At 42.2% G+C, this 141,287-nt stretch overlaps 5 protein-coding genes across 8 annotated transcripts; 3 read left to right on the top strand and 2 right to left on the bottom strand.

Annotated features, from left to right (window-relative positions):
- Nucleotides 1–60,900: 60,900 nt before the first annotated feature.
- LOC139383534 (uncharacterized) lies at nt 60,901–62,926 on the bottom strand. Its single transcript, XM_071128104.1, has 3 exons — nt 62,869–62,926; nt 62,115–62,597; nt 60,901–61,917 (listed from the first exon to the last, which is right to left on the bottom strand). Exons 2-3 carry the CDS (start codon nt 62,590–62,592, stop codon nt 61,397–61,399), a joined length of 999 nt encoding a protein of 332 aa, XP_070984205.1. The 5' UTR covers nt 62,593–62,597; nt 62,869–62,926; the 3' UTR covers nt 60,901–61,396.
- A 7,671-nt stretch (nt 62,927–70,597) lies between these two features.
- LOC139383920 (uncharacterized) lies at nt 70,598–77,342 on the top strand. The gene is made up of 2 exons (XM_071128532.1): nt 70,598–70,694; nt 74,534–77,342. The coding sequence occupies exon 2, from the start codon at nt 74,539–74,541 to the stop codon at nt 76,585–76,587; it is 2,049 nt and encodes a 682-aa protein (XP_070984633.1). The 5' UTR covers nt 70,598–70,694; nt 74,534–74,538; the 3' UTR covers nt 76,588–77,342.
- Nucleotides 77,343–78,935: 1,593 nt separating this feature from the next.
- Nucleotides 78,936–83,536, top strand: LOC139384122 (retinal pigment epithelium-derived rhodopsin homolog). Its single transcript, XM_071128790.1, has 7 exons — nt 78,936–79,129; nt 81,207–81,397; nt 82,088–82,187; nt 82,364–82,517; nt 82,625–82,793; nt 83,003–83,181; nt 83,332–83,536. Exons 1-7 carry the CDS (start codon nt 79,024–79,026, stop codon nt 83,435–83,437), a joined length of 1,005 nt encoding a protein of 334 aa, XP_070984891.1. The 5' UTR covers nt 78,936–79,023; the 3' UTR covers nt 83,438–83,536.
- Nucleotides 83,537–84,211: 675 nt separating this feature from the next.
- Nucleotides 84,212–134,238, bottom strand: LOC139384121 (glutamyl aminopeptidase-like). Of its 3 annotated transcripts, XM_071128786.1 has the most exons (21): nt 134,177–134,238; nt 112,603–113,296; nt 106,500–106,641; nt 105,777–105,911; nt 103,593–103,713; nt 103,328–103,482; nt 98,604–98,717; nt 98,361–98,495; nt 98,195–98,260; nt 97,904–97,969; nt 97,610–97,770; nt 97,406–97,488; nt 97,154–97,290; nt 96,988–97,043; nt 96,732–96,882; nt 86,059–86,132; nt 85,856–85,960; nt 85,499–85,672; nt 85,148–85,288; nt 84,877–84,958; nt 84,212–84,695 (listed from the first exon to the last, which is right to left on the bottom strand). In XM_071128786.1, the coding sequence occupies exons 2-21, from the start codon at nt 113,235–113,237 to the stop codon at nt 84,546–84,548; spliced, it is 2,883 nt and encodes a 960-aa protein (XP_070984887.1). In that variant the 5' UTR covers nt 113,238–113,296; nt 134,177–134,238; the 3' UTR covers nt 84,212–84,545. The 3 variants fall into 3 exon arrangements, with proteins under 3 accessions (XP_070984887.1, XP_070984888.1, XP_070984889.1); XM_071128787.1 differs by lacking the exon at nt 134,177–134,238 and having other exon boundaries at nt 112,603–113,632; XM_071128788.1 differs by lacking the exon at nt 134,177–134,238 and having other exon boundaries at nt 85,499–85,669; nt 112,603–113,597.
- Nucleotides 133,567–140,061, top strand: LOC139384123 (uncharacterized protein FAM241A-like). Of its 2 annotated transcripts, none has more exons than XM_071128792.1 (2): nt 133,567–135,707; nt 136,219–137,558. In XM_071128792.1, exons 1-2 carry the CDS (start codon nt 135,630–135,632, stop codon nt 136,648–136,650), a joined length of 510 nt encoding a protein of 169 aa, XP_070984893.1. In that variant the 5' UTR covers nt 133,567–135,629; the 3' UTR covers nt 136,651–137,558. The 2 variants fall into 2 exon arrangements, with proteins under 2 accessions (XP_070984893.1, XP_070984892.1); XM_071128791.1 differs by having other exon boundaries at nt 133,571–133,775; nt 136,219–140,061.
- Nucleotides 140,062–141,287: the final 1,226 nt, after the last annotated feature.

Here is a 141,287-nt window from a genome sequence, read left to right as displayed (position 1 = left end):
TTATCTCGTCAGGAGTGGGAGACAGACAGACAGTCATTACTGCAGGTGTGAAGTGTAAACCTTCTCAGGCAGCCGCCATCGCACGGTCACAATGGGGGCTACATGTCTTAGTGTCAATCATGTCTAACGTTGTGAAGGTGGCATGGTGAAGTGTTTTTACTGTCTTGTAATGTGGGTGGCAGAGTGTGGGTTTTTCATTTGAACTCAGCCGATTCAGGACATTAATTATTCCATTCAGAGGAGAGCCTAGACTACTACATGTACACTGAGTATACCAGCCTCAATTTGTCTGGTCATGGACTCTACAAAGTGTTGAAAGCCGGTGGTGTTTAATTTCTATATTATCAAATGAGGAGAGACAAACTTATCACAAAAGTTAGAGTTACACTTAAACTGAATCTTTATTAGTGAGAGCTTTGCAATAGTGATGGCTGGTCAACGATTCACGGTCAAATGGTTCATTGAGAGCCCCGAGACAAATGTACGAAGGTATTTTATAGCCAAGATACACCCCTTTCAACCTACATGACGAACAACAGATACAGTATATAGAATGGGTCACAAGGTTAAGATTTGTATGAAAGATGCCGACAGTATAATACATAGCAGACAGTATCTGCTGTGTCAACAGTTTTCATTGTATCAAGACCAGTGTCTGTCCTTCCGGCTCCAAACTGGAACCATCTCTCCCTGGTACGGTATGGAACAGAAACATTGACTCATGCTCTGGAATGCTCTTTAGGTTTTATTACCCAAAAGACATTGTAAATCTCCTGTCAGTGTTATCTCCCAGAGGCTCGTCCTCAGTAGAACACACACACAATAGTTAAGAATATTCTATTCTGTTGAATAAAACAACAATTTGATGCAATAAAAGGATTATAACATAATCTTACAATTTTGCAACCATAAGCGTTCACAGGATTCTGGCCCATGTTCACAGGATTCTGGCCCATGTTCACAGGATTCTGGCCCATGTTCACAGGATTCTGGCCCATGTTCACAGGATTCTGGCCCATGTTCACAGGATTCTGGCCCATGTTCACAGGATTCTGGCCCAAGTTGGCTGGATGTCCTTTGGGTGGTGGACAATTCTTTATACACAACTGAAACTGTTGAGCCTGAAATACCCGTCAGCGTTGCAGTTCGTGACACAAACCGGTGTGCCTGGTACCAATACCACGTTCAAAGGCACTTCAATCATTTGTCTTGCCCATTCACCATCTGAATGGCACAAATCCCAAATCCATGTCTCAATTGTCTCAAGGCTTAAAAATCCTTCTTTAACCTGTCTCCTTCCTTTCAACTACACTATTGCAGTGGATTTAACTAGTGACATCAATAAAGTACCATAGCTTTCACCTGGATTCAACTGGTCAGTCTATGTCATGGAAAGAGCAGGTGTTTTAAATGTTTTGTATAATCAGTGTACGTCTGTTGTGCACCACTTTGCAATCTTTTAGCCCACATTTAAAATCAGTTGTGTCTGCATCCTCTAACAAAGGCTGTGCACTCCTTGCCAGGGAATAAATGCATGTTGTGACATTGTTAACAGACTAACGTTGGTAGTGTGTGTGGGGGGGGGAAAGGCTTCAAAATTATGTTGCCATGGTGATGTTGTTTCTGTGCAGCTCCGACTTGGCAGCGAGTTGAAAGAATCATGGAGATGCAGAAGGTTGTTGACTTGAATAAAATTACATGAGATACAACAAAGCCACCAAGTCACAGCAGCCAGCAGGACATCCCAAACAAGGCCATGTAAACCAGAATGGCATCACATTCCAAGTCATGTTTACAGCGTTCTCATTATTAAAGCCATCATCGTATCACAAACTGATCAACTGGATCATTTTTTAATTGCCATGCAATAACTGAAGTACTGTGTAACAACATGTTACTATAATGTTAGTGTAAAACGTGTATGTCACTGTAAATGCTTTCACCCATTCAAAGGCTTATTCAATGCTGTGCACTTCTTCTAATCAGGTACCATTCCATTTCCATCCATGCCGAGGCTTCATAACACTGCACATTCAGGCACTTTTCCCAGGGTGTTCCCAATGCAGGGGTACAGGCAGATTGAATTTGTAGATAAATGGCCCTCTTTCTGGGACTCACTCACAAATGGGTGCAGCAGGGTAGCCTAGTGGTTAGAACGTTGGACTAGTAACCGGAAGGTTGCAAGTTCTGCCCCTGAACAGGCAGTTAACCCACTGTTCCTAGGCCGTCATTGAAAATAAGAATTTGTTCTTAACTGACTTGCCTAGTTAAATAAAGGTAAAATAAATTTAAAAAACAGGACCAAGCCTGACCTGCTGAGGAGTGATGAACTCCATCCTAGCTGGACGGGTGCTCTCATCTTTTCCATCAACATAGCTCCTCTAGCTCCACAATGAGATAGGATGCAGGTCAGGCAGAAAGATGTTAGTCTGCCTGCCAGCTTAGTGGAGTCTGCCCCTAGCACAGTCAGTGTAGACAGCTCAGTTTTCCCAATTGAGACTGTGTCTGTGTCTCGATCTAGGTCAGGCAAAACAAAAATGGCGCTGTTCAGTTTAGCAATCTCACTGGAATAAAGACCTCCTCCACTCCTGTTGTCGGGGAAAAACCACTGAAAAGAAGGCAGTCCGATCTCAATATAGAAAAGCTTTATTTAGACATGCATGGGAAAAACCAATTAGACTCTGTCTTTGTTCTCACATACATTTAAAACCGAGGATGAGTGGGGTGTTTCACATGTCCATCGAATAAGTCTGGTACTTCTGCTTCTCACCACAGATAGTAGGCCCATAGAAAGACAAATCATACCAGGGACATGTCCACTCTCCCACACATCCTGGGATTACAGAAACCATGAAAGATTGTTTCAAAGAACATTAGAACAGGGTAGTTTAGAAACAGTTATAAAACAGACTGGTTACATCAGGGAACAGAGCAACCTTACAGACAAGACGAGGAACAGGATGACCTGTGTCTTCTTTGTTATAACATAACAAATACAATTTACTCTTCCACACTTTCATTATTAAAAGAGATCGTGACAATACCTCACATCTCAAAACAGGACTACTTAATGTTAGATCACTCACTTCCAAGGCAGTCATCGTTAATGAATTAATCACTGATCATGAACTTGATGTGATTGGTCTGACTGAAACATGGATTAAGCCTGATGAATTCACTGCATTAAATGAGGCCTCTCCTCCTGGTTACACTAGTGACCATATCCCCACAAATCGCGCAAAGGTGGAGTTGTTGCTAATATTTACGAAATTAAATGACTGCGTTTCCGTCTTTTGAAGTTCTAGTCATGAAATCTATGCAGCCTACTTAATCACTTTTTATAGATGCTGTTTCAGGCCTCCTGGGCCTTAAACAGCGTTCCTCACTGAGTTCCCTGAATTCCTATCAGACCTCATCATCATGGCAGATAATATAAACTGTCACAGATTTTGTTGTGGAAATGACCGGACCAAGGTGCAGCGTGGTAAGCGTACATTTTCCTTTATTTATGTAAATGTCGCCAACAAAACAAGAAACAAAGAAATGACCGTGAAGCTTACTAGGGCTATAGTGCCACTAACAAAGATAACTACCCACAAAATACAAAGGAAAAAAGGCTGCGTAAGTAGACAACAATAGACAGCTGTCCCTGATTGAGAACCATACCCGGCCAAAACATAGAAACAGAAAGCATAGAAATAAAGAAACTAGAATGTCCACCCTAGTCACACCTTGGCCTACCCAAAATAGAGAATAAAAGCCTCTCTATGGCCAGGGCGTGACTGTACCGCCCCCCAAAGGTGCAGACTCCGGCCGCAAAACCTGACTTTAAAGGAGAGGGTCCAGGTGGGCATCCCTTACGGCGGCGGCTCTGGTGTGGGACGTAGACCCCCCTCCGCCTCTGGCTCCCCCCACTTTCGTGGCGCCTCTGGTGCGGGGACCCTCGTTGCGGGCCCCGGACTGGGGACCCTCGCTGCCGGCCCCGGACTGGGGACCCTCATTGCCGGCCCCGAACTGGGGACCCTCGCTGGAGGCCCCGGACTGGGGACCCTCGCTGCCGGCCCCGGACTGGGGACCCTCGCTGCTGCCCCCGGACTCGGGACCATCGCTGCAGGCCCCGGACTGGCCCGTGGAGCAGGCACAGGACTCACCAGGCTGGGAAGACCTACTAGAGGCCTGGTCCTTGGAGGAGGCACAGGATGAACCGGGCTGTGGGGGAGCACTGGAGATCTGGTGCGTATCCTTGGCACCAATCTTCCAGGCTGAATGCCCACTTCAGCCCGGCACCTTCAGAGCACAGGCACAGAACTCACCAGGCTGGGGAGACCTACTGGAGGCCTGGTCCTTGGAGGAGGCACAGGATGAACCGGGCTGTGGGGGAGCACTGGAGATCTGGTGCGTATTCTTGGCACCAATCTTCCAGGCTGAATGTCCACTTTAGCCCGGCACCTCCAGAGCGCAGGCACAGGAAGAACCGGGCTGTGGGGGAGCACTGGAGATCTGGTACTTAGACCTTGCACCGCTCCTCTTGGCTGAATGCCCACTTTAGCCCGGCACGTGCAGAGCGCAGGCATAGGACAAACCAGGCTGTCACAGCGCACCGGAGACACAGTGCGCAGAGCCGGAGCAGAACTCACCGGGCTGTGGAGACGCACTGGAGGTCTGGAGTGTAGAGCTGGCACAAGACGTGCATTGTGCGTGGGGCTGGCACAGTCTTCACCAGACGGCTAGCACGCACTTCAGGACGAGTATGGAGAGCTGACACAGGTGACATTAAACTGAGAACACGCTCCGTAGGGTGAATGTCGTGCCTCATGCACCAACACAACAACTCTCTCCTAAATCTCTCCTTCAATCTCCCCATCAACTCCTTAACTGTCTCTGCTTCACTCCCTTCACTCCCCTCCAAGTTCACCTTCTTCTCCCCGACTGGCTCTGGTTCCAACCTCGGCTCAAATTGGTGCTGCCTCTCCTGGCCACGCTGCTTGGTCCTTTGGTGGTGGGTAGTTCTGTCACGGACGTTGTCGTGGAAATGACCGGACCAAGGTGCAGCGTGGTGAGCGTACATTTTCCTATATTTATGTAAATGTCGCAAACAAAACAAGAAACAAAGAAACGACCGTGAAGCTTACTAGGGCTATAGTGCCACTAATAAAGATAACTACCCACAAAACACAAAGGAAAAAAGGCTGCCTAAGTATGATTCCCAATCAGAGACAAAAATAGACAGCTGTCTCTGAGAACCATACCCGTCCAAAACATAGAAACAGAAAACATAAAAATAAAGAAACTAGAATGCCCACCCTAGTCACACCCTGACCTACCCAAAATAGAGAATAAAAGCCTCTCTATGGCCAGGGCGTGACATAAACATTTTTGGGTGACTTCAATATTCAGAAGAAGTCCACAGACCCATCATCGACTCAGCCATCATCGACTCAGTGGGTTTTGTTCAACATGTCTCGGGACCTACGCATTGCCACAATCATACCCTGGATCTAGTTTTGTCCTGTGGAATAGATATTGTGGATCTAAATGTTTTTCCTCATAATCCCAGACTATCTGACCACCATTTTATTATTAGTTTGCAATCGCAACAAATAATTTGCTTAGACCCCAACCAAGGATTATCAAAAGCCGGCCTTAAATTCTTGGACAAACCAAAGATTCCTAGATGCCCTTCATTGGAGGACAAAAATCAGTTACCCACCTAACCAAGGATCTAAAAGTAACCTTGCGTAATACCCTAGATGCAGTCGCACCACTGAAAAAATAACAATTGTCACAGGAAGCAAGCTCTTTGGTATACAGTAAAGCTTCAAGAAAATTGGAAGTCTTCCGACTACTTTGGAAAGACAGTAGAGGGCAATATCGAAAAGCCCTCACTGCTGCTCGATCAGCCTACTTTTCCAGCCTGATTGAGGAGAATAAAACAATTCCTTAATGGCCTTCACTTCAGCAGTGATGAATTTATGAACTTTTCCTACAAAAAGATCTTGATCATTTGAAAACGAATTACGGACTCCTTTTTGACTATGCGTATTTCTCCAAAACTCAGTTGTCGTGAGTCTGCACAGAACTTCCAGGAACTCGGATAATTGGAGACTTTTAAGCTATTACTCGTATATCTAGCTACAAATTCATAAAAAAGTAATGGCCTCTAAACCTTCCAGCTGTCTACTGGACACTATTCCAACTAAACTACTGAAAGTGCTACTTTGTGTGCTTGGCCTTCCTATATTGAACATAATACATTTCTTAACCTTATTCTTTTACTTGTAGATGTGTTTCCAGACCTGAAGTTAGGTTCAATTTAGTTTCTGAATGAAAGGTCAAAATAAGTATTTTACAGATGTTTAATTTTATTAATTGTTCAGCAGTCTTATGGCTTGGGGATAGAAGCTGTTGAGGAGCCTTTTGGTCCTAGACTTGGCGCTCCGGTACCGCTTGCCGAGCGGTAGTAAAGAAAACAGTCTATAACTTGGGTGACTGGAGTCTCTGACAATTTTATGGGCTTTCTTCTGACATCGCCTATTGTATAGGTCCTGGTTGGCAGGAAGCTTGGCCCCAGTGATGTACTGGGCCGTTCGCACTACCCTCTGTAGCGCCGTAGGGTCAGATGCAGAGCAGTTGCAATACCAGGCGGTGATGCAACCGGTCAGGATGCTCTCGATAGTGCAGCTGTAGAACCTTTTGAGGATCTGGGGACCCATGCCAATTCTTTTCAGTCTCCTGAGGGGGAAAAGGTTTTGTCTTTACATTAAGGGAGAGGTTGTTGTCCTGGCACCACACTGTCAGTTCTCTGACCTCCTCCATATAGGCCGTCTCATCATTGTCGGTGATCAGGACTACCACTGTTGTGTGGTCAGCAAACTTAATGATGGTGTTGGAGTCGTGTTTGGCCATGCAGTCGTGGGTGAACAGGGAATACAGGAGGGGACTAAGTACACATCCCTGAGGGGCCCCAGTATTAAGGATAAGCGTGGCAAACGTGTTGTTGCCTACTCTTACCACCTGGGGGCAGCCCGTCAGGAAGTCCAGGATCCAGTTGCAGAGGGAGGTGTTTAGTCTCAGAGTCCTTAGCTTGGTGATGAGCTTCGTGGGCACTATGGTGTTGAACGCTAAGCTGTAGTCAATGAACAGCATTCCCACATAGGTGTTCCTTTTGTCCAGGTGAGAAAAGGCATTGTGGAGTGCGATTGAGATAGCGTCATCTGTGGATCTGTTTTGGCGGTACGCAAATTGGAGTGGGTCTAGGGTGTCCGGGAGGATGCTGTTGATGTGAGCCATGACCAGCCTTTCAAAGAACTTCATGGCTACCGACGTGAGTGCTACGAGGCGGTAATCATTTAGGCAGGTTAGCTTCACTTCCTTGGGCACAGGGACTATGGTGGTCTGCTTGAAACATGTAGGTATTACAGACTCGGTCAGGGAGAGGTTGAAAATGTCAGTGAAGACACTTGACAGTTGGTCCGTGCATACTTCGAGTACAAGTCCTGGTAATCCGTCTGGCCCAGCGGCTTTGTGAATGTTGACCTGTTTAAAACGTTTTGTTCACATCGCTACCGAGACCGTTATCACAGAGTCATCCAGAACAGCTGGTGCTCTCGTGCATGCTTCAGTGTTGCTTCCTTGAAGTGAGCATAAAAGGCATTTAGCTCGTCTGGTAGGCTCGCGTGACTGGGCAGCTCACATCTGGGTTTCCCTTTGTAGTCCGTAATAGTTTTTAAGCCCTGCCACATCCGACGAGCGTCAGAGCCGGTAAAGTAGGATTCAATTTTAATCCTGTATTGACGCTTTGCTTGTTTGATGGTTCGTCTGAGGGCATAGTGGGATTTCTTATTAGCGTCCGGATTAGTGTCCTGCTCCTTGAAAGCGGCAGCTCTAGCCTTTAGCTCGATGTGGATGTTGCCTGTAATCCATGGCTTCTGGTTGGGATATGTATGTACGGTCATTGTGGGGACGACGTCGTCGATGCACTTATTTATGAAGCTGATGACTGAGGTGGTGTTCTCCTCAATGCCATTGGATGAATCCCGGAACATATTCCAGTCTGTGCTAGCAAAACAGTCCTATAGTGCATCATCCGTGTCATCTGACCACTTCCGTATCGAGCGAGTCGTTGGTACTTCCTGCTTTAGTTTTAGCTTGTATGTGGGAATCAGGAGGCTAGAACCATGGTCAGATTTGCCAAATGGAGGGTGAGAGCATTGTATGCATCTCTGTGTGTGAAGTAAAGGTGGTCTAGGATTTTCTTTTCTCTGGTTGCACGTGACATGCTGGTAAAAATGTGGTAAAACTGATTTAAGTTTGCCTGCATTAAAGTTCCCTACCACTAGGAGTGCCACTTCTTGGTGAGCATTTTCTTCTTTTCTTATGGCCTTATAGAGTTGGTTGACAGCGGTCTTAGTGCCAGCTTTGTTCTGTGGTGGTAAATAGATGGCTACGAATAATATAGATGAGAACTCTCTTAGTAGAAAGTGTGGTCTACAGCTTATCATAAGGTAATTAACCTCAGGTGAGCAAAACCTAGAGACTTCTTTAATATTAGACATCGCACACCAGCTGTTATTGACAAATAGACACACAACCCTACCCCTCATCTTACCTTGAGATAGCGTGCATGGAAAATTCATCTAGCTTTATATTGTCCGTACCGTCGTTCAGCCACGTCTCGGTGAAGCATAAGATGTTACAGTTTTTGATGTCCCGTTGGTATGATAATCTTAATCGTAGGTCATAAATTTTATTTTCCAATAATTGCACGTTAGCAAGAAGAATGGATGGCAGTGGGAGTTTACCTGCTCGCCTACGGATTCTCAGAAGGCTGCCCAATCTGCGGCCCCCTTTCCTGCGTCTTTTCTTCATGCAAAAGGCGTGGATCTGGGCCTGTTCCAGTGAAAGCAGGATTTCCTTCTCTTCAAACTCGTTAAAGGAAAAAGTTTATTCCAGTCCGCGGTGAGTAATCAGTGTTCTGATGTCCATAAGTTATTTCTACAATTTATTTTCTTAAAATCTTATTTTAACCTAAGCACACTGGCTGCTAACCGTTTGCCTAACACTAACCTTACAATTTAGACTTTGTGGCTGTGGTAACTAGTGACAACCGAGCAGTATCGGGGCCTCGGCCCTATAGCTGCCGTTAGCCCTGCCTGCTCTGCTTGGCTCGCCCTTTACTTTCATGACAATTTGTTTGTTCTCTACATAGATTTGAGTCTAACGCTCGAGTGTTCTCCCAGGTTTTGAGAGGGGATTGATTAATCTACAGTTTCACCTTTACTAATGACAGCAATAGACATAAAGAGCTTCGCGTCTAAGCCATCTAGCCAGTCTAGGTTAAAAGGTGGAGACTCGCTCTTTCACCATAATAATGATAATGATGATGAGGGTGATTATCATTGTCTTGAGTGGCATTGGACATTTGATTTTTGACTGCAATTACAACCACTTATAATCCCTCATCTCAAAGGGTTTTAGCATGGCTTGACTGTCTTCTTTTAGCATGTTGTAAAGCTAGACGCAATACCCAACAAGTTGCTGATGGTGTGTTTTTCCACACAAACCAAGTTGTTGTGGAAATGGGGCACACTAATTCATGGTCTGTTGGGCAGTTTTTTTACTCCAACAAATGCCTATTGAGCATATTGAATTCGACAAAATGTTTGCCTACAAAAGCCAACTAACACAGAGAAGTATAGCACAACAATCAGACATTGATGTTGTTTGGCATTTGTTGGCATTTGTTGGCCGGGAGTTCTTGAATAAACTTCTGTTTAAATTTATAAAAGGGAAATCTGTTTGTTTTTCCCCTAAATCTAACTGAAAGGGGCTTATTTGTACCCATATATAATAACTGAGTGGAAATGTATTATCATGCTACAGTGTGGTTGTGTATCCTGTTCCAAATTATGTAAATACAGTCTCAGGAGAAAGTATGAAGCCGTTTCATTATGCTGTCAGAGAGACGCTTCAGGATGACACTGTCATTGAAATTGACTAGCGTTGCTTAGCAACTATCTTACGGTACCATTCACTCAGCCAGGCAGATTTTTAAATGTAAATGATTGACCATCCCTCAGACAGTTCAGAAACAGATAAACGGGTTCATTGATCAATGTATTCTGATCCGTCAAGTATTATAATTTAGTTCTGTCTCCATAGGTGCTAACAAAGGCATCTATACTTAGACAGGTTAGACCTAACAAAGTTGAAATGCAAAATGTCCAGGTTGTGAAAGGCTTTGAAGAGGCCAACGTGCCGAGGCTCCTGTTTGTCATTGAGATGAGTTGCCATGTGCTGGTTCTCCAGGCCTTCACGGCAGGAAGTCTGGGCTGCAGGGGGAGACAACTGCCATCCACCCTGCGGTTACTGGCTCTAAACTCACACAGAGAATGAGGCGAGGCTAGCACTGGAGATTAAAATGCTGCTTTCACATCATCAAAACAAGGATTTCTTTAGAGGGGAAAGCCTGTCAACATTATCCTTGTTTACTGACATAGTTTTGAGGCTTGTATGCTGTGTTAACCATGTATGTAACTGTGAAACAATAGAACAGTGTGATGATTCCTCTTTCAATGACAGACTGACTAATTATAAGAGCTGATTCCTCATCTGGAAATGTATGTGGTATGTCTTTAATCTTTAAAAAATGATTTCTATATTCCAGTTTTTGTGATAGCACCACGATATATAGAATTTTTCAAAACCACAGAGACATAACAGAAGTGAATCCGTTTATTTTTGCAGAACAAAGAGTATCTGCCCTAAAAAGCATTCAACAAACATTGGGTGTCTGATTCAAACAAATGTTTACATTCTTGTTTACTTTTGTCTGTGCTGTCCTTTCAATGTCCCTGAGTGTTCCAGGCCAAACAGCCCAGAAATTCAAGCACATACCTCTGATAATGAGAAACTCCTGGCCTGTATGCCCTGAACTGCTGGCCCTCATGTGATGTCAAGTCTGGCAGAACAACCTCCCCCAGTTTCCTTGGCAACAGAGAAGAAAAAAAAAGTCCCCACTGTTGGAAATGTGAAGGAACATGCAGGACAACAACCCCATGTTTCTCTTCACGCTGACTGTTTTCCAGTTACTAATCCTGCACATTACTCAATTCTTTCTTGAATCATCACAGAACATACTGGCATCTTTTCTAGCTGAGGTACTGTACATAACATGATCCTTTAGGCCCCAGGGATGTTTGTCCTCCAGTTACAATCTCAGTGTTGCTGCGACTAAATTGATATCACTGCCTGTCTGTCAAGGTGCCTAATCAGTCTCAGCATCATGTGTTCTGGACTGGCCCATCCAGGCGGAAACTATAACTGGATGATTTAACTCAGGAATGAAGCCATCTGCTCGCCTAAAGACTGTGAAACATTTTTTTTTAAACAGCAACTCGTGTTGCAAAGTTTGTTCATTCAGATGATTACATTTGGACATCCATGCTCTAACGCTGTCATATGATAGCCCCACTGGTAAACAACGGAGTCTGACACTGTTTGTTGTTGTTTTTCTCCCAGGAGAAATCAGTCAGTGGTCTCTTAATGTGACAGATGTGAAAAGAGACCCATATGCCGACAGGGTAGCAACAGAACCACAGATAAAAACTCTACACTTTCTCCACAAGAACACTGCAGGGAAACTCCATTGAAGAGTTCTCACCTTCAAGGTTGTGTTTATGTTTAATCCAGTGTTGGATTTGTCATAAAAAAAACTTTAATGACATAAAATCTATTCTCATTTGGGAGCATGTAAGACTGTGTGGCTTTTGAGTGCTTGAATGTTCAATGGTCTGCCATGCTGAAATGCTGAAATAACGTGTTAGATGGGGGAGATCAGGCTGACCTCCACATTATTTCTGCCCAAGGGGGCTGTGGTTGATGGTGTGTCCTCAGCCTTGCACTGTAATTAAAATTGAAACCCAGCTCTAATAAGCTCTGTGTTTATTTTGAATATGTTGCATCATTCCGTAACATTTTCATTATAAAAGTTAACTCCTCTGTATTTGTCTGGCCTACTTAGGCTTTTGGACAGAATTGATCAAATTAGATATTATGAAATTGTCCCGAGCTATAAACAGCTTAACACTTAACAAAATATATTTAAAAAACAATTTGACCCCTTTTTCTCCCCAATTTAGTGGTATCCAATTGTTTTTACTATCTTGTCTCATCGCTACAACTCCCATGCGGGCTTGGGAGAGACGAAGGTTGAAAGTCATGCGTCCCGATACACAACCGATACACAACCCGACCAAGCCGCACTGCTTCTTAACACAGCGCGCATCCAACCCGGAAGCCAGCCGCACCAATGTGTCGGAGGAAACACCGTGCACCTGGCAACCTTGGTTACCTTGGGGTTATATCCTTCCTGTTTGGCCCTGTCCGGTGGTATCATCAGATGGGGCCACAGTGTCTTCTAACCCCTCCTGTCTCAGCCTCCAATATTTATGCTGCAGTAGTTTATGTGTCGGGGGGCTAGGGTCAGTTTGTTATATCTGGAGTACTTCTCCTGTCTTATCCGGTGTCCTGTGTGAATTTAAGTATGCTCTCTCTAATTCTCTCTTTCTCTCTTTCTTTCTCTCTCTCGGAGGACCTGAGCCCTAGGACCATGCCTCAGGTCTACCTGGCATGATGACTCCTTGCTGGCCCCAGTCCACCTGGCCGTGCTGCTGCTCCAGCTTCAACTGTTTTGCCTGCGGCTATGGAATCCTGACCTGTTCACCGGACGTGCTACCTGTCCCAGACCTATTATTTGACCATGCTGGTCATTTATGAACATTTGAACATCTTGGCCATGTTCTGTTATAATCCCCACCCGGCACAGCCAGAAGAGGACTGGCCACCCCTCATAGCCTGGTTCCTCTCTCGGTTTCTTCCTAGTTGTTGGCCTTTCTTGGGAGTTTTTCCTAGCCACCGTGCTTCAACACTTGCATTGCTTGCTGTTTGGGGTTTTAGGCTGGGTTTCTGCACAGCACTTTGAGATATCAGCGGATGTACGAAGGGCTATATAAATACATTTGATTTGATTTGAGTACAACTCATCTGTAATAACAATGATCAATTATTACAATGCCTTACTGTGGCAGGAGTGACAAACCAAATCCCACTCGTACTCCTACCGAAACGGCTGGCGCATGACTTATTGATGTGGCAGGCCATATGCATTCATTATTTAAATAACAATGTGTAGCACTTCCCTTTCAGTCATAACGTAATGGAAGCCGTGACACTTGGGCCTTGGTGTCATGAATAACCTTTTACAATGATCCCTTCCCTCCCAATGAATGTGGGGTGAGAGGCAGATCCTTTGGGAAACTGTTTTTGTCAGGACTACGCAGACCCTGGCCTGTATAGCCTAGGTGACAGATACCATTGAAATAGGGTGGCATACCAGGATGAGTATGGTCTAAAACCAACCCATACAGTTTCATTCCCCTTAGCGGTTGCTGTACTGACAAAAAGGACCTATAGCACGTGTCTTGACATTTAAAAAACAATATATATACACTACGTTTCAAAAGTTTGGGGTCACTTAGAAATGTCCTTGTTTTTGAAAGAAAAGCACATTTTTTGTCCATTAAAATAACATCAAATTGATCAGAAATACAGTGTAGACATTTTAATGTTGTAAATGACTATTGTAGCTGGAAACGGCTGATGTTTTATGGAATATCTATATAAGCGTACAGAGGCCCATTATCAGCAACCATCATGCTCTTGTCTTCCAATTCACTCTATCACAATTCCAGTGGGTCAGAAGTTTACATATTTACGTATCTATAGTTGACTGTGCCTTTAAACAGCTTGGAAAATTCCAGAAAATTATGTCATGGCTTTAGAAGCTTCTGATAGGCTAATTGACATAATTTGAGTCAATTGGAGGTGTACCTGTGGATATATTTCAAGGCCTAACTTCAAACTCAGTGCCTCTTTGCTTGACATCATGGTAAGATCAAAAGAAATCAGCCAAGACCTCAGAAAAAAAAATGTAGACCTCCACAAGTCTGGGTCATCCTTGGGAGAAATTTCTAAACGCCTGAAGGTACCACGTTCAACTGTACAAACAATAATATGCAAGTATAAACACCATGGGACCACTCAGCCGTCATACCGCTCAGGAAGGACTCGCGCGCTGTCTCCTAGAGATGAACATGCGTTGGTGCGAAAAGTGCAAATCAATCCCAGAACAACAGCAAAGGACCTTGTGAAGATGCTGGAAGAAACAGGTACAAAAGTATCTATATCCACAGTAAAACAAGTCCTATATCAACATAACCTGAAAGGCCGCTCAGCAAGGAAGAAGCCACTGCTCCAAAACCAACATAAAAAAACAGACTACGGGTTGCAACTGCACATGGGGACAAAGATTGTACTTTTTGGATTAATGTCCTCTGGTCTGATGAAACAAAAATAGAACTGTTTGGCCATAATGACCATCGTTATGCTTGGAGGAAAAAGGGGGAAGCTTGCAAGCCGAAGAGCACCATCCCAAACGTGAAGCACGGGGGTGGCAGCATCATGTTGTGGGGGTGCTTTGCTGCAGGAGGGACTGGTGTACTTCACAAAATAGATGGCTTCATGAGGAAGGAAAAATATGTGGATATATTGAAGCAACATCTCAAGACATCAGTCAGGAAGTGTCACGCCTTGACCTTAGAGATCCTGTTTATGTCTCTATTTAGGTTTGGTCAGGGTGTGAGTTGGGGTGGGTATTCTATGTTCTATTATTTGTATTTCTATGTTTTGCCAGGTAGGGTTCTCAATCAGGGACAGCTGTCTAGCGTTGTCTCTGATTGAGAACCATACTTAGGTAGCCCTTTTTCCCACCTGTCTTTGTGGGAAGTTGACTTTGTTTATGGCACATAGCCTTTAGCTTCACGGTTTGTTTGGTAGTGTTTATTGTTTTGTTCGGCGTCTTTTCTAATAAAATAATATGTACGCTTACCACGCTGCACCTTGGTTCTTTCAACAGCCGTGACAGGAAGTTAAAGCTTGGTCGCAAATGGGTCTTCCAAATGGACAATGACCCCAACCATACTTCCAATGTTGTGGAAAATGGCTTAAGGACAACAAAGTCAAGATATTGGAGTGGCCATCTCAAAGCCCTGACCTCAATCGCAAAGAACATTTGTGGGCAGAACTAAAAAAGCGTGTGCGAGCAAGGTGGCGTACAAACCTGACTCAGTTACACCAGCTCTGTCAGGAGGAATGGGCCAAAATTCCCCCAACTTGTTGTGGGAAGCTTGTGGAAGACTACCAAAAACTTGTGACCCAAGTGAAACAATTTAAAGGCAATGCTACCAAATACTAATTGAGTGTATGTAAACTTCTGACGCACTGGGAATGTGATGAAAGAAATAAAAGCGGAAATAAATAATTATCTCTAAAATTATTCTGGCAATTCACATTCTTGAAATAAATGGTGATCCAAACTGACCTAAGACAGGAAATTTTTACTAGGATTAAATGTCAGGAATTGTGAAATACTGAGTTTAAATGTACTTTGCTAAGGTGTATGTAAACGTCCGACTTCAGCTGTACAATGTTGATGTGAGACTGTCTTGAGGCTATAGCTGGAATTCAACTCCAGCTTCATTCACAGTGGCCATTTGAAGAGGCAAATTCTTTGTTCAGTTTCTTAGGAAAAAGTTATATTTTGTTCTGAGACCAGAAGTAGTCGGCCTGACAGGATCATAACTCATAAATTACATTTAATTACAGTCACTCGTCTGTCATTGTCCTGGGAAATATGAATTATGCTTGTGATTATGCTCTTGTTTGTTATCAGTACCTGTCATGCCCACTGCTCTATTCATGTTACTAATTTCAAACTACTTCCTTTGTTTCCATGGAAGCAGACAAGAGAGGCTGGCAAGGCCGAACAAGTGCAGCGGGTGTTGAGTCTACGCATACCTGACACAGAAACTATGACGCATATCTTTCGATCATATACAGTCCCTAAAAATATATTTAACAGATTTAAAGCAGTGCAGTAACTTTAACCAAAAAGTTATATTTGTTTAATTTATTTACTTTTACTAACAGTGCCCATATCCCCCCTGTGATTCTTCCCCATCCCAAGCATACGTTTTAATTAGATCAGTTCAGCTAAACCTCCCAGTTCAGCTAAAGCTCATTTACTGCATTTCTACACAATTAAACAATTCTAAAATGATATTTGGATAACAGGAAGACAAAATTGACCCAGCCATGAATTATTACCGCAATATTAAGTTTAAAGGTCTGTGGAATGGCATGTACAATGTCAACCACTATTCATCCTCATCATAAATGGACTAATTTACTTGTGGAAAATATTGATATTGCACATACTGTAGTAGCCAGCTCGCACAAATGATTCCCGGGCCATCTGGATGCTCATTATATTAAGAAACAGCCCTACAGCCACACTATAGCTAAATAACTTAGAAATATTTAATTCTATTTTGCCAGCAAGATGGATCTGTTAGAATATCTCATTTTAATTCAGGAAGATGGACAAGACTATGTGAGAGGTGGAAATGCATTATACCAGAGGCAGGTAGGCTACAGGTAGAGATTAGGGATGCAGACAAAGGATGATGATGAAATAGGCCTCCAACAAGAAGTTTTAAAAAGTTAGCCCAACTAAGTAATCATTAATTATTTGCATTATCTCAATGCTCATTCTGTCACTGCATGACAATGCACACGTGTTACTCTCTTTGAAACCTAAAACAGGAAGGTAAATGTATCTGGGGGAAATGCTCTAAATAGCACGTTGTTCAGTTGTGTTTATTTTCATACCAATACATTCAAGTAAACCAAAATTGCACTAGCCTACTGGGCCAATGAATTATAATATCAATTAGTCCTTTCACAACCTATATTTTAATAGCAACAAAATAGCTTTTGAACTGTCACTAAAAAGGAGGGCTCCCCCACCTCCCAATTCCCAATTGAATTAACCCCTGGCTATCAGATTACAACAAGGCTTACAAGGCTGCGTTCAAATGCCGACATCAAACTCAAAGCAATTGTCACACTGTCTAAACGGCAGACCGGCAAAGCAAACTAGCCCTGTCTCTGCTTTCTAAAAGTGAGAGAAAAGGCTGCAGGCTGGCAGATGCTCTGCGAGCAATGCTCCACATTGTCCTAAAGCAAGCCAGTCAACACGCTAAACAGTGGTTGCATTTGAATCAAGAGTGGAATGATTTTAGTAAAAAAAAATATTTTGCCTACGTTAACTTCTGGAGTTTTGAGCTAGGGTATGGAGACTGCCATACCCTGCCATAGCCAACTGACGCCCCTGATTAAGGTATCTACTGCCATGACGGCTGATGCACATGGCCATGGAGTGTGAGACAACATTGTCTGGGGCTCATCACACTGGCAAGACTGGTAGTTTCCATGACGACAGTGCCCACACTCCGCCAAAGGGTTGTCCGACCTCATTTCCGAAGGGAATTCTAATCATACGCTGAGATGCACCGGTGCTGTGAGTGTTAGGGAAAGGAGCGTCAGGGTCAGACTGGAGTACTTTCAGTCACAACAGCTACAGCATCATATAGCAGCCGAATAAAGACACTCTGCAATCTCTGTCAATTTCTTTGTATATGGGGGGTGGGGGTGGGGGGAGGGTAGCTGCTTCTTTGGTAGCTGCCCCCCAAATTCAGAGGAAGAGGCAGTTTCCATGGATTTCAAATGACTCCGTCAAGCAAGTCTTCATCTCAAATAGGTACATCTTCTATATTTGGTGGATATGAGACGCCACAGAAGTGGTTATGACATTGGTTACATCCTTGAGCCTCTGGCGATTAGAGAAAATGAACCCATAAAATGGTAATAACAATGTTGAATGAAAATGCTAGCTACCTCAGTAGCTACTTAGTGGATTTGTTCAAATTTGAAAATAATACATATCACTAGAGGGCTCGAATTACAGGGCTTCTAGGAACTCCCAAAGTAAATAAGGACACTCTACATCAACATTAAAACATTATTGAGGCTCCCCTGTTAGCATTTCAAATATTCACAGATTTTTTTGAGTACCTCTTAGAATCAGCGTGTCACTTGAATGCTGAATGGGTGCTAGCCTCTTAAAAAGTAAATTCATGTGAGACAGAATATTTTATTCAGCACTTTATTGTGAACAATACTATTCCACCGTGGATAGTTGTCTCTAAACAAATGAATTCCTTGTCCTTATGCAGTTAATCACTTAATTATTAAGCCCTTGATTAACAAAAATGTGCACCCCTTATGGGTCCCCAGGGCCAGGGTTGAGAAATAACATAATAGGTTGTGATGTCAGGTGATGTGATCCGCAACAAAGCTAGCCTACGATGTGACATCATAATGCAATGAGATGCTATACAACGTCTTGCGTTGTTATATGATGCTACACAACATTGAGAACGATAACTAATACCCAATGCACAAAAGGACATCAGTTATTATAGCTACATGTGTATTACTGTGGCACTATCTAAGTTGATAAGGGTAGGTAGTTGAAGTTGATAAGGGTAGGTAGTTGAAGTTGATAAGGGTAGGTAGTTGAAGTTGATAAGGGTAGGTAGCTGAAGTTGATAAGGGTAGGTAGTTGAAGTTGATAAGGGTAGGTGGTTGAAGTTGATAAGGGTAGGTAGTTGAAGTTGATAAGGGTAGGTAGTTGAAGTTGATAAGGGTAGATAGTTGAAGTTGATAAGGGTAGGTATTTGAAGTTGATAAGGGTAGGTAGTTGAAGTTTATAAGGGTAGGTAGTTGAAGTTGATAAGGGTAGGTGGTTGAAGTTGATAAGGGTAGGTGGTTGAAGTTTATAAGGGTAGGTAGTTGAAGTTGATAAGGGTAGGTAGTTGAAGTTGATAAGGGTAGGTAGTTGAAGTTGATAAGGGTAGGTATTTGAAGTTGATACGGGTAGGTGGTTGAAGTTGATAAGGGTAGGTGGTTGAAGTTTATAAGGGTAGGTAGTTGAAGTTGATAAGGGTAGGTGGTTGAAGTTGATAAGGGTAGGTGGTTGAAGTTGATAAGGGTAGGTAGTTGAAGTTGATAAGGGTAGGTAGTTGAAGTTGATAAGGGTAGGTAGTTGAAGTTGATAAGGGTAGGTGGTTGAAGTTGATAAGGGTAAGTAGTTGAAGTTGATAAGGGTAGGTTGTTGAAGTTGATAAGGGTAGGTAGTTGAAGTTGATAAGGGTAGGTAGTTGAAGTTGATAAGGGTAGGTGGTTGAAGTTGATAAGGGTAGGTAGTTGAAGTTGATAAGGGTAGGTGGGTGAAGTTGATAAGGGTAGGTGGTTGAAGTTGATAAGGGTAGGTGGTTGAAGTTGATAAGGGTAGGTGGTTGAAGTTGATAAGGGTAGGTAGTTGAAGTTGATAAGGGTAGGTAGTTGAAGTTGATAAGGGTAGGTATTTGAAGTTGATAAGGGTAGGTGGTTGAAGTTGATAAGGGTAGGTGGTTGAAGTTGATAAGGGTAGGTGGTTGAAGTTGATAAGGGTAGGTAGTTGAAGTTGATAAGGGTAGGTAGTTGAAGTTGATAAGGGTAGGTAGTTGAAGTTGATAAGGGTAGGTATTTGAAGTTGATAAGGGTAGGTGGTTGAAGTTGATAAGGGTAGGTGGTGGAAGTTGATAAGGGTAGGTGGTTGAAGTTGATAAAGGTAGGTAGTTGAAGTTGATAAGGGTAGGTGGGTGAAGTTGATAAGGGTAGGTAGTTGAAGTTGATAAGGGTAGGTATTTGAAGTTGATAAGGGTAGGTGGTTGAAGTTGATAAGGGTAGGTGGTTGAAGTTTATAAGGGTAGGTAGTTGAAGTTGATAAGGGTAGGTAGTTGAAGTTGATAAGGGTAGGTAGTTGAAGTTGATAAGGGTAGGTAGTTGAAGTTGATACGGGTAGGTGGTTGAAGTTGATAAGGGTAGGTGGTTGAAGTTTATAAGGGTAGGTAGTTGAAGTTGATAAGGGTAGGTGGTTGAAGTTGATAAGGGTAGGTGGTTGAAGTTGATAAGGGTAGGTAGTTGAAGTTGATAAGGGTAGGTAGTTGAAGTTGATAAGGGTAGGTAGTTGAAGTTGATAAGGGTAAGTAGTTGAAGTTGATAAGGGTAGGTTGTTGAAGTTGATAAGGGTAGGTAGTTGAAGTTGATAAGGGTAGGTAGTTGAAGTTGATAAGGGTAGGTGGTTGAAGTTGATAAGGGTAGGTAGTTGAAGTTGATAAGGGTAGGTGGGTGAAGTTGATAAGGGTAGGTGGTTGAAGTTGATAAGGGTAGGTGGTTGAAGTTGATAAGGGTAGGTGGTTGAAGTTGATAAGGGTAGGTAGTTGAAGTTGATAAGGGTAGGTAGTTGAAGTTGATAAGGGTAGGTATTTGAAGTTGATAAGGGTAGGTGGTTGAAGTTGATAAGGGTAGGTGGTTGAAGTTGATAAGGGTAGGTGGTTGAAGTTGATAAGGGTAGGTAGTTGAAGTTGATAAGGGTAGGTAGTTGAAGTTGATAAGGGTAGGTAGTTGAAGTTGATAAGGGTAGGTATTTGAAGTTGATAAGGGTAGGTGGTTGAAGTTGATAAGGGTAGGTGGTTGAAGTTGATAAGGGTAGGTGGTTGAAGTTGATAAAGGTAGGTAGTTGAAGTTGATAAGGGTAGGTGGGTGAAGTTGATAAGGGTAGGTAGTTGAAGTTGATAAGGGTAGGTATTTGAAGTTGATAAGGGTAGGTGGTTGAAGTTGATAAGGGTAGGTGGTTGAAGTTGATAAGGGTAGGTGGTTGAAGTTGATAAGGGTAGGTAGTTGAAGTTGATAAGGGTAGGTGGGTGAAGTTGATAAGGGTAGGTGGTTGAAGTTGATAAGGGTAGGTGGTTGAAGTTGATAAGGGTAGGTAGCTGAGGATAATTGGGCCTTTGTTGAACGCAAACAGATGTAAAAAAAAATGTAAATGGCACAGTCCCTTTTCTAAGATGCAACAGAATGAGACTACTTGCTGATGGTACATTATCAAAGGACAAAGGGTGTTCCATCCAAATGACAAAGATAATCAGGAACTAGATTTGATATACTCAGTAAACTAGTTGTTGACTATTCAGTAACATTCAGAAGCTCCCACTTTATTGTGGCAACTTCCATTCCAATGATTTCATCAAAATTCAATTCACATAGAGAGCAAATAAATTTAAAAAAAGCTTACAACCTGTATGAAATTAGAGTTTCAGCAGCTTTATCTCCTGCTTTAATCTCACCCAGATAAATGTATAGGACCTCTCCCATCCCACATATTTCTAAATCTGTCTCCATGGCTGTTGCTTTCTTACCTCTAATACTTCTGACAGTGAGAGATGTTTCTCTCCCACCCACATATGAGCTTTATTGAGCCTGTGTTACCCTGGTAACCAGTTAGATAAAAGGATCTGGAAGCCTAGAAGCACAAAGAATGTGAACTTTTAAGAACAGATACAAGTTTGCTGTCCCTTATTGTCACTATAGTAGCTGGGTGGTTTGAGAGGAAAAAAAGTTGTGAAGATATTTAAAGGCCTCATGTTGCAGTTAGTTCTTAAGAGGGAAATCAAACTGACTGTCGGCTTCCTACTTACTGCAATAACCTTGGTAACCCCCAAATGTTTTTATTTTCTAGTTGCTTTTCTTTTCACACCACCAGTCAGCGTCATACAAATCAATAAACCACCTAGCTCTAATTATTGAAATAGCATTTTGCAGAAATATGTTGCTAAGCACTGATGAAGGTTGAGAGGGGTGAAACGATCTTCTACTAGAGATATATATATATATTTTTATTAAATTTAAAACTTCAAATCATTGAGTGTGGATCTGTCTTTTTATTTGTATTGGGGTCTGGAGCTTCAAAGATCTACCTGGGAGTAGGTATTGATTGTGGTGTTGGGGTAGCAGTGGGGAGAGTGTGGGTCAGAGGACTGTTATTGCAATGCCAGATACGATCAGGGTCGTCCTTCATCATTGGAGCAGTCAGAGCCTTCATTCACCGCAGCCAGACAGGAGGATTGCCCTATTCTTTGTTGTGGTTCTTTTAACCAGTGCACATCCAATACATTTGACTACCCACACACAGGGTAATATAAAACCAATACACATAAACACGCACACACACACACACACACACACACACACACACACACACACACACACACACACACACACACACACACACACACACACACACACACACACACACACACACACACACACACCTCAGGGATTTGCATTTTATTTATGTACAAAGATAATGCAAAAATATTTCTATGGTGGGTGTGAGCTGCGTTGAACCTTAAGAAATGGATAAGGCAGCTCTTCCCACACAGCACTGAAGTTGACTACAGTCTAGACGTGTTGGAAACCTTTCAGATACGGCAGCAGGTAGAATAGTGGTTTGAGTGTTGGGCCAGTAACCAAAGGTTGTTAGGTCGAATCAAGACAAAGTGAATAGTTAGAATCCGACAAGGTGAAAAATCTGTCAATCTGCCCTTGAGCATGGCACTTAACCCTAATTGCTCCAGGGTTGCCATCAATCATGGCTGATCCTTGGCTGTGACCCCACTCTCCGAATGTGTTTCAGGGGGAGGTGATATATGCAAAAAAAACAAAGAGCCACTCCGCACAGCCAAACAGATGAGGGGTAATGAGAAGGTCTGTCAGGTGGGCATTGGTTCAGGTGATCCTCCCTTTGGTCATGGACTTGGTGGAGTCATTTGTAGCCATTCAAAATTGATTTGGGGTTGGTTCTTCAAATTCCCTGTGTTAAAACCCATACCCTCTCCTAAATAAAAAATATCTAACAAGTTGTGAGCTGCACCCCAAAACTGACTCTGGTACAGTTGCTATGGGCATAAGGGGCCTAAATCCATGGGATCAGCAAACTCCTTCATCGTAATCTCAGAATACTCCGCTGGTGTGACTTTTTAAGCAGAGGGATGGCACTGCTTGATGATGGATAAAGTTAAGGCTTATCTGTGATCAATTCCCTGGGGGTTTTGGTTAACAGTGCCTCAATTTTACATGCCGAGGGAAAAGCCATTAACATCAAGCAGAACAAATTGTCAGATAAATCCATTAACAGACGAACAAAGAGCAGAGGAGGTTGACTCCCTCTTGTCATTCTGCGGGCTGAGTAATTAAGTCGCTCTGCATAACAATAAAGCAATTACTTTGTATTTACATACATCAAGTTGTATCAACATCAAGAATTACATAAGTGAAAGTTACCACAGAGCTAGTTTACAACTTTAATGCGGACTATGATTTTGATTTGCATATTTATTTATTTATTTAGACGAGTGTTTTGCGTAGGGCCAGATTCGATCAGATCAGCCATAGCAATGTTACTGATTCTGTCTGAATCAGAAAACTGGAAATATCAACCTGGGCTTGGAATCTGTTTGGTAGCTTTACAGTTCTGAGAATGTTGGCAGAGGGAGAGAATCTGATTAAATTATGCTAGAGGCGGCAGGTTTCTAAGATTCAAACAACACCATGGATGAAGCGTTTTGTTTTGCAAGCAGACACCTTGGAAATAAGAATCACTTGGCTAGAACTGATGCAGACCACTATACAGCTGTGTAGAAAGACAGCATCATCTAAAAATACAGCAATCTGCACACAACCTACTCCACACTTTCAAAGTGAAGAAAAGCTATAGAACATGTCTACCAAACAAAGCCATACGGTTTTTGCCTGATTACATGTCCACTACAGTTTCTGGAACCATGCTGTGAATGACAATGTGAAAATATCTGAGCCAGTACAGTACATACAGTTCAGATGGTGTGGAAAAAAAAGGGTATGCTATTCCTCATCAATTCGTACTGATTTCTCTGATTTTGTATCTCAGCAGAGTGTGACACCTTGTGTACAACAGTGGGACTAGAAAGTATATTTCACTCATAGTGTTGCCTTCATTCCCGTATATCATGGATTGAAGTTAAACTACATTATTTGCCTGAATGTAAAACTCAGTATTTGTACTAGACTATACACTGCCCCTAGACATGGTGGCAGGAATTTACAACTTTGAAAAACAAATTACATTTAACAAGAATCCTCTTTACTGGCACAATAAAACTAAACAATTGATGAGAGTTACAGTAGAGTACGTGTAAAATCTATTTCTAAAATTAACTCAGTAACGTACAATAAATGTACTTACAATAAAATCAAAACATACTGTTCTACCAAACCACAAAAGAGGAAAGAGTCAAAGAAACAACTGAAGATATTTGAAAAGTCATGAGAGAGAATAAAGTAGTGATTTATGACCCTGTTCATGATGACGTGTACATGTCCAAATATGGGCCTCCGGCCAGGCCATCCTTTTCCTGTGGTCAAGTGTTAGAGGGTGTGTTATTTTATATCTAAATTGCTTCCTTTGAAGTTGTCATGCTGATTGATGTCTAGGGACCTGGTTGAACTGGGGGGGTTCTGTGTTTGAACTTTTGAAAGAGTATGGCCCCCCACCCCCAGTTTTATTGTCCTTATGGTTGCTATCTATGAAGCAGGAATGTGTGTGTGTGTGTGTTAGAAACAAGGTCCCTTGGCATTGTGTCCATTTCAAGCTTTAAACAACAATTAAACAGTCATCTAAATAATGTTTCTCAGCCTAGTTTCCTATTTAGTTCTCTTTATATGTACATGCACAGAGCTTCCAGATGGCTCCAGCCTAAGGATTTTCAGTGCATGTACACCTGGGGAGATTAGAACCCCAAAGAAAAGATCCTAAAGGTAATTTCAGATTCAGGTTTATCATGACAGCCTCTTTATGAAAGGCCTTTACTTATGGCTAAACAGCTTCTACACAGCTTATTAATTAATGCTGTGGGATAAAATTAGGTGTTTCTAGGAGGGCTTAAACAAATCTACAGTGAAACAAACATGTACACTTTACACACATATTTATTGACTTTTAAAAAGACCACAGTAACATGAAAGAATTTGTGCAAATGCGACGAAATCTGCTAGTGGATATTAAATGTACAACAGTAGTATTCTGTAACAAGCAATACGTGTTAAATATGTGGCACAGGCAATCATGACAGCCTCTTTATGAAAGGCCTTTACTTATGGCTAAACAGTTTTCTACACATCTTATTAATTAATGATGTCTGCATACCCAGGATTTACATGCAGGACGGTTGATCTACACATGGAGGGAAAACTTACGGAGTTTTGATGGAGCGGGCAAGCGTCTTTGCGATGGTGAATTCAAAACGGATAATGGTCAGGGCTAACCGGACCCTTTATCTGTAAGAAATTTGGAATTATAACATGTGTTAAAATGTATGTACTAAATATTTTGAATTAAATCACTGGTTTTAAAAATGTATCTCACGATTTAACGATAGGGGAAGCGGTAATTTCATATTTCGGTTTAGGGGGTTTTTAACTTTATGGAAAACAATATTCACACTATGTGGATTATAAACATGTACATACATAGAGAGCCAACACATCAAGATCTAACAGGGATGAGTTGGGATTCATAGTACAACAGGAGTCTTCTGTAACCTGCAATACGTGTTAAATATGTTTTACATACATCCACGACTGAATGGTTTCACAAACTCCCTTTAAAGGTTTTGTAAGAAAGTTGTAACAGGCCTCATTCAACAGTCTAGAGATGAACCTAGAGACACCAAAACATCACCGTTTAGAGCAGCTTGGAGATTATTACCCATGTAAGTGGGGAGCAAAGAGCGGATTTATTCAACTCTGTACAAACCCCGACACGGGGTATGATAACTCTGACGCGTACGTCTAATGATTATTGTAGATGTTTACAACTGAGGGAGTTGACATTAGGTCAATGAGATGTATAAAGGCAAATTGACATAACGGGCCTCAAAGACCAACAGCCTACTTTATAATATAGAATGCAGGGGTGTGTACTGAACATGTACCCATTATAAAAAAAAATGGTCTACGGTCACATGCATCTATAGTTTTTAATGAAGTGGTCGCTGCATTCATTTAGATTATTTCAACATAGTCTAGATCAGTCCACAGAATGGAACACCTATCAATTAACCATGATAACGGGAGTTACCCATGATATACACTATTAGTTCAAATATTTATGGACCTTCAATTATTATAGAATACACAATATCTCACCCTTTAACGATAGGGGAAGCTGTCTTTTCTCTCACGCCAGGGTCTGTCGCAGAGAAATGTAATGTCTGAAAAAAACATGTATTATTTTATAGTCTTTCCTACAATGGTATGTTATAAACATTGTAGGCCTCCAACTGCAGGCCTCCAATGTTTTTACATAAAACACTAATGATGCATGTTTAAATATTAGCACAATTTGGTAATTAATTAACATGTCTTTAAAAAGTTTGTACTAAATATTTTGGAATTAAATCAATGGTTTTAAAACAGTATCTCACCCTTTATATTAAATCAATGGTTTTAAAACAGTATCTCACCCTTTAACGATAGGAAAATGTCCTTTCCATCCATAACCCCGGTCTGTCGCGAACAACAACAAAAAAAAGACACGGAAAATCAGGGTGCGTGAGTGAGTGTGCGTGTGACGGAGCAGCAAGAGTGTGTGTGCGTTTCAAAAACAAAAGGGGGTGTGTGTGTTCAACAGGGGCCCAAGCATGTAGCCACATTCTATCTGTAGAGAATCGTTTGAAACCAAGGTGTGCACTATCATGCATACGGCATGTCCAGATATCTGCCGACCGCCTGGGGTGGGTTAAACAATGATATCTCTAATCAGCGCCCGGTGCCCCCCACCTCGGTTGTAGACAGAATGTCTCGACATCCCCTTCCTGTTGTTTGAATTCACTGCCTTTGTTCTCTAAACCAAATATACAGGGTGTTGCATACATGATATCTCCCGAAAAAATGAAGGGGAAAAAATGCCCCGGTAAACTCAGTCCGTACTAACAATAGTTAGGGACACGAACCCGGAGCGAGTCTAGTGGAACATATACTTTAACACTATGTTACCACAGCTTTAGCGCAAACCCACAGGCCCGAATATTTAGCTGCCAGGACAGATTAAAAAAGAGATGTGAATAAGTGAATCCCTCCTAATGGATATTTCTGAAGGCTACTGGACATAAGTGATTGGGAAGCGACTGTTAGACGTGGATTCTCAGAAGCAAACTGCGCCCTGTCCTTTACGTAGCCCTTCACGATCACACGAAAAGTGTGCACTCTGAACGACTTCGTAAGACACCAGGCAGCAGTCCCAGGACAGATAACATAGTCTGTGAAGCCCTCCTAATGGATATTTCTGGAGGTGAGTAAGTGAAAAATATATTTTAAGTTTTCTTTGAATATTATCGTGATATTATTGTAATATTAAACACAAGTTATTTGTGGTATGATGAACAACTGACACAACGGGTGACTTGGATGCATTAGGGACTCTGAAATACATCGTAGGAACCGATGAAACAGAGTATTCTGCCTTTTTGTATTAAAGGTTTTCCAAACACTCCAAGAACAGAGAATTTAAACGTCCCGACAACTCCCCCGGGAACCTCAACCCACTCGCTACACATTCCATGCCCCAACAACCAACGCACAACTGTGGCCCAAGTGCATTGCGCAGAATCACCCCGGCCCAAGAAGGGCTACAGGGCTGAAAATGTACGGATTCAAGAACTGGCGCTCTATGGATACGGTATGAGACCATTATACATTTGTTAATAGTTATACGTCTTTTATTAGTTATACCTCTTTTGATAGAATATGTTAAAACAGTGTCAAATAATGTTTTTTCAGACTCCAAGGAGACGCTTGATGAAAAAAGTCTAGAGCCCTCGGTATCCACGACTCGTCAGAACAGCCAGCGCCAAAAAAGGGGTATTTTAACTATGTATTGTTAATATATAGTATTATACCTGAAATGTGTTTGAAATGTTATGTATCTAACATGTTTTTATAGTTAATAACCTATTTTGTATGTATTATTTTCTTTCAGACTCCTCCCCGGCGAAAAAACGGCACAGAAGGCCACATACATCTAGAGCTGGGGGATTCCGGCTCACCCAACATTCCCAATGAGGGGGGGGGGGGGGGGGGGGGGGGGATATCTGTCACGTTCTGACCATCGTTCTTGTGTGTTTTCCTTGTTTTAGTGTTAGTCAGGACGTGAGCTGGGTGGGCATTCTATGTTGTGTGTCTGGTTTGTCTATGTCTATGTTTGGCCTGATATGGTTCTCAATCAGAGGCAGGTGTTAGTCATTGTCTCTGATTGGGAACCATATTTAGGTAGCCTGTTTTGTGTTGGGTTTTGGTGGGTGATTGTTCCTGTCTTTGTGTTTGTGGCACCAGATAGGACTGTTTCGTTTTTTTCACGGTTCTTGTTTTGTAGATTGTTGTACTTTCATCTTTATTAAAACCTCTTACTTCTACCCCCTCCTTTTTCGAACATTCTGTTAAAAATCGCGCAACTTTTCAGCGTCCTGCTACTCATGCCAGGAATATAGTATATGCATATGATTAGTATGTGTGGATAGAAAACACTCTGAAGTTTCTAAAACTGGTTAAATCACGGCTGTGACTATAACAGATCGTGTGTTTCATTGAAAAACGCAAGAAAAACTGCTCTCTGAAAGCTAAAAATAATTTCCATAAGTCACTTCCATGAGTTGTTAAAAGAGGACAAAATTTAATATCGACCTGCATGCAATTCATACAAATTCCACACGATGTCGCCATTGTCGTCTTCACCCGGATGTTGTTAATGTGGACATTGGCAGCCATTGATTTGCAAACGAGGAGCTATTGAATATACATCGCCCTGTAATCATTTTGATAGATTATAAACGTTTACTAATACCTAAAGTTGGATTACAAAAGGATTTCGAAGTGTTTTGTGAAAGTTTATCGTCGACTTTTTTAATTTTTAAAAATTACGCAGCGTTTAAAAACAATGTTTTTTTCTGAATGACACAGCTTCCATACAAAGCTATTTGGGGTATATATGGACCGATTTAAACGAAAAAAAAGACCCAATAGTGATGTTTATGGGGCATATAGGAGTGCCAAGAAAGAAGCTCGTCAAAGGTAATGAATGTTTTATATTTTATTTCTGCGTTTTGTGCTGCGTCGGATAAGCAGAGTCTTTGTTTACGTCGCATTCAGGCATTTTCAGGTGGTGCATGCTATCAGATAATACCTTCTCATGCTTTCGCCGAAAAGCATTTTAAAAATCTGACTTGCTGGCTAGGTTCACAACGAGTGTAGCTTTAATTCAATACCCTGCTTGTGAATTTTGATCAAGGTTTGAGTTGTAACGAGTACATTTAGCATTTAGCGTAGCGCATTTGCATTTCCAGGTGTCTACTTGAGACATCTGCGTCTCAAGTATAGTCAAGAAGTTAAAGATGTACAAAACTAACCACGCTGAATTTTGGTCCGCCTCTCTTTCACCAGAAGAAAACCGTTACAATATCCCTGTTTTTTTTAATGACATTTCAGAGGTTGACGACCGGTTATTCTGTGACGCGGCCAACCTTCTTGACCCCGACAATTCTATGGCGTCAACATCCGGATCTGAAATAGAACAAGCAAGGTTTTTTCTGTCTTTTAAAAATTCTAGGTATTTACATGTATGTTTTTAAAAATGAAGACTATTTATACAATGAAACAAGGTTTTTTATTCACACTGTTAGTAAACAATAGCTTCTGCCCTCTTAGGGTCAACATGACCCGCTTATTGATTAGAAAGTATGATTAGAAACCTAGGCCATCTATATTCAATCTGTGATTAGAAACAATTAGAAGCTATGACAAAACTATGAAGACAGGGCGGTGTGTGCGTGAATGATGACCTATTATTTAAGTGTGGAATATATTATCTCTCTCTCTCGCTCTCAGGCATATATATTTGATACAATTACCCACTTAAAAAACTGTTGCTGCAATATCATTTCTCAATGTGTGTACATTTCAAGCTTTCAACAACAATAAACGAACCAGCTCAATGTTTCTCAGACTAACACACTTGAGTTTTTTACCTATTTAGTAAAGAAACAACCATTAAGACAAAACACAAAGTTGTAATATAATCTGTATACATGTCATTCTATACGGAAAACAGGTACATTTTGATTGATCAAGAATTCCCAATAGGTATGTGTCATGCCCTGAACATAGTTATGCTTTGTATGTTTATAGGTTTGTTTGGTCAGGGGTGATCTGAGTGGTTATTCTATGCTGTATGTCTAGTTTGTCTGTTTCTGTGTTTGGCCTGATATGGTTCTCAATCAGAGGCCGGTGTTAGTCGTTGTCTCTGATTGGGAACCATATTTAGGTAGCCTGTTTTGTCATTGTTGTGTGATTCTCTATGTTAGTTGCGTGTGTCAGCACATTTGGTATATAGCGTCACGGTCGTTGTTCATTTATTGTCTTGTTCAGTTTACTTCGTGTTTTCGCGCTTTGGTCCGCTTCTTACGACGATCGTGACAGCTTGATCTGAACCTCAACCCTATTACAACAGCATATAATGCACAGTCACATGCAAAACCATAAAACTCTGACAAGAAAACTATAACCATAACACGACTACACGCATTGCCATTATTTTAGTTAACAGCCACCCATGGTTGATTTGGTACTTTTTCTTTGTACATGCACCAAGCCTCCAAGTGGCTGACAACCGTATTCCTAATGAGAAATATAGTCTAATAAAACAAATGTCTGCATAATGTACAACAATGTATTTCGATCTGTTTTAAACGTGGATATTGTCAGTAAGGTCACTGAGACTAACAATAGACAATAGTTATTGTGGGAGGTTTAGGGTTAAAATATATGGGAAGGATCAGGAATGTTAGAGATTTGGTCACTGTGGCGATTTTGAAAGAGTGAGATTAGAACCACAAAGTAATAGGTTGGTAAGAGATCCTAAAGGTAATTTCATATTTCGGTTTAGGGGGTTATTAACTTTATGGAAAACAATATTCACACTATGTGGATTATAAACATGTACATAGAGAGCCAGTTCTTGAATCCGTACATTTTCAGCCCTGTAGCCCTTCTTGGGCCGGGGTGATTCTGCGCAATGCACTTGGGCCACAGTTGTGCGTTGGTTGTTGGGGCATGGAATGTGTAGCAAGTTGGTTGAGGTTCCCGGGGGAGTTGTCTGGACGTTTAAATTCTCTGTTCTTGGAGTGTTTGGAAAACCTTTCATACAAAAAGGCACAATACTGTCTGTTTCATCGGTTCCTCCGATATCGTTCAGAGTCCCTAATGCATCCAAGTCACCCGTTGTGTCAGTTGTCCATCATACCTAAAAAAATACAAATAAAAAATCGTTGTCCCCCCTGTTTAAAACACAAATAACTTGTGTTTAATATTACAATAATATCACGATAATATTCAAAGAAAACTTAAAATATATTTTCACTTACTCACCTCCAGAAATATCCATTAGGAGGGCTTCACAGACTATGTTATCTGTCCTGGGACTGCTGCCTGGTGTCTTACGAAGTCGTTCAGAGTGCACACTTTTCGTTTTTTAATATATAAATATTATTGGGTATGTGATTATTTGGACTTACGCCGAAAATTGTGTGATCGTGAAGGGCTACGTAAAGGACAGGGCGCAGTTTGCTTCTGAGAATCCACGTCTAACAGTCGCTTCCCAATCACTTATGTCCAGTAGCCTTCAGAAATATCCATTAGGAGGGATTCACTTATTCACATCTCTTTTTTAATCTGTCCTGGCAGCTAAATATTCGGGCCTGTGGGTTTGCGCTAAAGCTGTGGTAACATAGTGTTAAAGTATATGTTCCACTAGACTCACTCCGGGTTCGTGTCCCTAACTATTGTTAGTAAGGACTGAGTTTACCGGGGCATTTTTTCCCCTTCATTTTTTCGGGAGATATCATGTATGCAACACCCTGTATATTTGGTTTAGAGAACAAAGGCAGTGAATTCAAACAACAGGAAGGGGATGTCGAGACATTCTGTCTACAACCGAGGTGGGGGGCACCGGGCGCTGATTAGAGATATCATTGTTTAACCCACCCCAGGCGGTCGGCAGATATCTGGACATGCCGTATGCATGATAGTGCACACCTTGGTTTCAAACGATTCTCTACAGATAGAATGGGGCTACATGCTTGGGCCCCTGTTGAACACACACACCCCCTTTTGTTTTTGAAATGCACACACACTCTTGCTGCTCCGTCACACGCACACTCACTCACGCACCCTGATTTTCCATGTCTTTTTTTTGTTGTTGTTCGCGACAGACCGGGGTTATGGATGGAAAGGACATTTTCCTATCGTTAAAGGGTGAGATACTGTTTTAAAACCATTGATTTAATATAAAGGGTGAGATACTATTTTAAAATCATTGATTTAATTCCAAAATATTTAGTACAAACTTTTTAAAGACATGTTAATTAATTACCAAATTGTACTAATATTTAAACATGCATCATTAGTGTTTTATGTAAAAACATTGGAGGCCTGCAGTTGGAAGCCTACAATGTTTATAACATACCATTGTAGGAAAGACTATAAAATAATACATGTTTTTTTCAGACATTACATTTCTCTGCGACAGACCCTGGCGTGAGAGAAAAGACAGCTTCCCCTATCGTTAAAGGGTGAGATATTGTGTATTCTATAATAATTGAAGGTCCATAAATATTTGAACTAATAGTGTATATCATGGGTAACTCCCGTTATCATGGTTAATTGATAGGTGTTCCATTCTGTGGACTGATCTAGACTATGTTGAAATAATCTAAATGAATGCAGCGACCACTCCATTAAAAACTATAGATGGATTTGACCGTAGACCATTTTTTTTTATAATGGGTACATGTTCAGTACACACCCCTGCATTCTATATTATAAAGTAGGCTGTTGGTCTTTGAGGTCCGTTATGTCAATTTGCCTTTATACATCTCATTGACCTACTGTCAACTCCCTCAGTTGTAAACATCTACAATAATCATTAGACGTACGCGTCAGAGTTATCATACCCCGTGTCGGGGTTTGTACAGAGTTGAGTAAATCCGCTCTTTGCTCCCCACTTACATGGGTAATAATCTCCAAGCTGCTCTAAACGGTGATGTTTTGGTGTCTCTAGGTTCATCTCTAGACTGTTGAATGAGGCCTGTTACAACTTTCTTACAAAACCTTTAAAGGGAGTTTGTGAAACCATTCAGTCGTGGATGTATGTAAAACATATTTAACACGTATTGCAGGTTACAGAAGACTCCTGTTGTACTATGAATCCCAACTCATCCCTGTTAGATCTTGATGTGTTGGCTCTCTATGTATGTACATGTTTATAATCCACATAGTGTGAATATTGTTTTCCATAAAGTTAATAACCCCCTAAACCGAAATATGAAATTACCGCTTCCCCTATCGTTAAATCGTGAGATACATTTTTAAAACCAGTGATTTAATTCAAAATATTTAGTACATACATTTTAACACATGTTATAATTCCAAATGTTTACTATTTCTTACAGATAAAGGGTCCGGTTAGCCCTGACCATTATCCGTTTCGAATTCACCATCGCAAAGACGCTTGCCCGCTCCATCAAAACTCTGTAAGTTTTCCCTCCATGTGTAGATCAACCGTCCTGCATGTAAATCCTGGGTATGCCCATGTAACAGGGTTATATTGGTGATTCCCCTTGCCACTTTATTGTTAAGCCAATGGGTTTTTGGTTTGAGTTTGTTTTGCCTTCACCTACTCAACATGGCATCTTATTGGCTGGTTTGCGTAGCTTGCTTACGAGGGGGGATGTTCCAGTTAGAATCGTCCCAGTGAACAAGCACCAAACCAGCGTGCGTGAATGCAGAGTTGGATGGTGAGACGTGCATTGCATGACGTGCAATTTTGTGTCGTTCTTATCAGAATAAAGCTACATGACTGGTGCTACATGTTGGAGTTACGTGTCGATGACTGATTGTACACAACGCAAGACGAGTACTGTTACAGTGGTGCCGTGACCGTTCTTCTGGATCGGATCATCCTTCGCTGGATTTCCATCTCAGAACTTCGCCGTGGTTGCCGTTGAAGAATCAGATAAGACGTTGCTGGTGCAGTTTATGGCGATATCGCATTTCGCCACAAGAGGGCGCCACTATAACGTTTTATTATCGAAATTGATGAACTTTTGTGTTACTTGTTTAAAACCTCTTAAGTCTACCCCTTCCTTTTTCGAACATTCTGTTAAAAATCGCGCAACTTTTCAGCTTCCTGCTACTCATGCCAGGAATTTAGTATATGCATATGATTAGTATGTGTGGATAGAAAACACTCTGAAGTTTCTAAAACTGGTTAAATCACGGCTGTGACTATAACAGATCGTGTGTTTCATTGAAAAACGCAAGAAAAACTGCTCTCTGAAAGCCAAAAATAATTTCCATAAGTCACTTTCATGGGTTGTTAAAAGAGCACAAAATTAATTATGGATCTGCATGCAATTCATACAGATTCCACACGATGTCGCCATTGTCGTCATTTTCAATTGACTTTTTTCTTGGAAAATCCAACTAACTGGATTCCGTTTCTTCCGGTCTCCACCAGGATGGTTTGAATGTGCACATTGGCAGCCATTGATTTGCAGACGAGGAGCTATTGAATATACATCGCCCTGTAATCATTTTGATAGATTATAAACGTTTACTAATACCTAAAGTTGGATTACAAAAGTATTTCGAAGTGTTTTGTGAAAGTTTATCGTCGACTTTTTTAATTTAAAAAAATGACGCAGCGTTTAAAAACGATGTTTTTTTCTGAATGACACAGCTTCCATAGAAAGCTATTTTGGGTATATATGGACCGATTTAAACGAAAAAAAGACCCAATAGTGATGTTTATGGGGCATATAGGAGTGCCAAGAAAGAAGCTTGTCAAAGGTAATGAATGTTTTATATTTTATTTCTGCGTTTTGTGCTGCGTCGGATAAGCAGAGTCTTTGTTTACGTCGCATTCAGGCATTTTGAGGTGTTGCATGCTATCAGATAATAGCTTCTCATGCTTTCGCCGAAAAGCATTTTAAAAATCTGACTTGTTGGCTAGGTTCACAACGAGTGTAGCTTTAATTCAATACCCTGCATGTGAATTTTGATTAAGGTTTGAGTTTTAACGAGTACATTTAGCATTTAGCGTAGCGCATTTGCATTTCCAGGTGTCTACTTGAGACATCTGCGTCTCAAGTAGGAGCAAGAAGTTAATTGCAATTCTAATGTATATCTGATATAAGTAGGGTGAGTTTTACCAGTGTACTAGATATAGGTTAGATTTTGACGTGAGGTTTAAAATATATATATATACATGTTTTGCTATTTACATTTTTATTAGGGTGTTGATTTCCCATTGTTAAAATGGAAGGTGTTGTGAGAGGTAGGGGTTTCCTGTCATTTAATCTGTCACCATCTGTTGGTAGGGGTTCAGCCAAAATTCCAGTTACTTCTACACCTATGCTCAAACTGGAGGGTTTTGATGATAGGTTACCCATGGACACGCCCAAGGATGTGTATGAAAGAGTTTTGACAAATACAGGGAGTGGGGAGGTCTCCATGGATTTGATCGCAGACATAGTACAGCAGATTGGTCATTCCATTGGGGAGAACATTGCCTCCTGTTTGGAGTCAAAGGCAATTGTTGGGCATGTTGGAGACAATGTTATGGGGAGTGTATGCAGCTCGAGGGGTATGGATGTGTCAGGCCTGAACCTGGTATTGAAGTCTGATATCAGGGAACCGGTGTACTTTCGGGGGGATGGCTCTGAAAAGTGCACAGTGCATGAGTGGGAGGATATGGTAATGGTTTACATGCGTAAGAGGGGCGTGTCTGTGATGGACCAAGCAGTTGAGGTTATGGGCAGGCTTATGGGAAGGGCCCGCGATGTTGTTAAAGTTGGCATACGCAGCAATCCCTCCATTGATTTATCTAAAGGCCCGAGTCCCATCTTTGACATACTGGAACAACATTTTAGTGACACTGTTTTTTCAAGCATGCCCCTTGCTGACTTTTATGCCACATTACCTCTGACTGATGAACAACCATTTGAATATTGGCTCAGACTGAACAGGGCTATGGAGGTTGCTGAAGATTGTCTAAAGAGACAAGGAAAAAGTGTTGAAGACCCATCTTGTGAGCTCACAGTCATGTTTATCAGACATTGCCCTAATGCTGAACTGTCGCTTATCTTTAAGTGCAAGCCATTACAGCAGTGGACTGCTGCAGATGTTCATGAGAAGCTGAATGAATACAGGAGGGAGCGGAGGTACTCTCACTTATCTAAGTTGACCCCAGCCATCGCAACAATGAAGCAGGAAGTTGGTGCTGTCATGCCGATCACCATGCCTGCTGTGAGAACCCACATGGAAGTACCCAATACGTTGCCTGACCCAGCCCAGACTATTCAGGGCTCAGCTGAGCCGATGGAACGTATCCTTGCAATGCTGGAGCGTGTGCTGGAGCAGAGGCCACAACAGTCTGACCATAAGTTCCAAAAAGGGAATAGGAGGAAAGTGAAGTCTAATGGGCCAAGTAACGTGTGCGGGGATGCTGGACATGATACTTACTTTCACTGCAGGGCCAATCACCTCTGCTTTCTTTGTCATGTAGCTGGCCACGCACGCTCTCAGTGCCCCAAGGCCGCAGCTCTGAGCACAGCTGGTGGAGTCCCTACAGTAATCACTGCTCAGCTTCCGGAAAACTAGTAGGCCTGCATGTAGAAGGGGAGAGTGTTGGGCCTTTTGTAGAGTCCCCATCAGTGAGAGCTGTTGATTTGGAGTCTGTATATAAAAGTGTTTGTGACGAAATGGAGACTGAGAATAGTATCATAATGCAGAACACACAGAGACTTACCCCGTATGATGATTTATTCTATGCCAAGGTGTTAATAGGAGGAGAAGTAGAAGTGAGAGCTATGCTTGACAGTGGATCCATGGCTTGTACCTTGAGCTCTAGGGTCTTACCTGAACTGTTGCATGCAGGAGTGTTGAAAAGTCCATCATTGAGTCCTACAGAGGTAGTCTTGGTTGGTTGTGTTGGGTTGAAGACGAGGCCTTTGGGAGTATGTGAGCTGGAGATGGAGGTGTACGGATGTAGAGTTGCTGTGCCTACACTGGTGGTGGAAGGCCAGAGTGATGACCTCATCTTGGGCAGCAATCTCCTAAAGCTGATTCGCCACCTGAAGACGGATGGAGATCTCTGAAAGAGGGTTTATACTCCTGTGTGTGATGGGGGTGAGGAGAGCAAGCTAATCGATATGATGGCTAATGTGGAGAGATGGAGAGACAGTGAAGTACCTGACAAAGTTGGAACTGTGAGACTAAAAGGGGCTGTGACTCTAGAGCCTATGCAGGAGCACTTAGTCTGGGGCAGACTACGAAACACTCTGAATCTATCTGCTGGCAGTGCTGTTGTCATTGAGCCCAGCAGTTCAAGGTCAACACCAAGGTCAATACTGGTAGGGAGGACAGTAGCTCTATTGCGGGGGGATGGGTGGCTCCCTGTTAGAGTGATAAACCCTTCTCAGAAGACAGTGACATTGAGACAAAACGCCACTTTAGCCAATGTCTTTCCTTGCATGGCTCTAGAGGACTTCGACTGTTCGTGTGTGAATGATGATTCATCAGCAGCTTTCCAGCAGCAAGTGCAGAGAACGGCTGATATGCTCACTGACTGCCAAGATGACTTGACACTAACTGACGGTTCCAGCCAACTTCACGATACTGATGGACCTGACAGTTCAAGCGATCCTGAGGTCTTACGTGACTTAGGTTTGACTGATATTGATGTCTCCTCCTGTCAAGCGTCTCCTGCTGGTAAGAAGAAACTCATCCAGCTCATAGCTGAGTACCAGTCTATTTTTTCCAGACACAAGTTGGATTGTGGAAAAGCTTCCGGATGTCTTCACCGCATTCAACTGAGTGATGAGAAACCCTTTCGGATGCCCTACCGACGCCTTTCACCAAATAATTATGAGAAGCTCAAACAAGCATTGAATGAGATGGAAGAACGTGATATCATAAGGAAGTCAAGTAGTGAGTTCGCCTCTCCCCTTGTCCTTGTATGGAAGAAGTCTGGAGACCTGAGACTCTGTACTGATTTTCGTTTGCTCAATGCTCGCACCATCAAAGACGCCCACCCACTCCCTCACCAGGCTGACGCGCTGGCTGCGTTAGGTGGACATGCCTTTTTCTCGACAATGGACCTTACCTCTGGCTACTACAATGTGGAAGTGCATGAGGATGACCGGAGATTCACAGCTTTTACGTCGCCATTTGGATTGTACGAATACAATCGAATGCCACAGGGGTTATGTAATAGTCCGGCAACCTTTATGAGGATGATGCTAAACATCTTTGGGGATCAGAACTTTCTTAGCCTGCTGTGTTACCTTGACGATGTCTTGGTCTATGCGCCCACTGAAGATCTGGCTATACAGCGCCTGGAAATGGTTTTTGAGCGTCTCAAGGCTCACAACCTGAAGTTGGCGCCAAAAAAGTGTAACTTTCTGCAGAGGTCTGTGAAGTTTCTGGGGCATATCATTAGTGCGGATGGTGTAGCTACAGACCCTGAGAAGGTGAGGGCCATTACAGGAGTAACAGAAGCTGATCTGATGAAAGATGGCACTGACATTCCATCTCAGAAGAAATTGAGGTCATTCCTTGGGATGGTGGTGTATTATCAACAGTTCATTGAAGGTTGCTCGACCATTGCAAAGCCTCTCTTTGGATTGACTACTGGACACAAGGCTCCACGCTGGAAAAAGAAGCGAAGCTCACCTGTCAGGAAGTTGACGGCTGCCGACTGGACAACAGAATGCAGACAGGCCTTATTCCAGCTAAAGCAAGCCTTACTGGACCAGGTTTTGTTGGCCCACCCCAACTTCGAAAAACCCTTTCTACTCTCGGTGGATGCATCCAGCAATGGCTTAGGTGCTGTGCTATCTCAGGTGCAGGAACCGGGAACTACAGCGAGACCTATAGCCTTCGCGAGCAAGTCCCTCAGTTATGCACAGTCGAGGTATCCTGCGCACAGGCTCGAGTTCTTTGCCATGAAATGGGCTATCTGTGACAAGTTCCACCACTGGCTACGGGGACAGCAGTTTACGGTATGGACGGATAATAATCCCTTGACATACATTCTGACCAAAGCAAAGCTTGATGCTTGTGAACAGAGATGGGTCGCCAAGCTGGCACCGTACGAGTTTGACATCAAGTACGTCCCTGGAAAAATAAATGTTGTTGCAGATGCTTTGAGCAGAGAGCCCTTCGTACGACCCAGTGCACTCCATCGCCTGACAAGGGTTCCGTACGAGACCTTACTAGCTGAAGCCGACGCTGTGCGCACAGACAGAGTGCAAGATGTGTTTCGCTGGTCCAGCCACCCCTTTGACAAAGCCTCTGACTCCAACGAAGTGGTCATTAGCTGTCAGGCTACTGTTGACCCCCCATCTGGTGCTTTATCAAGACATGAAGTTGCAGCTGTTCTTCATTCACACAGGTGCTGGGTGGGGGAAGTGGGCTCACATGCACTGCTGTTGCCACAGCTACCACAGGCTGTTATGCCATCAGAGCAGACCGATGTCGATGTTCTGCCACACGACCTACTGATGAGTAAGCAGCGTGATGACAACGTGATCAGCAAAGTCATCTTCTTTGTGGAGAGGGGGAGAAGACCATCCCGGAGAGAGCGTGCCCATGAGAGTGTTGAGGTTTTGTGTCTTCTCAGAAGTTGGGACAAGTTGAACATGAAGATGGGTGTACTGTATCGTGTTTCGAAGAATGTGGTTACAAAGAGGAAAATGTATCTCTATGTGGTTCCAGCCTCCATGAAAGCAATGGTGTTGAAGGGTGTCCATGATGAAGCTGGCCACCAGGGCCAACAGAGAACAGTCTACCTGACAAGACAGAGGTTCTTCTGGCATGGCCTGGAGAGGGAGGTAAAAGCTTATGTGAAGTGCTGCAGGAGATGCGTGGTGAGCACGACTCCTGATCCGGAAGCAAGAGCTCCTCTTGAGAGCATAATAACAACTGAGCCTCTTGAACTAGTGTGCATAGACTTCTGGTCTGCAGAAGATTCTTCAAACAAATCCTTGGATGTGCTCGTTGTTACTGACCACTTTACCAAATTGGCTCATGCCTTCTTGTGTCCGAACCAGTCTGCTAAGTCAGTAGCTCATCAGATGTGGAACAACCATTTCTGTGTCTACGGGATGCCTCGACGTATACACTCAGACCAGGGAGCTAACTTTGAGAGCGCTTTAATAGCTGAACTGTTGAGTGTTGCAGGCGTTCAGAAGTCTCACACCACGCCGTACCATCCGATGGGGAACGGGTCCTGCGAAAGGATGAATAGGACTTTGGGAAATATGATCCGGGCCCTGCCAACGAGAGCAAAGCACAGATGGCCTCAGGCGCTGAAGTCCCTTACGTTTGCATACAATTGTACAATCCACGAGACCACAGGCTTTGCCCCTTTCCTGCTAATGTTTGGGAGGACGCCAAGACTGCCTGTTGACATAGTCTTTGGCTCTGTCATAGAGAACCCAGAAGTTGTCGACTATGACCAGTTTGTTCAGTCTTTGAGGAGAGATCTGAAAGAAGCCATGAATGCAGCACAGGCATCTGCAGCGAAGCAGTTGAAGAGACATGCTGACCTTTATGACAGAAGAGTCAGAGGAGCACCAGTGGAGATTGGGGATAGAGTATTGCTGGCTAACAAGGGGGAGCGGGGAAAGCGGAAGCTCGCTGACCGTTGGGAGGATACTGTCTACCTTGTCACTGGATTGAATGCTGACAGTCACACTTTTAAGATTCAGAACAGCTCCACTGGACGGGAGAAGACGGTACATCGCAACCTGATGATGCCAGTCAACTTTCTTCCTCTTCCCCATGCTGCTGTTGAGGAGGGAACAGACATGTCTGGATTAACAGAGTCTGAGGACATGAATGACAGCCTTGTGGTCTCAGCTGCCATGGACACTGCAGTGGATGATGGTGCTGAGTACAGAACCAGAGTGTGGGTGTCAGAGTTGTCTTCTGAAGGAACAGGTGACACAAGCCTGGAGGGTGATGTGCGATCCTTGGATGCTCAGGATATTCCACCTTTGGATTCCGTGGATGATATACTGCAGCTGGAAGGTCTGCCTCGATCAGAGAGTCTTCAAGAATCTGAACGAGACTGTAACAGTGTAGTGAGTGAGCTAATTGACCAGTCTGCTTACGATATCAGTACTGACCTACCAAACGCGGACCATTCCTTACCTGATCAGTTACGTACTGACTGTGTTGACGGACACACTATTGCAACAGTACACAACACTGTTACCCCTTATACAGTTGAAGGTAGTCGGGGTCATATTAGGTCAAGGGCAGGAAGGCTATTTAAACAAGTGTCAAGACTGATTGAGATTATGAATCAGCAGAAAGTCAGCTCTTGAAGGTTAAATATGTGAATAGAGGGTCAATGGTATTGACATCTTTTATTTGTTTTGCTTTTACATCATTGTGACCATGATTAGAGGTTGCAGGATGGTAATGTGACGGATATGATAAAGTCTCTTATGGTGGTTTATTTTATTACTTGGATGTTTTAAAGTCACGAGTGTACTTAACATGTGACAGGCATGTTTACCTATGAGGGCTAAGGGGTTTGATCAACTGCTTTTCACTCTAATTCTCAAGGAGAATAGTCTAATGACTGGAATATTTAGTGACTGATTTAAAGCAGGGTCTGCATCCTTGATATACACAGCTTTACCTTTTAGTTTTCTCTATTAGGTAGTATATATATATATTTTTTTTCTCTGGATTATTCTGTACATATGTTGAGTGTCTCTGTATCTGGTATGTTTGCACAGTGCCGTTTTGTATTTTGTTATTTTTCTTGGCAAGTGGAATTCAGTAGGGGGGAGTGTAACAGGGTTATATTGGTGATTCCCCTTGCCACTTTATTGTTAAGCCAATGGGTTTTTGGTTTGAGTTTGTTTTGCCTTCACCTACTCAACATGGCATCTTATTGGCTGGTTTGCGTAGCTTGCTTACGAGGGGGGATGTTCCAGTTAGAATCGTCCCAGTGAACAAGCACCAAACCAGCGTGCGTGAATGCAGAGTTGGATGGTGAGACGTGCATTGCATGACGTGCAATTTTGTGTCGTTCTTATCAGAATAAAGCTACATGACTGGTGCTACATGTTGGAGTTCCGTGTCGATGACTGATTGTACACAACGCAAGACGAGTACTGTTACACCCACATCATGAATTAATAAGATGTGTAGAAAACTGTTTAGCCATAAGTAAAGGCCTTTCATAAAGAGGCTGTCATGATTGCCTGTGCCACATATTTAACACGTATTGCTTGTTACAGAATACTACTGTTGTACATTTAATATCCACTAGCAGATTTCGTCGCATTTGCACAAATTCTTTCATGTTACTGTGGTCTTTTTAAAAGTCAATAAATATGTGTGTAAAGTGTACATGTTTGTTTCACTGTAGATTTGTTTAAGCCCTCCTAGAAACACCTAATTTTATCCCACAGCATTAATTAATAAGCTGTGTAGAAGCTGTTTAGCCATAAGTAAAGGCCTTTCATAAAGAGGCTGTCATGATAAACCTGAATCTGAAATTACCTTTAGGATCTTTTCTTTGGGGTTCTAATCTCCCCAGGTGTACATGCACTGAAAATCCTTAGGCTGGAGCCATCTGGAAGCTCTGTGCATGTACATATAAAGAGAACTAAATAGGAAACTAGGCTGAGAAACATTATTTAGATGGCTGTTTAATTGTTGTTGAAAGCTTGAAATGGACACAATGCCAAGGGACCTTGTTTCTAACACACACACACACACACACATTCCTGCTTCATAGATAGCAACCATAAGGACAATAAAACTGGGGGTGGGGGGCCATACTCTTTCAAAAGTTCAAACACAGAACCCCCCCAGTTCAACCAGGTCCCTAGACATCAATCAGCATGACAACTTCAAAGGATGCAATATAGATATAAAATAACACACCCTCTAACACTTGACCACAGGAACAGGATGGCCTGGCCGGAGGCCCATATTTGGACATGTACACGTCATCATGGACACAGGATCATGAATCAAAATTTTGACCCGTGCCGTCTACTTTATTCTCTCTGTCATGACATTCCGGATAGGAAAACAAAATACAGTATAATGAAATTTACATCAATGTGGTGGCAACTTGGCAAGTATAACTGATTGCTATGTTAACAAATCTATGGAATGTTCAAAGCTACAAGTGACATAGAATGACAGTGAAAAGAGAGTGTTGTATTTCTCCCTGTTAAACTAGATGGCATTAGAAGAGATGCCTCAGACACTTCAGATGTACACCAGGTGGACGAAACAGTAGGAACACCTGCTCTTTCCATTACATAGACTGGCCAGCTAAATTCAGGTGAAAGCTTTGATCCCTTATTGATGTCACTTGTTAAATACACTTGAATCAGTGTAGATGAAGGGTAGGAGACAGGTTAAAGAACACTTTTTAATGTTTGAGACAATTGAGACATGGATTGTGTATTTTTGCCATGAATGGGCAAGACAAAATATTTTAGTGCCTTTGAACGGGGTATGGTAATAGGTGCCAGGCACACCGGTTTGAGGGTGTCAAGAACTGCAACGCTGCTGGATTTTTCACGCTCAACATTTTCCTGTGTGTGTATCAAGAATGATCCACCACCCAAAGGACATCCAGTCAACTTCACACAACTGTGGGAAGCATAGGAGTCAACATGAGCCAGCATCACTATGGAGCGCTTTCGACACCTTGTTGAGTCCATCAAATTGAGGTTGTTCTGACGACAAAGTTGTTCCTAATGTTTTGTACACTCAGTACAGAACTACATAAACATACATCTAAACATAAATATAGAACTTTCCACCTATGCAACAAATTGACAGTAAACCAGAAGATGGCACATACTGAATGTTTAATTTATTTGTGTTGTTTGTGTTGGTGTATTCTGTGGCCAGGCCTTTGCTGAGTTTATTTCCTGTAACTGAAGTAGTTCCCAGTAAGAGCTGCCACAAGGCCGAGACAGTGACATCTTGTTGGACCACTGTTCTTTAACTCAACCTATGGGTGGGTTTAAAGTATTAAAGTGTTTTTGCAGTGTAAGGGGTTTGTGGTGCCAGTGAATGGTGTTCATCTTCTCTTGTGTCACAATCTTCTCTTCAGGGGTGATAGGGAGGGAGGCTATAAAAACATTTGGCACAAATTCTACACTATACTAACCATACAATGTGTCCTGACATGTTGCTGCACGTAGAAGGTCACTATTTTAAAAATATAACTGGTCAATTTGAAACTTAACACTTCTTCTGAGTAAACTTAAAAATGGTGCTTCCAAACCACATTGTGGTCAGAGCAGCACTGAGGTGGGTAACGTTTGAGGTGGGTAACACATTAAATAATATCCCACTAGCCTTAACGCCTCTGACTCAACAACTCAAAGAAGAAACACTTCAACTTGCCTTGACCAGCAAGTCAAATGGTTCATTGCTGTGCTTTTATGAACTTTGTAAGTGTGGAGTAGGTTGTGTCACATTCCTTTTGTGTCATATTCCTTTCTTCAGGGATAATAACATAATATAATAATAATGATAATAATAATTCAATATAATAATACATCATTTGGTGGGTGCTTATATTTGACCCATTTCACACATGTACAAGTACGTTTTATACACATCTGTGAATTGGAAATATGTTTCTTGCGTATCCAAACTCCCCCCCTGCGACACCCTCGGAGAGTGGGGTCACGGCCCTAGGTAGGGAGGCTATAAAAACCTAGGTAGGAAGGCTATACAAACCTGCAAACCTAAGTAAATGTGGTTTCTACTGACACCTGAGATGTACAAACTATGGTGGACGACGAGCGGATAAGAGGAAATCCGTAATTTCAATTAACCCTTGTGTGGTGTTTGGGTCTGTGGGACCCATTTTCAATGTTTACTAAGAAAAATAATATAATTAATAATTTTTTCAACATGAGACTCATTGGCCTTGACCCATTTTCTGTGGAAAAACATTTAATTGAGTGCACGCTGTGCACCCCCCTTCACATTTATATTACATGTGCTGTGTTCGGGTCCACTGGACCCAAGGGTAATAAAAGTGTGGAAAAGTGTGTGTGTGTAAGTGAAAACAAGTCACAATTAAACAAAAAGGTTTGCTGTGTGCCTTCACTCTGTCTTTCTCCTCCCTGGGCCTGCTGTTTCAACATAGCTGAATCTGTCTGTCTCCCTGCCTGTCTGCCTCTCTCCCACTTTTCTCACACTCTTTACCCTTTGTAGAGTGTGAAAGTACACGTCTTACGGGAACCTGCACAATGTTATTACAATACACTATTTTGATACATTATTATACATAGTTTAAAAATCTGTATTTTCCCACACTCTACCCCAGCCAGGTGCAAATTGGGGGAGGGACACAACAAATAAATAGCTTTACATGTGTGGCTCCTCTGCTCAGAGGGCCTTAGAAATCATTTTTGCAGAGAGAAGCTAGTGTGGAAGGAGCGTCTTCCACTTTGGAAGATGAAGAATTTTCAGAATATGAGGATCATGTCTCTGTCAATTCGAAGTCTGACAGTGAGTTGGAAGAAGAGGATGAGATTGACCCTCAGCCAGTCCCAGGACCAGCCCGTCAGCAGCCAGCCCCAGGACCAGCCCATCAGCAACCAGCTCATCAGAAGCCTGCAGGAGGAGAAATATGGATGTCAAAAAATTGTGAAATTGAATGGTCTTCTTGCCCAAGGAATGAGCCACATCGCATAGCTGCCAATGCAACCAGGGCCCGTTACTCATGTGCAGGACATAAAGTATTCTTTTGAACTGTTCATCCCAGACACCATCCAGAAAATCATTCTGAACTGCACTAATTTGGAGGGAAGGCAGGTCTTTGGAGAGAGATGGACCTGTCACGACTTCCTCCAAAGTTGGTGCCTCTCCTTGTTCGGGCTGCGTTCGGCGGTCGACGGCACCGGCTTTCTAGCCTCCACCGATCTACATTTCTTCTTCCATTTGTTTTGTCTGTATTGTACACACCTGGTTCACATTATGTTTTCATTATTTCCCTAATTAACCTTCTGGAGCCATCATGGTTTTGTGCATGTTTATTGTTGTCAGTTGTCTCGTTTATGTGATTCTGTATTTTCGTTCACCTTGTTGGAAGACTATTTTTGAGTAAAGTTACTATTATTACTCATCTTTGTGTCCTGCGCCTGACTCCGCCTTACCCACATCACCTAGACTCTGACAGGACCAAACTCATTTACATGCATACTTTGGGGTTCTTATCCTTCCTGGTGTTTTTAGATCCGATGCGGAATCCACAGAATCCCTGTGGGATTCAGAAACTGGCAGACAACCTTTCTGTGCAACAACGTCTCTGGAAACCTTCCACATTATTTCCATGCTTATATTCTTAAATTCCTCCCCCCAAATATAGTCAACTTATCATTTAATAGTCTTTTCAGTATGAGTCCATGTATCCATATCCTATTCAAAAGTATCAACTTGTTTTTGAAAAAGTTAGAAGCATGCCATGGGAATGAAAGACACATTTGGTCTGAAACTACGACACTGTGAACTTGCAACCATATCACAATGTTATGATCAGGTGGTGGTGAAGTGCATTTAAGGTTATACGTATGCCTGCATTTCTGACACTACAGTAATTCACACATGTAATATTAATGTGTTCAAATGTTAAATTGTTGCAATATTCCACATTTTTCCACAGCGACTGGCTATATAAACAATGAAATGTTAGGACAATAAAATGTGTTAACACAGTTTGCTCTTGAAACTACAACCTCTAGATCTGTGGTTTTCTAATGGTATTTGGCCTATCCACAGGGGCCACTTGGAAAGACTAATGCGATCAAAATCATAAGCAGAGAATGGGTTAGTGGAAACAGGAACTGCTGCCATCTGTAAAATTTAAACAGAAAAGGAAGCACCTTGTTTCCCTGCACAGAGAGATGCTATCTGTACCACTTGTGTGAGCTTGACATTTCACCAGTCAAAGAGGATGTCAGCAATTTTGCAAGAATGCAACGAACAGTATATGAGCAATACGTTTTCCAGAAGAGGTTAGAAACACACAGTTCTTCCACAGTGTCAGTGAAAATGGTTGCTGACTTCCCCTTTGCCAGAACACATGCCTGTGTTCGACCAAAAAGTTCTGCTGCTTGGGCAGACAGGTGTTGATGAAGGCCACACTCTCAATAGTCTCTAAAGCGGTGACAACAGCATAGCCTACTAAAGGATCACCCCTGTCATTTCGCTGTGCAGAGCCATCAACAAAACACTCTACGTCTGGGTTATTGAGGGGTCTTTCAAATCAAGTCTGGTCTGGGACTACAGTCAATCTCTATCATAAACTCACAGTCATGTTCTTCACCAGCATCTGCTGTATGGAGAAAGGTAGTAGGGTTAAGAGTGGTGCATTGTTTTAAAGTGACATGAGACTGTGATGGTTCCACCTGTCACCAGGGGGCGTCAGAGACCGTCCTAGAGACATTAACGACACTCAGGTGTGTCCAATTTAATTATGATGTCTCTTAGTTTACTTTTGATCACTGCTCTGGAAAACACACTTATCCTAGGGTACCCCTGAATAACACTACATAACACACTATTCCCCTGGTCCACAGGAGACCTACTAGACTGGGGTAAGGACTGCCAGACTAAATGTCTTAGACCCCCACCAAGAGTCTCGCCGTGTCCTCCTGCATCCATTGAAGATCAAGACCTCTCCACTCTCCCTCCTGAGTACTTTGACCTCTGGGAGGCCTTCAGTAAGAGGCAAGCCACCACCCTTCCCCCCCATTGTCCATATGACTGTGCCATGGAACTCCTACTTGCAGCCATACCTCCCCGTGGCCATCTGTACTCCCTCTCAACCCCTGAAGCAGCAGTCATGGACAATTACATCCGGGAGTCGTTGGCATCAGGTTTCATTCACCCTTCTACATTCTTCTTTGTGGGTCAGAAGGATGGAGGCCTGCATCCTTGTATCAATTACAGAGGCCTGAACCGGATTATGATCAAGAATGGCTACTTTTTTACCCCTGATGTCCGCTGCCTTGGACTTGGCCCAAGGGGCCCAATTCTTCACCAAACTAGACCTCCGCTACGCTTACAATCGGGTGAGAATCGGGGCGGGAGATGAGTGGAAAACTGCCTTTAACTTCTTGACCATACTTGAGACGCAGACGTCTCAAGTATGCCCCTGGAAATGCAAATGCGCTACGCTAAATGCTAAATGTACTCGTTACAACTCAATCTTTGATCAAAATTCACAAGCAGGGTATTGAATTAAAGCTACACTCGTTGTGAACCTAGCCAGCAAGTCAGATTTTTAAAATGCTTTTCGGCGAAAGCATGAGAAGCTATTATCTGATAGCATGCACCCCCCAAAATGCCAGCACGACACGTAAACAACAGATTTTGCGGTAGCCGGCGCTACCCAAAACGCAGAAATAAAATATAAAACATTCATTACCTTTGACGAGCTTCTTTCTTGGCACTCCTATATGCCCCATAAACATCACTATTGGGTCTTTTTTTCGTTTAAATCGGTCCATATATACCCAAAATAGCTTTGTATGGAAGCTGTGTCATTCAGAAAAAAACATCGTTTTTAAACGCTGCGTAATTTTTTTAAATTAAAAAAGTCGACGATAAACTTTCACAAAACACTTCGAAATCCTTTTGTAATCCAACTTTAGGTATTAGTAAACGTTTATAATCTATCAAAATGATTACAGGGCGATGTATTTTCAATAGGTCTTCACTTGCAAAACAATGGCTGTTAATGTCTTCATCAACTACATCCGGGTCAAGACTGGGAAAATGGATGCCAGATAGATGGATTTTCCAACAATTAATTCAATTGAAAATGAGGACAATGGCGCCATCGTGTGGAATTTGTATGAATTGCAGGCAGGTCGATATTAAATTCTGTTCTCTTTTAACAACTCGTGGAAGTGACTTATGGAAATTATTTTTAGCTTTCAGAGAGCAGTTTTTCTTGCGTTTTTCAATGAAACACACGATCTGTTATAGTCACAGCCGTGATTTAACCAGTTTTATAAACTTCAGAGTGTTTTCTATCCACACATACTAATCATATGCATATACTATATTCCTGGCATGAGTAGCAGGACGCTGAAAAGTTGCGCGATTTTTAACAGAATTTTCGAAAAAGGAGGGGGTAGAAGTAAGAGGTTTTAAAGTATTTAGTCATGCCCTTCGGATTATCGAACTCACCGGCAGTCTTTCATGCATTGGTTAATGACACTCTTAGGGGTATGTTGAATCGGTTCGTCTTTGTTTACCTCGACGACATCCTGATCTTCTCCAAAACCCTTCCAAAACACATACAGCACATCCTCCAAGTTGCCTCCTGCAGAGCCAACTTTAAGTCAAGATGGAGAAGTGTGAGTCCACTTATCCCAACTTTCCTTCCTGGGTCACATTATCTCTATCGCAGGCATCCAAATGGACCCCGTAAAGGTTGAGGCGGTCAGCGTTTTATACGCAACTTTGGTGTGGTGGCAGCTCTCTCACGGTCCTAACCCGCAAGTCCCAGACCCATTTTTGCTGAACTCCCGAGGTTGACAGGGAATTCATGGAGCTCAAGGGACATTTCACCTCTGGACCCATCCCCGTTCATCCTGATCCTCCCTTTGTGGTAGAGGTGGACGCCTCGGACACAAGAGCAGGGGTGGTCCTTTCACAGCGGAACGAAGAGGACAAGAAACTGCACCCATGCGCCTTTCTCTCCAAGCGATTCTCGCTAGTGGAACACAACTACAATGTAGGCAACCGGGAGCTCTTGAGAGTTAAATGGACCCTTGAGGGTTGGAGACATTGGTTGTTGGGGGCATCTCATCCTTTTGTGACCTTTCACAAGGGCTATTAGCAGGACAATAGGCACGATTTGTTCCCAAAAACACCTCTCTAACATAGGGTCCAGCATATCTTGAATGTCATAGAATATCTTGCCAGCTTTAATCCATGCCTGGGCCTGAAGAACGCGAAGTTCAAATTGAATAATAAGATACGTGTTGCAAGATTTATTTTTCCTTATTTTTCATTTTACTCATTTGTTTTATGGCTGACAAATTTTGCCATTCCGATGAATAAGGGCTCTATGACATCATCCTCTCTATTGTTCTCACTATGTGTGTAACAACGTGATCTGAATGGTTACCATGACCTAAATATTGGAATAAAGTATGCTAATGAAGGCAACTAATTGTTTCTTACTGAATCTTCCAAAGTCATACAATTGTTATAATAGGATTTGAAGCATTAGCCTACGTGTGGTAGCCTATGTGGTCAACTACTTCGGCACCGTTTCGCGCTGCTCTGAGACAAGCATGGGGACTGGTCTTGATAAATCAATGCGATTTTATTTTCACTGAATCTCCGTTTGGGTATTGGTTAGACTAAAATTAGTGTGTGCAAATGTTAGGATTATTTTGCTCTTAGTACTGTAGCCTACTCCCGACCGGTCACGTTGTACAGCGCCATATTTTCCTAACGGAAAGCCTGAGGGTTTCTTTTTTTCTTCTTCTTGGAATAGAAGCACCATAATATTAATCAAATTAATTAAGGTACATTTCTTAAAATCAATCACATATATTATGTTCTTACTTAACTTCTTGGCGCTACCCATCCCGTTAGCGGGGTCATTTTCATCAGCAATCGCTGAATAGCATAGCGCCACAGTCAAATAATATTACTAAAAAATATTCATATTCATGAAATCACAAGTGCAATATTGCAAAGCACAGCTTAGCCTTTTGTTAATCCACCCGTTGTCTCATTTTGAAATTATGCTTTACAGCGAAAGCAATCCAAGCGTTTGTGTAAGTTTATCGATAGCATAACATAACATTATGTACACTTAGCATCAGGAAGCTTGGTCACGAAAATCAGAAAAGCAATCAAATTAACAGTTTACGTTTGATGATCTTCGAATGTTTTCACTCACGAGACTCCCAGTTACACAACAAATGTTCCTTTTGTTCCATAAAGATTATTTTTATACCCAAAATACCTCCGTTTGTTTGTCGCGTTATGTTCAGAAATCCACAGGAAAGAGCGGTCACGACAACGCAGACGAAAATTCCAAATAATATCCATAAATCCTGTTGGGGCAAGGCGTTCCCCTCAGGGAACTCCTCCCCCCGTTCAGCTGAAAAGGTGGAGCAGGGAATTCAAAAATATTCTTTAGAAATATTTAACTTTCACACATTAACAAGTCCAATACCTCAAATGAAAGATAAACACCTTGTTCATCTACCCATCATGTCAGATTTTTAAAATGTTTTACATCGAAAACACAACATATATTTATGTTAGACCACCACCAAACCAAAGAAAAAACGCAGCCATTTTTTTCCAGCTAAAGATAAAATCACAAAAGCAGGATTAGAAATAAAATGAATCACTAACCTCTTGAAAATCTTCATCAGATGACAGTCATATGACATGTTACACAGTACATTTATGTTTTGTTCGATAATATGCATTTTTATATCCACAAATCTCGGTTTACATTGACACCATGTTCAGAAATTCCTCCAAAATATCCGGAGGAATTATAGAAAGGTACGCCAGATAACAGAAATACTCATCATAAACTTTGACTAAAGATACATGTTCTACATATAATTAAAGATACACTGGTTCTTAATGCAACCGCTGTGTCAGATTTGTTTTAAACATTACGGAAAAAGCCTAACATTGCAATAATCTGAGACGGCGCTCAGACGTAACAATATTTCTCCGCCATGTTGGAGTCAACAGAAATACGAAATTACAACATAAATATTCCCTTACCTTTGATGATCTTTCATCAGAATGTAGTGCAAGGAGTCCTAGTTCCACAATAAATCATTGTTTTGTTCCATAATGTCCAATACTAGTATCCAAGTAGCTGCATTTGCTATCACTTTCAGCTCACGTGCCCAAAAACTGACTGCTTGTCCAAGATAACTTGCACGAAAACTTCCAAAATATATATTCCAGGTCGAATAAACTGGTCAAAGTAAGTACAGAATCAATCTTCAGGATGTTATTATCATATATATCCAATAACGTTCCAACCGGATCATTCGTTTTCATCTGGGGCCGATTGGAACAGCCATAGCACCCACAGATGAAATGCGCCTCTGCAAAATTTGATTCTGTTGCGACACTGACTATTTTCCCTCCCATTAGGTCAAAGTTCACAGCAAATGCTCCATTACACTTTCTACTGAATGAGGACATCTAGTGGAAGGCGTAGGAAGTGCTTCCAGATCCATATCTTGTTGGGAAAGGAGGGGGGGATGACGTCAAAGTTGCCCCAACTTTCAGAATTTCAAAACTTGTTTGGAAGATTGCCTGCCCTATGAGTTCTGTTATACTCACAGACATAATTCAAAGTGTTTTCTATCCAATAGTAATAATAATATGCATATATTAGCAATCTAGGACAGAGTTTGATGCAGTTCACTATGGGCACGCAATTCATCCAAAGTGAAAATACTGCCCCCTATCCTCATAATGTCCACAGAAACATGTCAAACGTTTTATATGATCAATACTCAGGTTGTTTTTAAAACATATATTCGATAATATATCAACCGGGTGTGTAGGTTTTTCAATAACACCGGGAGAAACAATGGCCACTTTACTCTGTAGTGCAAAACTCACTCTGAGAGCCCCCACCTATCCACTTACGCAATGTGATCTTTCACTCTAATTTTTCAAAATAAAATCCTGAAACTATGTCTAAAGACTGTTGACACCTTAGGGAAGCCATAGAAAAAGGAATCTGGTTGATATCCCTTTAAATGGAGGATAGGCATGCATAGGAACAGAGAGGTTTCAAAATAAGAGGAACTTCCTGATTGGATTTTCCTCAGGTTTTCGCCTGCAATATCAGTTCTGTTATACTCACAGACAATATTTTTACAGTTTTGGAGACTTTAGAGTGTTTCCTATCCTAATCAAATGGGTATGTTTTTTAGCCAAAAAACGCAAATACTGCCCCCTAAAAGGTTAAATTCTCTAGTACAGACAATATTATAAAAAGTCAAATGCTTCTCAAAGATGCCCTCTGGTGGTCAAACTATCACTAACTAGCATTAATGGCAACAATGGCTGACACTTAAATAACGTGCCATAGAGTTCTGCGGCAAACCGCAAGGTGTGCTGCAGTACGAAGCAACTGTAAGAGACATCCCTCAGAATTTGTATTCCACGCCTGCATCTTCCAAATGCCAGGCATAGGGACTGTGCCATACATTGGACATTCCATTTGTTGGTGACTTATTGGAGCCATCTGCGTCACAGGAGAGATTAATATTAATTTTGCACAGGGTGCTCCTCCCTGTGGGTTGGGGAATTGTATGAGATGCCTATTGAAAACAAATTATTGTGTGGCTAGTGAAAGGGGTGGCATAGGGGTCAGTGGTCATCCATCATAGTCTAAATAATCTTCAAAGCATACTGGTGGATTTCTGTGTCGCTGCGGCTTTGCAAGATCCAGTCCAGTCAACAAGTAATTATGCTCACCTGGAGTTCCCAAAATGTGTCTTTGTGGAGTTGGTTGAGGTGACTGGTAGGGTGGTGGCGGATCTTGTCCCACTATGGCTTGGTCTTGGAGAAAGCTCAGGGACTGCATTGGTTGAGGCTGCAGTAAGGACTGTGCCCCCGGTGGGGCTGTTGAAAGTGGTGGATACAGGCTGTTCTCATTTCTTTGCTTGTGCCCATCCTCTCTCTTAGTTCCCTATCCTGAAACAGGCACACTTTAACACTTTAACAATAATCGGCAATACTGTAGTTATTGTAAAATGCAGTCATATCTCCCTAAAAACAACATCTGCATTATTGGTCCAATCTTGTATTTTGTGTATGTTTTATTGTTTGTGTTTTCTTCTCATCAATATACACAAATGAAATGAAATTTAGCAAATGTATTTAAAACAAAAATGAGAATATCACATTTACATAAGTATTCAGACCCTTTACTCAGTACTTTGTTGAAGCACCTTTGGCAGCGATTACAGCCTAGCGTGTTCTTGGGTATAATGCTACAAGCTTGGCACACCTGTATTTGGGGAGTTTCTAACATTCTTCTCAGCAGACCCTCTCAAGCTCTTTCAGGTTGGATGGGGAGCGTTGCTGTACAGCTATTTTCAGGTCTCTCCAGAGATGTTAGATCGGGTTCAAGTCTGGGCTCTGGCTGGGCCACTCAAGGACATTCAGAGACTCAAAGCCACTCCTGCGTTGTCTTGGCTGTGTGCTTAGGGTCATTATACTGTTGGAACGGGGAACCATCGCCTCAGTCTGAGGTCCAGAGTGCTCTGGAGCAGGTTTTCATCAAGGATCTCTCTGTACTTTGCTCCGTTCATCTTTCCCTCAATCCTGACTAGTCTCCCAGTCCCTGCCGCTGAAAAACATTCCCACAGCATGAAGCTGCCACCACCGTGCTTCTCCGTAGGGATGACTGCCAGGTTTCCTCTAGACGTGACGCTTGGCATTCAGGCCAAAGAGTTCAATCTTGGTTTCATCAGACCAGAGAATCTTGTTTCTCATGGACTGAGAGTCTTTTAGGTGCTTTTTGGCAAACTCTAAGCGGGCTGTCATGTGCCTTTTACTGAAGAGTGGCTTCCTTCGACCTCGTGGCTTGGTTTTTGCTATGACATGAACTGTCAATTGTGGGACCTTATATAGACAGGTGTGTGCCTTTCCAAATCATGTCTAATCAATTGAATTTACCACAGGTTGACTCCAATCAAGTTGTAGAAACATCTACAGGATGATCAATGGAGACAGGATGCAACTGAGCTCAATTTAGCAAAGGGTCTGAATATGTATGTAAATAAGGTATTTTTGTTTTTTATTTTAAATAAATTTGCAAACATTTCTACAAGCCCGTTTTCTTTTTGAAATTATGGGGTATTGTGTGTAGACTGAGGACTTAAAAAAAAAAAAAAAAATTAAAATGAGGATGTAACGTAACAGAATGTGGAAAAAGTCAAGGGGTCTGAATACTTTCCGATTGCACTGTAGGAATTGGTTCCTGCATGTGACTGATAGATACCTCACGGGGCTTCTTCTCTCGAAACTCGAAACTGACTTCTCAAGTTCTCAGAACAAAGTACTGGGCATGCTGCCAAATTGTTTGTGGATGAGGCTGTAGTTTCCTCCCCCCGTTCAGCCAACCAGCCAGCAGGTCAAGTTGCAACCTCTGACCTCACCAGGCTAATAAACAACCTTTTAACTAGACTGCATCAGAAAGGCCTCGCAAACACTTCTGAACGGAAATACATTAACAGCCTCTGCCCGTAACACACTTACTGTAAACCAGAAGATGGCATCTAATGAATGCTTCATTTATTTCTGTCATTTGTGTTGGTGTATTCTGTGGCTTGGCCATTGCTGAGTTCTTTTCCTGTAACTGAATTAGTTCTCAATAAGAGCTGCTACAAGTCTTAGACAGTGAGACCTTGCTGGACTACTGTTCTTTAACTCAACCTGTGTGCTGTTTTAAATGTCAGTACTGAGAGAGACTTGGACAATGATTCAAACAATCATCTTTATTCAACATCGATTAATTATTGCAATAATGAAACCGTCGACAGCACACTCTAGGTTGTGTTGCCGAGAGCTTAACTAATAATGAAAAAACAGCGATCTTATATAGGCCCTAATTGCTCAGTCGGTCATTTCTACCTTTCCCATAAGCCACCTTGGTCCATCTCCTGGTTATCTGCACGGGATGTTGTTTTACTTCCAACCCGGCTTAGTTTCCCAGATGCCAGGAAGATGAGACAATGAGACATGGTTCTAAACTCTTCTAGGCTATCTCTATCTCGGGTCACACACAAACATCTTGTCTATAGAATGCCAGCTTTTAGAATTTTATCACCAAGTCATTGTCAGCTCAAGCTATCCCTAGCAAAACCCATTTCCTTAACTAGATGCCCAGACTAACTGCAGGAAGCTAGAGTGGACACGATAAAAACTCAGCATTAGCAGGTCAGTCTTACTCTTAGTTTAATATATAACCATTTACTATTAATAGCAAACAAATCAGGTAAGTATGTAATTTATCTCTCTATGCAATGTCTGTCTCCAGTGAATGGTGTTCCTCTTCTCTTGTGTCATAATCCTTTCTTCAGGTGTTAATAACATAATCATAATAATAATTCAATATAATAATTTGGTGGGTGCATATACTTGTCCTGTTGGAAATGTGTTTTTAGCATATCCAAACTCACGGCCCTAGGTAGGGAGGCTATAAAAACCTTGAAAAACTTGATAACTACACCCATACTTATTACTACACTGTAGCCAAGATTGGTGATATGCCTACCAGACAAACAAAGCAAGGGAAGCATTGAAACAGACCAAGAAACAACAGAGAAAGAACTTCTGACCATGGCCTCCTCGTGACATCTCAGGAAGATGCTAGGCTAGCTTACATCCTCAAAGTGATCAAAGAAGGCAATGACACCCTCACAACACAATTTAACTTGAAAATGGCTAAATTCAGCTGCTTCTTCTCAGCACAGCTGGCTGAAATCAAAAACTCAGGTTTGACAAAGACTATCAACACGCTAGGATGACGAATGGAAGAAGCTGAAGAGCGCTTCAGCAGTGCTGAGGACAAGCTAGAGGGAATGGGGACGGAACAACAGAAACTGCGCAAAAACAATGAATACCAGATGAATAAGGTCGACCATTTGGAAAACTACAGTAGACGAAGCAACATTAGAATTATCGGTCTCCACGAGGGCTGTGAGGGAACGGACCCCATTGATTTCTCTGCTGCCATTATCCCCTCCCTACTGGACAAAGAAAATTTTGCTGAATGAAGGTTACGTATGTAACCAAGGTTATTTGAGCTATATGGATCACTTCAATATATTGGCATCACGCCGTGGCGGAGGGACACATTCGAGGTGAGGATTTACAGATTTACACCTGAGTACACCTGTGTCACGGCTGGGGTCCACCCCTATATATAGACTCCATGGCCGTTCTACATCATTTTTCAGGCGCCTCTAGCAATGGAGAGGATTGGAGTGATCCATATAGCTCACATAACCGTGGTTACATACGTAACCTTTGTTATGTTTAACTATATTGGATCACTCCAACATATTGGTATACCAGTACCAGATTTAGTTGGTGCTAGAGGGACCTGGCCAGCTTGAGGCAAAGTCCCAGCATGGTTCCGAGACGCAGGGGCCATCAATGTGGAAGGGTGGTCCCGGCACAGTCCCCGGAAGGGGAGGTGAAGGACCGCTGAACCAACCTCAAAGGTGCAAGAGGAGGCCCAGCTGGCCGCAGCACAGATATCAGCGAGGGGCACTACTCTCAATAGAGTCCAGGGCGCAGCCACACCTCGTGTTGAATGTGCCACCACATATCCCAGCCAGGCAGTATGCTGTCGTAATCGTGTCCACGATCCAGTGAGAGAGCCTCTGCTTTGTTAGCATAGCCCCCAGAACTCTCTCACCATAGCAGAAAAAGAGCTGGTCTGTTGTTCTCACTGACCGTAAACACACAGGGCAACATAACTCCATGTTCCAGTCTCTGCTGTGAGTCGGAAGTGCCCCACGGCAGAGGCCCAGCTCTCCTGCAAGGCCTCGCGGAACTCAGCAGAGATGGGGACAGATGGAGAGTCATCACTGTCCACCAGTTTGATGTCCAGTGCCCGTGGCTACCCGAGTGAGTAGGCTCCTCATAGCCTCTCGAGCCGCTGGGGGGCGATGAAGCCCTGTTGCCGGCTTCTGATGGCCTGTCAGCCTGGTAGCACCGCTCAAGGTGATGAACAGTGCCCGCATCATCCCCCAGGAACAACCTATCACTGGCCACCAGGGAACAGCTGTCGTTGCCATCGAAGGTATCAACCTCCTGACACAGGGCATGCGCCCTCCGTTCAAGGTGGTCCCAGCGGTCCGACTCTTGCCCCCGTCCAGGTCTGGCAGCAAATGGGCTCTGCCTGTGGTGGCAAAAAACAGGGAAGACCCATGTGGGAAAATCAGGCAGATAAAAAAAACTCAACCAGGTAATGGATTTGATTTATTGATATTTTTGTTTTTGTTTTACACCAACTGCAATATTACCTAGCCGGTTTAATATCCAAGCAGTAAAAACAGCACTATATGATGGAGTAACTCCGTTAAGGAAGTTAATGTCTCAACGTAGTGGAAAGCCCACCACGATACTCTAACACCCTGCAGGGTAATTAGCACAGAACCCACGCCTATGGCATGGGGAGCAGCATGTTAAAGCATTAATGCAATTCACAACACACACATAGAACAAGCCAGTCGGCAAGTTGTGTAAGATAAATTACAGTTTGTGGCTCTTGCTGCATGAAACATAACCCCTGATTATTGAACGGGCACACAGGTCACGCGCCCCTCGTCCATCCCCTGATCAGAACCCACAACCCTTCCTCGTTCGGTTCCTGAGGTACATGGACAGAGAGAAAGTTCTCAGAACCGCGGCCAAACATTTCAAGGAGAAAGGAGTGATCGTATATAGCAGGACGGCAGGTAGCCTAGTGGTTAGAGTGTTAGGCCAGTAACTGAAGGTCACTGGATCGAATACCCGAGCTGACAAGGTAAAAATCTGTCATTCTGCACCTGAACAAGGCAGTTAACCAGCTGTCATTGTAAATAAGAATTTGTTCTTATTAACTTTATCGAACTAGGCAAGTCAGTTAAGAACAAATTCTTATTTTCAATGATGGCCTAGGAACAGTGCGTTAACTCCCTTTCGTTTACCAGTCCGGTTACTAGTTACTAGTCCAACGCTCTAACCACTAGGCTACCCTGCCACCCCACTGACTTGCCTAGTTAAATTTGAAAATAATTATTTCCAGACATGATTCCAGGGATGGTCAAATGCAGGAATGTCACATCTGCTCCTGCAACACCCTCTACTGCTCATCCTGTGTATCCTTGACCTGCCGCCACTCCCCCAGTTCCCTCCCTCTTTATGTGTGTGATTGTGTGGGCGGAGACAGGTGTGCTGGAGTCAGAGCAGATCCCCACCAGCTGCAAACTGTTCCATAATCAAGACCTCTATAAATACTCAGCCCTGCCACTTCCACGCTGCCTGAACATAATCTCTGCTCAGTCAGTCTACGTCTCTAGCCGTTTGGTACTATTCAGATCCTGTTATCCTGTTGTGCCTGTTTTCCTTGCCTGACACTGTTTTCCTCTCCGCTACAGTTCTGCCCGCTCTGACTCTGGTCTCTGTCTCCAGTCCCATGTCTCATCATCCTGCTACTCTGTCCTGGATTCCCCACTCTACTACTCCCTCGGATTCCCCTTCGGACCTGCTTACCCTGTCTCAACCCATCTCGCTCCAGCCTCAGCCTCCGCACCTGGTTTCCAGCAACCCGCCCGAGCTTCCCCTGACCTGCACTCCATCTCCCCCCTGTGTTTCAATAAATACCTTTGTTACTTCACTGGCCACTGGTTACTTCACTGGCCACTTTAAGTAATGGAATACTAGTCGTTTTGATAATGTTTACATATCTTGCATTACTCATCTCGTATGTATATACTGTATTCTATACTATTCTACTGTATCTTAGTCCATGCCGCTCTGACATCGCTCGTCCAAATATGTAAATATTGTTAATTACAGTAACATCTGCTAAACACGTGTATGTGACCAATAAAATTAGATTTGATTTAATGATGGACTGTCGTATCTCTTTGCTTATTTGAGCTGTTTTTGCCATAATATGGACTTGGCCTTTTACCAAATAGGGATATCTTCGGTATACCACCCCTACCTTGTCACAACACAACTGATTGGCTCAAACACACTAAGAATGAAAGAAATTCCACAAATTTACTTTTAACAAGGCACACCTGTTAATTGAAACGCATTCCAGGTGACTACCTCATGATGCTGGTTGATAGAATGCCAAGAGTGTGCAAAGCTGTCATCAAGGCAAAGGGTGGCTACTTTGAAGAATCTCAAATATAAAATACATTTTGATTTGTTTAACCCTTTTTTGGTTACTACATGATTCCATAGGTGTTATTTCATAGTTTAACAATGTTAAAAATATAAAAAATAAAGAAAACTCTGCAAGGAGTAGGTGTGTCAAAAAATGTTGGCTGGTATTGTATCTGCTCACTTGAGTTTTTCATGCTTAAATTCCTCCCCCAGAAAATAGTCAATGTATAATTCGACAGTCTTTTCAGTATGAGCCCATGTATCCATATCCTATTTAAAAGTATCAACTTGTTATTGGACGCTTGAGAAGCATGCCATGGGAATGAAGGACACATTTGGTCTTAAACCATTACACTGTGACCTTGTAACCATATCACAATGTCATGATCAGTTGTTTGTGAAGTTGGACCTTTAAGAAAATAATGTAGAGAGTGCTTTTAGTATTAGTGTATACAATTTGTTTTAGAAATGCATTTAAGCTAATATGTATGCCTATATTTCTGACACTACAGTAGTTCACACATTTCATATTAATGTGTTCAAATGTGAAAATGTTGCAAAATTGCACATTTTTCCACAGTGACTGACTATAGAAACACTGAAATGTTAGGACAATAAACAAGTAATGCTGTGTAAACAGTTTTCTCTTGAAAATACAACCTCTAGATCAGTGGTTTTCTGAGGGAATTTGGCCTATCCACACGGGCTACTTGTAAAAACTCATAAGATCATAGGACTACTGGTCAAATGCACGAGGGGATACATTGGTGGTACTCTGGGCAGAGAAAATGTGATGGTTGGTACAGTAATCACAAAAGATAGAGATCCACTGCTCTAGATGTGTGACTATGTAATGACACACTAATTGTGAGCGAGTAAACAATTGTGTCGAATGTCAATATCAGGCATGACCCGTTTGTTTTAATAATTATTCACAGACTTTATTGTAGTTGTAATTACTTTCAGTAATGTCATATTATCAATCATTATGAAGTATGTAAATTATACAATAATATGAACAATGGAAACGATATTAATGAAGAGGAAGAGGAAAACTTTGATTGTTTCAAAAAGCAAAGGCACAGATATTTCATACTACATACTCAATGTTTCACTCTTGATTTGAAACTTTTAAAACAATTGTGACAGCACAATACTGGTATGCATGTACGATTAGTAAGTGACAGGTTGGAAACAAAGAACTTTTTTAACTTTCTCTCATAATTAATGGCATTATCATCAGGACAAAAGCAAGGAAAATGTCAAGATGTAGACCTACAGTAAATACTGTTACAAATCAGCAGAGGATCTAAATTAATATATTCATATCTCAATCTAAATTAATATATTTAATTCCACACAAAGCACAAATGTCTAATTTTACAAATGATATTGGTAAGACACGCGTCGCTTAAAGAAACTGATCATCTAGGAGACCAAGCTCGCCAGTAATGGCTGAGACTCGTTTATTGACATCCTGCAGGCTCTGAATTGCCATTTGTATGTCCCTGTCCTGCAGGAACTGATTACACTTCCCACCTACAGCTTGATAAAAGAGGCCCACAATATCTGCCATTACAGTGCACAGTGGCTCCAGGAAGATGACAGATTGAGAGCTCACAACCATGGCAACATTAGCTTTGCCAGCCAAGACACTTAGAAAGTGGACAGTGTTCCTCAACTTCTGCTGAAAGCCAGCTATTTTCATCCGCTTACTCTTCATCTCCTTGAGACTCACATGGGTCTTCCAGATGTTGCCTTGACATTCTTCAATCATCCTTTCTTGCTCAGTCTTCTCTTGCTTCTTTGTAGCTAACTGTGAGGTGAAGGAATTAACCAAGTTCTGAAAACGGTTGACTTCCTCTTGTGCTTGCTGTGCCTGCCTATTAGCTTTATTAAGTTCTACTTCTCCAACACCAACCATCACTGACCCTGAGAGGGAAAGTCGTTTTTAGCATTTTTATCATGATTACTTCTAATATTTTTATGTTAGTACAGTAGTAGTGCTAGTAAAACATATGGAAAATTAGTATTACTATGTGTGGTAGTTAGTAGTTAACATATTATCTGATAAACAAATGTGTTTTTATCAACTCTGTGTGAAATATATCAAAGAATAGCCTTTTTACCTGCGATGAGGCCTAGGATGGGAATAAACATAATCCCAATCCCAGCATTCCTTATTCCTTCGTTGTAACTTGCCCTGTCCCTGCACTCATCCAGAGCATTCTGGGTGGACATCTTGTTCCAGTTAGCTCTGTCTAAGGCCTGACTGTAATTCTGCAAGGAATCGTTGATAGCTTGACGTTGACTCTCTAGATTATCTAAACAGGTTTTCAGACATCTATCCTCAGACTCAAGCTTTCCTTTCTTACATGTCAGCTCCTCATAGTACTTGTCTACATGTGCTAGTTGTCGACCAGCAGCAGCTTCAGATTGCTGAAAGCTATTTAGTCCTTTCTGAATCTCTTGCTGTAGGGCCTTTGTTTGATCTTTATCAAAATTGAGTAGAATATCTGCCATATCTCTGAAATTAACCATTCCATTTTTCAAACTAGGGACAACTTCTCTCAAAAAGTCCTCCTCTCTTCTTTCTTGTGACAGCATGGTGTCTGTTTAGAGGGAAAGGGATAACAGTTCAAACATTAAACCCTTTTTTTCATGACATCATAGAAATCATGGACTAGGTACTGTTAAGGAATGACGACAATACATATAAAATAGTTGTAATTTACTTAGAATAAATCCACTTTTAAACAACACTTACAAATTGAGTTATTCAAAAGTGTTTTGTATTGACATCAGAAGTACTAAACTTATCAAGTGACAAGTTTACATTAGTAAAAGGCAAGACAGACGACAATTATTTTTTTTTTGACTCACCAGAGGATGGTTCCCTTCTTTTGGTGAGGATGGTGTGTGAGATGTATTGCCCAGATGGTAACAGCTTTTATACTTTGCATGTATGGTGGTTGTTGTATAATATTTACAATACAGTTTAACCAATCATGTTGGGATCTATAAATGCTCATACAGTTTTGTGTGGAAAGCTTATGAACTATAGTTCACAAAATTATACTATATTTAAATCATACATTTAAAATAAGATTTGAAACTATTTTGCTGTCAGTACACTTTGCTGTCAAATACTGCTATTGTTTTGTTGCTGTTTAAATAGTCTTACTTCATAAGACAAAAAAATACAGGTGGATATTTCATTGTACTTTTCAAGTGACCAAATATATTGATTAATTCAATCATTCAGCAAAATGTAAACATTTCTAGAAAAGTAGAATTGACTTGTCACTGCAAATATGCAAATATTTAATATTTAATATAAATACCAAGGTAAAGCCAGTTTCAGGTTGGATATTCGCCTGTAGTTTTCCTTACGTCCACCAACAGCAGTTAGGGACCGTCAACATAGTGACAAATCAAATTGGTCAAATTTCAATAGCTCTATAAACATGACTCCTAACACTTTCAAAATTGGTTGTAGCTAACTCGATGGCATAGACACACATCCCGTTAGTTTGTCAATTTTCATCTCACATGGTTTTACATGCATTTTTCAAAATGTAAAATGTCAATATCTCCTTGGTCATGTAACCTGGTGACTTCAAACAAGGTGCAGAATGTCCGCTCAGTGGCCCTACACATTGCACACCCATTAGTTGGTCAATTTTCATCTCACATGGTTTCACAAGAATCTTTCGAAATGTAGAATTTCAATACTCTGTTAATCCCTGACCTTAGATATCTCTGTTTTCTATATATTTTGGTTAGGTCAGGGTGTGACTAGGGTGGGTGCTCTAGATTTTTGTATCTCTACGGTTTTCTGTATGTCCAGGGTTTTTGTATGTCTAGGGGTTTTGTATGTCTATGTTGGCCTGATATGGTTCCCAATCATGATAAACAGACAGCTGTTTATCATTGTCTCTGATTGGGGATCATATTTAGGCAGCCCTTTTCCCCACTTTCTGGTGTGGGATCTTGTCTACAGTTAGGTGCCTGTGTGCACACTAGTAGCTTCACGGTTCGTTTGGTTGTTTGTTGTTTGTTTTGGTGAGTTTCAGTTCATTTAAAATATGTGGAAGTCTATTCACGCTGCCACGCTGTCACGCTGCCTTGGTCTCATCATTACGACAATCGTGACAGAAGATTCCACCACAAAAGGACCAAGCAGCGTGTTCAGGAGGAATGGACCTGGGAGGAGATCCTGGATGGAGCAGGACCCTGGACACAGGCTGGGGAGTATCGCCGTCCGAGGGAGGAAATTGAGGCAGCGAAAGCGGAACGCGACGTTAAGAGGAGTATTACCAACGAGACAAGCACGAGAGGCAGCCCCAAAATATTTTTTGGGGGGGCCACACGGGGAGGTTGGCGGAGGTAGGGTTTAGACCTGAGCCAACTCCTTGTGCTTACCGAGACCTGAGCCAACTCCTTGTGCTTACCGTGGGGAGCGTGTGACTGGTCAGGCACTGTGTTATGCAGTGATGCGCATGGTGTCTCCAGTGCGCATTCATCACGAGGTGAGCCCGGTGCGCTCTATTCCAGCTCCCGGCATTTGCCGTGCTATAGTGGGCATCCAGCCAGGATAGGTTGTGCCGGTTCCGCTCCTGGTCTCCAGTACACCTCTTCTGACCAGGATATTCTGCGCCGGCTCTACGTACTGTATCGCCAGTACACCTTTGTTAAGATAATTATGTTCTCAATGTTCATAAACTACTCAGTCTACAACCCAGAATTTGTAAGATACTGGTCGAAATGAAAACAGACAGAGGCCCAGCCTACAATAGTCAAATGTTTATTCACGAGAACGTTCTGAAGTCCATAATACAAAGACATCCATTTTATAGCGGTGCACATACTTCCAAACAAACAGTAGGTATCCTGCGCACTTACTGTCTCCCTACCCAGGCGACATAGATTACAGAGACCTTGAGAAGCACTCCCTATGTCACGGTTTTCTGTATGTGAAAGAGAGTCGGACCAAAATGCAGCGTGTAGATTGCGATCCATGTTTAATAAACAAACGTAAAACACGAATCGATACAAACACTACAAAACAAAGAACGCAACGAAAACCGAAACAGCCCTATCTGGTGAAAACACAGAGACAGGAACAATCACCCACAAACACACAGTGAAACCCAGGCTACCTAAATATGGTTCCCAATCAGAGACAATGACTAACACCTGCCTCTGATTGAGAACCATATCAGGCCAGACATAGAAATAGACAAACTAGACAATCAACATAGAATGCCCACCCAGCTCACGTCCTGACCAACACTAAAACAAGGAAAACACACACGAACGATGGTCAGAACGTGACAGTACCCCCCCTCCAAGGTGCGGACTCCGGACGCACAACCTAAACCTATAGGGGAGGGTGTGGGTGGGCATCTCTCCGCGGTGGCGGCTCTGGCGCTGGACGTGGACCCCACTCCATAATAGTCTTAGTCCACCTCGGGACAGAGGGGCAGCTCGGGACAGAGGGGCAGCTCGGGACAGAGGGGTAGCTCAGCACTGAGAGGAAGCTCAGCACTGAGAGGAAGCCCAGCACTGAGAGGAAGCCCAGCACTGAGAGGAAGCCCAGCACTGAGAGGAAGCCCAGGCAGGTAGTTGGATCGAGCAGATCCTGGCTGGCTGGCGGTTCTGGCAGATCCTGGCTGTCTAGCGGATCTGGAAGAGTCTGGTTGACTGGCAGATCTGGAAGAGTCTGGCTGACTGGCAGATCTGGAAGAGTCTGGCTGACTGGCAGATCTGGAAGAGTCTGGCTGACTGGCAGATCTGGAAGAGTCTGGCTGACTGGCAGATCTGGAAGAGTCTGGCTGACTGGCAGATCTGGAAGAGTCTGGCTGACTGGCCGATCTGGAAGAGTCTGGTTGACTGGCAGATCTGGAAGAGTCTGGCTGACTGGCAGATGTGGAAGAGTCTGGCTGACTGGCAGTTCTGGCTGCTCCATGCTGACTGGCTGCTCTGGCTGCTCCATGCTGACTGGCTGCTCCATGCTGACTGGCGGCCCTGGCTGCTCCATGCTGACTGGCGGCCCTGGCTGCTCCATGCTGACTGGCGGACGTGGCTGCTCCAGACTGGCGGCTCTGGCGGCTCCATGCAGACTGGCAGCTCTGGCGGCTCCATGCAGACTGGCAGCTCTGGCGGCTCCATGCAGACTGGCAGCTCTGGCGGCTCCATGCAGACTGGCAGCTCTGGCGGCTCCATGCAGACTGGCAGCTCTGGCGGCTCCATGCAGACTGGCAGCTCTGGCGGCATCCTGCAGACTGGCAGCTCTGGCGTCTCCTTGCAGACTGGCAGCTCCTTGCAGACTGGCAGCTCCTTGCAGACTGGCAGTTCTGAACAGGCAGGAGACTCCGGCAGCGCTGTAGAGGCGGAAGGCTCTGGCAGCGCTAAACAGGCGGGAGACTCCGGCAGCGCTGAAGAGGAGGAAGGCTCTGGCAGTGCTGGACAGGCGAGGCGCACTGTAGGCCTGATGCGGTCGCCCTGCCAGTGCGGCGAGGTGGAATAGCCCGCACTGGGCTATGCAGGCGAACCGGAGACACCGTGCGCAAGGCTGGTGCAATGTAAGCAGGCCCAAGGAGACGCACTGGGGACCAGATGCGTAGAGCCGGCTTCATGGCACTTGGCTCAACGCTCACTCTAGCCCGGCCGATACGCGGAGCTGGAATATACCGCACCGGGCTATGCACCCGCACTGGAGACACTGTGCGCACCACAGCATAACACGGTGCCTGCCCGGTCTCTCTAGCCCCCCGGTAAGCACAGGGAGTTTGCCCAGGTCTCCTACCTGGCGTAGCCATACTCCCTGTTAGCCCCCCCCCCAAGAATTTTTTGGGGCTGACTCTCGGGCTTCTATCCGCTTCGCCGTGCTGCCTCCTCATACCTGCGCCTCTCAGCTTTCGCCGCCTCCAGTTCTTCTTTGGGGCGGCGATATTCTCCAGGCTGAGCCCAGGGTCCTTCACCGTCCAGTTCGTCCTCCCATGTCCATTCCCTCGCTTGCTGCACCTTGGGGCGGCTACACTCCCCTGGTTTAGCCCAGGGTCCTCTCCCGTTGAGGATTTCCTCCCAAGTCCAGAAATTCTTGTCACGCTGCTCCTGCTGCTGTTGTTGCCTGTTACCATGCCGCTTGGTCCTGTTGTGGTGGGTGATTCTGTCACGGTTTTCTGTATGTGAAGGAGAGTCGGACCAAAATGCGGTGTTTAGATTACGATTCATGTTTAATGAAAACACACACTAAACACAAACACTACCAAAACAATAAACGTAACCAAAACCGAAACAGCCTATACTTGTGTAAACTAACACAGAAAAAGGACATCAAGACACTAAGGACAATCACCCACCAAACCCAACACCAAACAGGCTACCTAAATATGGTTCCCAATCAGAGACAATGACTAACACCTGCCTCTGATTGAGAATCATATCAGGCCAGACATAGAAATAGACAAACTAGACAATCAACATAGAATGCCCACCCAGCTCACGTCCTGACCAACACTAAAACAAGGAAAACACACACGAACGATGGTCAGAACGTGACACCCTATCCTCCCCCAAGATTGGGGAGGCCATGAGACCAAATCTCTCAGTGGCCCCTAGCCAAGGTCAGCACCGAATTTTGCTCAGACAGTCTGTGTTTAAGATGCTATAGAGACATATTGTCAGATTTATTGTTTTACTGACTAAATGTGTTTAAGATACTGTAGAGACATATTGTACAGATATATTGTTTTACTGACTAAAACTGCACACATCATTAATTATAATTTTATGATTCTAATCAATTTCATACAATTATATGGTTTCAGGGTGGAGTATTCTAATCATTCATTTAAACATATAAATCCCATGAACAGCCTTCACAGCCCAGTGCGTCCTGTGCACATATCGAGCTAAAGTGAGCATCCATCCAGGCCGCATTGTGCCAGCTCTACGCTCCAGGTCTCCAGGGCATCTCCACAGACAGGAAGTCCTGTGCCTCCTCTCCGCACTCGCCTTAAGGTGCGTGTCATCAGCCCGGTGCCACCTATACCGGTCCCACAAATCAGGTTTCCAGTGTGCCTACACAGTCCAGTAAGTCCTGTGCCTCCTCTCCGCACTCGCCCTGAGGTGCGTGTCATCAGCCCGGTCGGTGCCACCTGTACCGGTCCCACGCATCAGGTCTCCAGTGCGCATCCACAGTCCAGTACGTCCTGTGCCTCTTCCCCGCACTCGCCCTGAGGTGCGTATCATCAGCCTGGTCGGTGCCACCTGTACCGGTCCCACCCATCAGGTCTCCAGTGCGCATCCACAGTCCAGTACGTCCTGTGCCTCTTCCCCGCACTCGCCCTGAGGTGTGTGTCATCAGCCCGGTGCCACCTGTAATGGTCCCACGCATGAGACCTCCAGTGCGCCTCCACAGTCCAGAGCTTCTGGCGACAGTTCCCAGTCCGGAGCTTCCGGCGACAGTTCCCAGTCCGGAGCTTCCGGCGACAGTTCCCAGTCCGGAGCTTCCGGCGACAGTTCCCAGTCCGGAGCTTCCAGCGACATTTCACAGTCTGGAGCCTCCAGCGACTCGCTCCAGTCCAGATCCTCCAGCGGTCGCTCCCAGTTCTGAGACTCCAGCAATGATCCACGGTCCGGTTCCACAGAAGCGGAGGGATCAGTGTAGGGAGCCGGAAGTATGTCTAGGGTTTTTGTATGTCTAGGGTTTTTGCATGTTGGCCTGATATGGTTCCCAATCAGAGACAGCTGTTTATCGTTGTGTCTGATTGGGGATCATATTTAGGCAGCCCTTTTTCCCACTTTCTGGTGTGGGATCTTGTCTACAGTTAGGTGCCTGTGTGCACACTAGTAGCTTCACGTTTCGTTTGGTTGTTTGTTGTTTTGTTTTGGTGAGTTTCAGTTCATAAAAAAAATGTGGAACTCTATTCACGTGACACACTCAGTGGGCCTACACATCGCACACCCTTTAGTTTGTCCATTTCCATCTCATATGGTTTTACATGAATTTTTCAAAATTTAGAATTTCAATAGCTCCTTGGTCATGTGACCTAGTGACTTCAAACAAGGTTCAGAATGTCCACTCAGTGGGCCTACACATCGCACACCCTTCAGTTTGTAAATTTTAATCTCACGTGGTTTTACATGAATTTTTCAACATTTAGAATTTCAATAGCTCCTTGGTCATGTGACCCAATGCACGCTGAATAGCCTTCTATATTGCACACTCTTGTTTGTGTACTGTAAAATCACAAGGTGTAACGTACATTTTTCATAGTTTCAAATTTGCAATAGATCCTTGGTCATTTGAATTTCACACCTAAGAAGCATGCAGTGGATACATACACCCTTTTTGCATAACCTCTAGTCATGTATCTTCTATATTGTTGTAGATTAATATTAGTATGACAATTAGGGGGTTCAGTTCAGTGTTTTGTTTACCCTTTTCTTTAATATTTATCTACAATAATTGGTCGTTCTAAGTACTTATTTTCACTGTTTTTTTTTATTTTTCCACAGTATCTAACTGTGGTACACAATAGGAGAGAGACAGATAATATCTCCTTTCGTCGTTAATATCAACCATAAAGGAAAAGTGCAAAGTACGAGAGTCATTGTCCAAAGCATTGTCCAAAGTAGGGATGGAGAGTGAGCTTGTGAGGTAGGCTGCAGTGGGTTTGCTGGTCAATACATATACTGAATATGTAACCACAGTAATGGTGGCCAGTAAATCAATGAATAAAATTGTAATATTGACAAATTTAACAGAAATTGTAGACCTTTAATCTTTTCCAAAATGTCAACAGACACTTAACTTCAATTAAGTATGAAACATTTCACAGTTTAACTTTCTGGTTGATGTACATTTCAGAGCCTCTTCAGTGTGGATGGGGTATAGCATACATTTTCAACAACAAAGACTGCACTTCCAGTTTGTGTTCTTTGCTCTGTTGAACTCTTTTGTCTTCATTCCTAGGCACAGCACATGGAACCACAGTTGGCATGCTGGAGCTATTGAAATTCTACATTTTGAAAAATGTATGTAAAACCATATGAGATGGAAATGGACAAACGAAAGGGTGTGCAATATAGAAGGGTAGTCAGTGGACATTCTGAACCTTGTTTGAAGTCACCAGGTCACATGACCAAGGAGCTATTGAAAGTCTACATTTTGAATAATTCATGTAAAACCACGTTAGATGAAAATTGACAAACTAAAGGGTGTGCAATATAGAAGGGTAGTCAGTGGACATTCTGAACCTTGTTTGAAGTCACCAGGTCACATGACCAAGGAGCTATTGATATTTAAATGTAAAAAAAAGTTTGCACTTTGTTTACGCTCCCTAACTAATTCAACTTGGAATACAAAATGCTGCTCACATTTCCACATGTTTATTAGCTTTGGAAGCATATTAATGTCCAAATCGTGAAAATAAGACCTGTGCATTGTTGTGCGCAATTTTTCCAACATCATGACACTTATTTGGAGGCTGTGGCTTAAGTGGTTTAGAAAGCTATTGAGGTTTGAAAGCGCGAATATCCGTTGAATATCCAACTTGAAACTGGCTTTACCTCGGTATATTAAATGAGCAAATGCCCCCTATGGCAGGTATATAATCAGTGTGGACTGAAAATATCCCACAACCTAGATCATCAAGACCAACAATCGCAAATCCTCTGGAGAAGAGAACTGCTTAGTGGTAAGATGGAATAGTCAATAAACAATAACACGTGGAACAGAATAAATCAATAATTTATAGCATGACTATCTTGCTGGCTATTTGGCTTGTTTTGCGCTGTTTCAACTGTCATGTAATGCATTTAGATTGATTGCTTTTCTATTGCCGTTAAACTGCTTGCCACACAATTTGCCAATTTTCAAAGTGTATCCAGTTCAAAGCTATTTAGTTATTTTTTCTCTTCTGTGAAACGCTTAAAATTAGGAATATAACGTATGTTATCAAAGCAACTTGTTAAGAATTTCAACATAATGATAACTACTTTTGTTGGCAGTCTTCACAGTCCAGGTCTCTTTTGAGAGACCAATTTATGACTAATATATTATTTTTCCACTAGCATTACGATATTTCCAAACTCCTTGCCAGGTTATTCTGGATATTGGTGAATAACCAGTTAACAAATGTAAGAATGGGTTGTATGAAACAACATCCTAGGAAAAGTTGAAAATTAGCGAAAATGTTTAGATATTTGTAGAGTAAAAACACAGACAGTACAAAAACATATTTTTTTAAATGTTTAACTCTTAACGATGTCTAACATTAGTGGACCAAGTTTAATACTTTTATCATTAAGTTCATACAGTCCAATGTTTAATTTTCCATCTATCATCATTTTAAGTCAAAGAATAAGAACATTCTCCATTAACCATGGTTTAGTTCAAGTTTATGATACATTTAGATAATTGTGTGGTAACACTTTATAACGTTCAGTAATAAACCATTTGTAAAACATTTTCAGTTTGCTCACAATTGATTAATCATTACTCCCATATTTGTAAATGTTAGTAAGCTGGTTATTCACACATTTGTAAACAATTGTTTAATTATGTTTTAATGATTCAGAAGATCATTCATAAGATGTTTAATGTAAGTCCTTATAAACCACTTACTAATCATTAATAACGATTTTGCAGTCCCTAATCTGAAGTAAGGGTTATTTATTACTTTAAAAGTACTTTATAAATGTTTTGAGTGACCAGTGTAATTAATCACAAAAATATGGACATGCCACTGGTAGACATTCCAGCAGTACCTGATGCTCCTTAATTAAGGTCTCAAAAATGTCCTAGGTCAAATGTCAAAGGTAATAGACTAATCACACAACACAGGATGTGTAAGGAAATGTATAAAATATTTGATTCACTAAAGCTGTTGTAAAACAACTGTTGCAAGGACATGAAGAAGTGTTGTATTGCGAAGGTTTTGCTAATGTATCACCTCGGAGAACGCAAACTATTCATAAAACAGGGAAATGCAGCCTACACACAGGGGCATCATGCACCCATTATTTTAGAGAGGGCATGAAGTAAGTGAGGATGGAGGAGAGATAGGAGGATCATTTTTCATTTTTCAAACAGGTGAAAAAGTTTTTTTCCCTGCAATCTGCACACACTAGAGCAGGGTTCTCCAACCCTGTTCCTGGAGAGCGACCGTCCTGTAGATTTCCGCTCCAACCCAAATCTAGCACACCTGATTCTAATATTTAGCTGGTTGATAAGCTGAATCAGGTTAGTTATAACTGGGTTAGAGCGAACTCCACCCTTGCAGGGGGGGGTCAGAGAAACTATGTTACGCCAGTGACTTTAAGGAGCATCAGGTATCAGATACAGTGTGCCCCCTCTGCAAAATACCACTGACAGATCTTTTAAAAAATATAATGATAAAACGTGGGCTTAAAAAGTTAAGTACAGTAGTAATTCATTTAACACCTGAACATTTTTGAAGCAGGACAAATCTGAGGGGGCACGTGTCCCTTGTGCGCATGATGCTTCTCCCTACAGACAACAACCGGCCAGCCCGGCCAGTTTTTCTCTAGTGGATTGTTATTCCTTCATTACTAAACTCTTGGAAAAAAGGGTTCCAAAAGGGTTCTTCAGCTGTCCCCATAGGAGAACCCTTTTTGGTTCCGGCTAGAACCCTTTTTGGTTCCAGGTAGAACCCTTTTGGTTCGATGTATAACCCTCTGTGGAAAGGGTTGTATATGGAACCCAAAAGTGTTCGACCTGGAACCAAAAAGGGTTCTTCGAAGGGTTATTCTATGAGGACAGCCGAAAAACTATTTTAGGTTGTACTAATATGTGATTGCCATTTAAAGGTACATGTATTTGCAGATAGACATGTTACAGTACATGCGTAGGCCTAACCTTAAAATACTTCCAGTTCTTCAGTCTTTTGACCTCAGAGTATTTTCACACTTTGCTTTGTTGGACTGCACTTTTAGTGGGCCTTTAAAGGTAGTAACCCTTCAAGCTAATGGGATAGTTCAGCAAAATAATGTATTTAGATATTTTTTCCTCACCTTGTAGTCTGTGGACTGCTCTAAGGAGTGACTGCATTCCACTTCACTTCACAAGTCACTGCAAACAAATGCTAATGTTAGCATTTTCAGACAAAACTTTACTCAGCATAGAGTGTGTATGAAATTACACATCACACTACTACAACATTGTGACTGTTTTGGAATAAAATTAAGCAATAAGTCATGAGAACCTGGTAATTATTGTGTGAATAACTCCCGACTAAGGGCTGCTCTAAGGCTGTTCTAAGTGAAGCCGGAGGGCCGGGGAAACAACCATTAGGAGGGTGTTATTCACGATAATTCCCAGGTTCGAGGGCCTTATTGCTTTTATAAAACGATTGCCAACTTATTATAAAAAGATTAATGACATGTTTTCATGAAAAACTTTATTTTAATGAGTAAATTTGTTTTACTTAATCCTTCCACCATACGATATAGTCCAGGCAAAATCCAGTCGTTAGTTCTGAGATTCTGAAGTTGCTAGCCAAATGAGCTGGTTGTCCATTGTATTGGCATGGACATTCTAAGCAAAAAAGTTGCTATGGAGGTTAGCTACTTCTCCTTTGCTAGCTGGCTAACTAAAGCTAACACACAATCACATCAAGCAGCTAAAATTACAGCAAATGTTATGCATTTTCTATTGCCATTTCTTTGGATATATCAATTATAATGATCCTGATAAATTAATCGCCTTAGTTGAGAAAAGCTGTCAGTCTTATCATATGCATGGTATGGGGGAGATCGCAAAAAAAACCTGCCTAATTGTTGCAAAGGTCAGAGAGGCATGCAGTAAGGTTTAGACAAAAAAGTAGCATGGATAAATATTGTCTAGACGCTTCTTTTCAGGGGAGATTAAGTTTTTAAATTGCCTGGCTGGTCTGTGGGACAGTGGATGCGTATTGATAAATCAAATGGAACTGTTAACAGGCGTTACGGGATTGTGATAAATAACTCCCTGCTGTCAAACAATCAGCATCCAGGATCCAAATAACCTGTTTTATAATGTTAAATATATTTGCTTAATATTTGCTTTATTCTTTAAACATGTATATGTTTTACGGGACATTTTGAGACCTTAAGGAGCATCAGGTGCTGCTGGAATGTCTACCAGTGACATCATCCATCTTTTTGTGAGAAATTACACTGGTCATTCAAAACGTTAATAAAGACTTTATAAAGCATACATACTGTAGAGCTTACTATAGACTAGGGACTGCAAACAGACTGATAATGTTTAGTAAATGGATTATAAAGACCTATATTAAACATCTTATGAATGATCTTATGAGTCGTTAATGCATAATTTAAAAGTAGTTTATAAATGTGTGAATAACTAGCTTAATAACACATGTGGGAGTAATGATTAGTACATTGTGAGCACAGTTTGTAAATGCCTTATACATGGTTTATTACCGAACATTATTATAAAGTGATACTGATTTTGCTTCTTCGCAGCGTAAATAGAAATGTCAATAGTAAATAAGTTGTTATATATCCTTAGGATCCATGGCATCCAAGGAGCTCATCAAAGCTACAAGTAGCTTAACCAAGGCATCTCAATGCAGAGAGGACACTGCAATCCTTACTCAAGCTCATGCTAACTGGGAGAACTACTTGACTCCAGCCCCAATGTCAATAGCCTTCCTGGGTGAGCTAGTCTTCATCTCCTCCAACCAAGACTTCTCTATCAGGGATGGAAATCCAGAAGGCGGATTCAAGTTCATCAAATATCCTGATTCATTCCGTGCCTGTCTCATGCAGGTGTGCAATTCAGGTTGGCGAGCCTTTAACCAAGCCCACAAGAGCATGGACCAGATTTTCTTACACACACAAAATGTGCCAACATACATCAAGAGAACTGTACAGATACTTCTCCAGAATGATGATGTACTTGTTAAAAGCCTTCTCCCTGATGCATTAGATAGCATTGCCAACATATCAACCAGCTGTGTAGAACTGGCCAAATCTGTTGAAAGTAAGTTCCTTGATGTCACTGAATTGATTACAGAGCTTCTAGAGACCTGCACATGCGCCAAACAGAAATATGGCAGTCACCTGAAAGAGGTTAGGGAGATGCTGGAGGATGAAAAATCCAAGAAAACCATGCTACAGGAGGAAAATAGACAAGCTGAAGAGGAATATAAGAAATATGGCAAGATACTTGAAGAGGCTAATAAAAACTTCCAAAAGGCTATCGACTCCATGCCGTCAGGATGGGACGTCATCGGAATGAACTTTGTAGAGGGATTCACCAATTGTGTTAACTCTTTAATTGTAGGAGCAACAAATGCCACAATTGCAGCGGACAGTAGTGATACACATACAAAATATGATACATCAGGAAGTCCAAAAGACATGTTTGCAACAAACAATATAGTTAGCAAGTCTTCTATGCTTCTTGCTATTGCCCAATCCTTAGTTGGCCTTATTCAAAAGGATCAAATCGAATGGTCAAAGTTTTTAGATGAAAAGACAGGACAGTTGATTGTTGATTGGTTGAAGACACAAATCGAAGATGTGCAGTCAAACATAAAAGATGTAGACCAATGTCCCGTAAAACCTCAGGCAGAGAAAATTTGTGAACAGGGCATTACCATCTGCTCTGACCTAAGTGCATTGGCTCCTGAGGGCAAGCATGACGATGAGGCCAAGAACAAAGAACTGATCCAGAGAATCAGGAAGCTAATGACCTCTGCACAGAAGTTTGATTCCTCAGGAAAAAAATACACAAAAACATCTGCCTTTTCTGTTAATCCGCCCGGAATGAGCAAAGCACGAAGCGCAAGCTCAGGATCTGCAAGTCAGACTGCGACAGAAAATGCCCACTTCCGCATAGAGCAGATAAAAGCCCAGCTTGCACTAGCCAGCGAGATGTATGAAAAATCCCTGGAAAAAATGGAGGAAAAGAAAATAAGGCTAGCCGAAACCCTCAACAAAATGAGACAACTTCATGTAGAGGAAATTGACTTTGACACCACCATCAGGATTCTGGCTGAAGGTCTAAATGCAATGGGAGAGCTGCAGGAGAAATGGCAAAAGATGGTGCAATTCTTCCAGATGGTGTCAAACATCATTGACACCTGTCTGAAGACATCCCTGCAGGATTTTGTCAAAACAGCCAGGAATCCACACCTGAAATATGACTCAAGTATGTTCTTGAAGGATATGATATACCAACAGGCATTTCAAGCTTCCAACATTGCACACCTGGTGAATATGATCTCTGGAACCTACACTGAGGTCTCCAGCAAGTACTTGATGGACAGAGTTGGCAGCCTAGGAAGACTCATGGCTTTGGATCCCAAAGACCCACGTTTCAAAGCTGAACGGCAAATATTCGCTGCATCTTGTGATGACGCCGAACATGAAATCAAAGCTCTTGTCCTGAAGAACAAGGAACTTCACAAGGCAAGGACCAAAGCAAGACTTGAGAAAATTGAATATGAGCTAAATGCAGTATTACCCCCACCATCTGAAAAGGAAACAAATAAACTGCGAGAGATAGTGGCCTCTGGATTCCAGGACAACCCAGAGGATATTGATCAGTTTGAATGAAGATTTATGGAGGTAGTTGAGTCTAATCAATCTCCCCCCCATCCCATGCCTTAAAGACTGTGTTCACACATGAAGCCCAATTCTGATGTTTTGCCCATTTATTGGTGAAAGAGCTGATCTGATTGGTCAAAAGACCAATTTGTGGAAAAATATCAGAATTGGGCTCTCTGTGTAAAATCAGTGCCTGGAACTGCTTTATGGAAACTAGCTCTGCCTTTTGCAAAAATCTGAATGTTTTATACATTTTTTGTTGTTGTTGCTGTTTGGATAACATTTGGATAATATTCAAGTAGGCTACTGTATATCTTCCTATACTAATAATAGCCAATGAGAATATGATTAAGGCAGGAGACTCCAACTATATGATTATTGGTAATAAACCCTTATTCAAAAATAAAACTTTATAAAATGCCAAACCAATGAAACGTTTCAAGCCTTCATTTTCCATGGCTTAATCTCTTAGTTTGTTGTCAACATTTATTTTCTTGAATTATTGTTTTATTTCTACTGATAAATCAATTTTAGTCCAATATTTGTTTTTTATTTCAATGACAAAAAAACACTTATTTTCTTATTAAAGTAAGATATATGTTGCATGTGTGTGTGTGTGTGTGTTAAATCAATTGTGATCTGTTTTTTTTTGTGGGGAGGATGTAGTTAAAAAGATTAACAATGTCACGGATGTTGAATTTATTGCTTAATGCATGTTCAATAAAGTCAAGTGTTAAAGCTGCGGTATCAGTTGTAATTGGTGACAAATTCTATTCAGACAGTATACTGGTGTCACTGGAATTTCATCATTCCTATTAATTATACATTAATTAAATCACTCAGTCTATTTTATAAGAATTTGTAAGATTCCTATTTGCATAAAATAGACTGAGACCAGTCTTATCAAAATTAGATAATAGTATTTATTCTCGGAGCGCGCTCCCATGTAACCACGAACAACAGTTTATATACAAAATATGACGTCATAGGATATAAAATGTTTTTCCTCCTATCAACCAGGACCCAACAAGCTGAAAAGTTCATTCCAACTCACTAGCTCGCTCACTCCAGACACACACTTATCTATTAACTTCTGGAATCTTCACCTTCATCCATCACTATTTAGAAGACAGTTTCAGATAATGGAAAACCCAGGAAAACACTCTCTGCCTTATCTAAACATCCCTGAGCTAAGTTGAGTCGGTTCAACCATAGGTTAAAGACCCTTTTTGCTTACTTAAAACCCCACAATTCCAGTCTTCTCCAACCTGGTTGGAATGGTATTTATTTAATTGAATTACCCCCTGTTTTATGCTCCACAATCCCTTCCTTATGAATTAATATTATTAATCAGATATAATAAAACAGAGTATACGTTTCATTAGTTATAGTTCTATTTAAAATGTAGATATTGTTTAGTCATTATTCATAAAATTCCTAACAACTGGTTTGAGCCAAATTGCCAAACTGCCATGCTCATCCATCATGAAAGTGTCCCCGTCCTCTTCACCTGTCATTGTTCTCATTGGACACTCAGCTATCCAGCGGCCTCAAGCCTACTTAGCCATCACTGCAAGGCCAATATTGTTGATGGGGCACCTAGTCTATTGTAATGGTCGTTCTTTAGTCATCAGTAACTGTGAGTTCAACCCTGTGTCATCAGAACGTCAATATTGGTTCCCTGCTTTAAAAAGTCAGTCGTAACAACAAACAGTAATCATTGTGGCAGTAGTAACAATAGCCATAGCAATAGTGTTAGATACATGGTAGTGAATTCTGCATTATAGTATTACGACATTTAGTCCCCACACATTTTTTATCTGCAAATACAACCCTGCTATATGTCACAGAGAAAGGGACTGGGGGTTGTTAAGCACAGAAACTGGTCAGGGCCCAAACTGAACCCACACATACAGCCGCCATTTAAATAACTTTGCATAACAAGGCTCTTCAGACACAATATCACTCCACTGCATTCACAACTGCAATTGTTGCCTTATTTCTGTTCCCCTATGCAGCTCTAATGTTCAGTCAGGACTCACGTGGGTTTCAACTCCATTATGAAAAGCTTCCATGTGACTTGTAAGCCTCTCTTGTGTTCTCCTTACCCATGTTACGCACAAACAACAACCTCCCCAGTATTTGGTAAGAAGGGGGAGAAAGTTCGCTCTAATCCTTTAATACTCCCCAACACACATGCATACATGCACACACACTATTCGGAGACTCAAAAACTTTCCAGAATCTCCATCATTCTCTGTTTCTGGAGGAGAGGTAGCGTTAGTTTCAGCTTTCTTATTCACAGGCTCCCATCCTTTTGCATGGACCACTTTTTTACTGTGGACTCAAAAAGAATCTGGAAGGTATCTTGCTGGTGTAGAATATTCCTATTATTTCACTGTTAGTTTATAGGGTGTTTTTCACTGAGGCAACTGAAACACTGGAATGGAGTCTGGAGTCAACACCACAGGGGAGGTCATTCCCTACGGAGGAAAAAGTGCCTTTTCACAATTGGAGCACAACATAGTGGCGGCATACCTTATCACTGCAGGTACAAATGCACTGCATAGCACCCACAACACTGTCAATCAACTGAATTATTTTAGGATAGGTAATGTCGTTTTGTCGTTTGTTTGTCATGTTTTTCTGTGTGTTTATGTGTTTCTCAGAATTATTTATAAGCTACTCTAACTGCTATTCTAATTATTTTCCAACATAATTCATAATTGTTGTGATGATAAAACAGCTCCCTCTGTGATAGAGTTTAGATGATGGATTGTTGATGTCTTCTTAGATTGATTTATACAGTACTGTAAACTCTTCATGCCTGACTGAATAATATACCTTTGTAGCATCTCTCCCTTGGTGTGACAAGTTATGACAATATTAGTCAAAAAATCTAATACTACTGTTATAATCTACGTAAGTGATTTAGAGTTACTTCAACATGGATTGATGATTGCTATAGCAGTGGTATCACTGGGAAACCAAAATGAGTATTGTTTTTGGAAAGGTGCAGCTGTCAAATAGATGCGTGTTCTCTCCCCTCTGTATGGTAAATCACCTGACATGACCTCTGCACTTCCTTAGTGTGTGTGGGCCAAAGATGTCTCTTGTCTCTGGGTGCTGTTAGCATTTCTCAATGAGGCCTACCCCACACAGTCTTTCTCATTCATAAGAGGCCAATCTAGCTCTTGCACACTCTTACTGCTCAGGCGGCTGGTGTCATTATGTAACAAGTAGTCCTACCAAGCAAGTGTGGCCTTTTGAAATAAGTTTTCTCCATGAGTTGGCATTAATTTACCTGTGAAACAGTCTTGCTCAACTATTGTTGAGCAACATCACTTGAATGGCTGCTGTGTCTGGTATAGCTAGGCCTGAGATTCTAGTCTGATTCACTAGAACAGAAGGTGTTTTTTTATGGTGGGAGAGGGGACCAGAAGGGACAATTTTCGAGAATAATAAAGATGACACCAGAGCCATTCAATTGAGTAGGCTGAGTAGGCTAACACCCATTTATCAGAAACAGAGGTGGATTGGCCATCTGTCCATTCTGTGAGATGGACTGGATCATTATTTTGTTGGGTGGGCTGGTAGTAAAAAATGGAAACTCAAAGCAGTGACATGGCCAGCAGGTCATGGGCCTGTTAAGATCATTTTTTACGATTTTTGCAAAATTTCTCTGTTATAATAATATACAATGAGCTTTTTGCAAAATTTCTCTGTTATAACAATATACAATGAGCTTTTGAATGATCAGTTTTCTGAGCTGAGGTCACACAAACTCACATTTGAAGTTAGACGCAGCATTATCAAAGAGACCTGCTCCGACTCTGTCATCAATTAGACAGCCAAGATAATGGATAATAAGCAATGGAAAGTTGGTGCCGATAAACTTAGAAAGAGCACATTCTACATTGTCACCTCACTCAAAATGTCCTATTTTTGGTTAAAGTGCATTATCCTCATGATTCCTGTAATGAAAGTGTCTGCCCTGCCACTGTGCCTGTTTTGCTGGGGGCTGCTGCTGTGATGAGTGAGGCACTCTCCTCCTCCCATTCGCTCGAGAAAAATGCATTCTGATAGTATAACATTTCTAAATGCAATTGCAGGAAAAACACAGCCTTGGAAGCTTCTCAACTTTCAATATTCAGCTCAATAGCAACTATTTTACAACCAAGATATTTGATTTGGCTTTGAGATATGGAGCTGCAAGCATGCGCAAAATGCTATTAGGAGGGCAGCTAAGTCTCACGGGTAATAGCCTACAACTGCAATGTTTTTTTAGGGCATAACACTTACTGTTGGATGAATACATGGCTATTAGCAGTGGGTATTATATTTAGAGTTAGCAATCTAGTTAATGTGTTTTGAGTTTCTACTTCCTCAGCTGTTGAACCCCAAATTAATTAGCCTATGATTTAAATTAGTACACATAAAGATGTATCTAATTCATCTCCATTGAACTAAAATAATCTGGAAATTCTGTAGTCCTATGTTGACAGGGTAACACATATGACAGGCCCTAATTTGCAAAATAGCCTAAATCTTTAGCTTGGTGGCTCACCCAGTGATTCGGCCCTGATCAGAAAACATAAACATTTCAAGCTTAGGTTTCTCTTCACCAGGTGTCATCAGTTTGGCCAGCAACATTGTGGTACTGGTGATGTTTGTCAAGTTCAAGGAGCTGCGAAATGCCACCAATGCCATCATCATCAACCTGGCCTTCACTGACATTGGAGTGGCTGGCATTGGCTATCCCATGTCTGCTGCCTCTGACCTCCACGGGAGCTGGAAGTTTGGCTACACTGGATGTCAGGTTGGTGTAATGAGCCCACTGTGCTAGTTAATGGTACTGTTTGAATGAACCTGCCATTTGAAAAACTTGAAGAAAAAAATAGTTGTACTCTATGAAAATGTACGAAATAAAATCAGGCAAACTTCATATGCTTTGTATTAACTCTATATCACATATTAACTCTATATCAAGTGCAGGAAAATGGATTTAACGTTTCCTGGATTGGTTTGAACTGCCCCTCAGTGTTTAACACCTCACGTGGCCAAGCCAAAAATAGAATTTCTTACAACATTTTCTAGACTTCTCTAATGATCTGAGGTTATGGTGTTTAGGAAATGCTGTGTGAAATCAGGAATTCGGTGCCATGTGACACTAATCTGGGGCTGAAGCCTTGAGTTTGAGAACCACATATTGGACATGAGGTGGGCTGGTGAAATTGACGATGGCCTTCTGATTAGATATGCTGACTGAGGCCCAAGTCCAGTCTGTGGTTATGTTGAGCGCTCCCAAGTTGTATCTCAATAGTGTAAACAGACTTCCTCTTAATCTCCTTTAGGAGATCTGAAAGACCTGGACAGGAGAAAGTCAAATCTGTGGGGGTATCCACTCAATTTCACCTGTTCTTTGTTTTCAGACCACGTGAAACCAATGTTTTTATCCTGCTAAACAGATTCTGAAATGAGGGATGCTGCTGACTGTTTTCCCCTCCAGATCTATGCAGCTCTGAACATCTTCTTTGGGATGGCCAGTATTGGACTGCTGACAGTGGTGGCCATTGACCGCTACCTAACCATCTGTAGACCTGACATAGGTATTTACAGTCTTCTATTACTTTCCATGGAGGTTTGTAGCTCATCTGCCTGTAGTCTCTTGGTAGTAGCTACTATTGACCTGGTAAAAGATAGGCTAATCTCTGTGAACTGACAAGAGGCTAATACATCTGCATGACCTCTAAGCCTTTTCCCTGCTTTTCCTACTGATCTCCAGGGCAGAAGATGACCACCCGTTCATACACACTCCTCATTCTGGCTGCATGGCTCAACGCAGTTTTTTGGTCGTCCATGCCCGTGGTGGGTTGGGCCGGCTATGCCCCTGACCCAACTGGTGCCACGTGCACCATCAACTGGAGAAATAATGATGCGTGAGTTGGGACGCAATTAAAATAACTTTGGGTAATTTCAAGGATTATATGGCATGAAGATAAAATGTATATTATGTCATTAATCATATACAGTGACTCTTTTCCAGGGGCTTTGTCTCCTACACCATGGCAGTAATCGCTGTGAACTTCCTCATCCCTTTGTCAATGATGTTCTACTGCTACTACAGTGTGTCTGTCACCATGAAGAGATACAAAGCCAGCAACCGCTTGGACAGCATTAACATGGACTGGTCAGACCAGATGGATGTGACTAAGGTAAGCCAGTGCTTCTCCATACAGTCCTGTGTGTTCACATGTTTCTTCTTCTAACCCAGCTTTGCCTCTCAATATGGACCATTTTAACCTCACAGTTTGACTGACACGCAGGATTCTAGGATTCCATGGTTATAACAATCTGCAGAAGGTTATGTACAGTATATTACATCTACATGAATCTTTCTCTCTGATCTGTCATTGCTGGCTAGATGTCGATAGTGATGATTGTCATGTTCCTGGTGGCGTGGTCGCCGTACTCCATAGTGTGCCTATGGGCGTCCTTTGGGGACCCCAGAAAGATTCCTGCCCCCATGGCTATCATCGGTCCTCTCTTTGCCAAGTCCTCCACCTTCTACAACCCCTGCATCTACGTTATTGCCAACAAAAAGTAAGCTTTCGCACCTTCTTCTTGTTGATCCCACTTTATAGTAAGTGACCATAATACCTATGTGTATTTAAAGTGTAATTACAGTATAGGTACACACTGTATAGTAGTTACAACCTATTAACATCCTGTCCTTGTGGACTTTCTATTCAGGTTCAGAAGAGCGATCACAGGAATGCTCCGATGTCAAACCCGACAACGGATCACCATCAACAACCAGGTTCCCATGACGATTTCCCAGCTCCCTTTGACCCAATGAGGGAGGATTGCTAGATGTTACATTCTATGATGATTTTATTCCCCCAAACTCTGATTACACTTGTCATTGAGTATACTGTTAGAGGATGGGATACGTGTAAGCAAGTTTAAAAGATCCCACCCTACCAAGCTTTTTAGACCATACCAGTGGTCATGAGAGAACTGGAAAATACTAAATTCAAGAGTACTGAGGTACATCCCAAGTCACCCATTATTTATAGGTACCTCAAAATACACGAAAGTCGTTTTATGTAATTAGAGACACATTAGACATCATCAACCTTACAGTTTTGCCCTACATTGCTGTACATCAAGAGTCTGTCCAATACCAGTGTTTCTGGACCACGTGGGTAGGTGCTTCTATATTACCTGGATTTTATTTTGATGTGTTGGGGTTTACCATGTAAATTGCTCTTTTTATGACATTCTAGCCATTGTCTTCCCGATGTGTTTTACCTTAGTGTAATATTAGCATAAACAAACAATAAAGTATGTTTGTGTACAACATTACGCTTTCTTTATTTCCTTTCCTGTGGCAACACTTATCCAGACTGCAGTATTCCCAGTAAGTGCATATACGCTATTCTTTTTTTCTAATACAGTTGTACATTCTAAAAAAGTATATACAGTTGTAAACTTTGCATTGTTTGAAACATTATTTAGAAATACATCTGTACATATAGATCAATATACCTGACCCAAGATTAAAAGTAATCATGGTTATTTGAATATGACATCTCAAATTCTGTCCAAGCACTTAATAAGAAATTAAATATTTGTATGTCAAAATGTTTATTTTATTTGTCCTTAATTTTATTTGTCCTTAATTTAACACAAATATACCATAGGTAATGCAGGAAAGGTACTAAGTACTGTAAATGGATTCCACTTGAGTAAAGAGAAAGCGACTCACTGAGTTACAATCACATCAAAAGTGTGATTGATTTGCACAGCAGCATATGCAGGACATAGGGACTTGATACTTGATTTAGAAAGGCAGTCCTGTGGTGTGCTTGAACTGCCGTTTAATTAATTTATGAATGGAAACAGCATGAAGGTTTTATATTTGGATTAGGCATGGGTTCTTTAGTCTTGTTGACCTGAGGTCATCAGTAGGCGACGTTGCTCTCCAGCCAAGAGCTGATCTCTGCCTTGTTTCTCCTGACCCACTCGATGTTGTTCTTCACTGTCTCTAGAGCTTGCTGCCTAGGCATCTCCCCAGCCCCGGCATTAGGGTTCAGCTTGAAAAAGTGTGCCATCTAAAACACAACCACACAGTCAACATAGTCAGTCATAAATCAAGTCACCATAAAAAGACAATCCACAACATAGATCACGGTCAATCTTAAATTCAAGCACACCAGTGCTAGTCTCAACTGAAGTGGTTTATTGTTTGATTTACTTATTCTAATTCTATGAGTAGAATGTCCCTGTTCTAACCTGCCACAGCTGTAGCTCTGTATTGTAGGTGGTGCTGATTCTGGTCAGCAGGCGCCCCAGGCTCCTGTCATTGATAGTGTATCTGTAACAAAAACAAAAATACATTGAAAACTGTCACAGTATTTACATGATTCAGTCACTCTAGGCTCAGTTGCTACTGATTCAGTAAATTTACTTACAGCATTCCATTCATTCACTATCACTTCAAATGACTCTGGACTCAGTAACTCTCCATTCAGACTAAGAGAAGTGACTCAGAGAATGGGCTCACCTGTTCACTAGGTAGTCCCAGTTGAGGGTGACCCAGTCCCAGGCCATGGTCTTGCCGTAGCGATTCAGAGAGACATATTGGACCACAGTGAACAAATCCTGAGTCCTCACAATACTCTCATCTTTGGACATCTCCAGTAAGCTGAAAAACAACGGCATTCTAACAAGCAGCATTATCTCAAGTCATATCTAGCTAAATAAACAAATGTTTGCTAGAAACAATTTTGCACACTCTTGCCAACAAATGTACTGGGGTTCTAGTAATAACTTTTCATTGGATTATGTTTAAAAGCAATTTTGAATAACACATGTAAAAAATAATTTCTAAAGATAATTAATGTTTTTTATTTACTTGAACAGAAGAGTGATGTTCTCCACGGATGCCAATCCATACAGGAGCTTGTCCTTCTCTTGGGCCAAGGTCTCTGTTTTGTACCTCTCAAACATTAAGTTCCACTTCGCCTCAGTGCCTGAGTTCCTCATGCCATAGCGATACACCAACAGGCGCAGGTTCACCCCAACACTGCTGGAGGTCAAAGGTCATGTTATCATTAGGGCTTAGTGGAATAAACATGCTTTTAGGAATAGGAACGCTAATAAAGTAGTTAGTTGTGTCCATCAGTTTAGGCCTAACATTAGCATGTACTGCAGCTGGATTAGTAAGTAGATCATGTGTCATTGAATGATTTAATTCAAGACTAATATTTACCTGATGTTTCCTGAGATCCATTGGTCAAATAAAACAGATGTCTCATTTAGCACTTCCTGGTCGCCCATTTGGCAAGCAATTCCCTGGACTGTCTCACGCAACAGCCTATACAAACCCCATATAGACAATACATTTTACGATCAATATCCAGCAAATACACCCATGATCTATCAAATACAGTAGATTGTCTCTCCTTGTTTCACCTATCTCTCTGGCTTCCCTTGTCGTCCCATCCCAGCTGCCTGGAGATAGTCTGCACATGCTCACGGAATAATTTCTGTAGGGGAAATAAGCGACGAGACATGACTAGTCTATTCCTGAAACCTCCTTAGGGAGTTTCCCCCAAAACACCCCACCAGGGACATGGAGCTAAACAAGGGACATGTTTTAGACCTATTCTCTAGTTTGCATTATTATCTCATACGTACAGGTAACTGACAAAGTAACCCTTAAAAAAATATGTTTGTTGAGGCAAACTTCCCGCAGGTTTGTGGCAAATTTAATGCAAACTAAATAGTCTGCCACAAAATGTTGCCAGAAGTTTGCAATATTTGTCACTAGTGGTGAATCTGCTGCAAACCTTTAGCAACAAGTTCGCCAGAGGTTTTTAAAAAATATTTTTCTCTTCAAGATTCAACTTCAATTTATGGCAACAAGTTCCAAGACCAGTAACCGTTGATGACCAATCAGGGGGATTAGAAACATCTGTTGGAAAATGGAAACCAAGCTATCTAGCTAGGTAGCTACCAGTTGTCATGTGAGTGTCTAACTTACCAATTAGACTTCCTAATGAACTTTAACATTTTATTAGCTAAATTATGCCTAGTTAGGAATGTCATGTTTTTTGGGATAGAGTGAAACATTTTGTTGATACCAGTTTCAATCTGTCAGTGCCACTGACTGGCTAGTGCTTAGCTAGCTAACGATAGCTATCATATTTTTGCACAATTATTGTGATAGCTAGCTAATGATTTGCCTAAACACTTATTTTTAGGTGAATGCGTTGCTGTCTTAAGACCAATACGCATGTCAATAAGCTAGTGACAAGGTTCACTTGTCACGGTTGTCGTAAGAACTGGACGTCGAGTTCCACATCTTTAATATGAGCGAACAACGAAATGTGACTACATGGTGAAAAATAGTTACTTAAATATGATCCCCAATTAGAGACAACGATTACCAGCTGCCTCTAATTGGGAATCATACAAAACACCAAGATAGAAAAATAAACTAGAACACAACAGAAATGTTAAAACTAGAACACCCCCTCATCACACCCTGACCTACTACACCATAGAGAAACAAGGGCTCTCTATGGTCAGGGCGTGACATCAGTAGCATGTTAGCTGGCACAACAGCTAAACTAAGGTAGCAACAATATGAGTTGATATGACATCAGTAAAACATAACTTTTGCAGGTGGATAGATACTCTTCCCCAACCCGTGGTGTTGGAAAAAGCTAGGAGGAGGATGCACCAGCACCCTGGAAATATGGTTGTAGTGCAATCACTAATAACACTTTTGTGAAAAATGTGTGTATTGTCTACAGAATTGATAAGGTGAGCAAATGCATGTATTCTCAAATGTAGCCCATTCATTCTTTGTAACAATTAGATTTGAATTGCTTTAAACTAATAATAGCTAGCTCATGTTGATAGTGTTGTTACTTCTCTCATTTTAGAAGCAATCAGTTACAAGGTAAAAATACAGATTGAGGCCTTCAAATCAAACTGAGGACAGAGAAATGTGTGTGCACCAGAAAGGTCGAAGCTTCTTGCATGCATGGCTTTAAGACACAAAAAACTAATTCTGGGTTGTTTTGATGACCCAATTGTTGCGTTGCAGGCATTGGGTCAATAGTTGGGTTGTTATGTTTCACTATATTGGATCACTCCAATATATTGGTATCACTCCACGGCGGAGGGACACATCCGATGTGAGGATTTACTCCCGTGTACACCTGTGTCGCGGCTGGGGTCCGCCCCTATATATAGACCCCATGGCCACGACACACGTTCTCTTTCATTTTCTCGGCGGACGTCTGTATGATTTGAGGTACAAACTTTCTGAAGTTCGCTTGGTAAGTCACTGGTGCGTGTAATATCTTACGTGGAAGTATACTAACTGGCTGTTTTGCACATGGCCAGCCCCTCATTTTGAGTGCTCCACTCACTGTGCGCGGTTTATCTGTATCTTCCGCCCGTGGTTTGTCGTGTTTTTGTTTCGTTAGCGTTACACTACGACTCTGTGTGCATCCATAGGAGTACCGACTCTAATTCCGGTGCCGGCCCCCATCCTTCAGGGTCCTTTGTGTCACCACTGTGGCCGACCCCCTGAAGAAGAAAACCTTGTGGCTGGAGATCTCCTCACTCCTGGCCAAGGGTGCCATTCGCAGGATCGAGACATCAGAACAGCTAGGTGGGTTCTACTCCACTTATTTTGTGGTCCCAAAAATGAGACTGAGCGTTTCGACCAATTCGGGACCTCCGCAACCTCAATGGGTACTTGAAGGTACTGAGGTTCCACATGCTGTCCCCGGCCGGCATGTTGAAGGCCGTGTCCCGGGACCAGTGGTTTGTGACACTGGACCAGAAGGATGCGTACTTCCATGTTCCTGTTCACCCAGCTCATTGGCAGCACCTCTGATTCGCTTTCGAAGGGAGGGTTCTTCCCTTCGGCCTCTCCTTGGCACCCTGCACTTTCACAAAGTGCATGGATGCTGTCCTGGTACCTCTCACGTCCCGAGGGTTGTTGATCCTCAATTACCTGGACGATTGGTTGATTTGTGCCCCGAACAAGACCCATGTCCTATCAGACAGAGACATGCTCCTTAACCACATCGGCGGGCTGGGCATTACTGTAAACGTCAAGAAGAGTCATCTGACGCCCACCCAGAGGGTGGCCTTTATTGGCATGGAACTGGGCTCAGTCCTCATGAGAGCACGCCTGCCCGCCAGAAGGGTTCAGGTGATCTTATCTTGCCTCGACCACTTTCGGCAGGGGTGAGTGGTATCCGCCCTAACCTGCCAACGCCTGGTGGGCTTGCTGATGGCGGCCTCGTTGTTGATGCCCCTGGGCCTGCTCCATCTCCGGCCTCTTCAACAGTGGTTCAACTCCCACCGGCTGCACCCGAAGCGCCACCGTCACCGCCAGCTGTGGGTGACCACACAGTGCCTCAGGGCATTGTTGAGGTGGCGCTGTCACTCCTTTCTCTCAGGTGGGGTGGAAATGCTGAGGATATGCTGCTGAGAGCTGATCAGCACAGACGCCTCCCTGATCGGCTGGGGGGTGTGACCATGGGAAGGTCGGCCAGCAGCTGTTGGCAGGCACATCAATACACTAGATGTCAGAGCTGTACTGCTGGCCCTGCAGTCTTTCCTTCCACATCTGAAGGGAAGACCTGTCCTGGTGAGAACAGAGAACACCACGGTGGTGGTTAATACATCAACCATCAGGGTGGACTTATGACACGGAAGCTCCTTCTCTAGGCTCAGGGAAGTCTAGCAACTACACGCAGCGCACGTACCTGGTATCCTGAATGTGGCAGCGGATATGTTCTCAAGGGAGGGCCCGTCACCTTGGGACTGTAGCCTACATCCCCAAGTGGTGCAGCACCTGCAGGACAAGTCCGGGAGGGCGCAGCTGGACCTGTTTGCCTTCCTGGACAATGCGCACTGCCCTCTGTGCACTGCCCCCTGTGGTACTCCATGTCAGAGCCACCAGGGCCCCTGGCCAGGCCTGGAGCTTTACGCATTCCCCCATTTTCTCCTGATCCAGGCTGTGCTGGACAGGACCAGGATGGCAGAGCATAATCTGCTTCTGGTGGCCTCATACTGGCCCAGACAACCCTGGTTCAGCCTTCTTCTGTCTCTGTTTTCTGGGACACCTTGGCAACTTCCCCTGAGACAGGACCTGCTGTCTCAGGCTGGGGGAACTCTGTGGGCTTGGCCACTGAACGACACCAATGGTCCATGTTAGGACTACAGGAGGGTGTAATGAACACCATGCAGAGTGCATAAGCACCGGCTACAACCGCAGCACACCAGTTGCGCTGGCGGTTGTTCTGCTCTTGGCGTACTGGTATTGAGGTGGTGCCCGAGTCATGCAAGGTGCAGTATGTCCTCCAATACCTGCAGTCTCGTTTGGATGAGGGCTTAGCAGCCTCTACACAGAGGGTATTTGGCTGCTATGGACAGGCCAGTGGGGCGCCATCCCTTGTTCTCCAGGTTTATGAAAGGGGTTTGTTGCCTGCGTCCAGCTAGGACCCGCTCAATGGCGAGCTGGATGTGGTTTTGGCTGCTTTGGCAAAGCCGCAATTCGAACCGTTGGAGTCTGCCTCCCTGAAACACCTCTCTATGAAGGTGGCTTTCTTGGTAGCGATTACTTTCATGAAGAGGGAGGGTGAACTCCATGCTCTTTCGCTAAGTTCTGAGTGCTACCGGATGGACCCCGTGGAGAGGGGTATATCTCTCCGCCCCAACCCTTCATTCCTCCCGAAGGTTCTGTCAGACAGGCATGTGAACATCCCTTTTATCCTGTCTGCTAACGACCCCCCGGCAGTGGCGGGGGAGTCTGGGCCTCCCTCCGACATGCTGTGCCCTGTAAGGGTACTGGCTGCCTATGTGGAGCGGACACAGTCAGTGAGAACAACAGACCAGCTCTTTGTCTGCTATGGTGAGAGAGTCCTGGAGGCTGGGCTATCAAAGCAGAGGCTCTATCACTGGATCGTGGACACGTTTTCGACAGCACACCGCCTGGCTGGCAGGCCAGTGCTGGGATCTGTGGTGGCACATTCAACACGAGGGGTGGCTGCATCCTGGGCTCTAATGAGAAGAGTGCCCCTCGCTAATATCTGGGCTGCTGCTAGCTGGGCTTCCTTTTGAACCTTTGCTAGGTACAATCAGGTAAATGTGGCACCTCCCTTTGCGATTGGTTCAGCGGTCCTGGGCATCGCCTCCCCTTCGGGGGACTGTGCCGGGACCCCCCTTCCACATTGACGGCTCCTGCATCTTGGTCCTGCACTGGGACTTCGCCGCTGGCTGGCCAGGTACCTCTAGCACCGACTAAGTCTGGTACCGGTACACCATTATATTGGAGTGATCCAATATAGTGAAACATAACGAAGGTTACGTATGTGAGCTATATGGATCACTCCAATCCACTACGGCACTAGAGGCGCTTTAAAAATGATGTAGAGAATGTGTGTCGCGGCCATGGGTTCTATATATAGGGGCGGACCACAGCCGTGACACAGATGTACACGGGAATAAATCTGTAAATCCTCACCTCGGATGTATCGCGGAGTGATACCAATATATTGGAGTGATCCAAATAACTCACATGACCGTGGTTACATACTTAACCTTCCTTTTCTGTAACAGCAAGGTTGGGTTGTTGGTGCTGTGTTAATTAGATTATATTATGGCAGTGCCATAATATTTTAGAATGTACAGTTGAAGTCGGAAGTTTAGATTACACTTAGGTTGGTGTCATTAAAACTTGTTTTTCAACCACTCCACAAATTTCTTGTTAACAAACTATAGTTTTGGCAAGTCGATTAGGACATCTACTTTGTGCATGACACAAGTTTACAGACAGATTATTTAACTTATAATTCACTGTATCACAATTCCAGTGGGTCAGAAGTTTACATACACTAAGTTGACTGTGCCTTTAAACAGTTTGGAAAATTCCAAAAAATGGTGTCATGGCTTTAGAAGCTTCTGATAGGCTAATTGACATCATTTGAGACAATTGGAGGAGTACCTGTGGATGTATTTCAAGGCCTACCTTCGAACTCAGTGCCTCTTTGCTTGACATCATGGGAAGAAGACCTCAGAAAAAACATTGTAGACCTCCACAAGTCTGGATCATCCTTGGGAGCCATTTCCAAATTACTGAAGGTACCACGTTCATCTGTACAAACAATAGTATGCAAGTATGAACACCATGGGACCACGCAGCCGTCATACCGCTCAGGAAGGAGACGCGTTCTGTCTCCTAGAGATGAATGTACTTGTGCGAAAAGTGCAAATCAACCCCAGAACAACAGCAAAAGACCTTGTGAAGATGCTGGAGGAAACAGGTACCAAAGTATCTTTATCCACAGTAAAACGAGTCCTATATCGACACAACCTGAGAGGCCGCTCAGCAAGGAAGAAGCCACTGCTCCAAAACCGGCATAAAAAAGCCAGACTATGGTTTGCAACTGCACATGGGGACAAAGATGGTACTTTTTGGAGAAATGTCCTCTGGTTTGATGAAACAAAAATACAACTGTTTGACCATAATGACCATTGTTATGTTTGGAGGAATAAGGGGGTGACTTGCAAGCCAAAGAACACCATCCCAACCGTGAAGCACAGGGGTGGCAGCATCATGTTGTGGGGTTACTTTGCTGTAGGGACTGGTGCACTTCACAAAATAGATGGCATCATGAGGGGAAAAAATTGTGTGGATATATTGAAGCAACATCTCAAGACATCAAGTTAAAGCTTGGTCGCAAATGGGTCTTCCAAATGGACAATGACCCCAAGCATACTTCCAAAATTGTGGCAAAATGGCTTAAGGACAACAAAGTCAAGGTATTGGAGTGGCCATTACAAAGCCCTGACCTCAATCCCATAGAAAATGTGTGGGCAGAACTGAAAAAGTGTGTGCGAGCAAGGAGCCTACAAACCTGACTCAGTTACACCAGCTCTGTCAGGAGGAATGGGCCAAAATTCACCCAACTTATTGTTGGAAGTTTGTGGAAGGCTACCTGAAACGTTTGATCGGAGTTAAACCATTTAAAAGGCAATGCTACCAAATACTAATTTAGTGTATGTAAACTTCTGACCCACGGGGAATGTGATGAAATAAATAAAAGCTGAAATAACTGTATATTATTCTGGCATTTCACATTCTTAAAATAAAGTGGTGATCCTAACTGACACAGGGCATTTTTACTAGGATTAAATCTCAGGAATTGTGAAAAACTGAGTATAAATGTATTTGGCTAAGGTGTATGTATGTACATGTAAGCTTCCGACTTCAACTGTACCTATAAATAGTAAAACCAGAGAAACTGATTATTTTGCAGAAGTCTCATTTTTCCAGAGCTGTATATGTACAGTGCGTTCAAAAAGTATTGACTCCTTTTTCTACATTTTGTTGGTACAGACTTATTCAAAATTGATTAAAGACATTTTTCTCCTTTTCAATCTACACCCAATACCCCATATAGACAAAGCGAAAACAGATTTTTAGAAATGTTTCCTAATTTATAAAATCAAATTTCTACCTTATTTACATAAGTATTCAGACCCTTTGCTATGAGAAGAAATTGAGGTCAGGTGCATCCTGTTTCCATTGATGATCCTGGAAATGTTTCTACAAACTTGAATGGAGTCCACCTGTGGTGAATTCAATTGATTTGACATGATTTGGAAAGACACAAACCTGTCTATATAAGGTCCCACAAAATCAAGCCATAAGGTCAAAGGAATTGTCCGTAGAGCTCAAAGACAGGATTTGTGTCGAGGCACAGACCTGGCGAAGAATACAAAAAGGAATCTGCAGTATTCAAGGTCCCCAAGAACACAGTAGCCTCCATCATTCTTAAATGGAAGAAGTTTGGAACTACCAAGACTCTTCCTAGAGCTGGCCGCCCGGCTAAACTGGGCAATCAGTGGAGAAGGGCTTTGGTTAGTGAAGTGACCAAGAACCCAATGGTCATTCTGACAGAGCTCCAGAGTTCCTCTGTGGAGATGGGAGAACCTTCCAGAAGGAAAACCATCTCTGCAGCACTCCACCAATCAGGCCTTTATGGTAAAGTATCCAGACGTAAGCCACTCCTCAGTAAAAGGCACATGACAACCCGCTTGGATTAAAAAACTCTCAGACCATGAGAAACAAGATTCTCTGGTCTGAAACCAAGATTGAACTCTTTAGCCTGAATACCAAGCCTCACATCTGAAGGAAACCTGGCACCATCCCTACGGTGAAGCATGGTGGTGGCAGCATCATGTTGTGGGGATATTTTTCAGCGGCAGGCACTGGGAGACTAGTCAGGATAGAGGGAAAGATGAACGAAGCAAAGTACAGAGAGATCCTTGAAGAAAACCAGCACCAGAGCACTCAGCACCTGAGACTGGGTCAAAGGTTCACCTTTCAACAGGACAACGACCCTAAGCACACAGCCAAGACAACGAAGGAGTGACTTCGGGACAAGTCTCTGAATGTCCTTGAGTGGCCCAGCAAGAGCCCGGACTTGAACCCGATCGAACATCTCTGGAGAGTCCCAAAAATAGCTGTGCAGCAACGCTCCCCATCCAACCTGACAGAGCTTGAGAGGATTTGCAGAGAAGAATGGGAGAAACTCCCCAAATACAGGTGTGCCAAGCTTGTAGTGTCATATCCAAGAAGACTCGAGGCTGTAATCACTGCCAAAGGTGCTTCAACAAAGTACTGAGTAGAGGGTCTGAATAATTATGTAAATGTGATATTTCAGTTTTTTTTATTTCTTTTATAAATGTGCATAAACAATCTTAAACCTGTTTTTTGTATGTCATCACAGGGTATTGTGTGTAGACTGAGGGAAAAACTCAATTTAATCCATTTTAGAATAAGGCTGTAACGTAACAAAGTGGAAAAAGTCAGGGTCTGAATACTTTCAGAATGCTCTGTAAATATGATGGGCAGGCCATTATTTTGGCTACCATGGCCATGCCCCCATATGATGACAATGCCCCCATCCACAGGGACAAGAGATTACTGAATGGTTTGATGAGCATAAACCATCTTAACCATATGCCATGGTCGTCTGTCACCAGATCTCAACCCAACTGAACACTTATGGGAGATGGGAGCGGTGTCTGAGACAGCGTTTTTCACCACCATCAACAAAACACCAAATTATGGAATTTCTTGTGGAAGAATGTTGTTACATCTAGAGGTCGACCAATTAAATCGGAATGGCCGATTAATTAGGGCCGATTTCAAGTTTTCATAACAATCGGAAATCGGTACTTTTGGACACCGATTTTGACTTTTTTTTTATTTAATCTTTGTTTAACTAGGCAAGGCAGTTAAGAACACATTCTTATTTTCAATGACGGCCTAGGAACGGTGCCTCAACTGCCTCGTTCAGGGGCAGAACGACAGATTTTTACCTTGTCAGCTTGGCGGATTCAATCTTGCAAACTTACAGTTAACTAGTACAACGCTCTAACCACCTGATTACATTGCACTCCTCGAGGTGACTGCCTGTTACGCGAATGCAGTAAGCGAAGATAAGTTGCTAGCTAGCATTAAAGTTATCTTATAAAAAACAATCAATCAATCATAACCACATGGTTGATGATATTACTAGTTTATCTAGCGTGTCCTGCGTTGCATATAATCGATGCGGTGCGTATCGTTGCTCCAATGTGTACCTAACCATAAACATCAATGCCTTTCTTAAAATCAATACACAGAAGTATATATTTTTAAACCTGCATATTTAGCTAAAAGAAATCCAGGTTAGCAGGCAATATTAACCAGGTGAAATTGTGTCACTTCTTCACTTACTTTGCGTTCATTGCACGCAGAGTCAGTGTTTGGGCCACCTAATTTGACAGAATTTTACATAATTATGACATTGAAGGTTGTGCAATGTAACAGGAATATTTAGACTTATGGATGCCACCCGTTAGATAAAATATGGAACGGTTAAGTCTATGATTTGATAGAGCAGTCTGACTGAGCAATGGTAGGCAGCAGCAGGCTCGTAAGCATTCATTCAAACAGCACTTTCGTGCGTTTGCCAGCAGCTGTTTATGACGTCAATCCTATCAACTCCCGAGATTAGGCTGGTGTAACCGATGTGAAATGGCTAGCTAGTTAGCGGGGTGCGCGCTAATAGCGTTTAAAACATCACTTGCTCTGAGACTTGGAGTAGTTATTCCCCTTGCTCTGCATGGGTAACGCTGCTTTGAGGGTGGCTGTTGTCGTTGTGTTCCTGGTTCGAGCCCAGGTAGGAGCGAGGAGAGGGACGGAAGCTATACTGTTACACTGGCAATACTAAAGTGCCTATAAGAAAATCCAATAGTCAAAGGGTAATGAAATACAAATGGTATAGAGAAATAGTTCTATAATTCCTATAATAACTACAACCTAAAACTTCTTACCTGGGAATATTGAAGACTCCTGTTAAAAGGAACCACCAGCTTTCATATGTTCTCATGTTCTGAGCAAGGAACTTAAACGTTAGCTTTCTTACATGGCACATATTGCACTTTTACTTTATTCTCCAACACTTTGTTTTTGCATTATTTAAACCAAATTGAACATGTTTCATTATTTATTTGAGGCTAAATTGATTTTATTGATGTATTATATTAATTTAAAAATAAGTGTTAATTCAGTATTGTTGTAAATGTCATTATCACAAATACATTTAAAAAAATATATATTATTATACTTTTTAAAAACATTTTTATTTTAAATCGTCCAATTAATCGGTATTGGCTTTTTTTGTTCCTCCAATAATCAGTATCGGCGTTGAAAAATGTTCATCGGTCGACCTCTAGTTACATCCCTTCAATAGAGTGCCAGACACTTGTAGAATCTATGCCAAGGCACATTGAAACTGTTCTGTCTCGTGGTGCCCAATGCCCTATTTAGAAACTTTATGTTGGTGTTTCCTTTATTTTGACAGTTACCTGTATGAGCAAACTCCCAAGATTATTATTTGGTGTGTGTTCTAGTTGGCCAGCAGAGGGCATAATTCACCTGTACATTTTTATATATATATATATATATATATATATATATATATATATATATATATATATATATATATATATATATATATATACACTATATACAAAAATTAAGTGGAAAACAGACCCACCTGGAATTTAGGGTAAAGAACAGTGTCGTCAGACAACATGTCTCGCACATAGGCAATGGAAGAAGACACACGTTCCCAGACGATGTACTCAGTCTCATTGGTCAGGTATTTTGTCAGGTTGAATGCATTTCCATAATCGACAACATCTGCCCTGATGAGGCCGATAAGAACAAGACATTTCATCACAGTTTTCTAAAGCTCAGAGCAACTGAATTGACAGATGTACTTCAAGTGAATGTCGGTAATGTTGGTTTACCTTCCCAGAGCAAAGACATCATCTATGTAACTGCATCGGTCAGCAGCGTCAAACTCCTAGTAAAGAAAGTGTCCTGCCGATTAAGATAAGTGCAACCTATGAACTGGTAAGATTAAAACTTAATATTACCTCTGATACTATAGTAGCAGATTTGATTGATATTTACCTTGTGATTTGTTTGAAGCTGTTGACTAATGGTGCGCCACATGCTGTCATGGTGATTGACTCTGTAGAATCCAATATGGTCGTTATTGATCTTCAGGAGTCCATCCGTTGCAGGGAAATAGTCAGCTAAGACTTGCTCTAGATATTAGTGTGAGAGACAAATTTCAATTTAATGAAATACATGTTGTCACCAGAGGCTGGAACTGTAATTTTAAAAAGGTCAAGCAAAGTGTTTAGACAGAAGTATCTTTACCTGGACTGGACTTGTTGAACATGATGGACATATTCTTATTACTATCCACTGAGTGCCACTTAACAGGGATGGTCCACTTGTAGCTGAAAGAAAAGCATAGCCCTTTTAGGATTTACAGGTTTATCCTAAGAAATATAGCTGACTTCCATCGGGAAATCAACCAACGATCACAAAGGGACTTAATAGCGTGTTGAAATCACTGACCTGAGTGGTGAGGGTGGCTGGGTGGTATCAGCATTGGGGTCCAACAGGAATCTGCGCTGGGTGAGTTTGGTCTGAGTACCGGCAGTAGACAGGTCCAATACCGGGTAGCCCATCTGTTTGGTCCATGTGTCCATCACATCTGCCACAGGCAACCCACTCACCTGCAACCCAAAAATGTTAGTGTGTAACACACAAGTACACTAGATGTATTGAAATATTAACAATAATATCAACAATAATATCAACTTTGATATTTTGAAACTACTATGACTAAATTAGATATGACAAACATACGTTAGCAAGGGATGCCCAGAAGTTGGCTGTTTTGGCATTCTGAAAATGGAAATCTTTCAAGTATTTCTGTTGAAGGGAGAGAAAAACAGGTTACCATCCATAGATTTTATGATAAATAAAATGCAAGCTACGTATCTGACAGTAATCATAATTTTAATTCAACAGGGAAGTAATTGCATGTCCCTAACACTCACTATTACCAAATTATTCTGCTATTGACTGAATAGGGATCAAGAGACTTGGTGTAGGGATACTTCTATCCACTTTACGTCAAATTAAATGGATTCTTACCCGACAACCATCTCGGAAGTTGTCTCGACCCAACCAGTCCTCCACCATCCTGAGAATTGATGCCCCCTACAGGAAGATGTTTGGAACAAATTTCAAGACAAATTTAATTGAAGTACATTTTATTTAATCCCATGTAGTAGAGTGAAACGTGGTGGTTTTAGATTACCTTGTTGTAGGATATACCATCAAACACAGAGGTAATCTCAGCCGGAGTTGACACATCCACAATGATTGGATGGGAGGTGACGAGGGCGTCGTCCACCATGACAGGTAGTACATCACTGATGATCATGATGTCACGCTGGTAAAGACAGAACGAAGTAGATGTAGAATCTATTCATAACCAGAATTGTGATTAAAACAATTCCATTTCACATCACTCAATTCAGCATCTGTCAGATGGACTCACCATTCCCCAGAGAGGCTCAGCCTTCTCTACACCGATGTACTCAAAGAAACTGGCAAAGCCCTCATTTAGCCAAAGGTCATCCCACCAATCCATGGTCACAATGTTTCCAAACCACTGCAGGAAAATCCAACATGCAAAGTTATCTGACACCTGAATTTATGTCAAAACAAGTGTGTATGAGTGAGAGTGTGACAGGGTTAGGAAAATGTGGCACCCGACATTTGCCATTTGAGAAATCTGCATTGGGTACGTAACCTGATTAGGGCATCCACCCACGGTGGCAAGACTTTTTCATTTGGTCCCTTATTCCTAGTACGCAATGATTACATCAAGTGTGTGACTCTACAAACTTGCTGGATGCATTCGCTGTTTGTTTTGATTTTGCTTCAAATTATTTTGTGCCCAATAGAAATTAATGGTAAATAATGTATTGTGTAATTTTGGAGTCACTTATATTGTAAATACGGATATAATGTTTCTAAACACTATTACATTAATGTGGATGCTGCCATGGTTATGGATAGTCTTGAATGAATTGTGAATAATTATGAGTGAGAATGTTAGATGAACAAATATCATACCCCAAAGACATGCTAACCTCTCACCATTACAATAACAGGGGAGGTTAGCACTTTTGGGAGGGTATGATATTTATCCCTCTAACTTTCTCACTCATCATTATTCACAATTCATTCAGGATTATCCAAAGTGATGGAGTACAGAGCCAAAACAAATAATTTGTCACTGTCCAAGTACTTTTGGAGTTCACTGTAAATACATTTTCATGCACACAAAATATCAAAACATTCAGTGTAACACTCTTTGGCTCTGCATACAATATAAAACACAAAACAAAGCTACAGGCACAAAAACAGGCACAATATGAACAAATAAACCTACAATTTCTACTGGTATTTACCAGGTATTTAGTAAATTCAAGTCCTACCGAACAAGCTTTTTCACATTCACCTTAAACAATTATCTTATGACATATCCTTTTGTGTGGATTTACATGCTTGTTTTATTGCTACTGATAGAATATGACAGAGTTTTACATGTAGTTCACTACTCTCCAGTGTTGGAGAGTAGTGAACTACATGAAGTTCATCTAGTAATTAAACAACATTTTACTGTAGCTCGGTACTAGTTGAACCAAATTCTAATCTTGCTAGTCTTGTCAGTAGTTAATTACTTGTTAATTACTTGTTTTGGTGGTGTAGCTAACTACTGGAACTACACACTACTTGTTTTGCTAAAATACAATATGGGTGAAGTATAAGGCAAGTATCAGACCTTCCTAATTCTCACTTGAAACATGTTTTCTGTGTTTATTAGGCTAAATTACACATTCTGTTAACATTTGACCCCAGATTGATATTTTCTTGAAATTTGTAGTCTATGACATTTCAGATTTAGATATTATCATATTTCACTAAGTGGCTTGGATGTAGTGAACCATTTTTTCAAAATAGCTTTAGTTCAGTAAACTATATTTTTCTTAAGTGTAGCTTAACTTCTTCCAGTGTGAAGTAATTGGTAAACTATGATTTGAGAAAAGCTTCTCCAACACTATTTATTACTTTATGATTTAATCACTGTCTGAACTGCACATTGTGATCATTGTGATCCAGGTTGTTTGTATCCAAGCATTTCGTATTATTCTGTACGTAACTCCGAGACACTCCATTTAGTATATGTTAAGTTTCGTATGGTATGGTATGGTATGTATTAATTTGTGGATGTCCATCCCCAATTTTGTATGATTTGTTACGAATTACAATTCATATTATGTTATGAATTTGAAAAACGTACAATATGTTATAAATATGCTAAATGTGACGCCGACAGAGATAGTCGCCTCGCTTCTAGTCCTTAGGAAACTATGTAGTATTTATTTATTTTTTATGTATTATTTCTTGCATTGTTAGCCCAGAAAATCTTAAGAATTATTACTTACAGCCATGAAGAACTATTGTTTACAAGGGTGACGTCAACTTACCAACATTATGACCAGGAATACGACTTTCCCGAAGCGGATCCTTTGTTCGGACCACCACCCAGGACAATGGATCTAATCCCAGAAGCCGACCCCAAAAAACGTCGCCGCAGAAGAGGCAGACGGAGTGGCCTCCTGGTCAGGCTCCGTAGGCGTGCATACCGCACAATGCTTCAAAGTATACTACTCACCAATGTCCAGTCTCTTAACAACAAGGTAGACGAAATTAGAGCTAGGGTTGCCTTTGAGAAATCAGAGATTGTAACATTCTCTGTTATACGGAAACATGGCTCTCTCGGGATACGTTGTCGGAGTCGGTTCAGCCACTGGGCTTCTTCATGCGTCACGCTGACAGCGATAAACACCTATCTGGGAAGAATGGCGGGGGTGTATGCTTCATGATTAACGACTCATGGTGTAATCATAACAACATACAGGAAATCAAGTCCTTCTGCTCACCCAACCTAGAATTCCTTACGGCCATATTATCTCCCAAGAGAATTCTTGTCAGTTATCGTCACAACTGTGTATAAATACCCCATCAAGCAGACACCACAACGGCCCTCAAGGAACTTTACTGGACTCTTTTTGTAAACTGGAAACCATATATCCTGAGGCTGCATTTATTGTAGCAAAGGAAATTTGAGAACAAGGCTACCTAAATTCTATCAGCATATTGATATTGATTGACGAGACAGCCTACAGCGAGGAGGTGAGGGCACTCAGAGTGTAATGTCAGAAAAACAACCTCTCACTCATCATCAACAAAACAAAGGAGATGATCGTGGACTTCAGGAAACAGCAGAGGGAGCACCCCCCATCCACATCGAAGGGACAGCAGTGGAAAGCTTCAAGTGCCTCGGCGTACACATCACAGACAAACTGAAATGGTCCACCCACACAGACAGTGTGGTGAAGAAGGTGCAACAGCGTCTCTTCGACCTCAGGAGGCTGAAGAAATGTGGCTTGTCACCTAAAACCCTGACAAACTTTTACAGATGCACAATCAAGAGCATCCTGTCGGACTGCATCATCGCCTGGTACGACAACTGCACCACCCTCCACCGCAAGGCTATCCAGAGGGCGGTGTGGTCTGCACAACGTATCACCGGGGGAAAACTACCTGCCCTTCAAGCCACCTACAGCCCCCGATGTCACAGGAAGGCCAAAACTATATTCAAGGACAACAACCACCCGAGCCACTGCCTGTTTACCCCGCTACCATCCAGAAGGCAAGGTCAGTACAGGTGCATCAATGCTGGGACCGAGAGACTGAAAAACAGCTTCTATCTCAAGGCCATCAGATAGGTAAACAGTAATCACTAACTCAGAGAGGCTGCTGCCTACATAGACTCAGATCACTGGCCACTTTAATAAATGGATCACTAGTCACTTTAATGATGTTAACATATCTTACATTACTCATCTCATATGTATATACTGTACCTTATACCATCTATTGCACCTTGCCTATGCCGCTTGGCCATCGCTCATCCATATATTTTTCCAACCCTTTAGATTTGTGTGTATTAGGTAGTTGTTGGGGAATTGTTAGATAATACTGCATTGTCAGAACTAGAAGCACAAGCATTTCGCTACACTCACATTAACATCTGCTAACCATGTGTATGTGACCAATAACATTTGATACGAATTTGCAAAACATTAAACATGTTATGAATTGCAAAATGTATGTATGATATGTTATGAATTCTAGCTAGCTCGCTAATGTTAGCTAGGCTAGGGATTAGGGTTAGGAGTTAGGTTAAATGGTTAAGGTTAGGGGAAGGGTTAAGGTTAGGGGAAGTAGTTGCAAAGTAGCTAAAAAGTAGTAAGTAGTTTAAAAGTTGCTAATTAGCTATAATGCAGAGGTGTCTGTGATAACATTTGAACTCGCAACCTTTGGGTTGCTAGGCCTTGAAGTTTGGTATGTAACCATACCACATACTAGCTGGAGTGTCTCCGATTTACCTACAGAATAACATGAAATGCTCTGAGACCAGGTTGGGTTGTTCTAACTCTGGTTTGGTTGCAACTATGCTGATATTCACCTTCCTGTTAACAGACTATGGAAACAAGGAAACAGCAGCCAGCTGTCACTTGCCCCTCAGTCCTTTAACTTTGGACAATTCATAAAACTTTATGGACAGCACCATCACCGTCTTATTGCCGAACAATAAAGAGATGATATCTTGGAAAAAGGTCTTATTGTGTTGCCTATCATAAAAGGTTTGATGGATAACTGGAGGGCTGACGTACTTCAATAGAACACTAGTATTTTCATGACCAAATTCAGGGTCAATGTAAAACCTTTCCAAGCTATTGATTGGAACAAAGATATGGTGGTTCTCTTTTCTTAACATTGAGTTCTGCCGCTAATGGTTGCCTCATGACTTTACATCCTCATTTAGGCTTCATCATGGTGACACAATACCGTAATAAAAATCTTGGGTGATTGAGCTTTCTATGATTATAAATATTAAATCTGAGTTTTGATTTTCCACTATAAGATGTGTTCCAGTAGTTATCCACTGTAACATGAATAATGAAGAACTCCCTGAACTCTGGAGTGTTCTTTAGTGATAGTTTTTCTGTTGTGCTAGTGTTTCTGTTGTGGTAATGTTTCTGTTGTGGTAGTGTTTCTGTTGTGGTAGTGTTTCTGTTGTGGTAGTGTTTCTGTTGTGGTAGTGTTTCTGTTGTGGGAATGTTGGGGACATGAGTCTCTCACCTGGTGGACCAGCTCATGAGCGATGACACTGGCAACACGTTGTTTGTTGTACGACGAGGACTGGTTCTCATCATAGAGGAGGTTGGCCTCCCTGTAGGTGATCAGACCCCAGTTCTCCATGGCCCCCGTGCCAAAGTCAGGGATGGCAATCTTATCTGGTAGAAGAGAAAAACATTTTATGCAACCATGTGTGTGTATAACGCATTATTCATTAATTTTATCCAGTGGTCACAACAGTTTACAGACAGAGGAGATCGCAAATTACCTAGCTTAGGGATGGAGTAATTCATGTTGAAATATTCCTCAAAGTAGTCAAAAATAACCTTTGTCGTGTCCGCTGCATACTCCGCAGTCCTGATTTGTGCAGGCTGTGCATAGATTCGCAACTGGAATAAAAGGATTTGAAAGCAGAGTTGTTAAGTGTGTATACACTACAGAATGTGTAAGTGTGTGTGTGTTTACATTTAATCAAGACAGTATAATTCTTTATATTGTCCAGTAACAAACATTTGCATTGTAAAATGTCACTAACTCTGAAAACAGCTGTGACGCAGATCAGAGACCAAAGTTAGATAAACTACACCATTTAAAACATTGTATTTACACTACATTAATAAAAGTATGTGGACACCTGCTCGTCGATCATCTCATTCGAAATCATATGCATTAATATGGAGTTGGTCCCACCCATTGCTGCTATAACAGCCTCCACTCTTCTGAGAAGGCTTTCTAATAGATGTTGGAACATTGGGCTCCCGAGTCGCGCAGTGCAAGAGGCGTCACTACAGTCCCTGGTTGGAATCCAGGCTGTATCACATCCGGCCGTGATTGGGAGTCCCATAGGGCGGTGCACAATTAGCGTCGTCGTCTGGGTTTGGCCGGGGAATTTGTTCTTAATGGACTTGCCTAGTTAAACAAAGGTTAAATAAAAAAACATTGCTGCGGGGACTTCCATTCAGCCACAAGAGAATAAGTGAGGTAAGGCACTGATGTTGGGCCATTAGGCCTGGCTCGCAGTCAGCATTCCAATTCATCCCAAAGGTGTTCGATGGTGTTGAGGTCAGGGCTCTGTGCAGGTCAGTCAAGTTCTTCCACACCGATCTCGACAAACCCTTTCTATATGGACCTTGTTTTGTGCACAGGGGCATTGTCATGCTGAAACAGGAAAAGCCCGTCCCCCAAGGGGCCTAGCCCAGGCCAAACCCAAACATATGGCAGCAGATCCACAAGGTCTGCCATGAGAGGTGACTGTATAGTTCCCTTAAGGAAAAGCACATTTAGTAAATCCGTTTTCTCTGTGAGAGCTTCCCATGTCTGGAATACACTGCCATCAGACACACATAACTGCACCACATATCACACTTTCACAAAATGCTTGAAGACATGGCTAAAGGTCAATCAGATTTGTGAACATGGTCCCTAGCTGTGTGTTGCCGCTTTCCATGTCTGTAACTTGTGAGGTGTGGAAACACTGTTGTTTTTATGAATTTTGTCTTGCTGCTTTTTGTTCTATGTCTGTATGCTATGTCTTGCTTGTCCTATGTTGCTATTGTCTATATTGTAATTGTTTTTAATAACCTGCCCAGGGACTGCGGTTGAAAATTAGCCAGCTTGCTAAAAGAGGCACTTTTACTGAAACGTTGATTAAAGTGCACTGTCCCTGTAAAAATAAAATAAACTCATTATTCCTCAACCACCAAACTTTACAGTTGGCACTATGCATTGGGGCAGGTAGCATTCTCTTGGCATCTGCCAAACCCAGATTTGTTTCCACTGCTGCAGAGTCCAAAGGCGGAGAGCTTTACACCACTCCAGCTGATGCTTGGCATTGCGCATGGTGATCTATGGCTTGTGTGCGGCTGCTCGGCTATGGAATCTTTTCATGAAGCTCCTGACGAACAGTTAATGTGCTGACGTTGCTTCCAGATGCACTTTGCGGTCCCGTTCTGTGAGCTTGTGTGGCCTACCCCTTCGCGGCTGAGCTGTTATTGCTCCCAGACGTTTCCACTTCACAATAGCAGCACTTACAATTGACCGGGGCAGCTCTAGCAGGCCAGAAATTTGACGAACTGATTTGTTGGGAAGGTGGCATTCTATGAAGGTGCCATGTTGAAAGTCACTGAGCTCTTCAGTAAGGCCATTATACTGCCAATGTTTGTCTATGGCGATTGCATGGCTGTGTGCTCGATTTTAATACACCTGTCAGCAACGGGTGTGGCTGAAATAGCCAAATCCACTATTTTGAAGGGGTGTCCACATACTTTTGTGAATATGTAGTGTAGCTTTTCCACCATTTAAAACATTGAACTTCACAGGCTTAAATTGTTACAACATTTACTCTCAACTGTAGACTATACAATATGATTTACAACATGTTATACAGTCAGTCTTTTCTTAGTTTAAGGTATGGAAGGACCAATGACTGCTGAGAAAAATAGCAAGTACTTACAGGAATTCCTCGGGACGACTTCCTTTCCACAAACGTGAACTGGTGCACAGCAAAACATACCAAATAGGTACTCATTGGAACGGACCTCTGAAAGAACGTTTTGATCTTATTGCCAGGAAGCGTTTCTGGGGTGCCCTGGAAAGGAAGAGGTTCTGTGGTTTAATGAAGATGTCAGACAGCATCTCTTATAGTTGTGTTCTCAGTACCAAAGACCCGGAGCAGAAGATTGATGGCTCCTGCTCTTGCATTCATGACACTCACTCTCCTCTCTCTCTGTGTGACTTCCATTGCAGTTTCAAGAAAACTAACCGGTAACACTATATGCCACCTGTTTTGTGATACATTCAATAAGTTGTGGATACATTTATGCATTTTTATAAATTGGGTGGCTCGAGCCCTGAATGCTGATTGGCTGACAGCCGTGGTATATCAGACCATATACCACGGGTATGAAAAAGCCTTTCTTTTTAGTGCTCTAATTACATTGGTAACCAGTTTATAATAGCAGTAAGGTACCTCGGGGGTTTGTGATATATGGCCAATATACCACGGCTAAGGGCTGTATACAGGCATTCCGCTTTGCATCGTGCTTAAGAACAGCCCTTAGCCATGGTATATTGGCCATACACCACACCCCCTCGTGCCTTATTGCTTAAATATAGAATGTTATATAAGGAGCAATTTGTAGTACTTGTGTTGCTATTTTTTATGCCTAGACTGTACCTCCATTGGCATATTGGCGAGGGCTCCATAGTCCTTGTCGTGGGTGATGGAAATATTGTAAGTGGCCTTTTTGTTCGGCTCATCAAAACAGGGGAAAGATTTGCGGGCGTCTGTTGGCTCATGGTCGGTGGCAGCAATTTTTCTTGGGAGAAAAAGAAACATGGCATGATTCCATGAACAACTAAGCCTCCCCATTTTGCTATTATGTTGTTTGCAATTAATGTTGAACTATGCAGTGTTTACTGGATTGTGGCTGTCTAAATGTACCTAACCTGTACCCCCGCACATTGACTTGGTACCAGTACCCCCAGTATATAGCCTCATTGTTATTTTATGTTACTTTTTAAAAATGATATATATATTTTTTTTTTTTACTTTTCAGTAAATATTTTCTTTACTGCATTGTTGGTTAAGGGCTTGTAATAAGCATTTCACGGTAAGGTGTGAAATTGTATTCCGCACATGTGACATTACATTTGATTTGAAATGTTTATTTTATTTTTATTTCACCTTTATTTAACCAGGTAGGCCAGTTGAGAACAAGTTTATTTACAACTGCGACCTGGCCAAAATGAAGCAAAGGAGAGCGACAAAAACAACAGAGTTACACATGGGATAAACAAACGTACAGTCAATAGCACAATAGAAAAGGTCTATGTGTACAAATGTAATAAGATTAGGGAGGTAAGACAATAAATAGGCCATATAGGCGAAATAATTACAATTTAGCATTAACACTGGAGTGATAGATGTGTAAGTAGAGATACTGGGATGCAAAAGAGCAACAAAAAAACTATGGGGATGAGGTAGTTGGATGTGCCATTTACAGGGCTGTGTACAGGTACAGTGATCAGTAAGCTGCTCTGACAGCTGATGCTTAAAGTTGGTGAGGGAAATAAAAGTCTCCAGCTTCAGTAATTTTTGCAATTCGTTCCAGTCATTGACAGCAGAGAAATGGAAGGAAAGGCGGCCAAAGGAGGTGTTGGCTTTGGGGATAACCAGTGAAATATATCTGCTGGAACGCGTGCTACGGGTGGGAGTTGCTTTGGTGACCAGTGAGCTGAGATAAGGCGGAGCTTTACCTAGCAAAGACTTATCGATGACCTGGAGCCAGTGGGTTTGGCAACGAAAATGTAACGAGAGCCAACAAGAGCATACAGGTCGCAGTGGTGGGTAGTACAGTGGGGCAAAAAAGTATTTAGTCAGCCACCAATTGTGCAAGTTCTCCCACTTAACAAGATGAGAGAGGCCTGTAATTTTCATCATAGGTACACTTCAACTATGACAGACAAAATGAGAAAAAAATTCAGAAAATCACATTGTAGGATTTTTTATGAATTTATTTGCAAATTATGGTGGAAAATAAGTATTTGGTCACCTACAAACAAGCAAGATTTCTGTCTCTCACAGACCTGTAACTTCTTCTTTAAGAGGCTCCTCTGTCCTACACTCATTACCTGTATTAATGGCACCTATTTGAACTTGTTATCAGTATAAAAGACACCTGTCCACAACCTCAAACAGTCACACTCCAAACTCCACTATGGTCAAGACCAAAGAGCTGTCAAAGGACACCAGAAACAAAATTGTAGACCTGCACCAGACTGGGAAGACTGAATCTGCAATAGGTAAGCAGCTTGGTTTAAATAAATCAACTGTGGGAGCAATTTTTAGGAAATGGAAGACATACAAGACCACTGATAATCTCCCTCGATCTGGGGCTCCACGCAAGATCTCACCCCGTGGGGTCAAAATGTTCACAAGAACGGTGAGCAAAAATCCCAGAACCACACGGGGGGACCTAGTGAATGACCTGCAGAGAGCTGGGACCAAAGTAACAAAGCCTACCATCAGTAACACACTACGCCGCCAGGGACTCAAATCCTGCAGTGCCAGACGTGTCCCCCTGCTTAAGCCAGTACATGTCCAGGCCCGTCTGAAGTTTGCTAGAGAGCATTTGGATGATCCAGAAGAAGATTGGAAGAATGTCATATGGTCAGATGAAACCAAAATATAACTTTTTGGTAAAAACTCAACTCGTCGTGTTTGGAGGACAAAGAATGCTGAGTTGCATCCAAAGAACACCATACCTACTGTGAAGCATGGGGGTGGAAACATCATGCTTTGGAGCTGTTTTTCTGCAAAGGGACCAGGACGACTGATCCGTGTAAAGGAAAGAATGAATGGGGCCATGTATCGTGAGATTTTGAGTGAAAACTTCCTTCCTTCAAGGGCATTGAAGATGAAACGTGGCTGGGTCTTTCAGCATGACAATGATCCCAAACACACCGCCCGGGCAAAGAAGGAGTGGCTTCGTAAGAAGCATTTCAAGGTCCTGGAGTGGCCTAGCCAGTCTCCAGATCTCAACCCCATAGAAAATCTTTGGAGGGAGTTGAAAGTCCGTGTTGCCCAGCAACAGCCCCAAAACATCACTGCTCTAGATCCTCTGCATGGAGGAAAAACATTTGATCTCTGTCATTGCCAACAAAGGGTATATAACAAAGTATTGAGATAAACTTTTGTTATTGACCAAATACTTATTTTCCACCATAATTTGCAAATAAATTCATTAAAAATCATACAATGTGATTTTCTGGATTTCTTTACCAATTTTGTCTGTCATAGTTGAAGTGTACCTATGATGAAAATTACAGGCCTCTCTCATCTTTTTAAGTGGGAGAACTTGCACAATTGGTGGCTGACTAAATACTTTTTTGCCCCACTGTATATGGGGCTTTGGTGACTAAATGGATGGCATTGTGATAGACTGCATCCAATTTGCTGAGTAGAGTGTCGGAGGCTATTTTGTAAATGACATTGTCGAACTCAAGAATCGGTAGGATAGTCAGTTTTGCAAGGATGTTTGGCAGCATGAGCGAAGGATGCTTTGTTGCGAAATAGGAAGCTGATTCTAGATTTGGATTGGAGATGCTTAATGTGAGTCTGGAAGGAGAGTTTACAGTCTAACCAGACACCTAGGTATTTGTAGTTGTCCACATATTCTGTGTCAGAACCGTCCAGAGTAGTGATGCTAGTCAGGCGGACAGGTGCTGGCAGCAATTGGTTGAAGAGTATGCATTTAGTTTTACTAGCATTTAAAAGCAGTTGGAGGCCACGGAAGGAGTGTTGTATAGTATTGAAGCTCGTTTGGAGGTTTGTTAACAGTGTCCAAAGAAGGGCCAAATGTATACAGAATGGTGTCGTCTGCGTGGGTGCATCAGAGAATCACCAGCAGCAAGAGCGACATCATTGATATATACAGAGAAAAGAGTCGGCCCGAGAATTTAACCTTGTGGCACCCCAATAGAGACTGCCAGTGGTCCGGACAACAGGTTCACGCAAATAGAACCTTATGGCTCTGAAATGTCAATCTGGGTTCCGCAATAAAGTTCTATCTGCCACAGAATGTTAAAATTATTGCAATTTGAATAGAAAAGTAGACATTTAATGATTAAATAAAAGTGAATATCATTACTTCTTTCTAATCACATTATCAAATATACTGAACAAAAATATAAAGGAAACATGGAACAAATATAAGATTTTACTGAGTTACAGTTCACAAGGAAATCAGTCAATTTAAATTAATGAATTAGGCCATAATCTATGGATTTCACATGACTGGGAATACAGATATGCATCTGTTGGTCACAGATACCTTAAAAGAAGGTAGGGGCATGGATCAGAAAGCCAGTCAGTATTTGGTATGACCACCATTTCCCTCAACTGTGCAACACATCTCCTTCACAGAGAGTTGATCAGGCTGTTGATTGTGGCCTGTGGATTGTTGTACCACTCCTCTTCAATGGTTATGCGAAGTTGCTGGATATTGGTGGGAACTGGAATATGCTGTCGTACACATGCGGTGATGGCGGCGGATAAATGGCCCGACAATGGACCTCAGGATTTGGTCACGGTATATCTGTGCATTCAAATTGCCATCAATAAAAATGAAATTGTGTTCATAGCTTATTCCTGCCCATACCATAACTCCACTGACACCACGGGGCACTCTGTTCACAACATTAACATCAGCCATACTCGTGGATGTGAGGCTGGTTGTAAGTACTACCAAATTCTCTAAAATGACGTTGGAGGTGGCTTATGGTAGAGAAATGTACAGTGAATTATCTGGCAACAACTCTGGTGACATTCCTGCAGTCAACATGCCAATTGCACGCTCCCTCAAAATAAAACATCTGTGGCATTGTGTTGTGTTACAAAACTGCACATATTAGTGGCCTTTCATTGTCCCCAACACAAGGTGCACCTGTGTAATGATCATGCTGTTTAATCAGCTTCTTGATATGCCACACATTTCTGGTGGATGGAGTATCTTGGCAAAGGATACATGCTCACCAACATGGTTTTAAAAGAAATGTGTGCACAAAATTTGAGAGAAATAAGCTTTTTGGCCTTATGGAAAAATTTGAGATCTTCTATTTCAGCTCATGAAACATGGGACCAAAATTTTACATGTTGCGTTTATATTTTAGTTTAGTGTATATTAATTCCTGTTCAACGTTAGATCAGATAGATAACTAGCAATATTTCTAAAGGTTAGCTCTGGATGAGTAAACTGATACTTTTTCTGGTCTCTGACACCCAGTCAGTAAACTCCTTGCTAGTTATCAATAAAATGTGGTAAGTTGGTAAGTGCACCTCCTTCCAATGAGGTTTATGTATAAGTATAGAACAAGACAAAAACAGGAATGCTTCTCCTAAAGGTTTTAAACATGCTCTAATCATCTGTATTTATTTGTTTTTTCCATGAAGAGTTTACTTTATGGCCATTCTTCTGAAAAAGTGGTGGGGAAAAAATGTAAGTAATTGAAAGAGGATATGAATAATCAAGGACTAGGGACTATCAGCAATTATGTATAGTTTTGAGGGGAGTATAAATTCCAGATCGCAGAACTGTTTTGTGACGTCTTCCTCTTTCATGACTCAATAAGTATCACCTTACATACAATTATTTTTGATTGACAACTCAACATTGTGTGATTGGATTGCAGATAGAATTGGATTTTTCACATCATAAATGGACTTTCTTTTCGCATGTAAAAGGACCACCTAAAGAGCAACTCTGTGAATAACTGATTTATGACCAAAATGTCAGATATAGTCCTTTGGACTATAAGGTTCTTATTGACACACTGCAAACTACACATCATAGACGCTTTCATTTGAACTTTGTATAACAGCAATTTAACAGACAATCTGTAACAGGTAATTATGGATTTTCAGACACACTCTGACCTTATCAAGGTTTAACCATGTTCACATTAATGCTAAGAATCACTGCACTCCCTGGGAAAAATAAGTTAATTTTTCCCTCAGTGGTTTCATCCCATTACACCCATGTTTGGAGTAGGTCTGTAGTGTGATATAAAGCACTTACAGATGGTATTTTGCATTAACCATTCTAAATAGTTGCTTTTTCTTGCCACCTGTTCCAACAATTTACTTGGAATACTGGGCAGCATATCTGCCAAGATGGAAATCCCCAATGAGGGATTGTTGTACATTCCCGTCAGAATCTGCACATCGTTATACTACAATTAATAGTAGTCATGGTGGTAGTAGTAGTAGCAGCAGCAGTTACTAGAGTGAACAATATTTCTCTCTAACATTAATGGCATTTTCCAGTGAGCTGCTGGGCCTCATGTGCACTCATACACATGCATGTACGCACACACGCACACGCACACGCACACGCACACACACACACACACTCACACACACACACACACACACACACACACACACTCAGTTGTCAACACTCAGATTACAACTTGTACACTTGTTCCCAAAAGGAAATTTTCCTTAAAGAAATTTGGCTGAGGATCTGTCTGAAGTTTATGGTTATAGATCTATTAAAAGGGGTACAAAGTAGCATATACAGCACACATAACACTGAGCATGAGGGATTTAGTTACATTGTAACCATTCTCATGCATTTATTAATTTCGGTCTTCATAAATATTGTCTTCCCCTAACTGGTGGATGGTTCAATTTTTGAAAATGTATATTACATCAGAGTCATACAAAAACTGAAATACACCCAATCTATTACCAAACATTCATGCCTCCAATGACTTACTTGATGGCTCCGTTCTCTGTGTAGGTGACTCTGTAGAAGCCCACCAGAGATCCATTGAGCCAGCCTTGAAAGTCCAGGCTGAGAACGTACACCTCACTGAGCTTGGTGGCCACAAGCTCCTCTGCCGCTTCGACTACCACATACTCCTGTGGTTTGAACTCAAAGCAACCCTTGATGGCCACGGTGACCTCCCTCTGAGCCTGTGGGGTTTTCAGGACGAGCCTGGGGACTGCACTGATGAACGTCTCTCGGATGTGGAGCCACAGGTGCCTCGTGGGTCGGCTCACCTCCAGGTGCACGGACACGCTCCCCGTGTAGAGGTCAGTGGTCAGGTCAGGCTCCAGATGGAGATCATAATGCACTGGCTTCACGTAGTCTGGCAGCCGGAAATTCTTCCAGTCCCCGTCAGTGTTGTTGGAGGGTTTGCAGGGCCCCCTGTCAGCTGGTGGGGGGGTGGGCTTGGGGGTTTCCTCTGTGGGGGCCGGGTCAGCCAGGGTACTGTCCGGCCGCGTGAGGCCCACCCCCAGCCCAACAGCAATGGCTGACACCACCACTACCGCACAGATGAGGGCCACATGCTTTCCGTGGATGGAGTAGCGCTTCTCCTCCTTTTCAAAGTCCATGCTTTCAACCATGGTGCCCGGCTTGGTGGTGCAAGACCATACGCTGTGATCTCAGATATCCTCTGAATCCCCTACAGGAGGAATAATGTGGGAGAAAACAGCTGTTTCCAGATCAGATTTCCAGTGGGTTGCAGCAGAAGCAGAGCACAAAGCCAAACTGATTTAAAACTGACTGCAGATCAGTTTCTTGGAGAACTTGATAAGAGGACCCTAGAGTTCAAGCATATCTAAGAGGAAAAACTATTGGTCTGAGTTGATCCAAGCTCTGTCTGCCTGTCACCGAGCGCAGGGCAGCCTGTGGGAGGTGGAGAGAGGTTAACTGGAGTGGTGAAGAGGGTTGCGGAGGGGGAGTCTACAACACAACAGAGAGAAGGACTCCCACACACTGGAGGCAAGCCTTATACACTAGACAGAAAACTCAGTGCACCGCTATGCATACCCTGTTGGGGTTAAACATCTATCATTCCCTGTTAATCAACAACAGGGAAGCCAAAGTCATGTTTCAGTTGGGTTTGTCTCTCTGCCCCAGAGGGTGCGTTTCTGGTGGGGGAAGACTTAAAAATCATTCTACCTCACTTTTAAAAACACGTCTCCTGCGCCACTAGGGGTGCTAAAACCCTAGACCACTTTTATTCTACCCACAGAAGCGTATATAAAAAAGGCCCTCAGCCATCCTCCCTTCTGTAAATCTAGAATAACTCTATTCTCCTGCTTCCTGTTTACAAACAAACAACTCAAACAGGAATTACCAGCTCAATACGGAAGTGGTCCGATGAAGTAGAAGTGAGGCTACCAGACTGTTTTGCTAGTACAGACTGGGATATGTTCCAGGATTCATCTAATAGCATTGAGAAGTTTACCACATCAGTCACGGGCTTCATCAATAAGTGCATAGATGTCGTCCCCAGAGTGACTATAAGAACGTATCCAAATTCAATATCCGTGCTGGGCTAAAGGCTAGAGCTACCACTTACAAGGCGGGACACAGATACATACAAGAAAGCCTGCTACGACCGCCGACGAGACATCGAAAATGCAAAAGGAAAATATAGTAGGAAGGTGGAATCCTATTACACCAGCTGCGAAGCTCATCATATGTGTGATGCAGAACTCCCAAACGAGCTAAAAGCCTTCTATGCTCGCTTCGAGGAATACAACAATGAGCCTTGGGTGAAAGCCCCTGTTGTTCCGGATGGCTGTGATCTCTCTCTGTGGCCGATGTGAGTAAAACTTTTAAACAGGTTAACACTCGCAAGGTCGCTGGGCCAGACGGAATACCAGGGTGCATTCTCAACGCATGCGCAGACTAGCTGGCAAGTGTCTCCACAGACATTTTCAATCTCTCCCTGACACAGTCTGTAATCCCAACATGTTTTAAGCTGCCCACCATTGTTCCTGTTCCTGAACTCCAAGGTAACCTGACTAAATGATTCTCCCTGCGATCACTCACATCCTGTACCATCCTGTACTCCCTGTTCACCCACGACTGCATGGCCACACACACGACTCCAACACCATCAAGTTTGCTGGCGAAACTACGGTGGTGAGACAACCTACAGGGAGGTCAGAAAGTTGGCAGTGTGGTGCCATGACAATGACCTCTCCCTCAACGTCAGTAAGACCAAGGAGCTGGACTACAGGGAAAAGAGGGAAGAGCACACCCCCATCCACATAGATGGAGCTGTAGTGGAGCAGGTTGAGAGCTTTAAGTTCCTTGGCGTCCACATCATTAAGGAGTTAACATGGTCCACATACACACCTGCACAGTCGTGAAGGCACGACGGCACCTCTTGCCCCTCAAGAGGCTTGAAAGATTTGGCATGGGCCCTCATATCCTCAAAAGTTCTACAGCTGCACCATTGCGAGCATCTTGACTGACTGCACCACCTCTTGGTATGGCAAATACACCACCCTCGACCGTAAAGCGCTACAGAGGGTGGCGCGGACAGCCTAGTGCATCATTGGGGCTGAGCTCCCTGCCATCCAGGACCTCTAAATCAGGCGGTGTCAGAGGAAGGGACAAAAAAATTGCCACAGCCTCCAGCCATAAAGCGTTCACTCTGCTACTTTCCAGGACACGGTACCGGAGTTTCGGCTCTCAGACCAACAGTCTTTGAGACAGCTTCCCCCCAAGCCATGACTCCTAAATAGTTAGTTTGGGTAACCATCAATTATCTGCACTGATCCTAACTTGCACTGACTCTATGCACATTCACAAGAAAACACACACACAAACACTCTCACGCATACAACCACTAAATCATTATCTATCCTGATGCCTAGTACCTTAACCCTGCCTTCATGTACATACAGTGCATTGGGAAAGTATTCAGACCCCTTGAATTTTTACACATTTTGTTACATTACAGCCTTATTCAAAAATAGATTCATTAAATAGTTTCTTTCCCCCTCAATCTACACACAATACCCCATAATGACAAAGCAAACAAAGGTTTAGATTTTTTTTCAAAATGTATAAAAAAATGAAATAATACATTTAGATAAGCATTCACCCCTTTACGCAGTACTTTGTTGAAGCACCTTTAGCAGCGATTACAGCCTTGAGTCTTCTTGGGTTTGACGCTACAAGTTTGGCAGACCTGTACTTGGGGAGTTTTTCCCATTCTTCTCTGCAGATCCTATCAAGCGCTGTCAGGTTGGATGGGGAGCATCACTGCACAAATATTTTCAAATCTCTCCACAGATGTTCGATTAGGTTCAAGTCCGGGGTTTGGCTTGGCCACTCAAGGACAGAGACTTATCCCGAAGCCACTCCTGTGTTGTCTTGGCTGTGTGCTTAGGGTCATTGTCCTGTTGGAAGGTGAACCGTCGCCCCAGTCTGAGGTCCTGAGTGCTCTGGAGCAGGTTTTCATCAAGGATCTCTCTGTACATTGCTCCGTTCATCTTTCCCTCAATCCTGACTAGTGTCCCAGTCCCTGCCACTGAAAAACCTCCCCACAGCATGCTGCTGCCACCACCATGATTCACTGCAGGGATGGTGCCAGGGTTCCTTCAGACGTGACGCTTGGCATTCAGGCCAAAGAGTTCAATCTTGGTTTCATCAGACCAGAGAATCTTGTTTCTCATGGTCTGAGTCTTTTAGGTGCCTTTTGGCAAACTCCAAGCGGGCTGACATGTGCCTTTTACTGGGGAGTGGCTTCCGTCTTGCCACGCTACCATAAAGGCCTGATTGGTGGAGTGCTGCAGAGATGGTCGTCTTTCTGAAAGGTTCTCTCATCTCCACAGAGGAACTTTAGAACTCTGACAGAGTGAATATCGTGTTCTTTGTCACCTCCCTGACCAAAGCCCTTCTCCCCCGATTTTCTCTGAGCTCTTCGGACAATTCCTTCAACCTCACGGCTTGTTTATTTCTCTGACATGCACTGTCAACTGTTCGACCTTATAGACAGATGTGCCTTTCCAAATCATGTCCAATCAATTTAATTTACCACAGGTGGAGTCCAATCAAGTTGTAGAAACATCTAAGCTCAATTTCAAGTCTCATGCAAAGGGTCTGAATATTTATGTAAATGTGATATTTCAGGTTTTTTTTTTTTTATACATTTGCTAAATATTCTAAAAACCCGTTTTTGCTGTGTCGTGTGTAGATGGGAAAAAAAGGTAATCAATTTTAGAATAAGGCTGTAACGTAACAAAATGTGGAAAATTGAACAGGTCTGAATACTTTCTGAATGTACTGCATCTCAAATAACTGAAAATTGATCTGGCACTGATACTCCCTGTATATAGCTCCATTGTTGTGCATTTTATTCCTCGTCTTAAAATGATAATAAAAAAAGGTAAAATAGTAACTCTGCATCATTGGGAAGGGCTCGTAAGCAAGCATTTCACAGTTAAGTCTATACCCGTTGTATTTTTGACGAATGTGACAAATAAAATGTGATTCTCTGGCATTTTGTATGAACAGGTTTAAATCGAATCAAACAAAACACATAACAGCTAGGCCTAACTCCAGCAGAAAAACACCAACCGTAGACTAGAGAAATACATGTTCAAGTAGTTTATTTACAGGTATTAAAAGAAATGCAAAATAAGTTATTCTCATATTTGCTCTCTCACACAGTACATAGATCCATAAATAGAACAATAACAAAATGGCAAGCCACAGCCCCTAATGGAATACTTCAACTTTAGGAACAGTTGGGTAAACATGAGCTACCCAGCAAACTTGTGAAACTATAACTGTTTTTGTGGAGTAAAACAAAGGTCTTACTGTCTCAAATGGCCACAATTCAATCGGACTGGATAAACAGTGCCGGGACCTCTGAGTTGCAATGAACCCCAGAGGATCCTATGGTCTACTGAGACACACTGGACAATCACAGACCATTCTGAGCTAAGATGTATTAATGGTTTCCTTTGGCTTTAGCTGGAACAAATAGATGATGGCATGAATATATACAGTGCCTTCAGAAAGTATTCATACCCCTTAACTTGTTCCACATTTTGTTGTGTTACAGCCTCAATTAAAATGGATTAAGTTGATTTCTTCCCACACCCATCTACACACAATATCCCATAATAACAAAGTGAACACATGGTTCATTTCTTGAAAATGACATACAAAATATTACATTTGCGTAGTGGCGTACAGCAGTAGAGTAGAGACACACGTGGGGAACAGTTTTTGTTGCCTAGGGCCGGGGAAAAACGTGAAATTCATGAAATTCTATGTCATTTTACATGACTGGAGACTGACAGAATCTTTTTTTAATACAGCACAAATTTTTTAAATGGCAGGCTACTTTGACTTACCGAGATCAATAAAAAAAATGACCTCGTCTTAAATCCATCAATAGCCTAGGCTTAGGTGTGTGGAGACACATATTGTAATTATAGTCCTAAAAATGCTTTCCAGTTTCATTGACTCACCCAATGATGCGCAGCTCCCTCACTGTTGATGGCCGAGTTGCTTGTGCCAAAAGCCTCTCTTTTGCAAAACAATAATTGGAAGTTGATCAAATATTTTGGTAGCCTACTGCATAGTCTTCACTTTTCAACAGTAGCCATTTGCTTTCAAACCTGAGCTTACCCTAGATTTGTATTTGAAATATTGCGAAAGGCCTGTTTCCTCGGCATGCTGTTTTTTCACTGACAGATTTGCCATGTGTAGGCTATTCCCAGTGGTGTAAAGTACTTAACCTGTTGGATCTCTAGGGGCGCTATTTCATTTTTGGATAAAAAACGTTCCCGTTTTAAGCGCGATATTTTGTCACGAAAAGATGCTCGACTATGCATATTCTTGACAGTTTTTGAAAGAAAACACTCTGAAGTTTCAGAATCTGCAAAGATATTGTCTGTAAGTGCCCCAGAACTCATTCTACAGGCGAAACCAAGATGATGCGTCAAGCAGGAAATGAGCAGAATCTCTGAAGCTCTGTTTTCCATTGTCTCCTTATATGGCTGTGATTGCGCAAGGAATGAGCCTACACTTTCTGTCGTTTCCCCAAGGTGTTTACAGCATTGTGACGTATTTGCAGGCATATCATTGGAAGATTGACCATAAGAGACTACATTTTCCAAGTGTCCGCCTGGTCTCCTGCGTGGAATTCGGTGCGCAAACGCCAGCTGCTTGTACTTTTCCATTTGATTGAGGGGAGAAACCATGCTTCCACGAACGATATATCATTGAAGAGATATGTGAAAAACACCTTGAGGATTGATTCTAAACAACGTTTGCCATGTTTTCAGTCGATATTATGGAGTTAATTTGGAAAAAAGTTCGCGTTTTGAGGACTGAATTTTCGGTTTTTTTTTGGTAGCCAAATGTGATGTACAAAACGGAGCTATTTCTAATACACAAAGAATATTTTTTGGAAAAACTGAGCATCTGCTATCTAACTGAGAGTCTCCTCATTGAAAACATCCGAAGTTCTTCAAAGGTAAATGATTTTATTTGAAGGCTTTTATGTTTTTGTTGAAATCTTGCGTGCTGGATGCTAACGCTAATGCTAACGCTAAATGCTACGCTAGCTAGCCACTTTTACACAAATGATTGTTTTCCTATGGTTGAGAAGCATATTTTGAAAATCTGAGATGACAGTGTTGTTTACAAAAGGCTAAGCTTGAGAGATGGCATATTTATTTCATTTCATTTGCGATTTTCATGAATAGTTAACGTTGCGTTATGGTAATGAGCTTAGGTCTGTAAATAGAATCCCGGATCCGGGTTTGGTCGACGCAACAGGTTAAGTAAAAATACTTTAAAGTACTACTTAACCTCTCTAGGGTATGTGGGACGATAGTGTCCCACCTGGCCAACATCCAGTGAGATTGCAGAGCGCCAAATTCAAATACAGAAATACTCATTATAAAAATTCAGAAAAGATACAACGATTTTACATAGGTTTAAAGATTAACTTCTTGTGAATCCAACCACGGTGTCAGATTTAAAAAATGCTTTACGGCGAAAGCATACCTTATAATTATTTGAGAACATCGCCCAGCAGACAGACAAATCATTACAAACAGTAACTAGCCAAGTAGAAGAGTTACACAAGTCAGAAATAGAGATAAAATTAATCACTTACCTTTGATGATCTTCATATGGTTGCACTCAGAAGACATCCATTTATTCAATAAATGTTCCTTTTGTTCGATAGTCTCTCTTTATATCCAAAAACCTCAGTTTTGTTCACGCGTTTTCTTCAGTAATCCACAGGCTCAAACGCTGTCACAACAGGCAGACAAAAAAATCCAAATTGTATCCGTAAAGTTCATAGAAACATGTCAAACTATGTTCATATTCAATCCTCAGGTTGTTTTTAGCCTAAATAATCGATAATATTTCAACCGGACAATAACGTTGTCAATATAAAAGGTAAACGGCCAGGTCGCAATTGTGAATGAGAACTTCTCAACTTGCCTACCTGGTTAAATAAAGGTGAAATAAACAAGAAAGGCACTCTCGGTCGCTCGCATGAAAAAGCTCTCCGACACTGCAGGGTCCACTCATTCAGACTGCTCTTACTCCCTCATTTTTCAGAATACAAGCCTGAAACAATTTCTAAAGACTGTTGACATTAGTGGAAGGCACAGGAACTGCAAATTGTGTCCTAAGTCAATGGATACTGTAATGGCATCCTACTTCCTGAATGGATTTTTCTCAGGTTTTTGCCTGCCAAATCAGTTCTGTTATACTCACAGACACTATTTTAACAGTTTTGGAAACGTTAGTGTTTTCTATCCAAATCTACCAATTATATGCATATCCTATCTTCTCGGCCTGAGTAGAAGGCAGTTTAATTTGGGCACACTTTTCATCCAAAATTCCAAATGCTGCCCCCTACCCTAGAGAAGTTAAGTGGTTTGGAGGGTTTCTGTACTTTACTATATATTTTTTTGAACTTTTACTTCACTACATTCCTAAAGAAAATTATGGCGTTTACTCTATACATTTTCCCTGACAGCCAAAAGTAGTTACATTTTGAATGCTTAGCAGGACAGGAAAATTGTGTAATTCACTCACTTCAAGACAACATCCTGGTCATCCCTACTGCCTCCGATCTGGCAGACTCACTAAACACACGCTAAATATTTGTAAATTATGTCTGTGTCTGAGTGTTGAGGCGTGCCCCTGGCTATACATAAATTAAACAAAATAAGAAAATGGTGCCGTCTGGTTTGCTTAATAAGGAATTTGAAATGGTTTATACTTTTAATCCTTGTGTATTTTAGCAATTACATTTACTTGTAATACTTAAGTATATTTAAAAACAAATACTTTTACTCAAGAATGATTTTACTGGGTGACTTTCACTTGAGTCATTTTCTCAACGTATTTTTACTTTTACTCAAGTATGACAATTTGGGGACTTTTCCAATTCCTTGTTATTGGGCTACAATCCACAGCTAGGCTATTTTCTAAAATAAGCTATTGATCCACTGTAGCTAAATTATAGGCCTTCTCAGAGTGTAGTAGGCTATTCTGAATCATTTATTTTATTTCTGAACAGACTATTTTTCAGGAGTGCTGCAGTTCCTTCAGAACCCTTCACGCGGCTATGCTTCTATAAGAAAATAAATTATGAAGTGCAACGCCGTAGAGATGAGTTGCAAGCTCATGTCTATCCGAGCAGAGAGGACAAGAGATCATAGAAAGTGAATCAGTTGACAGTGAATTTCATTCTAGTTATGTGAGATACTGGCATCTCACACAGCCACGGCCAAGCGTTGGTCTCAAACATAGCTTACAATGTTGCACAAAACATAAACCAGGGTCGGTCCAACCCAAATCAACTGTTAGAATATTAGGCCCGGGCTGAGAATCTACTTTTTCACAAAGTTTTTTTGTGGGGGCAGGAGAATTAACCATGAGGCAACTCAAATGAACTTTGATCGCTTTTATTATTTTGCAAAAAGTGACAATTATTTCTCATGCCATGAGAGGTACTGGATCCAGCCAAATACATTTCGGAGAGGTCCCGGCTCAAATTAAGCACTGGTCAATACATGTTAGAGTCATCTTTGGCAGTGATACAAGCTGTGAGTCTTTCTGGGCAAGTCTAAGAGCTTTGCACACCTGGATTATGCAATCTTTGAACATTATTCTTTTAAATTCTTCAAGCTCTGACAAGTTGGTTGTTGATCATTGCTAGACAGACATTTTCAAGACGATTTAAGTTTAAACTGTAACTCGGCCACTCAGGAACATTCAATGTCGTCTTGGTAAGTGTCTGTTGGAAAGCAGACTGAACCCGATTGTGCTATAGGAGTTTGCCTGTGCTTAGCTCTATTTGGTTTATTTTTATCCCCCAAAAACTCCCTAGTCCCTAGTCCTTGACTACTTATTGATTCAAGACATTTCAGCTTTTCATTTTAATTGATTTGTAAAAAGAAAAATCCACTTTGACATTGAGGTATTGTGTGTAGGCCAGTGACACAATCTCAATGTAATCAATTTCAATTCAGGCTGTAACAACTAAAATGTGGAAAAGGTCAAAGCAAGGCATTGTACATGAAGTGTTATGAGATTCGAAACGTTCACCTTGTTCGAACATCTGTCCTTCTAATCAGAGCTTTCACAGATAAGTGGGTGATACACATTCTCTCACCTTCAATCTCTCTAAAGACGTTAAAAAAAACAGATCTGGAGAAAAAAAAATGAGAAAACATGAAAGAATACATCACACCCCCCATTGTAATCATTGTCACTCAAAGAGCATTACAGTATCTTACACTACATGTCTCTGGGGCACCTTCTGCTGGCCAAAGATTATCTTCTTTTAAAGGGGTGATTGTTGGTGAAGACGATGGAGTGGTAGACTTTTCTGGCAAGGTGGGTATACTATTGACAGATATCTGAGGTTCTCTGACTTTGGGGCTGAGGTCTTTTTGCGTTTGGGTATGTACTTCTGTGGTGAGGAACAATTACTTCTTTTTTTTCAGGGGGGCGGGGACCGAGGACATTTTGACACTCTGGGTCTTTTTTGTTGAAGTGAGGGGTTGTAACATACTTGAGGTTCAGAAGAGTCATCTTTGGGCTGGAGATTGAAGTAATATTCTGTGGCCGTTTCAGCTTTTGTGGGAGAGGTTTTCTTTTGGATGAGGACCTAGAAATAGATTTGCGGGTCTTGTTCTTTACGGAAGGGGGCACAGCCTTCACCGCCACCACCCTAAGTCTAATGGGGACCTCTGCTATTCCCGCCATGTTCCGTGCCTGGCACCGATATTCTCCTGCATCCTTGTACGAAAGTCCATTTAGGCTGATGATGGACCATTGGATTCCAACACGTGGATATTCCTGTATAATGGCTGGAACGGAATGGTATCAAACACGTGGTTTTTATGTGTTTGATACCACTCCATTCAAGCCATTATGAGCTGGGTTCCCCTCATTTGCTCATTGGCTCCACATTGGCCCCAAGGCAGGTGTCCCCAAGGGCAGCCCTCATGTCGCCTAAATTAAGCCCCCTCTTTTGGGGATCGGCTGCCTGCTACATTGTATCAGAACACCAAAGTTTTTACTATCACTAGCTAGGTTTCCATCCAATTGGTGACAGATTTTCATGTAAATATTCTAAAATCCACAAAGAAAATTAGCATTTCTCCACCAGTGGTGTGTTTCCACCAAACTGACTAGTTGTAGTTAAAATTAGTGTGTGATGTAGGGCACACAAAATGTAGTTTTTATATACCTAATAAAATTCTAAAGTTCAATGTGTTGCCAACACATTTTCAACTCTAACACTAAATAGCAAATGTTCCTACTCTGGTCTTGGCATGTGGGCTTAAGCCAACAGCTTGCAGATACAGTATGGGTAGGCTGGTCTACATGAGATTATTATGGATAATATAATATTTGTCAAACGACAATCAACCATCGATCCTCATGTCACCAGATCCTGTGAAGTCCATAACTTATTTAATATATAGCCTAATAAACTGCATGCTTTCCTAAGTCGTAGTGGGAGGACCACACACCATTCATTGCGTGACTCCAAGTTTACTTTGATAGGATGGTTATATTAATATTCGGGCATAAAGGCATTTCCACTGCCAATTTATAAAATTGTACCGGCATTTCCTGTTTCCATCAGCCCAGTTGTGACTTTTTTCATGAGTCAGGTAGAAATGGTTAGAAGGAAACCTGGTTATATACATATTATTATGTAACTTAAAATGTGATCTTATGTCACACAGCCTTATCTAAGTAATTTTACAGACTTCATCATTGGCAAGATAGATTTGTTGATATCACACAACAGGACACTTGAATTACACTAACAATTGCACAAAAATAACTTTAACTTAAAACTAAGGTTCTATCTGAAAAAAGATGATTCCAAGATAACTGGCTTTAAAGTTCTGAATCCTCATTGTTTTGAATGGTGTTACATTTTAAAAAATCTTGCTTTCTTTTTAGCTTAAGAACATGGGGGCATTTGCAAACCACGCCTCCAAATATTCACATGAGCCACCGCCTCTACATTATAATGTAGCTGAGCTTGGTGTGGGCTGGCCCGTGTTGGGCTCGGTGTGGGCTGGCCCGTGTTGGGCTCGGTGTGGGCTGGCCAGTGTTGGGCTCGGTGTGGGCTGGCCAGTGTTGGGCTCGGTGTGGGCTGGCCAGTGTTGGGCTTGGTGTGGGCTGGCCCGTGTTGGGCTCGGTGTGGGCTTGCTGTAGGCTAGACTGTTTTGGGTGTGTTGTGGGCTTGCCCATGTCAGGCTAATACCCACATGGGGCCAGTAGGGTCATGTTTGCTGGGTATTTACCTGTGTTGTATATGGAGGTTCCAGCTGCTTTAGTCCAGGTGGGAAGTGGAGGTGAGAAGAGCATCACGTTGCTGCCCAGTGGGAGGTGACCGGGGTGGCTGAGGGCTGAATAGAGGGCCTCTGGTACTGCAACAGGTCAGCCTCTATGAGGGAAGCCCCCAGCTGGGAGGCAGACCCTCCGCTATGGCTACAGGTCAGGAGCTGGTCCATCAGAACCACAGGGATCCCCTGGGATTTGGAGTGGGCCAGCAGCATGGAGATCTGGAAGTCGCACTGCCACACATTGTCATGGAGACAGAGAAAAGCGAGGCCGTTTGGCCTAGTTTTGAAAATAAGTGAAATGGGGAACATGTCCTATAACACATGCAAGTTTTACTTGAAAGTTTGAGATCTGAGCATTTCTCAATTTCGGATGTACAGAACACTAACATTACTATTAGTGAACCATACCCAACACTTTTCTCTGAGTGTGGCCAGCCAGCTTGCCGTGGGGGAGGGAACCAGAGGTCCAGCAGCTCTGAGGGCAGAGTGGTCAGTTGTTGCTGGACAGGTCCAGGTAGGTGGCGTTGGGAAGAAAGAGGGCAGTGTGGGCATGGAGGCTGACGAGACGGTTATTGTGCAGTCCCAGAGTGAGCAGATGCGGCATGTCCCTAAGCCCCTTACAGGCGAGAAGATTCCCATTCAATCGTAATTCACACATCGCCATCAGGGAGAGGTGAGCGAAAGATGGTATGAAAACACATTTTTACACTAAGTTATTCTAAGGCTAGTGTTGCAGATAGGGCTGTTACGGTGACCATATTATTGCCACACCGGCGGTCATGAGTCATGACGGCCGTCAAATTCCATGATGACCGTTTAGTCACGGTAATTAGGCTTCTCCCAGCTCTGATGCTGCTGATGGTTATTAGTAGTCTACCAAACTTGCTAACTGCCTGATACTCAGCACTCTATTGTCCCTCTAATCACTCCGACATCAATGCAAGGCTAATCAAACACTTCATGAGAGCACATGAGTTTGTTGCACAACATTTCTATAGGCTATACAATTGCGTGAGAAAACAGTGACAGCCTTTATTAAAAAGAGGATCCATCAGATTTCTAAAGCCTAGGCCTACTATATTTATTTATCAACATTCCTAATATTAAGCACATTGCTTATATTGTAGTCATAGCAGATAATATTCTAATATTTGGTGACTTTAATATTCACATGGAAAAGTCCACAGGCCCACTCCAAAAGGCTTTCGGAGCAATCATCGACTCAGTGGGTTTTGTCCAACATGTCTCTGGACCTACTCACTGTCAGTCAGTGACAGTAGACTACTAACTCTTCTAAACCTTCTGGACCTAGTTTTGTCCCATGGAATAAATGTTGTGGATCTTAATGTTTTTCCTCATAATCCTGGACTATTGGACCACCATTTTATTACGTTTGCAATTGCAACAAATAATCTGCTCAGACCCCAACCAAGGAGCATCAAAAGTCGTGCTATAATTCATAGACAACACAAAGATTCCTTGATGCCCTTCCAGACTCCCTCTGCCTACCCAAGGACGTCAGAGGACAAAAATCAGTTAACCACCTAACTGAGGAACTCAATTTAACCTTGCACAATACCCTAGATGCAGTTGCACCCCTAAAAATTAAAAACATTTCTCATAAGAAATTAGCTCCCCGGTATACAGAAAATACCCGAGCTCTGAAGCAAGCTTCCAGAAAATTTGAACGGAAATGGCTCCACAACAAACTGGAAGTCTTCCGACTAGCTTGGAAAGACAGTACCGTGCAGTATCGAAGAGCCCTTACTGCTGCTCGATCATCCTATTTTTCCAACTTAATTGAGGAAAATAAGAACAATCCAAAACTTATTTTTAATGCTGTCGCAAAGCTAACTAAAAAGCAGCATTCCCCAAGTGAGGATGGCTTTCACTTCAGCAGTAATAAATTCATGAACTTCTTTGAGGAAAAGATCATGATTATTAGAAAGCAAATTATGGACTCCTCTTTAAATCTGCGTATTCCTTCAAAGCTCTGTTGTCCTGAGTCTGCACAACTCTACCAGGAACAAGAATCAAGAGAGACACTCAAGTGTTTTAGTACTATATCTCTTGACACAATGCTGAAAATAATCATGGCCTCTAAACCGTCAATCTGCATACTGGACCCTATTCCAACTAAACTACTGAAAGAGCTGCTTCCTGTGCTTGGGCCTCCTATGTTGAACATAATAAACGGCTCTCTGTCCACCGGATGTGTACCAAACTCACTAAAAGTGGCAGTAACAAAGCCTCCTGAAAAAGCCAAACCTTGACCCAGAAAATATAAAAAAACGAATCGGCCTATATCGAATCTTCCATTCCTCTCAAATATTTTAGAAAAGGCTGTTGCGCAGCAACTCACTGCCTTCCTGAAGACAAACAATGTATATGAAATGCTTCAGTCTGGTTTTAGACCCCATCATAGCACTGAGACTGCACTTGTGAAGGTGGTAAATTACCTTTTAATGGCATCAGACCGAGGCTCTGCATCGGTCCTGGTGCTCCTAGACCTTAGTGCTGCTTTTGATACCATCGATCACCACATTCTTTTGGAGAGATTGGAAACCCAAATTGGTCTACACGGACAAGTTCTGACCTGGTTTAGATCTTATCTGTCGGAAAAATATCAGTTTGTCTCTGTGAATGGTTTGTCCTCTGACAAATCAACTGTAAATTTCGGTGTTCCTCAAGGTTCCGTTTTAGGACCACTATTGTTTTCACTACATATTTTACCTCTTGGGGATGTCATTCGAAAACATAATAGTAACTTTCACTGCTATGCGGATGACACACAGCTGTACATTTCAATGAAACATAGTGAAGCCCCAAAATTGCCCTCGCTAGAAATCTGTGTTTCAGACATAAGGAAGTGGATGGCTGCAAACCTTCTACTTTTAAACTCGGACAAAACAGAGATGCTTGTTCTAGGTCCCAAGAAACAAAGAGATTTTCTGTTGAATCTGACAATTAATCTTAATGGTTGTACAGTCATCTCAAATAAAACTGAAGGACCTCGGCGTTACTCTGGACCCTGACCTCTCTTTTGACGAACATATCAAGACCGTTTCAAGGACAGTTTTTTTCCATCTACATAACATTGCAAAAATCAGAAACTTTCTGTCCAAAAATGATGCAGAAAAATGTATCCATGCTTTTGTTACTTCAAGGTTAGACTACTGCAATGCTCTACTTTCTGGCTACCCGGATAAAGCACTAAATAAACTTCAGTTAGTGCTAAATACGGATGCTAGAATCCTGACTAGAACCCAAAAAATGTATCATATTACTCCAGTGCTAGCCTCCCTACACTGGCTTCCTGTTAAGGCAAGGGCTGATTTCAAGGTTTTACTGCTAACCTACAAAGCATTACATGGGCTTGCTCCTACCTATCTCTCTGATCACAAGACGCAGGCCTCCTAATTGTCCCTACAATTTCTAAGCAATCAGCTGGAGGCAGGGCATTCTCCTATAGAGCTCCATTTTTATTGAATGGTCTGCCTACCCATGTGAGAGACGCAAACACGGTCTCAACCTTTAAGTCTTTACTGAAGACTCATCTCTTCAGTGGGTCATATGATTGAGTGTAGTCTGGCCCAGGAGTGTGAAGGTGAACGGAAAGGCTCTGGAGCAACGAACCACCCTTGCTGTCTCTGCCTGGCCGGTTCCCCTCTTTCCACTGGGGTTCTCTGCCTCTAACCCTATTACAGGGGCTGAGTCACTGGTACCCTTTCATGCCGTCCCTAGGAGGGGGTACGTCACTTGAGTGGGTTGAGTCACTTACGTGATCTTCCTGTCTGGGTTGGCGCCCCCCTTAGGTTGTGCCGTGGCTCGGCCTTGTCTCAGGATGGTAAGTTGGTGGTTGAAGATATCTCTCTAGTGGTGTGTGGGCTGTGCTTTGGCAAAGTGGGTGGGGTTATATCCTTCCTGTTTGGCCCTGTCCGGGGGTCTCATCGGATAGGGCCACAGTGTCTCCTGACCCCTCCGGTCTCAGCCTCCAGTATTTATGCTGCAGTAGTTTGTGTCGGGGGCTAGGGTCAGTTTGTTTTATCTGGAGTACTTCTCCTGTCTTATCCGGTGTCCTGTGTGAATTTAAGTATGCTCTCTCCAATTCTCTCTTTCTCGCAGAGGACCTGAGCCCTAGGACCATGCCTCAGAACTACCCGGCATGATGACTCCTTGCTGTCCCCAGTCCACCTGGCCGTGCTGCTGCTCCAGTTTCAACTGTTCTGCCTGCGGCTATGGAATCTTGACCTGTTCACTGGACGTGCTACCTGTCCCAGACCTGCTGTTTTCAACTCTCTAGAGACAGCAGGAGTGGTAGAGATACTCTAAATGATTGGATATGAAAAGCCAACTGACATTTACTCCTGAGGTGCTGACTTGCTGCACCCTCGACAACTACTGTGATTGTTATTATTTGACCATGCTGGTCATTTAGGAACATTTGAACATCTTGGCCATGTTCTGTTATAATCTCCACCCGGCACAGCCAGAAGAGGACTGGCCACCCCTCATAGCCTGGTTCCTCTCTAAGTTTCTTCCTAGGTTTTGGCCTTTCTAGGGAGTTTTTCCAAGCCACCGTGCTTCTACACCTGCATTGCTTGCTGTTTGGGGTTTATGCTGGGTTTCTGTACAGCACTTTGAGGTATCAGCTGATGTACGAAGGGCTATATAAATAAATTTGATTTATATTCACAACAGGAGTATAGCCTACCTGGCTCGCATGACAATTAACCATGGGAAAATCGTACTCCATTCGCCTTTTAAGTGCATAAATGTCAGGTATTTTTCCCCCCCACGGTCCCTGTTTTGATACAGGTGCCTGATAATAGGTCTATTCTAAATCAAAACAAATTTCACACATATATTATTTAGTATATGTAAAGACGAGATTAAATCAAGAATAGTGTGATGGGTGACAATATTAGCATATCACTTGTGAATGATGCCCAGCTTAAGGAAAGAAACTGCATGGTTTGTTTTTTTTTGCTTTTTCAAATCATAGTCTCACACCTCATGTAGCTAGTCCATATGCCTATATGTTTTGATAAGGTTTGTATCACAACAAAGTGGCTAAATAACTTCAAATGAAGCACATTAATCCGCTTTACAACAGGTGTAGAGCCTAACTGACATACATACGCACCGCTTGACGTTTGGGGAAGATAATTTCACCATAAAAATTCACCTTTATAATAGCAATACATGCATAATCCCATTTGTGGTCACTTTTGATAGTGGTGTTTTCCTGCTAATGGAACATTTGCGCTTATAATGTGAAGAAATAGCTTAAAATGTTGATAAACTATTAGGCTAAACGTTCTCATCTGTTTTGATGCTAGTGGTTGTATTCATTTGGGATCTATCGCATCCCACAACTGTCCCAGACCATGTTGGGAATTTTTATTTATTGCACAGAATAGGTCAACTTTTGTACTATGGGGGATAGTAGATTGACATAGGCTAGTGCTTTTGCTGTTCGTTAGGCCTACTCATCTTGTTGGCTGAGGAAAAGTAAATGTGGACAGTTCTTCCAATATGCACCTCGGAATGATATAAGGATTAATGCAGTTGCATCCCTGATGTGTCTGTCTTCACTTGTAGCCTGTGAAAAAGGCCCGATCACATGACGGAGATCCATATGTGCTTCGGCAAGCAGCAGGGAACTGTAATTATTATTATATTACAGCCCAAGGGCACAACGGCCACAAAGGGCATGGATTTTTTTAGGTGGCATTACGGCCACACAAAGGGGATGCAGCCGGGAAATTTGAGGCATTAAGTGCTTGTCAAATTGTGAATGAGAAACTGATGGTTTGTACAGAATTAGAAATCACTCTCCTTCTTGGACAAATAGCCCCTGCGCAGCCGGGAGGTGTGTTGGGTCATTGTCCTGTTGAAAAACAAATGAAAATCCCACTAAGCGCAAACCAGATGGAATAGCATATCCCTCCAGAATGCTGTGGTAGCCATGCCGGTTAAGTGTGCCTTGAATTCTACATAAATCACTGACAGTGCGTTGCTTGTGACACTATCACACCTCCTCCATGATTCACAGTGGGAACCACACATGCGGAGATCATCCATTCACCTACTCTGCGTCTAAAAGACACAGCGGTTGGAACCAAAAATCTCACATTTGGACTCATCAGACCAAAGGACAGATTTCCACCGGTATAATGTCCATTGCTTGTGTTACTTGGCCCAAGCAAGTCTCTTCTTATTAGTATTGGTGTCCTTTAGTAGTGATTGCTTTGCAGCAATTTTACCATGAAGGCCTGATTCACGCGGTCTCCTCTGAACAGTTGATATTGAGATGTGTCTGTTACTTGAAATGCGAAGCATTTATTTGGGCTGCAATTTCTGAGGTGCAGTTAACTCTAATGAACTTATCCTCTGCAGCAGAGGTAACTCTGGGTATTCCTTTCCTGTGGCGGTCCTCATGAGAGCCAGTTTCATCATAGTGCTTGATGGTTTTTGCAACTGCACTTGAAGAAACTTTCAATGTTCTGGATTGACCTTCATGGTTTAAAAAGGAATGATGGACTGGTGTTTCTCTTTGCTTATTTGAGCTGATCTTACCATAATATGGACTTGGTATTTCACCAAACAGGGATATCTTCTGTTTGCCACCCCTACCTTGTCACAACACAACTGATTGGCTCAAACGCATTAAGGAAAGAAATTCCACAATTTAACAAGGCACACCTGTTAATTGAAATGCATTCCAGGTGACTACCTCATGAAGCTGGTTGAGAGAATGCCAATAGTGTGCAAAGCTGCCATCAATGCAAAGGGTGGCTACTTTGAAGAATCAAATAATATACTCAAAATATATTTGGATTTGTTTAACACTTCTGTTACTACATGATTCCATGTGTTATTTCCTAGTTTTGATGTCTTCACTTTTATTCTACAATGTAGAAAATAGTAAAAATAATTAGGTGTGTCAACTTTTGATTGGTACTGTATGTTTTGTGATATATATTTGATACACAACTCTGTCCTGCAAATGTGTGTTTGTTTTCATAGTCCAGTATTTATTTGGTTACTAACTTTCTTTCATTCAAGCGTCTTTATTCCCACACATTTAACACTTGAAATGTGGACACCTCTTCAAATGAGTGGATTCAGCCATTTCAGCCACACCAGTTGCTGATAGATGTATAAAAATCGAGCACACTGTCATGCAATCTCCATTGACAAACATTGGCAGTAGAATGGCCCGTACTGAAAACCTCAGTGACTTTCAACGTGGCACAGTCATAGGATGCAACCTTTCCAACAAGTAAGTTTGTCTGCTCTGGTCAACTGTAAGTGCTTTTATTGTGAGGTGGAAACAGTCTAGGAGCAACAATGGCTCAGCCGCGAAGTGATAGGCCACACAAGATCACAGAACGGCTGCAACACTCACTACGGAGTTCCAAACTACCTCTAGAAGCAACGTCAGCACAATAACTATTCGTCAGGAGCTTCATGAAATGGGTTTCCATGGTCGAGCAGCCGCACACAAGCCTAAGATTACTATACCCAATGCCAAACGTCGGCTGGAGTGGTGTAACGCTCTCCACCATTGAACTCTGGAGCAGTGGAAATGCGTTCTCTGGAGTGAGGCATCACCATCTAGCAGTCTGATGGACAAATCTGGATTTGTCCGATGCCAGGAGAACGCTACCTGCCCGAATGCTTAGTGCCAACTGTAAAATTTGGAGGAAGAATAATGGTCAAGGGCTGTTTATTATGGTTCTGGCTAGGCCCCTCATTGCCAGTGAAGGGAAATCTTAATGCTACAGTATACAATGACATTCCAGATGATTCTGTGCTTCCAACTTTGTGACAACAAAATGCCCTTTCCGGTTACAGCACGACAATGCCCCAGTGCACAAAGCAAGGTGCATACAGAAATGGTTTGTTGAGATCGGTGTGGAAGAACTTGACTGGCCTGCACAGATCTCTGACCTCAACCCAATTGAACACTTTTGGGATGAATTGGAATGCAAACTGCAGGCCTAATCGCCCAACATCAGTACCCAACCTCGCTAATGCTGGCGGCTGAATGGAAGCAAGTCCCAGCAGCTATGTTCCAACATCCGGTGAAAAGCCTTCCCAGAAGAGTAGAGGCTGTTATATCAGCAAAAAGGGGACAAACTCATTAATGCCTATGTGTCTACATACTTTTGTCCTTGTAGTGTCTACTGCTTGATACTAATTGAAATGTAAATAGTCGAGCTACTGTAAAAATACATTTCTAAAGAAGCACTACATGCACACAAAATAATATGATTATTGTGGATAGTCAGATTAATATAATAGATATTATTTGCAAAACATGTAAACTAAGGATTTCTCTCATAACCGGTTTACATGGACATCTGAAATCAGGCAAAAAGAGAGAAAAAAAAAAGTTGTACCACAGACCATGATATTTTTGCGAAGGCATAAAATGTGTATGCAGCCTCAGCATGTGAAAACTATTTCTAAAACTCATACTTTCAGTTTTTCCGAACTCACTTCACTCGTGCAAAAGAGGGAGGCTTGTGTGTCATGGGTAGAAGGGATCCAGCTTTTGTCAAATTAACGTCAGAGTTGACTTTTCAAAGCAGGTTTGGAGAATTTACGCAGCAGGTTAAGATTATTAACGTAGCAGTTTAGGAAACTCAGGTTTAGGTTAGGAAAATAGTTAGGGTTAGCTAAAACGCAAAAAATATATAAAAATATACTTCTTACGTTAATTTGTCAAACTGGATTCCTTCTAGCAATGACGCTACCGGTGTCAGCACATGCGCAGATCAAATACACCCCTGGAACGCATTCAACTGCTTGCTACATATCCTAATAATTCGAAAGATACCTGCTTTTCTGAGCGGTTTTAATCGGCGTATGCTTACTCCGATTAAGATACACAGAGTAATATGTTGACACTCGGCTTCTGCCATAATCAGTTTAATATCGAATAATTGCATGTAAATGTTGTTTGATATAGACATTTCAGCTATTTGACACTGACAGCTGAAGTTGACACGCCCCTTACCGTGACGTTGATTCTCACACGTGACAACGGGGGGGCGGAAGTGTCATTGACAGTCTTGATTGTTTTGTTCTCATTCCTAAACCTCATCGGATAAACATAATCATAACGGCGTGAATAACATGACCACCATATCACAATTTGTGAATGATCAGCCGGTACTGCATCGGCGGGAGTTTGAGGAGCTAGATAGTCGAAGAAGGTGTCAATCTCATCATCCACCCAACACACCAAGGCAAACATTCCAGGTAGCCAGCTAACCTCGTTAGATAGCTAATGCTATCCAGCAGGTGCAGTTAACTAGCTATTGTTGCTAGCAGTGCAATATTTAAATCAAGTGGAACTGTAACTAGTTATATTTAAAAAAACATCGAACTGGCACGAAGCGAATACATTTCAGGGTTAGCTAATTGGTGACTGACGATTCATATCATGCTTACTAAATTGCTTGGATAATCAGCTAGCAGGCTAAATCCCTTGACGTCATACTGACATGTAGCTTTGGGACAACATCGGGAGTCTGTATAGTTGTGCATCGTGCTGGCGGGTGGCGACGGAAAAAAATCCTACAACAATATACCCGGCAAAATCCCAACAATTGTTTTTCTTGTCAATAAGAGGATATGTATAATATAATAACTCTACTTACCAGACGTAAAGTGAAATGTGTCCATCGCTATCAAATAAGCGTCTGAATCTATCTTGTCGTCACCATAGTTAAACTGGGGCTGCGATTAGACCACGCACTTCACGCGAAACTTGCTAACACTAAATCTACCACTGTTTACACAGCAGGAATATGGTGTGGTTTGGACAAAAGTTGGATTCAGAAGTTTATTTCCCGATGTATTTCAAAACTAGATTACATAAGGCAGCTATTGCCGTTTCAAACCAACTGGGAACTCGGAAATCTCCCGAATTCAGTGCATTCAAGACAGCTGGGAACTCGGGAAAAAATAAATAGCTCCAACTGGAAAAATCGCTTTGAAAGGTCATCCAAATCGGAAACTAGAACATCGTTTTAGTTTTTGAGCTCCTACTTTGACCTGAAAAATCACTGACTCATGATTTGACCCCATTTTTGGCACCTGTATTTGGGGAATTTCTCCCATTCTTCTCTGCAGATCCGCTCACGCTCTGTCAGGTTGGTTTTCTGAGCAATTTTCATGTCTCTCCAGAGATGTTTGATTGGGTTCATGTCCGGGCTCTGGCTGGGCCACTTAAGGACATTCAGAGACTTGTCCTGAAGCCACTCCTGCGTTGTCTTGGTTGTGTACTTAGGGTTGTTGTCCTGTTGGAAGGTGTACCTTCACCTCCATCTAAGGTCCTGAACAGGTTTTCATCAAGGATCTCTGTACTTTGCTCCGTTCATCTTTTGCTCGATCCTGACTAGTCTCACAGTCCCTGCCGCTGAAAAATCTCCCCACAGCATGATGCTGCCACCACCACGCTTCACCGTAGGGAGGGTCCCAGGTTTCCTCCAGACGTCACGCATGGTGTTCAGGCCAAATAGTTTAATCTTGGTTTCATCAGACCAGAGAATCTTGTTTCTCATGGTGCGAGAGTCCATTAAATGCCTTTTGGCAAACTTCAGGCAGGAAGTCATGTGCCTTTTACTGAGGAGTGGCTTCCATCTGGCTACTTTACCATAAGGGCCTGATTGGTGGAGTGCAGCAGAGATGCTTGTCCTTCTGGAAGCTTCTCCCATCTCCATAGAGGAATTCAGGAGCTCTGTCAGAATGACCATCGGGTTCTTGGTCACCTCCCTGACCAAGGCCCTTCTCCCCCTATTGCTCAGTTTTGCCAGGTGGCCAGCTCTTGGAAGAGTCTTGGAGGTTCTAAACTTCTTCCATTTGAAGAATAAGGGAGGCCACTGTGTTCTCTGGGACCATCAATGCTGCAGATATGTTTTGTTACCCTTACCTAGATCTGTGCCTTGACACAATCATGTTTCAGAGATCTACAGACAATTCCTTCAACCTCATGGTCATGCTCTGTCAACTGTGGGATGATATATAGACAGGTGTGCCTTTCCAAATCATGTCCAATCAATTGAATTTACCACGGATGGACTTCAATCAAGTTGTAGAAACATCTCACGGATGACCAATGGAAATAGGATGAACCAGAGCTCAATTTCGTGTCTCATAGCAAAGGGTCTGAGTACTTATGTAAATAAGGTATTTCTGTTTTTTATTTTGAATCAATTTGCAAATATTTCTAAAAACCTGTGTGTAGATTGATGAGGATTGATTTTATTTAATTTAATACATTTTAGAATAAGTCTAACATAACAATGTGGAAAAAGTCAAGGGGTCTGAATACTTTCTGAATGAACTGTAGCTGGCTACTTTTAGTGCATTTATTATGCTTTGGCCAATGTTTCTGTCACCTAGCTACTTGAACAACCAACAGTTACATTTCAAGGCTGGCGGGCAGTCTTATGATTCCAGCATGTATCAGTATAATGCTGATAAGAAGTTATGTGTTGTTGGAATGAGAGACCCATTCATACAGCCTAATGGCATGTCACACAGCCTTATGACACAACCACATGCCTATCCTAAGTATGGTACGTTCCATGTAGTGTACCTCTTTTGACCAGATCCATATGCAACACTGGATAATTGTAGTGCAGCACAATGTATGGGGAATAGGGGTGTCATTTAAAAGCCATACTTGTCTTTTCAGGATGACCCTAGAGTCAGACCACCTGGACCTAGATGGCAAGGCCCTCCCGGTGACCCTGGGACTTGGTGGTCACGCCCCTCTGGCGACCCTGGAACCAGGCCCCGCCCCACCGCTGACCCCAGAGCCAGGCTACGCCCCTCCGGTGACCCAAGGGCCAGACAACGCCCAGCCGGTGACCCCATGGCCAGGTGGCCCCTCATTGACGATCCCACAACAAGACCTCAGGTGGATGACTGCGAGCGGATGGGGACCCTTTTCGGGCAGCTAAACAAGTGCCTGCGCAGCGCGGGCTTCACCCAGATGTACTTTGGGGAGAAGGTTGTGGATCCTGTGATCATCATCTTTTTCTGGGTCCTACTGTGGTTCCTGGGCATCCAAGCTCTTGGGCTGGTGGGGACTCTGTGCATTGTCATCATCTTCATCCAGAAGTAACTCGATTGGCAGTTGGGAGCTCCGATGTCTACAAATAAAAGGACTTGAACTCCAAATGAAAGGACTTGAACTCCCTCGCTGTCTGTTCTGTTTGCATTAAAAGGGCAATCAGCAGTTACTTCTTACTTTTTTGGACTTGTATATTAATGATATGTACCCATTGATTCTTGAAGAATATTATGCCTCATGAGCTTAGTTTAACTGTGGTACCCCATCAGAACTCAAAGTATAAGCTTGTTTTACCCTAATGTTTGTAAACAAACACTGTATAGCATAGAAAAACCTGGTTAAAACTATAATTTGAATATCATGGATGGTCAGTCCTTGCATCCCTAGCTCTGTCTTTGAATTTGAGAATGGTTAAATTTCTCCAGCCCCATATCGCCACTTTATGCTGAAACAGAGGTGGGGAGCATGCTTTATTTTTCAGCTGCTGATTGACACTTTAAAGCTTCCTAGACTCAGTGAGCGTTTGTCAATACTCATCTTCTTAGTGGCCAACTACACTTTATCTGGAGTGAACATTTAGAGTGCTGGCAGGTGAAATGGAGGCCTTGCTCTTAACTACAGATCTCCTGGTTTCAAGCTTTTAAAACTCAAAATCAGACCACTTTGCGCACTAGCTGCGCCCCAATACTCAAAAGCAATGTCTCATCTCCTTACATGTGTGAGTATTGATTTGAAAGAACTGGATCAGTGAAGCAATATGTCTAATAGCTTAACTAGTTTTGTATTGCATAGTTTAACTGGTAAATGTCATTTTCAAGTGTTATGAAGTTTTTGATCATGAGGGAAAGCAATCAAGGAAAGGAAGTCTTTCAGAACTATTTGGATGCAGCCATTGCTTCAAGTATACTGAGCAGTTAAATATGCAATCTGTAAGCCTCCCGTGTGGCGCAGCGCCAGCTGTGCCATCAGAGACTCTGGATTCGCGCCCAGGCTCTGTCGTAACCGGCCGCGACCGGGAGGTCCGTGGGGCGACGCACAATTGGCATAGCGTCGTCCGGGTTAGGGAGGACTCCTGTGGCGGGCCGGGCGCAGTGCGCGCTTACCAAGGATGCCAGGTGCACGGTGTCCTCCGCGTACGGGAGTTGTAGCGATGAGACAAGATAGTAGCTACTAAAAACAATTGGATACCACGAAATTGGGGAGAAAAAGGGGTAAAAAAATTCAAATAAATATGCAATCTGTAAGATGATATCTATAGTGTACATGGAATTATATTAGAACCTGTAGCCTAAATCAAGGAGCGTTCCATGAGATTTGCACATACAAGTAGCACTGTATTTCTATGATACAATTTGTAGTGGTCAAGGAATGACATTCCATGAGAGCAACATTACTTTGCTTCACATTTTACATTATATGCCATTATGTTAAACAATAGAATGAAGTAAAATATCCTTCATTTTGGGGTTATCTAGAGGTCTGTTTCTGCTGCATTAGTTTTAATTACCAATGACCATCAGGCCATATGACAGATTGCTTTTTTAAGGCAAGTTGGGAGCAACATTCTAACACCTGCATGCCTACAAGGATCTGGAATGCATATCACTGACAGGTTTATTAGGTTCTATAGTAACGTGAGTTGTCCCCCTACTTTGAAAATGCATTCAAACATATACCTTTGATATGCATGTACTTCAAAGTAATGTGTGGTTGCTGTGAAGGAGAAAAGTGTGCTCATGACTAGCATGGATGTTTAACTTTTGCACATTTGTAAATGGGAATGGTAGAGAGAGTTATATTATATCAAGCCTATCCTTTTGAATGAAAATGGTACATAAATTGTCAGGAAACCTACTATTTTTAAAGTTGCATGCAATATGTTAAAGTTGCATGCAATATGTAACTTGAAAGCAAGTCTAAGAAGCGGTAGATCTGTTCTGTGCTCTTATTTCTATGCTTCCCGTTACTTTCGGTTTTGTTCACCAGCTGAAAACACAATATTTTTTAGATGGACAAATTATTTTCTACACTATACATTGCTTGTTTTGTCACAAACTGAAATTGGGCGAACTATTAGAATTTTTGTAATCAGGAAATGATGACGTGATTTATGCACGTTGCACCTTCAGTGGAGGTGTCAAAATACCCATAAAACCTAGCGGTCAAACAGGGAAATGTTCCAATTGTGTTTCTTCCATTCATTTTTCCCATAGGGGATTTTATGAAACACTTCAAATAAGGGCTGTGTTTCGTGTAGGTTTACCCTGACGTGCCATTTTGATAACCATGTAAATCTCTCTCGGACAAGGTGACTTTTATCAATATATATATTCGGCTCTGTTTCCTCTCATATTTAAAAAAAAATGCTAATTAGCATCAAAGGAGACATCATGCAAAACTACAAATCCCTTCAAGCTCCTGAATCTTCTCTAGCTGACAACTTTGCTAACAGGTATTGTCAATTTAAAACTTGCAATAGACAGTTCAATGAATTGTCCATTTAAAGAAATGTAGCCAATTTATTCATTACTACATTTAGCTAACATTAGATAGTTAATCCAGAGATTCTTACCTTTGTCTTGATTTGGAATTCTCGTCCAGATAATCATGGCATTTGTAGTTCTTTATGAAAGCCACATTAGCAGCTAATTAGCGTTTCATTTTGGGGGTAAATGCAGGCTAATAGATTGATAAAAGTCACCTTGTCCTAGAGAGATTTACACAGTTATCAAAACGTCACACCATGGTAAGTCTACACAAAACATTATTTGAAGTGTTTCTAAAATCCCCTATGGGAAAAATAAATGGTTGAAAAACAATTGAAACCATTTCCCTGTTTGACCGCTAGGTTTTATGGGTATTATGACTCGTACTGTGGTACTCTATTGAGAGTGGTATGTCATTCTGAAAATTACTCCAAATGTAATCGGAAGATAGTGCTGTAAGGCGAACAAGCACTTATCCTTGTGGTTCTTTGTTGTCAATTAATGTAGGAAAGGCTATATCAAATTGCAATGTTGAGATTGACTAGGCCTAAATATATCACTGCTTTTGTGAGAGATACTGCTACTATCATACTGTTTGAAGCTTATGATGATGATGACTTTACGTCATGGGTGTCCAAATATTCAATATTACAGACATCAGAATGTATGATAGACCACCTACTTACTTATACTACTGTAAGCCAGAGGACTGCAAAGCATGCCCAGTGTTCACTGCTTGAGAATAGTTGTTTAACTTGTGGAGTACTACATAGACATCACATACACTCCTAGGAAAATATTCAGCAGCACTATTGGTAGAGTGCAAGAGCCAGGGATGTAGCCTAGTAAACACTGATAAATTAACATTGTCCATAAGTGCTGATCTAAAGTAGTTTTTGCTACATAAGGTTTAAGGTTAGGTTTGGATTAATCGACTTCAGAATAAAACTGTCATTTTATAAGCTTGTGTGGCCAACTAAAATACCCGTAGTCTTTGTGGAATGATTTTTGGTGTTTGGCATGTTCCAAGTTGATATGCAAGATTTTTAAAAGGTGGAATGTCTATTAATTGCTGGTTCAAATCCCTGAGCCGACTAGGTGAAAAATCTGTCTGTGCCCTTGAGCAAGGCACTTAACCCTAATTGTTCCTGTAAGTTGCTCTGGATAAGAGTGTCTACTAAATCAGGGGTACTTTTTCACTCAGGCCCCCCTTCCAGCATTGGCAAAAAACCTAGCAAAATATCATTAGCTGACATGGGTCAGTTGATCTAGACATTTCTGACAAGTTGTAAATAGTTCTCTAAAGTATGTCATGACTGACATGACAAGAGGAAAACTGATGATGCACTACCCAATTTCGATTTTGCACCTTGTGCATTCTACTATTACACTTTTCAAAGGTAAATTGAAAGCCAGACTGAGTTCCCCCTGCCGACCTCTCGCCCCACCGTCTGGGACCCACTGTGCTACATGACTAAGAATGTAAAATGTAAGTCTTCCACAGAGGAATCTTTCAGGACAGAAAAGGATGGCATAGCATGGATCACTGATTGTGCCGCACTCATACCAATGAATTAATATAATCGTGCTTCATTTTTATTATTGATTTTTAGTTATATTGATTTATTTTAAGATTAAGATTTCTGAGTGATATTCAGATCTTACAATGTTATACATACTTGCAAAATGATTGAACTTGAATTAAAAAAATGTAGATAAAAGTTATGTTTTTAAAAAATATTCCTTTGTGTCATTTTCTCAACACATGAACATTTGGTTCTGAGAAATACCAACCGCACGGCAAGCGGTACCGATGCACCAAGTCTGGACAGCTTATACTCCCAAGCCATAAGACTGCTAATGTAAGGACCGACGCTGGAGTAGAGAAGCAGGTACGGGGAGTAGAACATTTAATGGGAACAGACATGGAACAGCGTCAGAACCAGGTAATACACAGACGTAAGACAATTCATGCAGAAGCGGGGAACGTCTCTGGAAAACAGACAGATTTAGTGGAGGTAATAAAACAGGTGATTGATTCCAGGTGAGTCCAATGAATCGCTGACGCGTATGACGAGGGGAGGAAGGTGTGCGTAATGATGGTGGCAGGAGTGCGTAATGCAGTGCAGCCTGGCGCCTTCGGGCGCCAGGAACGGAAAGCGGGAGCAGTAGTGACAGCTAAATAGTTAGTTAAATAGTTAA

The sequence above is a fragment of the Oncorhynchus clarkii genome, chromosome 25, assembly GCF_045791955.1.
Source record: "Oncorhynchus clarkii lewisi isolate Uvic-CL-2024 chromosome 25, UVic_Ocla_1.0, whole genome shotgun sequence".
NCBI classification, from domain to species: domain Eukaryota; kingdom Metazoa; phylum Chordata; class Actinopteri; order Salmoniformes; family Salmonidae; genus Oncorhynchus; species Oncorhynchus clarkii.
This window is presented reverse-complemented; position numbering and strand designations above follow the sequence as displayed.

What these genes read in the sequence shown, in the direction of transcription:
- LOC139383534 (XM_071128104.1), bottom strand. Translation starts at nt 62,592, where the DNA reads ATGCTGTCACAAGAAAGAAGAGAGGAGGACTTTTTGAGAGAAGTTGTC. An exon ending in CATCCTAGGCCTCATCGCAG is followed by an intron (nt 61,918 to 62,114) that starts GTAAAAAGGCTA and finishes TTTCCCTCTCAG; the next exon opens with GGTCAGTGATGGTTGGTGTT.
- LOC139383920 (XM_071128532.1), top strand. Translation starts at nt 74,539, where the DNA reads ATGGCATCCAAGGAGCTCATCAAAGCTACAAGTAGCTTAACCAAGGCA.
- LOC139384122 (XM_071128790.1), top strand. Translation starts at nt 79,024, where the DNA reads ATGGAGTCTGGAGTCAACACCACAGGGGAGGTCATTCCCTACGGAGGA. An exon ending in GGCATACCTTATCACTGCAG is followed by an intron (nt 79,130 to 81,206) that starts GTACAAATGCAC and finishes TCTCTTCACCAG; the next exon opens with GTGTCATCAGTTTGGCCAGC. An exon ending in ACCAGATGGATGTGACTAAG is followed by an intron (nt 82,794 to 83,002) that starts GTAAGCCAGTGC and finishes ATTGCTGGCTAG; the next exon opens with ATGTCGATAGTGATGATTGT.
- LOC139384121 (XM_071128786.1), bottom strand. Translation starts at nt 113,237, where the DNA reads ATGGTTGAAAGCATGGACTTTGAAAAGGAGGAGAAGCGCTACTCCATC. An exon ending in AGTCGTCCCGAGGAATTCCT is followed by an intron (nt 103,714 to 105,776) that starts GTAAGTACTTGC and finishes CTTTTATTCCAG; the next exon opens with TTGCGAATCTATGCACAGCC. An exon ending in AGCTTCAAACAAATCACAAG is followed by an intron (nt 97,044 to 97,153) that starts GTAAATATCAAT and finishes TTTCTTTACTAG; the next exon opens with GAGTTTGACGCTGCTGACCG.
- LOC139384123 (XM_071128791.1), top strand. Translation starts at nt 133,650, where the DNA reads ATGACCACCATATCACAATTTGTGAATGATCAGCCGGTACTGCATCGG. An exon ending in CACCAAGGCAAACATTCCAG is followed by an intron (nt 133,776 to 136,218) that starts GTAGCCAGCTAA and finishes TTGTCTTTTCAG; the next exon opens with GATGACCCTAGAGTCAGACC.